At 32.2% G+C, this 140,667-nt stretch overlaps 52 protein-coding genes and 8 pseudogenes across 60 annotated transcripts in view, besides 6 other annotated features; 28 read left to right on the top strand and 32 right to left on the bottom strand.

Annotated features, from left to right (window-relative positions):
* TVAGG3_0220520 (uncharacterized protein) overlaps positions 1-345 on the top strand; it is a gene marked incomplete at both ends in the record, with an annotated part of 638 nt that extends 293 nt beyond the window's left edge. The window contains one exon of the mRNA XM_051226956.1: positions 1-345. This exon is cut by the window's left edge and continues 293 nt beyond it. Coding sequence (XP_051111942.1) covers positions 1-345 — 345 coding nt within the window.
* Positions 1-16,834: part of a mobile genetic element that runs on past the window's edge.
* On the top strand, positions 557-1,861 carry TVAGG3_0220510 (DNA/RNA polymerases family; the record flags this gene model as incomplete). Its single annotated transcript, XM_051226955.1, has 1 exon — positions 557-1,861. The coding sequence occupies one exon, from the start codon at positions 557-559 to the stop codon at positions 1,859-1,861; it is 1,305 nt and encodes a 434-aa protein (XP_051111941.1).
* On the top strand, positions 1,933-2,517 carry TVAGG3_0220500 (His-Me finger endonucleases family; the record flags this gene model as incomplete). The annotated part of the gene is made up of 1 exon (XM_051226954.1): positions 1,933-2,517. The coding sequence occupies one exon, from the start codon at positions 1,933-1,935 to the stop codon at positions 2,515-2,517; it is 585 nt and encodes a 194-aa protein (XP_051111940.1).
* On the top strand, positions 2,554-3,414 carry TVAGG3_0220490 (uncharacterized protein; the record flags this gene model as incomplete). The annotated part of the gene is made up of 1 exon (XM_051226953.1): positions 2,554-3,414. One exon carries the CDS (start codon positions 2,554-2,556, stop codon positions 3,412-3,414), a length of 861 nt encoding a protein of 286 aa, XP_051111939.1.
* On the bottom strand, positions 3,532-3,897 carry TVAGG3_0220480 (uncharacterized protein; the record flags this gene model as incomplete). The annotated part of the gene is made up of 1 exon (XM_051226952.1): positions 3,532-3,897. The coding sequence occupies one exon, from the start codon at positions 3,895-3,897 to the stop codon at positions 3,532-3,534; it is 366 nt and encodes a 121-aa protein (XP_051111938.1).
* On the top strand, positions 4,291-4,953 carry TVAGG3_0220470 (uncharacterized protein; the record flags this gene model as incomplete). The annotated part of the gene is made up of 1 exon (XM_051226951.1): positions 4,291-4,953. One exon carries the CDS (start codon positions 4,291-4,293, stop codon positions 4,951-4,953), a length of 663 nt encoding a protein of 220 aa, XP_051111937.1.
* On the top strand, positions 5,335-6,213 carry TVAGG3_0220460 (organellar and viral DNA polymerase type B; the record flags this gene model as incomplete). Its single annotated transcript, XM_001316508.1, has 1 exon — positions 5,335-6,213. One exon carries the CDS (start codon positions 5,335-5,337, stop codon positions 6,211-6,213), a length of 879 nt encoding a protein of 292 aa, XP_001316543.1.
* Positions 7,346-7,960, top strand: TVAGG3_0220450 (organellar and viral DNA polymerase type B; the record flags this gene model as incomplete). Its single annotated transcript, XM_001316507.1, has 1 exon — positions 7,346-7,960. The coding sequence occupies one exon, from the start codon at positions 7,346-7,348 to the stop codon at positions 7,958-7,960; it is 615 nt and encodes a 204-aa protein (XP_001316542.1).
* On the top strand, positions 8,172-8,855 carry TVAGG3_0220440 (KilA, N-terminal/APSES-type HTH, DNA-binding family; the record flags this gene model as incomplete). Its single annotated transcript, XM_001316506.2, has 1 exon — positions 8,172-8,855. One exon carries the CDS (start codon positions 8,172-8,174, stop codon positions 8,853-8,855), a length of 684 nt encoding a protein of 227 aa, XP_001316541.2.
* On the bottom strand, positions 9,339-9,788 carry TVAGG3_0220430 (protein of unknown function, DUF4106 family; the record flags this gene model as incomplete). Its single annotated transcript, XM_051226950.1, has 1 exon — positions 9,339-9,788. One exon carries the CDS (start codon positions 9,786-9,788, stop codon positions 9,339-9,341), a length of 450 nt encoding a protein of 149 aa, XP_051111936.1.
* On the top strand, positions 10,247-10,697 carry TVAGG3_0220420 (annotated as a pseudogene). The gene has a single exon. A coding segment is annotated over exon 1 (451 nt).
* Positions 11,172-11,959, bottom strand: TVAGG3_0220410 (annotated as a pseudogene). The gene has a single exon. A coding segment is annotated over exon 1 (788 nt).
* TVAGG3_0220400 lies at positions 15,795-16,699 on the bottom strand (annotated as a pseudogene). Its single transcript has one exon. A coding segment is annotated over exon 1 (905 nt).
* A 137-nt stretch (positions 16,835-16,971) lies between the features above and the next one.
* Positions 16,972-19,092, bottom strand: TVAGG3_0220380 (annotated as a pseudogene). The gene has a single exon. A coding segment is annotated over exon 1 (2,121 nt).
* A 28-nt stretch (positions 19,093-19,120) lies between these two features.
* TVAGG3_0220370 (leucine-rich repeats (6 copies)-containing protein) lies at positions 19,121-20,218 on the bottom strand (the record flags this gene model as incomplete). The annotated part of the gene is made up of 1 exon (XM_001298122.1): positions 19,121-20,218. One exon carries the CDS (start codon positions 20,216-20,218, stop codon positions 19,121-19,123), a length of 1,098 nt encoding a protein of 365 aa, XP_001298123.1.
* A 3,721-nt stretch (positions 20,219-23,939) lies between these two features.
* On the top strand, positions 23,940-24,608 carry TVAGG3_0220360 (uncharacterized protein; the record flags this gene model as incomplete). Its single annotated transcript, XM_051226949.1, has 1 exon — positions 23,940-24,608. The coding sequence occupies one exon, from the start codon at positions 23,940-23,942 to the stop codon at positions 24,606-24,608; it is 669 nt and encodes a 222-aa protein (XP_051111935.1).
* Positions 24,609-25,984: 1,376 nt separating this feature from the next.
* Positions 25,985-36,632: a mobile genetic element.
* Positions 26,899-27,567, top strand: TVAGG3_0220350 (uncharacterized protein; the record flags this gene model as incomplete). Its single annotated transcript, XM_051226948.1, has 1 exon — positions 26,899-27,567. One exon carries the CDS (start codon positions 26,899-26,901, stop codon positions 27,565-27,567), a length of 669 nt encoding a protein of 222 aa, XP_051111934.1.
* On the top strand, positions 28,798-29,844 carry TVAGG3_0220340 (phage tail repeat-like family; the record flags this gene model as incomplete). The annotated part of the gene is made up of 1 exon (XM_051226947.1): positions 28,798-29,844. The coding sequence occupies one exon, from the start codon at positions 28,798-28,800 to the stop codon at positions 29,842-29,844; it is 1,047 nt and encodes a 348-aa protein (XP_051111933.1).
* On the bottom strand, positions 32,123-33,075 carry TVAGG3_0220330 (annotated as a pseudogene). The gene has a single exon. A coding segment is annotated over exon 1 (953 nt).
* TVAGG3_0220320 (DNA/RNA polymerase superfamily) lies at positions 33,189-34,056 on the bottom strand (the record flags this gene model as incomplete). The annotated part of the gene is made up of 1 exon (XM_051226946.1): positions 33,189-34,056. A coding segment is annotated over one exon (868 nt), but the record flags the coding sequence as incomplete, so codon positions are not given.
* On the bottom strand, positions 35,917-36,608 carry TVAGG3_0220310 (uncharacterized protein; the record flags this gene model as incomplete). Its single annotated transcript, XM_051226945.1, has 1 exon — positions 35,917-36,608. A coding segment is annotated over one exon (692 nt), but the record flags the coding sequence as incomplete, so codon positions are not given.
* Positions 36,633-40,086: 3,454 nt separating the features above from the next.
* Positions 40,087-41,218, top strand: TVAGG3_0220290 (phosphoprotein phosphatase protein; the record flags this gene model as incomplete). The annotated part of the gene is made up of 1 exon (XM_001302799.1): positions 40,096-41,175. One exon carries the CDS (start codon positions 40,096-40,098, stop codon positions 41,173-41,175), a length of 1,080 nt encoding a protein of 359 aa, XP_001302800.1.
* A 161-nt stretch (positions 41,219-41,379) lies between these two features.
* Positions 41,380-42,219, bottom strand: TVAGG3_0220280 (uncharacterized protein; the record flags this gene model as incomplete). Its single annotated transcript, XM_001302798.1, has 1 exon — positions 41,380-42,219. The coding sequence occupies one exon, from the start codon at positions 42,217-42,219 to the stop codon at positions 41,380-41,382; it is 840 nt and encodes a 279-aa protein (XP_001302799.1).
* A 430-nt stretch (positions 42,220-42,649) lies between these two features.
* Positions 42,650-43,192, top strand: TVAGG3_0220270 (ribosomal large subunit assembly; the record flags this gene model as incomplete). The annotated part of the gene is made up of 1 exon (XM_001302797.2): positions 42,665-43,120. One exon carries the CDS (start codon positions 42,665-42,667, stop codon positions 43,118-43,120), a length of 456 nt encoding a protein of 151 aa, XP_001302798.1.
* Positions 43,193-43,250: 58 nt separating this feature from the next.
* TVAGG3_0220260 (uncharacterized protein) lies at positions 43,251-44,138 on the top strand (the record flags this gene model as incomplete). The annotated part of the gene is made up of 1 exon (XM_001302796.1): positions 43,251-44,138. The coding sequence occupies one exon, from the start codon at positions 43,251-43,253 to the stop codon at positions 44,136-44,138; it is 888 nt and encodes a 295-aa protein (XP_001302797.1).
* A 111-nt stretch (positions 44,139-44,249) lies between these two features.
* On the bottom strand, positions 44,250-45,434 carry TVAGG3_0220250 (phosphoprotein phosphatase protein; the record flags this gene model as incomplete). The annotated part of the gene is made up of 1 exon (XM_001302795.2): positions 44,314-45,426. One exon carries the CDS (start codon positions 45,424-45,426, stop codon positions 44,314-44,316), a length of 1,113 nt encoding a protein of 370 aa, XP_001302796.1.
* Positions 45,435-47,049: 1,615 nt separating this feature from the next.
* On the bottom strand, positions 47,050-51,412 carry TVAGG3_0220240 (uncharacterized protein; the record flags this gene model as incomplete). The annotated part of the gene is made up of 1 exon (XM_001302794.2): positions 47,411-51,391. One exon carries the CDS (start codon positions 51,389-51,391, stop codon positions 47,411-47,413), a length of 3,981 nt encoding a protein of 1,326 aa, XP_001302795.1.
* A 766-nt stretch (positions 51,413-52,178) lies between these two features.
* On the bottom strand, positions 52,179-54,539 carry TVAGG3_0220230 (protein kinase protein; the record flags this gene model as incomplete). The annotated part of the gene is made up of 1 exon (XM_001302793.1): positions 52,230-54,539. The coding sequence occupies one exon, from the start codon at positions 54,537-54,539 to the stop codon at positions 52,230-52,232; it is 2,310 nt and encodes a 769-aa protein (XP_001302794.1).
* Positions 54,540-55,050: 511 nt separating this feature from the next.
* On the top strand, positions 55,051-56,585 carry TVAGG3_0220220 (annotated as a pseudogene). The gene has a single exon. A coding segment is annotated over exon 1 (1,535 nt).
* Positions 56,586-56,832: 247 nt separating this feature from the next.
* Positions 56,833-58,767, top strand: TVAGG3_0220210 (uncharacterized protein; the record flags this gene model as incomplete). The annotated part of the gene is made up of 1 exon (XM_001302791.1): positions 56,833-58,767. The coding sequence occupies one exon, from the start codon at positions 56,833-56,835 to the stop codon at positions 58,765-58,767; it is 1,935 nt and encodes a 644-aa protein (XP_001302792.1).
* A 4,458-nt stretch (positions 58,768-63,225) lies between these two features.
* Positions 63,226-63,867: a terminal%2Cinverted (terminal inverted repeat of Maverick-1C transposon ID:TVAGG3_0220010).
* Positions 63,226-85,054: a mobile genetic element.
* Positions 63,868-64,104, bottom strand: TVAGG3_0220200 (uncharacterized protein; the record flags this gene model as incomplete). The annotated part of the gene is made up of 1 exon (XM_001295444.1): positions 63,868-64,104. One exon carries the CDS (start codon positions 64,102-64,104, stop codon positions 63,868-63,870), a length of 237 nt encoding a protein of 78 aa, XP_001295445.1.
* TVAGG3_0220190 (repellent protein 1 family) lies at positions 64,152-64,592 on the bottom strand (the record flags this gene model as incomplete). The annotated part of the gene is made up of 1 exon (XM_001295445.2): positions 64,152-64,592. The coding sequence occupies one exon, from the start codon at positions 64,590-64,592 to the stop codon at positions 64,152-64,154; it is 441 nt and encodes a 146-aa protein (XP_001295446.2).
* Positions 65,067-65,962, bottom strand: TVAGG3_0220180 (uncharacterized protein; the record flags this gene model as incomplete). Its single annotated transcript, XM_051226944.1, has 1 exon — positions 65,067-65,962. A coding segment is annotated over one exon (896 nt), but the record flags the coding sequence as incomplete, so codon positions are not given.
* Positions 66,224-66,658, bottom strand: TVAGG3_0220170 (uncharacterized protein; the record flags this gene model as incomplete). Its single annotated transcript, XM_051226943.1, has 1 exon — positions 66,224-66,658. The coding sequence occupies one exon, from the start codon at positions 66,656-66,658 to the stop codon at positions 66,224-66,226; it is 435 nt and encodes a 144-aa protein (XP_051111929.1).
* On the top strand, positions 66,704-66,964 carry TVAGG3_0220160 (uncharacterized protein; the record flags this gene model as incomplete). Its single annotated transcript, XM_001283953.2, has 1 exon — positions 66,704-66,964. The coding sequence occupies one exon, from the start codon at positions 66,704-66,706 to the stop codon at positions 66,962-66,964; it is 261 nt and encodes an 86-aa protein (XP_001283954.2).
* TVAGG3_0220150 (uncharacterized protein) lies at positions 66,989-67,846 on the top strand (the record flags this gene model as incomplete). The annotated part of the gene is made up of 1 exon (XM_001283952.2): positions 66,989-67,846. One exon carries the CDS (start codon positions 66,989-66,991, stop codon positions 67,844-67,846), a length of 858 nt encoding a protein of 285 aa, XP_001283953.2.
* Positions 67,907-68,482, bottom strand: TVAGG3_0220140 (organellar and viral DNA polymerase type B; the record flags this gene model as incomplete). The annotated part of the gene is made up of 1 exon (XM_051226942.1): positions 67,907-68,482. The coding sequence occupies one exon, from the start codon at positions 68,480-68,482 to the stop codon at positions 67,907-67,909; it is 576 nt and encodes a 191-aa protein (XP_051111928.1).
* TVAGG3_0220130 (organellar and viral DNA polymerase type B) lies at positions 68,487-69,643 on the bottom strand (the record flags this gene model as incomplete). Its single annotated transcript, XM_051226941.1, has 1 exon — positions 68,487-69,643. A coding segment is annotated over one exon (1,157 nt), but the record flags the coding sequence as incomplete, so codon positions are not given.
* TVAGG3_0220120 lies at positions 70,104-71,335 on the bottom strand (annotated as a pseudogene). The gene has a single exon. A coding segment is annotated over exon 1 (1,232 nt).
* Positions 71,774-72,247, top strand: TVAGG3_0220110 (uncharacterized protein; the record flags this gene model as incomplete). Its single annotated transcript, XM_051226940.1, has 1 exon — positions 71,774-72,247. The coding sequence occupies one exon, from the start codon at positions 71,774-71,776 to the stop codon at positions 72,245-72,247; it is 474 nt and encodes a 157-aa protein (XP_051111926.1).
* Positions 72,618-73,310, bottom strand: TVAGG3_0220100 (KilA, N-terminal/APSES-type HTH, DNA-binding family; the record flags this gene model as incomplete). The annotated part of the gene is made up of 1 exon (XM_051226939.1): positions 72,618-73,310. The coding sequence occupies one exon, from the start codon at positions 73,308-73,310 to the stop codon at positions 72,618-72,620; it is 693 nt and encodes a 230-aa protein (XP_051111925.1).
* On the bottom strand, positions 74,306-75,172 carry TVAGG3_0220090 (organellar and viral DNA polymerase type B; the record flags this gene model as incomplete). The annotated part of the gene is made up of 1 exon (XM_001310052.2): positions 74,306-75,172. One exon carries the CDS (start codon positions 75,170-75,172, stop codon positions 74,306-74,308), a length of 867 nt encoding a protein of 288 aa, XP_001310053.2.
* Positions 75,703-76,586, bottom strand: TVAGG3_0220080 (integrase core domain containing protein family; the record flags this gene model as incomplete). The annotated part of the gene is made up of 1 exon (XM_051226938.1): positions 75,703-76,586. A coding segment is annotated over one exon (884 nt), but the record flags the coding sequence as incomplete, so codon positions are not given.
* Positions 76,627-77,637, bottom strand: TVAGG3_0220070 (keratin-associated protein family; the record flags this gene model as incomplete). Its single annotated transcript, XM_051226937.1, has 1 exon — positions 76,627-77,637. One exon carries the CDS (start codon positions 77,635-77,637, stop codon positions 76,627-76,629), a length of 1,011 nt encoding a protein of 336 aa, XP_051111923.1.
* TVAGG3_0220060 (keratin-associated protein family) lies at positions 77,953-78,825 on the bottom strand (the record flags this gene model as incomplete). The annotated part of the gene is made up of 1 exon (XM_051226936.1): positions 77,953-78,825. A coding segment is annotated over one exon (873 nt), but the record flags the coding sequence as incomplete, so codon positions are not given.
* Positions 80,214-80,639, top strand: TVAGG3_0220050 (uncharacterized protein; the record flags this gene model as incomplete). The annotated part of the gene is made up of 1 exon (XM_051226935.1): positions 80,214-80,639. One exon carries the CDS (start codon positions 80,214-80,216, stop codon positions 80,637-80,639), a length of 426 nt encoding a protein of 141 aa, XP_051111921.1.
* TVAGG3_0220040 (protein of unknown function, DUF4106 family) lies at positions 81,869-82,492 on the bottom strand (the record flags this gene model as incomplete). Its single annotated transcript, XM_051226934.1, has 1 exon — positions 81,869-82,492. The coding sequence occupies one exon, from the start codon at positions 82,490-82,492 to the stop codon at positions 81,869-81,871; it is 624 nt and encodes a 207-aa protein (XP_051111920.1).
* On the top strand, positions 82,722-83,321 carry TVAGG3_0220030 (uncharacterized protein; the record flags this gene model as incomplete). The annotated part of the gene is made up of 1 exon (XM_051226933.1): positions 82,722-83,321. A coding segment is annotated over one exon (600 nt), but the record flags the coding sequence as incomplete, so codon positions are not given.
* TVAGG3_0220020 (protein of unknown function, DUF4107 family) lies at positions 83,881-84,408 on the top strand (the record flags this gene model as incomplete). The annotated part of the gene is made up of 1 exon (XM_001284639.1): positions 83,881-84,408. One exon carries the CDS (start codon positions 83,881-83,883, stop codon positions 84,406-84,408), a length of 528 nt encoding a protein of 175 aa, XP_001284640.1.
* Positions 84,409-85,054: a terminal%2Cinverted (terminal inverted repeat of Maverick-1C transposon ID:TVAGG3_0220010).
* A 30,555-nt stretch (positions 85,055-115,609) lies between these two features.
* On the top strand, positions 115,610-116,124 carry TVAGG3_0220000 (uncharacterized protein; the record flags this gene model as incomplete). Its single annotated transcript, XM_001302789.1, has 1 exon — positions 115,610-116,124. A coding segment is annotated over one exon (515 nt), but the record flags the coding sequence as incomplete, so codon positions are not given.
* A 3,027-nt stretch (positions 116,125-119,151) lies between these two features.
* On the bottom strand, positions 119,152-120,077 carry TVAGG3_0219990 (uncharacterized protein; the record flags this gene model as incomplete). The annotated part of the gene is made up of 1 exon (XM_051226932.1): positions 119,152-120,077. A coding segment is annotated over one exon (926 nt), but the record flags the coding sequence as incomplete, so codon positions are not given.
* A 4,514-nt stretch (positions 120,078-124,591) lies between these two features.
* TVAGG3_0219980 (hydroxyacid-oxoacid transhydrogenase protein) lies at positions 124,592-125,230 on the top strand (the record flags this gene model as incomplete). The annotated part of the gene is made up of 1 exon (XM_001302790.1): positions 124,592-125,230. One exon carries the CDS (start codon positions 124,592-124,594, stop codon positions 125,228-125,230), a length of 639 nt encoding a protein of 212 aa, XP_001302791.1.
* A 1,011-nt stretch (positions 125,231-126,241) lies between these two features.
* TVAGG3_0219970 (uncharacterized protein) lies at positions 126,242-127,081 on the top strand (the record flags this gene model as incomplete). The annotated part of the gene is made up of 1 exon (XM_001282963.1): positions 126,242-127,081. The coding sequence occupies one exon, from the start codon at positions 126,242-126,244 to the stop codon at positions 127,079-127,081; it is 840 nt and encodes a 279-aa protein (XP_001282964.1).
* Positions 127,082-127,928: 847 nt separating this feature from the next.
* TVAGG3_0219960 (uncharacterized protein) lies at positions 127,929-128,648 on the top strand (the record flags this gene model as incomplete). Its single annotated transcript, XM_001295495.1, has 1 exon — positions 127,929-128,648. The coding sequence occupies one exon, from the start codon at positions 127,929-127,931 to the stop codon at positions 128,646-128,648; it is 720 nt and encodes a 239-aa protein (XP_001295496.1).
* A 570-nt stretch (positions 128,649-129,218) lies between these two features.
* Positions 129,219-130,376, bottom strand: TVAGG3_0219950 (uncharacterized protein; the record flags this gene model as incomplete). The annotated part of the gene is made up of 1 exon (XM_001295494.1): positions 129,219-130,376. The coding sequence occupies one exon, from the start codon at positions 130,374-130,376 to the stop codon at positions 129,219-129,221; it is 1,158 nt and encodes a 385-aa protein (XP_001295495.1).
* An 864-nt stretch (positions 130,377-131,240) lies between these two features.
* On the bottom strand, positions 131,241-131,597 carry TVAGG3_0219940 (hydroxyacid-oxoacid transhydrogenase protein; the record flags this gene model as incomplete). The annotated part of the gene is made up of 1 exon (XM_001289183.1): positions 131,241-131,597. The coding sequence occupies one exon, from the start codon at positions 131,595-131,597 to the stop codon at positions 131,241-131,243; it is 357 nt and encodes a 118-aa protein (XP_001289184.1).
* Positions 131,598-131,842: 245 nt separating this feature from the next.
* Positions 131,843-132,169, bottom strand: TVAGG3_0219930 (uncharacterized protein; the record flags this gene model as incomplete). Its single annotated transcript, XM_001289182.1, has 1 exon — positions 131,843-132,169. One exon carries the CDS (start codon positions 132,167-132,169, stop codon positions 131,843-131,845), a length of 327 nt encoding a protein of 108 aa, XP_001289183.1.
* A 171-nt stretch (positions 132,170-132,340) lies between these two features.
* Positions 132,341-132,577, bottom strand: TVAGG3_0219920 (uncharacterized protein; the record flags this gene model as incomplete). The annotated part of the gene is made up of 1 exon (XM_051226931.1): positions 132,341-132,577. The coding sequence occupies one exon, from the start codon at positions 132,575-132,577 to the stop codon at positions 132,341-132,343; it is 237 nt and encodes a 78-aa protein (XP_051111917.1).
* A 794-nt stretch (positions 132,578-133,371) lies between these two features.
* Positions 133,372-133,917, bottom strand: TVAGG3_0219910 (uncharacterized protein; the record flags this gene model as incomplete). The annotated part of the gene is made up of 1 exon (XM_051226930.1): positions 133,372-133,917. One exon carries the CDS (start codon positions 133,915-133,917, stop codon positions 133,372-133,374), a length of 546 nt encoding a protein of 181 aa, XP_051111916.1.
* Positions 133,918-133,953: 36 nt separating this feature from the next.
* Positions 133,954-135,474: a mobile genetic element.
* A 622-nt stretch (positions 135,475-136,096) lies between these two features.
* Positions 136,097-136,800, top strand: TVAGG3_0219890 (annotated as a pseudogene). Its single transcript has one exon. A coding segment is annotated over exon 1 (704 nt).
* Positions 136,801-140,667: the final 3,867 nt, after the last annotated feature.

Raw genomic sequence — 140,667 nt, 5'->3', positions numbered from 1 at the left:
ATTGCATCCTTTGAGAAGGAAAAAAGGAAAAGGTGAAGACGCACATGCTCCAATGGAAAGAACAAGATATGCATATGAAAAGTATCGTGAGGTTAGAAGTAAAATTACATCTGGTCGAACCTTTACAGTAAACTTTGACGATGGAAAGAACAAAGAAGGCTTCATGGGTGTACTTGCTGCAATTCAAGACGGAAATAAGAAAGGATACAATCTCAGACTAACCGTAACAGATTTAGATGGTCATATATACTATGCACATGGCAATGTCACAACAGCCACACAACTTCTTGACGCTTTCAAGACTACAAAGAGAGAACAAATGTTTGACTCCGACTCAGATATTTTGAACGCAATTGAAGGAATTGCAAGCGTGAAGTTCGAATGGTATCAACCCAACCCTCAAGCAGTCAGACAACATGCTGGATACTTCCCCTTCAGAAATAAGTCTGACATTGACTTGACAAGGTATGGAATTTACAATTCAATTGAAACAATTGTCAATGAACCTTGTATTCTTACATGTCTCAGGAACTCTGGTCTTGTTACAGATGAGAAGATGAAGTATCTTGAGTCATGTGTGAAGACAAGGTACATTCTCAGAGGTCAATTGACAAAAATTGCACCGTTGGCAAATGTGAATATCCGAGTCAACATACCGACTGAGAAAGGTTCTTCACATGACGACTATGTTGTTGACTTCAAATTGCCATGGTTGAAGATTGTACTTGTCCACAACCACTTCATGTTGAACGAAAGTCTTACAAACCCATTGTTCGGAAAAGGTAAGTGCAACATTGTCAGAGCTGTTAACATTCTTTTCGAGAAAGGGTTGTTGGAACCAATTCCAGATGACAAGCTGACAGAAACTTTTGTACCAAAAGATGAAACAAACTTTTCATTGTTGGTAAGACCAAAAGTTGTTCCGGACAAAGTTATAGCACAAAAGAAGTACACAGCTCCAAAAGGAGTTGGATTGTTCGGATACCAACCTGAACCAGAAGAACTTCCAATGAGGTTGCAAGAACTTCAAGATGCTATAAACAAACTTCCATTGAGACATCCAATCGACGTCAAATTGTATTGGAGAGCATCAGAGTTAGGTCAGAAGGTTTTATATGAAACAGGTTGCTTCGACGATGTTTATGAGATAACAGGCGAGGTTTCTCAAAAGATAAGAGACTCACTTGAATTTCCACGAACTGGGCCGATTGGATGCGATAAGTTCGACTCATACGAAAAAATATACTATGTCGACCTTAACGCTGCGTACATGAGGTTTGTCCAATATATTCCGACTGGAATTCCAAACGAAGATGGTAAGTTCCCGGGAAGGAACTATACAGTTGGAAAGGTCATACAACAACTCTATGATATTAGGAAAGCTTCAAACCCCAAACTTGCAATGACAATCAAATTGCTTATGAATTCGACATGGGGATATTCCATTAAAAAACCTCAAAAGATGAAGAGTAAACACTATGAGAAGGTCGACAACTTTGTTGAAAGGTTCTCCCCTTTTGTTTTGAAATACGAGTTCACCGAAGGTCAAGGTGGCTCAGTAACCACAGTAAAACCTATTGTCGAACATTGGTCTTATCCTCAGTTCGCAAAGGCAGTCCTCGACAACTACAACAAATTCTTCTCAGAGGTTAAATCCAAAGTGAAGGTATACTATGAGAACATCGATGCACTCATGACGAACGAGGAAGGATACAACAAACTCATTGAAATGGGTTTAGTCGGTGAGAAGATGGGCCTTTTTAAGCTAGATAAGGTATTTTCCGAAGTTCATGTAATATCCAAGCGCAAGTACTGGGGTGTACTTGAAGACGGGACAGAAATAAAACATTGTATGAAATAAAACATTGCATGAAATAGTAAAACATTTTTTAAAACATTTTTTCAAAAAAACATTTTTTTATTTTATTTGAAATGTACGCTGAGTTTGTCGGAACAGACCGTTGGGAAACTTGTTTGTTAGATGAGAAATATGAAATTCACTGTTGTGAGTCATTTGAAGTCAGAAACAAAAAGACAAAAAGAGTTTTAAGCGGATGGGAGGGGAATAAAGGATATGCTATTATGAGGATGGGTGGAAAAAACTATTTTAAACATGTTGTCATTGCAACTCATTTTATACCGAATCCTAACAATTTACCTTTTGTAGACCATATAAACCATATAAGAAACGACAATAGACTTGAAAACTTACGTTGGGTCACTTGTTCTGAAAACAGTAAGAACAAAAGCAAAATTGGAGATATAGTATTCGAATTTGTCGACGAACTAGAAGATGAAGCAATTGAAATTACAGACTATGGTAAGCATACGCTTGAGTTTTACTACTATAGCGAAGAACAAAACTCTTTCTACTTTTATACCGGCGTAAACTATAGAAAATTACAAGTATATTTTACTAAGGAAGGCTATGCTTATGTAAACACTAGAGATACAGATGGAAAATGCGTTCATATACTTCTTAACAAATTCAAGAAGCTATATGGCATACCATTTTAAAACGTTTTTAAAACAGTATATTTTTACATATATAAAATGCTTCAGGTTGAAAAACAAAGAACAAAAGTAGCAGATACAAAACCGTTAGACTATATCTTTACAAACGCTGGTAGGACTATATCAGATGAAGAAATTTTATCCGGAGCTTATCGGTTTAACTATCCAATTCGCTGGCTTCAAAGTCCTTCAGATGCAAAGGCAATAGGATTTAGAAGAGTTTTGTTTTCAAATAGAACTAACGCATTCATGTTTGCAGTATATTTTCACGGTCAGTATAAAGGTTCTGATGGTCTAATAGAAAAATTTGATGAAATGAAAATCTTTACAATTCGTTCAGACGAAAGTCTTGAAAAAACTCTAAATGACTTTCAAACTCAAATAAACAAATACTACTGGGAATTTCAAGAAAAATACCACTCTTTACTAAATGGAACATACTATCTAAAACTAGAATACGATAAGATGAACTCCACCGTTTCATTTCAAAGGATTGAAAATAACCCTCCAAGAGATACAGAGTTTTTATATTGGGGAGTAGACAAACGTTCTTGGGCACAATTTCTTCGGTTACTAAACCAGAACGAACCATTGCCACCTGACGGTCCTTTTAAATTTATACTCCCACCAGCAGATTTGACAGTTTATAGAAACGTGTTCGACCCTCAAAATGTCATGTGTCATGCAAGTTTCAGTTCAAGCAACAACAGTTTTCTTTGTATCGGTAAGGACTTCTATGACTTTGCTTCTAAATTCTACGAACCACCTAGTAACAGTTTCTCTGACTTTCAAGTCTGGTTCACAACAAACGGTGTGCAGCATATAATTCCATTGTACTACGACTTTTATCTCGAATTGTCTTTCATATACAACTACGGAAAAGTGCTGAAAAAGTATTGAAAAATATATTTTAGGTGAAGTGGTGAGATCTCACCTGTTTTCTCACCTGTTTTTTCACCCTCTTGAATTTTCATGAATTTCCTTAAGATAGAAAAAAAGTGAGTTAAAATGAGATTTTTACTGAACTGGTTGGATGTCGCCTTCACAGGTTATGTAGAACGGCAGACCAGAGAAGTGGAATAGTGCTCTGAGAATTTGTATAATTCGTGGAATTGGACTCTCTCTGTTTGGAAGTTGTATCCATGGGCGCTTTGCAAAGAACTTGAGAAGAGCTTCTTTCTTCATCTCCTTTATGTCGTCTACAGGAGTGTTTTCTGGTATTTGAATTGGAATTCCAGTCGAAATCTCGATTTTCAGCGCACCTCTTCCAGACAACCAGCAGCCGAGGGACTTGTTGGCTTTGTCCTTGCCCAAGTACTGCTTAACAACTTCATTTATCTCTATAAGGTAAATTGCCTCATCTAATGGCTCGATGCTGTCCATTGTTCTGTTTCAGAACTAGTCTTGTTCTGTTTCAGAACTAGTCTTGTACTTTTTCAGAACTAGTCTTGTTCTGTTTCAGAACTAGTCTTGTACTTTTTCAGAACTAGTCTTGTACTTTTTCAGAACAAATTTCCCGTAAAAGCTCTCAATTTGAGAGAAAAATTTTCTGTTTCAGAACAATATTTGTTCTGTTTCAGAACAATATTTGTACTGTTTCAGAACAAGTCTTGTACTGTTTCAAGACAATATTTGTACTGTTTCAAGACAATATTTGTACTGTTTCAAGACAATGTCCGACGGTTAAGCCACAAACGAATGTCCGACGGTTAAGCCACAAACGAATGTCCGACGTCCCACCAAAAAATATTTTTTATTTTTATTGTAAGAACTGAAATGACAGTCGAAGCAAAAACGTTCACGAACAAATCTAATGGCGAAACATTCACAAAAGGCACTTACAACGGTATTGAAGTCTTACGTAGAGACAAGGATGGTTATATAAATGCAACAAAGATATGTCAGCAGTTTAGGAAAGACTTTAGAAGGTTGTTGGAAAATAAGTCCTGGGAAGAGTATTTTAAGGCATTTTGTGAAGAATATACCAACCCGCGGAATTCCGCGGGTTGCTTTTTATACAATGTTAATGCAGAAATTCCGGATGAAATCAAACAGGTTAGAGGAATGTATGTAGACCCAAGACTTACAAACTATATAGCAATGTGGGCTTCTCCAAAATATTGCATAGCAGTTGGAAAAATTCTGGACTCCATAGACAAGAAAGTTCATGAGAAATTAGATGAAGAAGAACTTGAAGATACAGTAGAGAATGCTAAACCTTTGTTCGAAGAAGAAGTTAGAAAAATGCATGAAAAACAAATAGAACATGAACGTGAGATATGTTCTGGTTATAGAGACTCTCCATACGAACTAGACCAATGGGAACAAGAAGATTTAAAGAGAGAATTTAGAGAATATGAACTCGCTAAGATAGCATTAGAAGCTGCAGAAAAGAAGTTAAAAGTTTGGGGTCGTTTTGTACAAAAATATTGTGAGTAAATGAACCATTTCTTTTTATTGAATTCGGCAAAAATATATTTTAGGTGAAGTGGTGAGATCTCAGAACTAGTCTTGTACTGTTTTTTCACCCGTTGAATTTTGTATAAAAAGCAACCGCCGGAATTCCGGCGGTTGGTATATTCTTCACAAAATGCTTGTTTTGAGGTCGAGCCACTTTTGGCTCCACCGTATTTTTCAACCAAAACTCGTTCATTTTGTTGTTCCCGGACCAAAAAATATATTTTAGGTGAAGTGGTGAGATCTCACCTGTTTTCTCACCTCTTTTCTCACCCGTTGAATTTTCATGAATTTCCTTAAGATAAAAAATATATTTTAGTTTTTTTTTAAAAAAAAATATTTTTTTATTTTTATTGTAAGAACATGTTAGCAACAACTTCACCAAACTCGTTAGTCATGAACCCAACTTCAATGTTAGTAGAGATGAAAAGCTTCATTCCTTCTTCATATACTTTCGAAACAGAAATCCAGAAGATAAAGCAGGAACTTCTCCAAGGAGATTTAGACTGTAGTGCGAAAGATGAAACAAATGAAGAATATCTTTATGAAATGCAGGATATTATTGACCATCTACCTAAACTTCCTGAAATACAACAACAAAAGCTTACTATTCCAGAATTCGATGAAATAGAAGTCAAAGCAACTGACTCAGTAGAAATAAAGAAGTTCATACGTAAGGTTAACTATGAGTTTCTTGGATTTCATTGCAACCACAAAGTTATGGACAAAGATTGCGACATGTTATATAAGAACATCTCTGACATATATAAATCTGAAGAATTTAAGACCTACGACAACTTTGTTTCGTTAGTTGCAAAATGTGTATGGCAGATAAGAGATAAAGATAGAAGAGGTAAAGTATGGAATGAACAGATAAAACCCGCAACTTTTGAGTTAAAGAAAACCATTGACGCCTTAGTTGTTTTAGCAGGTAAGGTTTCAGAATATAACGCAAAAATGAACCCACAATGTTCAAAATGTAAAGCAGCAATGAGGAAATATAACTACTCCGTCAAAGAGATAGAACGTATGCGAAACGACTATGCTGACTTAAAGAAAGAAGCAGAGAAACCAGCAGAAGATAAAATGGACATGTTGACATTTCTGAACAAAAACTATCCAACTGCTGACGATTTCCTTCTTTCAGATGTCAAGAAGAAATATAAAGAAACCTTCGGCATTGTTAAAACATTCGATATCCTCAGCGAAGAAATAGAAGCTACGAAACTGTTTAGGATTTAAAATATACATCGTACAATTCATGTAAGACGCTTGTGAAAAAGAGGTGAGAAAAGAGGTGAGAAAACAGGTGAGATCTCACCTCTTCACCTAAAATATATTTTTATTGAATTCTGAGTAAAATGACATATGGAACACGTACTTTTTCAGTAAGGACATATGGGGTGAGAAAAGAGGTGAGAAAACGGGTGAGATCTCACCTCTTCACCTAAAATATATTTTTGTCTGATTTACGCTCATTGACGATGAAATCATGACAAAACATTGACGAAGAAGTTTATTTCCTGTGTTGTTGTCAAAATGTCATGTTGTCACCGTTTTCAAAAAGATGTTAGTTGACCGAGTGACCGAGTGACCTGGTGACACCTAAAATATATTTTTGCTGAAAAAAATGACCAAATTTCATGATATAACTGTATTTTTTTGACGAAGAGAACTTTTACACTTCGTAAAAAAAATCCCTGAAATCGTGAAAAAATGACCAAATTTCATGAATTTCCTCATATGTTTGCTACCCGCGGAAAACCGCGGGTAGAGATTCCGTACGAAAATCGTAAAAAATTGCGACCCCGACTTTTACAGGGGTCGCCAAAACTCTATGAAAATCGTAAAAAATTGCGAGTACGTAAGAAATCTTACTCGCCTAAAACTCATGAAAATCGTAAAAAAATGACCAAATTTCATGAATTTCCTCATATGTTTGCGACCCTCGGAAAACCGAGGGTAGAGATTCCGTACGAAAATCGTAAAAAATTGCGAGTAGTAAAAAAATCCTGGTCGCCTAAAACTCATGAAAATCGTGAAAAAATGACCAAATTTCATGATATAACTGTATTTTTTTTACGAAGTGAACTTTGACACTTCGTCAAAAAAATCCCTGAAATCGTGAAAAAATGACCAAATTTCATGATATAACTGTATTTTTTTTACGAAGTGAACTTTGACACTTCGTCAAAAAAATCCCTGAAATCGTGAAAAAAATGACCAAATTTCATGATATAACTGTATTTTTTTACGAAGTGAACTTTGACACTTCGTCAAAAAAATCTCTGAAATCATATCTTTTATACAAGATAGAAAAAAAAGTTAGTTTTATTTTTTTTTTATTTTTTTATTTTGTATGTAAGAACAGAAAATGACAAACACTGAGTTTGAAACAGTTAAAAAGATAGACAATGAGACCAAAGTGGTTAGAATAGGTGATTTCAACGTAAGATACTCAAAGAAATACAAAAAATATTCTTTGTCAGACATTTTAACACTATCTGGAAAGAAAACATCCCACGACTGGGTTAGAAATGCTTCAACTCAGAAAATTTTGACAAGAAATCCTGAGCTGATGATATCGGTAAGATTCTATGGAACAAGAGCATATCTTATAGACAAAAGTCTTATACCAGTAGTTTTGTTCTGGATTGACCCAGTTGTTGGATATAATTTCATAACATATGGTTCATTCGATACGGAACGTTGCAGTGAAGGCTTACTTTACATCGTTCAGAAACCGAAGGACTTCAACACAAAAAGATATAAGATAGGAAGAACATTTAATATAACTCAAAGATATGACAGTACAGTCAATAGAGTCAAGGTTGTGTTTGTTAACGATATGAGAGCTGCTGAAACAGAACTACTTGAAAAGTTTGAGAAAATGTATGGTGCTCCCATGAAAGGTAAAGAAACGTTTGAAGTAGATGAGATAGCTAAAGCTATAAAATTATTTGACGAAGTTGCTGAAAAATACATGTAAAGCGTTTATTTTTGGTCTTTTGTGAAAGTCAGAAAATAACGCTAATTTTATTTTTATTTTATTTTTTATTTTGTATGTAAAGACAGATATGTCAACAACAGAGAACACAACAACTGCTATCGTTCATGAAGATATAAATGAAGAATACGAGTGGGTTCAGTATAACAAACAGTTACGTCTCATTCGTTCGGTCAAAGATGACATGTACCAAATGCAAAGTATTTTGAATGCTCTTCGTTCTACAAAGCAAACATATCATTGGTTTGAAAACCAACAGACAAAAGAACTTTTAGAAGAATTTCCTCATATGTTTGCGACCCTCGGAAAACCGAGGGTCGAGATTCCGTACGAAAATCGTAAAAATTTGCCAAATGGTTTGAGAGGTTGGTATGTACATAGACTTTTAGTAAATGCTGTAGCAATGTGGGCTTCACCTCGTTACGCTTGTTATATTTTCATGATGTTAGATGAAATTCATAGACAAGAACGTGAAGAGCTAGAGAACAAGCTTGAAGCAAAAGACAAAAACATACAGAAAAGAATACCACGTTCGGTACCAAAAGGAAAGGAAAAGAACTATAAGTATATGATTTATACTGAAGAGATGGAAAATGAAGAAGACAGAGATATGGTTATGTTGCATTTAGTCAGAAGAAACAACAAAAGCTTTTACGACCTTGCTAAGATTTACAAATCTGACAGAAATTGGTTCTATCGCGAAAACTTACCGATTTCAATGACACCGAATGAAGATGTTAAACAAATAGTTCAAGATACGTTACCTCAAACACACTATGATATGAAAGGTTGTACAATACTTACCTTCAAAGAAGATTTGCCGCTACTGAAAGAAAAAATAACAGAGTATTTTGACAACTTCAAACAAGCAGAGTAAATGAACCATTTATTTTTCAAGCTTGACTTCAGATGGCTCAGGTAGCTCTATAAGGTAAATTGTCTTGTCAAATCCTTCTGGCATTCCGAGTCCTTCCATCCGACAGGAAAATATTTTCTCGACAACAGGAAAAAAATTTCCTTCCAACAGGAAAAAAATTTCCTTCCAACAGGAAAAAAATTTCCTTCCGACAGGAAAAATTTTTCCAGTTGTCCGTCCGTAAACCATTCAAATTTTCGAAAATTGAGAACTTTTTGGCCGACCTTCAGAAAAAGTTTTTCCTTCCGACAGGAAAAAATTTTCCTTCCGACAGGAAAAATTTTTCCGGACAACTGGAAAATATTTTCCCGACAACTGGAAAAGTTCTTCCTTCCGACAGGACACAAACGAATGTCCGACGTACCACCAACCGAGTCCATTCCCAAAGCCAGAAGAACCGACAGCCCCAGCACCACAACAGACTAAGACAAACACTTACATTTTTCAAGCTTGACTTTTTACAATTTGAACTTTGTTTGCGTAGATATGAATTCTGAAAGAAGTATGAGGGTCTTGTATGACTTTGTACTTCTCCCATAGTTCATGTCTGTCAAACTTACCTGCCATGGACTCTTTCATAAGTTCCATGAAATCGTCTTCGGACAATCCGGGGAAAAGTATAATATCAGTAAGTATTCTCTTTACATCCTTACTTAAACTCTTTGCTGTCTGTACACAAATGACAACTGAAATGTTAAAGTGTCTGAGCTTCTTAAGAATTCGACACATGTCTTGTTCTCTATTCTTTAACAAAGGATGAGAGGCGAAATCATCTAAGATAAGAAGACATCTGTGAGGGTAAGTCTTCCAATCGTAAGATTGCAATTTCTTCGAAATGTATTCTATCTCTTTCTGTTTGTTTCTGAAGTGTTTCTTCTCTAATATTCTCTGCATTTCCTCATTTGGGTCTTTAAACTTCGAATTGACATACTCATTTATAGCATGTACTTCAAAACTCTTCTTTGGTACTTCTTTATCCAATCTAACAACTCAGAGTCTTTTATACATACTAACTTAGACTTCTTATTAATATCTTTGAACGAATTGACGGTTTGGTCAAATTGACCCGAAGTACTACAAATGACTACTAACTCATAGAATGGGTTCTTCTCATCTAGTTCTTGTTGTTGTGCAGCCATTTTAAGATAAGTGAAAGTCTTACCCGACCAGGTGGTGCAATTAGACCTGTTATACCATTCTGAGCAAATAAGAACTTGTCATGTATGGGTTTTATCTGAGCATTTTCCAACTTCTCTGTTCTTGTTTAAAACATTCTCAAATTTCTTGTCAATGTCAGCAAACTTTTTTTCTAACATATTTTTAGAAAAATTAAAATTTTTATCTTTTAGAAAATGTCTAGCGACTTCGCTATCTATATTCGAGACAAGCTTTTCGACAGCAAAACATCTGTAGACCATAAAATCTTACATAGTGTAAACAAGAAAGGGGAATTTGTTCTAAAGTTCTGTTTCTGGGAATATGACAAGAACCATAAAACATTAAGCAGAGCAGTCTTAAAATTTGTCAATGACAGGCTTGTTGACAGAGATGACGCCTCTTGGAGAGATGAAGTCCAACAAAACTTCTTAGAATGCAAAGAAGACACATGCGCTGTTCTTGAAGATGAAATAGAAAACAGAATAGAAGAGCTATTAAAGGACAAAGAACTTTTACAAAAATATGGTTCTGAGAAGTTTGACATAACTCCACCAGAAAAGAAGAAGAGAGAAAAGAAAGAAAGAAAGTAGAAGAAGAGAAGAAAGAACCTGAACCAGAGCCAGAGAAAAGAAATTTGACATGTAAAAATAAAATTTTATTTTTAGAACATTTCTGGGTCAATGTCAATGTTCTCTTCCTCTTTAGGAGCAAACACTGGCTTAGACTCTAAAATCTTTTTACCCAATTTACCTTGAACTTCAACTATCTTAGACTCATAATATTCATAGTCGTCTGCTTTCTTTGGTTCATAAGGTATAACAAGTTTGTATGCTTTGCCTTCTTTAAGGTTTGAAAACCTTCTGTCAAAACTTTCTTTGACTGTTAACAAACCTTCTATGTCTAAGTCTTCAAATTTCGCACCATTTTTAGTCACAATAGCAAACTTAACTGGTTCGATGTTCCAAACTTTGTCAAATGTAGACTTTTCAAAATGGTAGAAGTAAACATTCAATATATGTGAATGGGTCTAGTTCTTCTTTAAGTCCTGACATATACTTGTTGACTGAGATGAATTTCGTCATCTTTTCTATCGGATAAAAAAATATTTTTTTTTAAAATTTACTCAGAAAAATTTTTCCTTGTATATACACCATTCTGAACATCTAAAAGATTTTTGACATTTGCCAAGAATGTTCGTTTAGACGCTGTCATATAACCATACTCTTGACAATATTGTTTATACGAATCGTACAATGACCTTTCATCTAAACACTCAAAGTCAGTTTCATCTATGACAGTTCATATACACTCTTGTTTGCTTCTAACAATGTTTGTCTCTCTTCGGTATGTGGAATTTGTCTTGGATTGAACTTTGAAATATCTAATGTCATAAAATATGAAGAACAAGTGGTTGTAAAAGTCAGATGTCAAAGTTTCTGACAAAGCGTCAAAATATTCTGTATCTTGCATATGAGCTTCTGACGTTCTGACAACTACATATCTTCTGTCAGAACTTTCTAACTTCATCGGAACAGCATTGTTTGAAACCATAACGAAGTTTGCAACATTTTCACAAACTCTTTGGTCTTTATATTTTCTTTCAACAACTCCAACTTTGTCTGTTATAAGACTCTTCAAAGCATCTGAGTTCAAAACTTTTGTTGTATCTATACTTTGAAGTTCGTTACATACTATAAGTTTCATATTCTCTATTGAAGAGTTAAATTTACCGCAGATGTTTTCTAAGTTGTCATATTAGGGTTCGAATAGCCTCTAACAGTTTGCATAAGATATCTGTAAAGAATGTGTTCTTACCTGTTCCTTGTTTTCCAATTATAATGAGAGCAGTTTCATTTTAGCACTTGGATGTTGTAAGATGTTTGCAAACCAACATAAGATATACTCATAAACCTTTTTCGTTTCCATTGCATATAATTTCTTTGACATGGTCTAACCAAGCTTCTATAACATTTTCTTTCCATTCTACTTGTTCGTATTTATATCCAGTGAAGATAGAATAGAAGTTTGGAGAAGGTGTATAAAACTTTATACCACGAACTGAAAAATCTTCTAACTTTGACAATAAGATATCCCAAGCATCTAACATCTTCATTCCAACTTGTACGACTTTTATTTTCTTAAGTTTCTGTCTACATTCTTGTTCTGAAACTATTGTTGCTCTTGGTTTGTTAAAGACTACATCCCATTCTTTCATAACATAAAATTCTGGGGCAGAGTCGACATAAATGACTAAACGTTTCAAATTCTCGACTGCTTTGTTATAGTCTCGAAATGGACACATATTTCTGAATGTTTGGAAGTCATAAAAATCTGAAACATCTATTCTGTACATTTTTATAAAAATAAAAAAAATATTTTTTTTATTCTTGAGCTATTTGTTGTTGCATTTGTTCCATTTGTTGCATTTGTTGTTCTTGAGCTATTTGTTGTTGAAGTTGTTCTTGTAGTACAATACTTTCACCAGTTGCATCTTCCAATTCGAAACTTTCTGCCGTCATTGACAAATACATAGGACATAAAAGTTTTACAGGAACAAAGTTTGCGTCAACTAAGGTTAAGTTTATGTTTGCTAAAGTGTTTGAGTTTACTAAAGCTGAAAACTCTGCATTCGAATGAACAATAGGCAAACCAGCAGAGAAAGTGTTGTTTATACGCATGAGTATCTTTTGGTCATAGTAGTTTCTGTCGACATTCGAATAGCACTTTGAACCTAAGTTTGAAACAATATATAAAATAGGTGTACTTAAAGTCAATGGAACAGACATTCCTTGTATGACACCTTTTCCTGTTATAGGAAACTGTTGGTAGTAAAAACCAGATATAAGTTTTGTATTATAGCTCATATCGTTTATACTAAACTCAGTCGGACATCCAAACATAATGAAACCTGCTCTAGTTGCAGCACATGTTACATCCGTCCTTAAAGTATTAAATAAGTCAACAAAACCTGTTGGTGTATATCTGAGTAAGTATCTTCAAAGGAGTATTTTTTACCATTCACAACAACAAAGTCTTCTGGTGTCAAAAGAGCAAAACAGGCTTTAGTCGTCATTGTGTTTAAGGTTAGTTTACAATATCGTCCTTGAGGACTTTGTAAGTTTGTTGTTATAGAATTATATGACTCAGGGTTTTTTAGTCGTAATAGTATAAACCACTATGTCTTCTGCCATTTTTACTTAGCAAACAAACTTTAATGAAATGTTGTGGTCGTCAAATATTTTTATGACGTCTGGGAAACTATATTTTAAGTTCAACGTTTCACCTCCTTTCATAACGTATATCTTGTCAATGACATTATATGAAACACCACAGCAAGCAATGTCAGGTTCTATTTCTTTGATGTTTATATCGTCTGCCTCTGTCAAAAGTTTCAATAGTTCTTTCAAAATTTCATGAGGTGCGATGACATATGAGTTCACTTTTACAGGGTTGTGCTCAACCAAGTTTAACATTATACCCAAAGCCTGACAAATCTTCTCCTGAGTTTTAAGCTTATCTTTCAGTTGTTGGTAGTCGTTTCGAATATCTGCAACAGAACTTAAGTCTCTGCTAACTTCAGGATATGTTGGTTGTTCTTTTACAGGAACTATTGTTATACCATCTTTGTCTTCGTATGGTTTCCCCACTTCAACATCTCTTTCTTTGACATTGACAACAACACTTTGACTGTTTGTTTGAGTTGGTGAATTTAACTTCACATCTGCCATCGCCATTAAACCTTTTGAAACACTTACGCTTCTATTTTTCGGAAATGACATTTTACTTAGAATAAAAAGATGGACGTATTTGAGTATCTCTTCGAATTGAAGCAGAACAAAGTTTACACACACAAACAATACAAGTTCATTGACAGAGTAGTTCTTTACACAAACAATGGAAAATGTTATAGAATAGCAGTCTTTGCTGAACCAAAATATTTTCATAAAGCAAAGAAAGTTGGTATAACCGAGATGGTGAAAGTTCTTGAAGCACAAAAATATAACAACAAAACTTACAGATATTTCTAAAGGAAAGTTTTTAATACAATACTATGTTAAGACTGGCGTACTGTCAATATTTGACGGAGAGAAGTCAGTTCAAGAACAACTTACTGACCTGCTGCCAAAATCTGCTCGATGGAAGCTGTCGTTATGCCAATCTGAGGAGCCCAGCAGGTTTCATCGAACGAATCTTCAAAAGAGCATCTTCCGTGAAAAGTGCTATTGGTTTTGTAAACTTCTTTGCTTTCAATTCATTTGGACCGTCTCTGTCACCAGTATATTGTATTTGAACTGTACCAACAGTTGAAATACCACCCATAAAGTCTTCTGAGTCAGCAAATGGAATGCAAGCCAAAAGTTTGAACGGTCTCCATTTGTATATTGAGTGTTTTGAGCTCCTGTATGGGTCCATACTTTCACATATGGCATAATAGAACTTTGCATTTCAGGGTTAATGGTTGTTGTGAAGTTGTTGTTAAAGTTCATAGCATCTAATGTCAAGTTGTATGACCTCATATCTTCAACTGTGGAATATTCTTCTCTTGGATAGTATTTGCCATCTATGTTTATATGATATTTAATACCGGGGTTGTAGAAACAAGAATAGTCATTTATAGTTCGTCTGAAAAGAACAAACATAGTATCTGCATGTTTCATTGCAGTTGTTAAGGCAATATCTGTTCTTGCACCTGGGTCAGCACTTTGGTTTCCAACTTCACCTGCAAAGTCTTTGACAGATATTTGGTGTATAGGGAACATAAGTGGAACTGCAATATATTTGGCAGCTAAAGCATTTGAAATATCTGGGTCCAACATATAGACTGCAAGTCTGCTTTCTATTCTCTTGCATTCAAACTTTTCGCATGTGAACTTAACTGGGTCCCAAGCAGTTCCAGCAGCATTGAAGTAGTAGTTTACTTCAGTGTTGAGGTTTGAGAAACCAAAGTCTAAGTCAACTTTGTCTTTGCAAAAGTCACAGAACTTGGCTCCACCAGTTCCAGCTACAGCAATGCTGAATGGGTCTTGTGTTGGTGCAATGACTAAGTTATTTTTGCTTGGAGTAAGTTCGATAGAAATTTTTCCTGCCCAGTTTGGCAAGTATCTTAAAAACCCGAAGATGAGGAAAGATGACAAAGGAACTCTAAGTTTCAATTTTACTTTGGTTACTGCAGTTCCATCTGAACCAGAAAGGTTAACATAAACTCCTGGAACGTTAGGGTCAAGTTTCTTATTTTCTCAATAGTTGCATACTGGTCTGTTTGTTCTCTAGCTTGTGGTTGTACTGAGTTTCTCAAAGCGAACCATTCATAGTTTGCCCATGTTACTGTTTGAACTAAGTCAGAGTTAGAATATATCTTATATCCCATGAAAACTTCTGGAGCATATTGGTATCCGACATAGAAAATTCCATTGCAACCTTTCTTGTCAGACAACTTGGCAGAAGGTTTTATTTCAATGTCTTGTTCCACGTATAAGAAAGAGTTGTCAATAGAAATTATATGAAACCTGTCGCAAGCAATATCTACTGTTGTTGAAGAACCTTCTCCAAACTCACCTACGTTTCCATAAGAAACAGCAGTTGTATATTCGTAAGTTCCAGGAACTATTTCTGACCTTCTAATGGCATTGTCGCATTCGTTATACCATTCGGAAACATTTCCATTCATGGCATCCAAAACTGTTGGCGTTATATTCTGAGCGGCGTACATTTCATATGTGTAAAAATATAGAATAGTTGGGTTTATGTGTCATAATAGAACCCACGTGGACCAAGCTTTACTTTCTTCCTGACTGAGTTTTTAACTCTTCTTTTTCCTTCATTGCCACTACTTTCACTAGATGAAGTTACTTCTTCACTACTTTCACTTTGTTCTACTCTTCTTCTTTGGTGTCGCTTTGGTAACTTGCCCTCTGCTTGAAGTTGTTGCATCTTTGCATTATGTTCATCTAGTATGTTGCAAATTTCCCATGTCCTTTTTGCCTTTGGGCTCTGGTCGCCCATCTCAGGTAACCTATATCCTAGAAAGAGTTTGTCATAGTTTGTATTTGAGTCGTCGCGTATTGTTTGCATGACTCTTTCCTGAGTTTCCGGTTCAAGCTCTTCAAACAGTGCCTGTCCATATGGAATAAGCTCGTTTCCAAATATATGTTTTTGTAGCCATTCTGGTTTTCTTTCCATGTTACCAACTATATCTTTTGTGAATGGGAAAGCTTTTACCCAATCTTTCAGTCTTGCGTCGTTTATTTCTGTAGTTGGTTTTATTTTGTCAAGGAACATGTTTTTCAATACTAACATTTCATTTGGTACTGTCCATTTGAGTTTTCTTAAATATTCATCCCTTCTCGGTTCATTGTCTGCAAAGTAAGTTTTTATGACATTTTGCAAACTTTCATTTGCAAGGTCATGTACAATAGGTTCTCTTCCTTCTCTGTCCATAACTTTCTTTCTAAACTCTTCACCAAATATACCATCTTTATGGTTCTGTGTAGTTCTTTGAGATAAATGTTCTAGAACGTCAGGTGTTATATTTCCATCAGCCATGTTCATTCATACTGGTCCAAAATATCTGCATGTTTCATATCTTTCAATGGCATTAAAGCCGCGCTTAAAATACCAGCTATATCTGGTTCACCATTGACTTCCATTGCGTCTACAACTTCTTGGAATTGAGGTTGTAAGTTTATGAACCACCTATCCGGGTTAGCTTTATGACCCCATCTCATTGTAGTTCCATCGTCTGCAGAAACAAAAGTAGGTTTGTTTCCATCTTGGTTAGGTTCTGAATGAACTTTAAACAATGTTTCATTTCTATATGTTTTCTTGAAATTTAACCTTTTATTTTCACCGAGTTCATCCGAAGATTGAACGTTAAATGCTCGTAAGTAAAAAGGGTTGTTGTATTTGTGTACATTTTCTTTCAGTGCTTCCATTCTATGCTGAATATTTTCATCTGGTGTTGGAGTCTTTTGTATGTCGGCAAACATTTTTCGATATTCTTCTACTATGTCAGCCGAATTTTTTTTAGACTCTTGGAAATATTCCATATTCTCCGCATACTCTTGTTGAGGGTCAAGATTTTTCGGCTGTTCCAAATCTTCATCTAGTTCTGTGAAGTTAGTTTCCAAAGGAAGGACTTGTTCGTTTCCTTCAGGCTCTTCTAGCTGTTGTTGCTGAACTATTTCTTCCATGTCTGGTTGTATCTGAACTAGTTCTTCCTGTGGAGTTTCTTGTACCTCATCTGCTGGCATTTCATATATTCCGAGACCGTTTTCAACAAGTTCCCTTTCTAAGTCATCCGGACTCATAAACCTTTCTTCTTTCGTTCCGTCTCTATTTTTTACGCGTTTCATGAAGAGAGTTAAATTGTCATTTAGCTCTGACATCAAATATCTCGGAGTAAATTCGTTCATGTCATTTGGATGATATGCTATTAAATCATATCCCTTAGCGAGCTTGTATTTTCCAGGTTTGAGATTATATCCCCTTTGGTGCAGAGCCATAAAGCTAAATAGGTTCGGGTCAGTATTTCCATCCTTGAACTTTCTAATAGCTTCTTTATATCTGTCACTAAAGTCAATACTATCTGGGTAACCATAGTCTTCTTTAAGCATTTTTAAGAATTCTTGGTTTCCTTGTTCTCTACTTCTTTTATGTCCTTGCTCTGTTTGTGGAGGTGGTTGCTGTGCTGGTTGTTGTGTTGGTTGTTGTGCTGGTTGTGGAGGTGGTTGTTGTGCTGGTTGTTGTGTTGGTTGTTGTGTTGGTTGTTGTGTTGGTTTTGGTGCATGCCTGTGTCTGTGTCCATGTGACGATGTAAATGTTCTAGGTAGTCCTGGTGCAGGTGCTTCTCTTGGAGGGTTTGGTGGTATATAAGTTCCACCAGCTGGCACATATGTTCCATCTGCAGCGTAATGTCCTACCTGACTTTTCGTTCTTAAGAAAGCATTTACTAGGTCTGTTTTGGTCTGTTGTAACTCTTTTTCTTGACTTTTCACAACAGTTGCTCTAACGGCGTCATAGGCACTTTGAACTGCCTGTCTCGTTGCTGCATCTGTTATTTTCGTCATATTTTGTGCTACTTCTTTTAACTCTTTGTCGAAACCTTCAGACTTCAGTTTCTTTCCAGATGAGAAGTCGTTCACTTGTTTCACCTTACTATGAAGAGCTTCGAAAGCGTTCTTAAAGTCAGCATTTGTTAAAGCTTCATTTGAACTATCTTCATCCGCTTGTATTTTTGTCCTTATTGACCCTATGAGTTGGGCTGCTTTAGCGTTGGCTTGGGCATCTAACCAGTCATTGTTAGCTTTTATATATTCTGCGCTTTTCATTGCCTTTTGCATGGCTGCGTCGTTATTTTTACTTTCTTGTGCTAAGTTTTCATACTGTACGGTTTGGTTTTGCAACTGTAAAAGTTTTTCTGCCTTTACATTTGCTTCAACTTCTTTTTTATACTCATCGCTATCCATATATGTCTTCAGGGCTTTTTGTTTTATCTCTTCATCTTTCAGTATTTTATATTGAGTAGTATGGTTTTTCAAATTTATGACATCTTGTTCCATTTTTGCTACTTCTGTTGCTTTTTCTGACACTTTTTTCGCATATTCCTCTGTACTTAGTTCTTTCAGTTGTTCTTCTTTCTTCTTTTCTCTACGTTTAACTCATTGAGTTTCTTTGTGTGTCTGTCTTATTCTAGTTTCTTTTCGTTTTCACTTATTTGCTTCTGTATGTCTATGTTTGACTTTTTGACATCTGTTATTTGATTTTTGAGTGAACTCAAATTCATTTGACTTTGAGGGTTATAGGCTGTTCCGTCTGCAGCTCCACCATAGCCTGCCATTTTCGCTAAAAGTGCCGCTCTTAAACCTCCACTCTGTGCACCAACAACTCGGTTTAAAAGCATAGGATTGCTTGACATTTGTTGCAACATAGTGGGGTCATTCAGCATTTGTTGTTGCAACTGTTGTTGTGGTGTTAGTCTTACTATTGGATGTTTCAATGCTCTCTTCCTCTTACGTATATTCTTACGTAGCTTACGTGGCATTTAAGTGAAGTTAAAAAGCGGTTTTATACTAAACATCTTCGGGGCTAGAGGGCACGAAGTGCCTGGAAGCCCCAATACCTTTTTTTTTTCTTTTTTTTTTTTTTTTTTCATATGAACCAGAAAATGCACCATCTCCAATATATTCTATGTTTGATGGGATTATGATTTCTTGAACATTTTTTAGATATGCAAAACAATAATCAGGAACGTATTCAATTTTAGATAAGATTAATGATATATCCAATCCATTGCAATCACTAAAAGCATATTCTTGCAATTCAATTGAATGTTGAGTGTTAAATTCTAAGATTCTCAATTGATCACAAGAATAGAAAGCATATTCACCAATCATTATGAGAGAATCAGATAAAATTACTCGTTCCAAATTTGGGCAATTGGCAAATGCGCAGCCTCCTAAAATTTCAACACCTGTGAGATCAATTTCAGTCATTCGTGCACCAGCAAAGCAATTTGTTCCTATTTTCTTAATGGACTTTAGTGATAGATTAACAAAGAAACTATCATAAAAACAAAATGGAGGAAGATATGTGATATTGCTTGGAATTGTAAGCTCTTCATTTCCTTGCCTAGAATACTCATAAGCTTTATAACCATACTCTGGTTCTGGAAATTGGAATGCAATTGAATCCGAAAATGATTGATAACTCAGAGAAATATCAAGACTATTAAAAATGACAGTAACTAGCTTTTCACAAGCGTGAAAGGCTTCTTTTCCAATCTGTTTTACACTTGCAGGCAAATTTATCTTTTCAAGATTCGGACAATCCACAAATGACCATTTTTCTATTGAAATCAGATTTTCTGGTAAATCTAAAGTTTCGTTTCCAAAAAATATCTTGTTTAAATTGATTTCGGTTAATTTCTGATTATTATAATATGAATATGAAAGAATTTTTGTGTCATTCTTTTTAAATTTATAATTAATGATGCAATTTTGTGGGAATATACCTCCGATTAGTAACATATCATTACTTATAGACATACTCATTGGCAATTGAATCCTTTGTAAGTTTTCACAGAAAATAAAAGAACTTGAGTCTATTTCTACAACAGAATCAGGAATAATAATTACAGTCAAACCAGAACATTGTTCAAAAGCTCTCATCTTAATACGCTTTAAATTTTCTGGCAACACAATATTTTTTAAATTAGGGCAGTACGCAAAAGCATAAATTGAGATTTCATCTAGAAAAATTGGGAAAATAATTGAATTAAGATTAGAACAGCCTGAAAATGCTGCCTCTTGAATTTTATTTAAATACTTTGGTATTATTATTTGTTCTAATGATGTACAAACCCCAAAGCATCCAACACCAATCGATTTAACTGATTTTGGAATTGAAATGTTCTTGAGTTTGGCGCATAATCCAAAGGCAAAAATTCCAATTCTGTAAATTTTGGTACAAATAGAAACATATTCCAATTCAGAACAGTTGTAAAAACAATATGAAGGTATTTTTTTAATATTTCCAATAATTTCGATGTCTTTAATACTAGAATTAGAATCAAAAGTTCCATATATTCTCCATCAATAACACATGATCCATTAATGTCACATCTGAGATTCATCTCTTAAAAATGTTACTTATTGACCAAAAAAAATATAAGGAAGTGTAGACTTCCTATTTCAATTTTGATCATACTGCCTCAATTTTAAAACGTGTTTTGAATTTTTTTGTATGGGTAATTCAAAATCGAAAGATTTTATACCTTATTCCGGAAAAAGATTTTACATTAGTGCGACCTTTTTTTGTACTTATTTCTATGGCATTCCAAACGGGAACCGCGGTTGGTTACCATGGATTTCCGTCACCGGTCACATTTTCAAGATTTTTTAAGCCTTATAAAAATATGCTTTGTAAATCATTTTTTGTAAACCGGCAAAAATTTGGTAATTTTCTTCAACTAATAAATCTGCGAATAGCATTTATAATACAAGAACAATCTTTTAAAATGCGTTTGATTCATTTTTGTATAATTTCATATAGGCACATATATTCTTCCGGGACTTTCCGTGATTTTACCGTAAAATCATTAGTTTACACCAATTTTCCCGTATTTTGAATAGTTTACTGCACTTTTTCCGTAAAATTGAGTTACGGGAATCCGCAAAATTTCCGGACCTCATTTTTCATAGAATATAATAATAATATTTGATAAAAAGATATATTATTTATATTTTTGATTTTTGAATTACGGAAAAAGTGAATTGATAACTTGATTTTTTATATAGTTAATTTTTCAAATGATATTATGAAGATCTAAAATATTAAAAGTAAAAAATTGAATTACGGGAAAAGTGAGGTCAAAAGTGAAATAAATTTGCAGAACAATGATTATTTTCTAAAATTTTGAGAAATAAATAAAGATTAATTTTTGATACAGATTATGAAATACTCCAAATATTTTGAGAAAATGTTATATAAATTAATTTTCTTTTTTTTGAATCCCATGAATATTATGGTTTTGGTGATTACCCGTGTATAGTGGACGTTTCTGGTTGATAAACCCAAAAATTGGGGATGGTTCTTGGGGAAAAAATAATATTATAAAAAAATCTGGCCTCCAGCGGTAGAGATAGCCATTCGGGCGCGTCACTACCTCCTTTCATGAACAACACAAAGTTAAAATCATCCAATATGTGTTTTACAAAATAGTAGTAGGATATGATGGGTTTAGTGACTTTTTTTGTAAACGTAAGAATTCATACAATATCGAGCGATTTTGTATCATTTTTTTTAACATATGAAGTAAAAAATGTATGATTCTTACGGTTTTTATTCTTACGTTTTTGAATAAATCAAGATTTAAAAAATTTTCAAAATTGTAAGACACTTACACTCAGCCCAAACATAATGAAATAAATCATTAAAAAAATTAACATTAATTTTAAAATAATTTATTTTTTTTATCTTTTATAAAAGAAGCTATATATAGATGATGTCAGATATTCCGCGATTAATTAAACATTGTTTAAATCCTGAATGGAATCAATGGAGTCATAAACGAGTAAAAGAAATTAGAAATAAACTTCTTACGAAAAATTAAAACTTAGTTATGTTTATTATTTTATTTTTTTATTTTGTATGAAATGAGTGAATCAAAATTCGTGACTGTAAATCAATTAATGAATAAACTTTCACCAATTCTCACCCAGGTTAAACAAGTAGACGTTTATTTTGATGATTACATACAAAGTTTATTTTATAAAGGTAAGTTTAATATTAAACCTATTGCTTTTGCATTTGATGGTAAATTAATCGAAAATTCAAAAATTTGGGAATTAATTCCGGATATTGAATTTATAACAAATATTAAGGATAAATGGTTTAAACAACAAAACCACCTCACTAAAGTTCTTTGTAGATTAATGATTAAAACTGAGGAAAAAGAATTTAACGGGTTTAAATATCATCCATGTAAAATTTTAGAACTTGGTAACGAAAAACTTCAGAAAAAATTAAACGCAAGACTATCAAAAGATAGAGTTGAAAGAGTAAATAAACTCGCTAAAGGTAATGGTAATGATGAAGAAGAATTTGATGAGTTCAACATTGAACTTTAAGAAACTAATGATTATTTGAATTTATGAAATCAATTATTTGATTCATTCTTTCTTCAATCTCTTCTATTCTTTTTGTTAAATCATCTATTTTCATTAATGAGGTGATTCTTGATTGAGGAATAGATTTCAAACTAACCACTCCTTTTATTTTTGAAATTTTGAATCCATCAACTTTAAACATTTTATTCAATTTACACGTTGTCAATTCTTCAAATAATTTTTATTATTAGCATAATAGTCATTAAATTCTTCAACAGATGAAAAAATTTTTATTTCAGTAATTGGTTTAACAACGTTTATTTTTTGTTGAACATTTTTACTTTCATTTATTTTTAAAATCGGTTTCATTTATCATTAAATAAAAATTAGAATATAAGTGATGAAATATATTTTTTAAATTAATATTAAATCAGAAATGGCGGCAGGATTCTTTAAAAAATTATGGGATGGAATTAAGAAAGCTGCGGGTTGGGTTCATAAAAAGATTATTAAACCCGTTGCAAACTTTTTGGCACCAGTAGCGAAAACGGCAGGAACTATCATAGGTGGAGTATTAGGTACTAAAGCAGGTAATCCGCGATGGGAGCACAAGCAGGTAACGCAATTGGTGGAATAGCTGAAGGAATACTTAATAAAATAGGAGGTAGATAGTGGAAAAATAAATTATTTTAAAATTATTTTTATCTTAGTATCGGTTGTAGTCTTTGATAAACTTTTTCTCCTTTATTTAAAACTTCTCTTATTGGGGCAGCTTTTGGTGTTATTGATTCAGCAACGTCACTAATTGCTTCTTTATTCTTAAATATCCAATTTGCTCCTTTCTTCATTGTTTCCCAAACTTTATGCGCTCCTCTTTTTACTTTATCCCATAATTTTTTAAATATACCTGCAGCCATAGTTGATTATTTCATTAAAATTAAAAAAATTCATTTCCATCTTTTAATTTTGATTTTTTATTTATTAATAAATGACGACTAACTATTTGGTGCCAAACACTAAACCGATTAATGGAAATGTGTTTCATTCATTCGAAAAGATAAATGAAATATTCGCAAAGAATGATGGTAGAAGATATTATAGAGAACTTGAAAGTTCATGCTATGACTCTGATACTCCATATTTTGATGATAAACAAACTCATTTAAGAATTACAAATCCGGCTCATGATGTGAACCAATTAGGTGACACATATATTAAACGCAAAGTTAAAGCAACTCTAGTTTCAAATAAAGCTTTCACATGTGATGCCGCTTTTAAATGCATGCGTTTATTCGTTGGTTACAAATCATCAAATCAAAGCTTTAAACAATTAGAAGTAGAAACCGAAAGAGGTGATGCCGGTTATCTTCAGATGGATTGCGCCCGTGAATCTTTCGCATTTGCAACATATAAACCAAAATCAGAAAGGAAAGTTAAAAAGTTTGTTCATTCGTTATATAATAATGTTCAAAAATATGATAACTCAGTATGTGGTAAATATATTGACCCTTCAGAAGTTTTCAAGAAAGCAAATGAAGAAGTTGATGTCACTTTTGATATGATTATTCCGGTAAATGATTTGTTAGCATTTCAGGCGTTCGATGATTATCCTAAATCATTTGGTGATATCATTCTTAAATATTATGTTTTCAGGGATACTTTAGTATTTTGTCAGGTTGACCCGTTAAGAGTTGCTGATTTACAAAATTACGTTTATGAAAAGATAACTGATGAAAATTATGAAAAGATTATGAATCATGTTTATAAATATGATCGCAAATTCCAACAAATCGGACTTCCTACCAAATTAATTACAAGCTTAGCCGCTACATCTGCTGAGGCAACAGTTGATGACGTTATTATTTCATGCACAAAGATGGAAGTTTTAGAGGATAAATGCATTACACCAGGAAGAATGTTACTTAAATTCAATCACTGCAGCAATTGGTAAACAGAATAAAGGTAAAACATTAACGATATTAAAACAAATTATCATTATTGCTAACACTTCCCCCTATTCACATGTGTTAATTTATATCAACCGTTCAGGTTCACCTTCAGATGATACATTTGAATCTTTAAAGCATTTAATCAAAATTCCAATTATTTATTTATCACAAGAAGAAGCAGAAGATTATTTAAAAAACTTTTAATGTATAAAGAATTATATAATACAATCAAGAAGCAAGGAATAGAGGATAAAATTATTGATAAACAACGGGATGAATTATTTGAAACACTTTCTATTTCAAATTTTGATAGAGAATTTTTGCATTTGTAATGCATGAAAAATAGCGTGACTTCATTTTTGACAGTTTACAAATGTAAAGTGTTGCATCCTTAAAAACTTGGAAATATATACATTCATGAATTATCTTGTATATTAATTGAAAATCCATAAAACCCTAACAATATTTTTTCTTAAAAAAAACTATAAAAATATAAATAAAATTAATCGTTAAATAAAATATTTGATATTAGAATTTTATTGGAAAAATAAAAAACTTAATATTTTAAAGAAATACTTAAATACTTGAATGTTTTAACTTTTACATTATCATATAGACTCTCAAATTATTAGCCATTTTGGCTGAGAACTATGGTCTGCGAGGTACATAGATAGAATCAGTACCTCGCAGACTATAGTTCTCTATATGGCGCCGAAAATTTTTGGTGAAATGTCGTCGCATTTCACCAAAAATTTTTCGGCGCCATAGGAAGAATTGGAGGGTGTGAGATACTATTACATGCTATAGTACTCACACCCTCCAACTCCCAATCAAAATCGCATAAAATTTGCTACTTATCTTCAGATTACCTCCCATTATAAAATATATCATTGCTATCTCATTGTACTATATTTCCACCCTATTGTATTTAAAAATATAAAATTTTTTGATAATATATTTTATATCTTGAATTTTCAAACAATATATTCACAGATAATATAATGGGAAATCAATCTCAACCTAGCCTTAAAGTACCAAACTCCTGCTTGCATTCTCACTCACAAATATTAAACATCCATCTCCAAAAAACTAAATTCTTCACAATTTTTTAAAATTGAGAACATAAAAAACGTATGCATTCAATAATTTAAGATACTAACAAATATTAAAAACTTCAAAATATCAGATATTAACGTTTTTCAATTAAAAAAAATATCATTTTGCTTTTCAATTCGAACATAAATCTTAAATATTTTTAATTAATATCTGATTTACAGCATTATTATCCATTTATAAATCTGACAAATAAATGACAAAACCATCAGAAATAGTGTCACTTTTTGTCAAAAGTGAAGTCACGCTATTTTTCATGCACAACATCTTCTACAGGTTCCATTAAAACAAGGAACAAACAAAAAGGGTGCATATAATAGAACTATGAAAGTTCCTGATGGAATGAAAGAATTAGTTCATATTGTTGCTGGTCTTCAAAAAGATGTTAAACAAATGAGAAACGTTTTAACATTACCAGAAGCTCAAGCATATGCCAAACGTCAAGGTCCAAATTGGGAAGCACACGAAGCAGACATTACGGGTCCAAATGGAAAACCTGATGGTATAAATGAAGTTTTCGTTACTGATGGTCAAGGTAATATTAAAGTCATAAATGGTTACAAATTAACTATAACTGATTATCCTAAACGTAAAGCATATAATGAACGTTATCCTATGCAATTTGATGAAAATGGAAAAGCTGTTAAACAATACATTGGAGAAGGTGAAAATGGTCCAATTAATTCATACCATTATAATCCATATTCTTTTTTCAATGAAGAATTAAATGCTATTGAAGAGGGACCGGATGGATTACCACGATATTCTAACCAGTTTGATGGTCAATATGCAAATATTAGACCTGAAATTTCAGCTAAGAAATTCTTTAAAGTTGCTTTATTCGATCCAGTTTTCGCAAATGTTAAAGATGAACTTAAACATCAATTCCAACCAATTATATTAGCAAGAATTGCATCAGGTGCTTTATCTCAAGCATTCAAAGATTTAATTAAGAAACCATTATATCAGCAACGGGGTAACTTATGATTTAGTTAAGGAATTAGATAAAAGAAAATTTGAGAAATCAGATGATTATAAGAATGCAATTAATGAATATATTAGGTCTATTAATTACAATGAACCAGCTAAAAATCAACTTCAAGAACAAATACAGGGAATAATAGATTCAAAACTTCCAGCAAAATAAAAGTTTAAATATATTTTTTTATTCGAATATAAATGAGAAGACGTTTCACTAGTCAAAAGAACACTAACGCAAAAGCAGAGATTACGGTTGGTTATAACGTAAATGATGATATATCACGAATTATTCAAAATGTTAAAGTTAATGTTAGCCCTGAATTAACAAGGTCAGCAACTCAACCAAATTTATTAACTCGTGACTTACCGAAAAAGGAGGAGGAGCAAAATAAAGAAGATGGAGACCCAATCATTTTATCTGAACCCGGTAAAGAACCTGTTGAAATTCCCACTTATCCAACATACCCCCCACCTCTTTCATCAAACATCGAGAACCCATATAAAATAGACATTAATTCTGAATTAATGAAAATTTACCGTGATATAATAATTAATAATTATGATTCAATAATAAATTTAATTGACCAATCCGGTTTAATTATTTTACCTTATGAATCATTAATTCACATTATCGCCATTCTTTGTGATGTTCAAGATTCAGACGTTAAGATTCAATTTTTCATAGATGATGAGGTTTCATGCTGCGGAACAGTTGCAAAAATAAATCCTATAAAGGATATTAGCACAATTAAGATATCAAAGAACGGAACAACAACTGAACTTCATTTAACATATAATGATATTTATAATAAAATGGTTGATGAATATAAAATATCACTTGAAAAATTCTTTGTTAAGGCTATTTAATATTCAAGCATTAATATTATCGAATAATAATCCTTTGAATCATAATCAATAATAATTGACCTTTCACCAGTTTCTATCGTTTGTTTTATTTCTTTTTGTTCCCCACTATCCGGATCGGTCATTGTAATTGTTTTTGTTATAGTATCAGCTTTATCTTTAACTTCAATATTTTTTCCATCGGGATATTTAAACCAAAATTCCAAAAATTCGATATTGTCAATCTGTTCATATTTTAATCTATCAATTACATTTTTAATACCATCTGAAAATCTTATGAAATGGTCATTATATGGGTTTGATTGAACTAAATTTGAATGAAGTGAAATATAACCTGTTGATGAATATGACATCGACTCATATTTTCTGAAAACACTAAAATTTATAACATGAATGAATTTCTTATTCGTTGAATTTATGAATTCTTGAGGTAATCTTATTCTAGTTTTATTTATCACTGGAAAATAACGCTTTACCATATTTTTAATCGTAATAAAAATGTCAATTATCAATATTATTTCGAATAATAGCTGTGAATTAAATTTAACAGTTAGCGGAATTTATAATGTTACTCTCGTTTCTGTGAGTGGTAAATTTAATCCCATTCTTTTAGACCCTTCAGATTATATATCATTTATTAAAGATGACCTTGAAAAAACGTATGATATGTATATAAATAATGTGATAGCGAAATGGGATATTAACATGATTTTAAGTTATTTAAATGAATCATTTATCGTATGGTATGAAGAAAATTTTAAATCAAAACCCGATAAACTTTTTGAACTTGATGAAATAAATAACCTTATTAAATTTCCGCTGAAAATTAAATTTTGTACTCCTCATCTTCGTTCATTGTTGGGGATATTAAATTTTGAAAAAGATGTTGGTGATGTTTTGTATTCTGACACTGGTTCCAATTTCATTTTAATCAAATGTTATAAAGTTAATACCCCATTGAGATTTTCACATCAAACATTAGACCCTAACTCTTACCCATCAATACAAAACATTTTATCCATCAACTTAAACACATTTTCTTTATCATATCCGTTTCAATTATCCGGAAATTCATTTATTCTTCATTCAAAAGATGTATCAAATATTAAATTTAGAATAACTGACCTATTTGATTGTGATTTAGAATTTATGAATGAAATATTATGGCAATTTCAAATAGAGAAAATAGCTGATGAGATAACGGATTAAATATTTATTTTTAAATCGTAATAAATGATTAAACAACAGCAACTTAAGGCGCAAAGCGCCCAGGTCCTTCAGACCATTACATACGCCATATATGCATATAATTCAAAGACGGCAGAACAAACGCAAAGGTTGAAATATGGAGATTTGGAGATAGTATTGAAAAATGACCATTTCGAATTCGTTTGCAAAGGTGGTGCAGTGATATCAAATATAAAAGAAATTTTATTTATGAATTCAAAAATTAAAGGAATAACGGATGATATAACATCAATTCCACCAGAAGAACAGAGATATTACGCATTAAATGCATTTCCTAAAGTTTTGAAGATTGGAAGATTTAATTTAAATGAGGAATTCATAGAAGGTTTCCTAAACGACATAATGAAGAAGGTGGATAAGGAATATGTGGATAGTGAATTAAATAAGAAGGCAAATTTGGTTTATGTTGATGAAAAAGATAATGAAATTAAAGAAAAGGTTGAATGGTATCATGAATGGACATCGGAGACTTTTAAAGTTAAAGCTGATACAGGATGGGTTTCAGGATGTTTAGACCTTAAAGCAGATAAAACTTATGTTGATGAAAATTATGCAAAGAAGTCGGAAGTAAATGATGTGATTACAAGCATGAAAAATGAAATACTTCAAACATTATATCCTGTTGGTTCTATTTATACGTCAATGAACTCAACAAATCCCGCAACAGTTCTGGGTTTTGGTACGTGGAAGCAGATTGTAGACAAATTCTTATACTGTGCTAACCATTTAAAGCAAGCCGGTGGTTCAAAGAAAATTAAAGAAGCAAACCTTCCACCGCACACTCATACAGGAACTACAAACTTTTCTGGCGACCATAGCCACTCATTAAGAGACCACCCATTATACAACTCAGACTATAAAGCTGGCAATGACGTTTTATCTCCATCTTATAACAATTCAGCAAAAAAGACTTTTCGACAAACTGAACCAGGAGGAAATCATGTCCATACTTTCACAACAAATCCAACAGGCTTGGGTAAAGATTACATGCCACCATTTGTGACTGTATTTGCATGGTACCGAATGAACTAAATATATTTTATGTCTGTAATTAATTAGGTAATGAAGTAATGGATGAACTGCAGAAATGAATACTCCACAAGCTCAAAATTTACCACGAATCATAACAAGGGAGGAAATGATAAAAATGATGCTAGAACGAATTAAAAACAACAAACCACGAAAGCCGAGAAGAATCCAGAAGGGTTCGGCGTCTCGAAGAGACGTTGTCGAAGAGGAATAAAAATTAAATTTGGATTGAGTTTAAAAATTCATCTTTATTAAATTCATCTCTTCCAATCAATTTATTTATTCTATTAAATTCTTTTATTTTTGCTTCACTCAGTTTAAGGATTGAACGGTAAGTTTCTAATTTTTCGATTATTTCTTTCCTCTCTTTATCGTTTTCAATTACTTTAGTTTTATCGTTTTCAGCCCCACCGCATTGCGGCTTCTTTTTGTAATAGCATATTTTTGATTTAATTCTGTTTAGTTTCTTTTTATATTCATTGTCTGGACTCTTGGCTGCTTTGTTGTCACTCATTTCTTACGAAATAAAAAAATTAAATATTATTTAAATATAATGGAGTAATAAAATAAATCGGAATTTCTATTAATTTCTTGTCAACTTCAACTAATGCATTGCCGTTAATATATCTAACAAATTCAGCTATTGTGCCAAATCTTCGTCTTCTTTTTGTCATTGATTTATCAGTTTTTCCATAATCGAGATGAATCAAAACTTTATCCCCTTGTTTAAAATTCATGAGCCCCGAATTAATTTGTTCACGTTTAACATCATTAACCTTTCCATTTGCTTTCTAATATATTCCCATTCTTTTGAAATATCATTTTTCATTTCCACTGGTTTCATGTTTATAGTTCTATGCCATGTATTATTGTAATAATATACTAACTGTTGTATGATGGAGTCATGATTTCCATCCCAGTATATCTGACCGTTAACCCCTAACGCATCTCTAAGAGTTCTCATTACCGCATCAACTATTTTATTATGAAACGTATATGGAGAGGATGAAAAGAAAAAATTAATTTGTGGGAAATAATGAGCCATAGCTGCCTGAAATCCTTTATCACCATCACCCCTGATATTATCTACTCTTTCATGATCTAGTAAGTATTGTATAGCTCTTCTTGTTTCCTGTTCTGTTTTCCCTTTCACTGGAATGCAATATAAATATCTAGTGTTAATGTTAATGGCAAATAAATAAGTAACGTTTCCTTTTGAATATTCCAGATGATCGATTTCGTATGAATATGGATATGGAGCAAATGAAGGGCGACTAAATTTTTCCTTTAACGGTTGAATTTTCGGGTCAATTGGTTTATTTAATATCTTGAAATCCTTTTAAAATCTTTTTGCTTCTTTAATGTTTGAAATGGATATAATAAAGTGAATGATGAAGGATTAACTGAAGGAGGAGGCGGTACTGTCGTTGGAGGTTTTGGTGTTGCAAGTGGTTTAATTTTATCTGCTTTGATTTTGGATTTCATTCCCCCCTTCATTAATTCTGGATGTATTCTATTCATTTGTTTTAAATATGTTGTATATAAAGGTTTGATATACTTTCCCGCTTCGAGTTTATGTTGAAGGATGAATTCCAAAAGTTGATCTTCATTTAAAAGTCGGGCTGAATATGGTTTAACTAATGAATCATAAATTAAAGCTTGTGCTTCATTTATGGTCTGAAGGACCTGGCGTTTTGCACCTTTTGTTTTTGTTCCTTTGTTTTTTGCGGCTCATGATTATATAATTTATATAATTCATCAATATCTTCTTCTGTTAATACTTTATTTTTGAAATCTTTCAATTGTTTAAGTTGTGATTTAGTTTTTCCTTTGTATATTCATTATTTTTAATTTTGTCTTTAATTTTAGAAATTATTTTATCATGATATTTCAAAATTTCATTTTTATAATACGGATAATAATAATCCACATCATCACCCGTTATATTTTTATTATATTTTTGGAGATATGAATTTTTGATTAAGTACTAAATCATAAATTAAATTTTTTAAATCTGCGCTATTCATTTATATAAAAATAAAATAAGTGTTTTAAGGGTGCCCGCCTCTTTGAATCATAGTATCAAAACCATCATTAACGGTTCCTTTTGTCTCTTCTGTGGCATTTTATTAAAAATAAAATTTTAAATTGTATTAAATAAATGGCATACAACATCCATTTTCACAACATACAGCCTTAGTGTGTGCTCCTGTTAATGCAGTCTTACCGATTGTTAAGCGAGTCATTGACCCGTTTTTAAGTTGTAAATTAATATTCTGACCATCAAATATCACTTTATCATTTATTATATCCAAATAATTTTTAGGTGTTAATTGTTTATTTTGTCGTAAACTAACACCTTTCATTTTTTGTGCAATCTTTTTAAAATCACTTCCATCAATTGAACCGTTGAATGATGTATAACACTTAGGGCATAAAGCAACCATGTTATCACCTTGTTTCTCAATTGCTAAACCCAATAACTTCTTCTCATGTGCTTTTTCTTCAGCTTTATTCTTTAATTTAGGTTTAAATTTCTCATCAAAACAGAAGAAATCAAATGGTGCGAATTTGAAAATGTTTTTATCATAAAATTGTTTATCGGTAACAATTGCTTGAAATGCTTGAGTGTTAGGAAGATTTGGGTCGCCAGCGATTGCCCAATAAGATGAATCAGTATCACCTTCAATGAAATGAAAACGATTAACATTCATGCATTTATACATAAAATCATAAATGAAAACCAAATACCAGTATTTAGCATTATCTAAAGTGAAGAATGCCTCTTGTAAACATGTATCACATCTATAAAATCTATCTTTAAGCATCACTTGATATGTATCTTCACCTATTTCTCTTATGTTTTTAAACTTATTTGACATACATGCAACGCGTGCCTTCTGTGCATTCATTATTTTAGTCTTTGTGTAATTTTGTGTATTCATTGCATCGTAACCATATGATCCATTAAGTGAAATCTTGCAAAATAAACTTTTTCCTTTATTTCCTTCTAATTCAGCCTTTTGTCTTTCGTTCATAAATTTGTTCGCAAATTCATTAAAACAAGTGTTTTTAGTAAATGTTAAAATTGATTGAATGTCATCAATGATAAAATGAAATCTGTCTATTAGATACCAAAGATAATAAGAAGAAAATGGTTGATATTGGTTGTGTTGATGCTAACTGAGTTAATTTCCTCTGTTTCTGGTCAACCGGTAGATTGTTTGATTTCATGTAATTATACATAAAACTGCCAATTGTTTTTTCATCTGTGATAATATCTAAGTTTCTTATTATCGGTAAAAAGTTTATGTAATCATTAATGTATTTTTCATCAATGTGACCCTTTACTTCAGCCACGAATAAAGTATTTTTCTTCTTAATTATTCCCAGTGCTTTTGCTTTCTTTGTTGCTGTATCACAAATGATAACACCATTCAATCTTCCCGGCATATACATTTTATGGTCAGTATATTGAATGAAATCATGAGGATTAGATGAAAATGATGAAGGATATAATGAATTAAAATCAACACCAACGAAATGAGTCATAATGTTGGTGGTGTCCTCATTTGATACAGTTTTAGTTTCTGGATTATATGCAAGTTTATTAATGTGCGTGATTCCTTTAAGATTTACTCTATGTTGAACATTTGATAAACCACCAGTAATTCCATTACGGAGAATGTGATAAGCTTCAACTGAATCTAAAGTCATTGGTAAATTATTTTTTAATGCATAATTTCTTAAATTGATTCTTAAACGTTGAACATCTTCATCTTTATTTGATTTTACGACATTGCAATAACAACACATTAACTGACAATTTTCTTTGGTATGTGGTTTTTCATTATCGATTCTATCCAATGTTGGTTTATTTGCATATGTAAACGCTTTACCACACATTTTGCATTTAGATGAAAGGATTAAATCGTGATAGTATTGAAAATCATCCATTGAAACATTATTTTTAGTATCCCTTTCTGCTTTTTCATCTTGTTTCTTATATGATTCAATTTTATATTTCCAATACTTTTTCGTTAATTCAAAACTTGATTCTATCTCTTCCTCAGGATATTTTTCATTAGGATTAAAGTCTTTATATGCTAAAGCGTAACGAATCATTGAAGCATTCGATGATAAAGAAAGATTATGAAGCGTGTCAATTTTATAAACAAATGTTTCTTCAATAATTTTATCGATTGGGTCAATCATAATTTCAACATCTTTATTGCAATAATGAATAAAATATTCTAATCTATTCTTAAAATTTTTAGCATCATTGAGATATATTTGATAATCACTATCTGATATAGTTTCTTGGTTAATGCTGAATAAAATGAATCTTTCGTGAATGGTTCCTCTTTATATAATTCTTCTTCGTAATTCTCCCATGTGATGAATTGATAAGGGAAAAAGTATTTCACGTGATTTATTGTTTCCGAAATCTTGAGTGAATTGGTCTAATGTCCCACCCGCTATATAATTTCTGATGTCAATAAATCTCAATTCATATGGACGTTTGTTTTCTTTACAATGATTTGCTTAAATTGTGAAGATGAACCCAGCGTTGATTTTATTTTCCATTTTGCAGTGTTTAAATCACGAAGAATTAAATTTAAATCAAACTTTCCCGAATTAAAACCTATGATATTCACTTTATTGAAATTCCTCATCTAGAAGTTCTTTAAATGCTTCCTTCTGTTTTTCATTTAATGTATGGGACAAAGTCCCAGCCGTTTGCGACTTCAATAATTCAGTGTATTGACTCATATTTGATTCAACAACTAATGAACAGGTTGAAAATAAAAAACTCAATCCAATCAGAAATAAAAGAATCACTCGAAGTTAAGCAAAAATTCCTCGTATATGTTTTATCGTTTAATTTAACGTTGATGATACCATGAATGGTTTTAAGTAAGCATTCAAAGTTGCACACTCAGAAAGTTGTAATTCTTCTTTAGTCTCTAATGTTTCAAAGTCAAAAGTAATATAATATCTTGTCGGTTTATAATATTTCTGCAATTGTGAGCTAATAACCACTGATATATCTTCTGTTTGTAATATGTGGTGCATATGGTTGCTGTGTCTTTTGCAACTGAACGTCTTGAATTAATCTTCCATTATTTTCTTTACATTTCTCACAATGCTTTAAAAATCTTCTTTGGTTTTTTCCTTTCTGGATCATCACGGATAGAATAAACTTCTTCTTTACAATATGGACAAACTTTATAGCCGGTGAGTGCTTCAACGTCTGTTATTCTGTCAGCGTGAAGTTTTCCTCATGGACTCTGTGTTAATAAAATATTTACTGTTTCAAATTTCTGGATCTATCATTATTGATTCCACTAATGGAAAGTCTACCTTATTTATGTCTACGTCTTCTGGTTGAGGATCACAATAATAGAAATCAATATTAACATTTAACATTCTCGCTAATCTCTCACTTTCTGATGAAATGTCAAACCCTTCATATGCATCTATTGCTTCATTTAAATAGCTTCTACGAGTTTTAGGATTAACACCATCAGGAATGTTATAGAAGCGTTTAAATAACCTTCTACCTTCTGCTCTAATTTGATTATCATTCATTTTAGCTGTTCCGTTTTTGTTCATTTATGTAAGAATAAAAAATTAAAAAATAATAAAAATAAAGTTTATTTTTTAAAGCCATAAAATGAATTAAGAACACATAAATTTTTATCATCTGCGACGTGACGAATCATTTTAATTTACTCAAGATGCGTACCCTGATACATTAAATCTAATTCCTGTCTTATTTAATTTCACAACTTTGAAAAGGAATGTATGAATAGCTATAAAATGATGAGAAGATGTTTTATGGGTTGCTTCCATTTTTTCTGAAATAAATGAATAAATATAATGCTTAACGTTTTCATATCTTTTATATTCTTAATAACGAATGGTATAGACCTTTCCACTTCGTCTTCCTTCGGTGCTGTTCTTTCATATGAAACATTATTGGTATCTTCAATAATGAAACCACAATCACACAAAATTTTATAGGTTCCAATGGTTTCTTTTGATATTTTATCTAATAAATCAAAAACTTTATCAACACCTGTGCATTTATTTAAATAATAATTTGTGTAAATATCATGATCTTCTTTCTTAATCGTATTAGTTGCATATGTCACGTTTTTAAGAGCTTTTTTGAATTTTTCGGAATCTAAAGGTGGTGAAAGTAGGATACAGGGGTATTCTTCATTATCAATAAATTGTAACTTATGTTTACGAATAAATTTAGTACCTTCTTCTGAAAGTGTTTCGTCTATTTCACCATCTAATAAATTTTGTGTTGATTCTGAGACATAATTTTTATATCTTTCTTCATGAGATTTCTGAACTTCTGATTCTGAAGCTGGGATATTCATTAAACCCTCTACTTCATTTTCATTATATTTTTCAACTTCTCTTAATTCCTTAATTTTTTCATCTATTTCATCTCTTATTTTTTTCAGTCTTTCAATTTCATTGTATTCATCATCTTTAATCCGTTCTTCATAATATTCAGGGAAAACATCAGGTTCTTTAGGTTTTTCTTCTTCAGATGTGGGATATAAGAAATTTATAACATCATCTTTATTCATTTTTCCATCATAATCTAAATCATTTAATAACTCGGCAAATTTTTGACAATTTCTTAAATAATATTTATTAACTTCATAACCTACCTCCTCTAATATATCCTTTATTTCTTCGTTTGTGAATGGTAATTTTTTAACGTTGTTAGTTTTGACGCTCATTTCATACAAAATAAAAAAATAAAATACCCAGATTTGCTTTACTTTTACCACCTCTCGAAAGCTGGGGACACCGCCTATCGTTGGGAGTAGCTATTAAATAGAACCACCAAGGGTATTTTTCGAACTGCCAGTGTAGTGTAGTGGAAACATCTGACATAATGATTCGTTATGCCAAGGTTTGATTCCCATATAGCCAATTTTTTTCTTTTTTGGATCATGAATTTTTTTTGGGTCACTATAAGATTTGTTTCATGTTCTAAATCTGCTGCATATGTAATCTATTTTTATTTACCTATTTTTTAAAAATCTATTGGATTGCCAAATTTGAATATATTTAAAATCATAAAAATCCAAAAAAACTATAAATATATGTTTTATGCATAGTGCCGATACTCAAATATCAGATTACTTAGATCCATGAATAATATCCGAATTTTTTTTCTTAAAATTAAACTTCAAAACTTCTTCCAATCTTATTTAATCAATTGTAAATTTTTAAAACCATTTTTTAAAATAATTTTGCGTAAATTTTATTCTCATGTTGTTTTAATCGAAAATTGATACATTTTCAAAAAAAATATTGACTTATGAAATTCATTTTTAAGGTGAAATAGTATTGTTTTTATTAAAGTATATGAATAATATATAAAAAATTAATGAATAATATAAGCAGATTTTTAGTTTACAAAACAAATATGAGCAATGCAATTTCAAACTTTTGCTGGCAATTTCGATATTGCTCAAGTTTGTAGTATTTGTGATACCTATAACATCGGCTTAATCAAAATTCGATTTTTCTTATGAGTTATTGAGAAAATTTGATTGCAATGAGAAGGATTTCGACGTTTTTGATAAACTAAGAGCTGAGCTTTAGGGGTTCAGTTCATTTATGGCTGTAGTTTGATGCGTAGATCTCTTTTTTATTGTAAATTCTTTCAGCATGGAGATCGAGAATGAATCTTTTGAGAACTTTATGAGTTTTTACACCCGTAAAGAGGTCCTTCGAGGAAAGATAGTCCAGACTACATGAAGATGTGGGTTAACCAAAAAAATCCGATGGTTTCCCCATATTCATGTAGATCTTCGAAAAAATGAGCACCAAAAAAGCCAAAAAAATAGGCTTTTTATTGGATTTGTACACTAGATCAATAATCTATTTAGGATCTGACACTCTTTTTAGCCAGAGATATGAGGTCCTTTCTAGGAAAACGATCTATTCATCCATAAAAAAAATGAATTATCGTTTTCCCCAGAAATTACATGGGGAGTGGTAAAAGTAAAGCAAATCTGGGTAATAAACATAACTAAGTTTTAATTTTTCGTAAGAAGTTTATTTCTAATTTCTTTTACTCGTTTATGACTCCATTGATTCCATTCAGGATTTAAACAATGTTTAATTAATCGCGGAATATCTGACATCATCTATATATAGCTTCTTTTATAAAAGATAAAAAAATAAATTATTTTAAAATTAATGTTAATTTTTTTAATGATTTATTTCATTATGTTTGGGCTGAGTGTAAATGTCTTACAATTTTGAAAATTTTTTAAATCTTGATTTATTCAAAAACGTAAGAATAAAAACCGTAAGAATCATACATTTTTTACTTCATATGTTAAAAAAAATGATACAAAATCGCTCGATATTGTATGAATTCTTACGTTTACAAAAAAAGTCACTAAACCCATCATATCCTACTACTCAAAATATTTCGAAAGTGTTAGTTTAAGAAATGTCTTCATATATCATATAGATATTAGAATGAGGAAAATACATGGCTTCATGGTGTCATAATCCACTTTCAAAAATACATCAAAAGAATTTACATGAAAAATTGGTTCAAAAAGTGTAAGGTGGCCGATTCTGGTGGAAAAGTGCTGGGAAACGTTCCCCGAGGTGATAAATTCTGGTTTTTATGGTAATAAATTTTTTTTCATTTTTTGCTTTTCAAAATATTTTTGGAGTAAAAAATTTCGTTTCCCAGATGATTCATTGATGTAGGATACATCTACTATTCATAATGGAGCATGCTATCCTATTTTCATCCAAATCTCATACCTTCTGGTACCCCCAGATCTGTGATTCTTTCACCAGATTTTCCTCTCAATTTTTTACAAAATCTCTCAATTTCTTTACAACAGTTCTCAATTTTCACCATACCTAATCCAAAATCTGGGTAAAAACATACGTGTTCCTCATATACTTGGGATACATGGAGTTTCTTGGGCAATGAATCATCATATTGTATCAATGCGAATTGTAAAGGAATAATGATTTTTCATCAGATCCATTATCCTGTGATTGTAAGGGAAGTATTTAAAGCAAATAATACACAATGAACTTGATTGATTCATTGCATATGGCATAAACACTCAAGATCAATCGTTTACCTTCAGATTTTTTAAACCCAGATTCGAAAAAATATCATTTACTGACATTTATACAAAGAATTTCATGCGTACTTTTAATCTTATGCATATACTATTAGTACCAACAGTTCATATTAATTTAATTTCAAATAACTTTTATGATATTGAGTAAATTTACTTTGCTAACTGTTTGTACAATTCTTTTGCTACTTCAAACAAAGCTGCACTTGCAGATTTAAAAAATTAAATCAATAAAATTTCATCATATTTTGATTATTTAATTACAATCATTTGATTGAATAATTTAAGTATCTTTTCAGAATAATACTGATTCTTAAACTTTAATATCCTAATAAAAAGAATTTTAGATTACCAACTCAAAAAATTGCAGATGTACACTTATGAGTCTCACTTTTTGTAGATTCTAATTGATCTCCAAAATAGTCTTTCTACTGATGATTCAGATGCAAATGCACATATTAATTTCAATTTTTTATCCATAATTACTTCTCTAAATCTGGATTCTACATTGACTTAAGGATTAAAATAAAAATATCATAATAAAACATGATCAATTGATAACAAAATCAATATTGGAATTTTATCTGTTTTAGTAAATATTATAATTGAAATGTGAAATTTCTAGATAATGTAAAATTATTGAACAAGTTATTTTATAAATTTATTGATTATTTTGAAAAAATTCAAAATATTATGAAGAAATCAACAAATAAAGAAAAAAGCCGAAAGGAAAAAGAAAAGAAAAGGGGGAAAGGAGAAAAAAAGAAAAAAAGGGAAAATAATATAGGGCATATTACATATTTGATGACTTTAACTTTGTGTTGTTCATGGCCGGAGGCGGCGACGCGCCCGAAGGGCTAGCGCTGCCGACGGAGGATTGATTTTTTTTACAAGATTATTTTTTCCCCAAGAACCTTTCCCAGATTTTGGGTATATCAACCAGAAACGGCCACCTTAAAAAGTGTACTATACATCAAAAAGTATATACAAAAACATCCTTATCACATTTGGCGCGCGGGATAATTTTTTGGCGGGGAAATTGAATACTCTAACAATTATATTTGGCGCCAACCAACTAAATCATATTTTATTGAGGATGAAAGACTTTGATCTTTTGACACACGTTATCAAAAAGATCATACTTTCGCGTACAGAGAAAAACCATGATATAACAAAGGATATTTCTGCTGATCAAGTGCAAGATATCCTCGATAGAGTTTATTCTTTGCTAGGTGAGGAGCCTGTCCTATTGGAAGTTCCAGCTGGCCTACATGTAGTAGGAGATATACATGGAAACATTGACGATTTGCTTCGAGTTTTTGAATTACATGGATACCCGCCAAAAGAAAAGTATATTTTCTTAGGCGATTACGTAGATCGCGGCAAAAACAGCTTTGAAGTTATTACACTTTTGTTTGCATTAAAGATTAAGTTCCCTCAACATATATACTTACTCAGAGGTAATCACGAAATTGAACATGTATCAAAATGCTATGGCTTTTACGATGAACTCATGTACAAATATACAGTTGGATTGTTTTATAACTTCCATTTAGTATTTCAGCAACTGCCAATTTTGGGAATTGTTGGAAAAAGGATTTTATGCCTACACGGCGGACTTGGCCCTACAATGAAAGATATTTCCGAGTTCAAAAAGAAGTTAAAACCCGATCAAATTCAAGACCCATCAGTTTTTGCCGATATAGTTTGGAGCGATCCGAAAGATATGGATAGCGAATTTGAAAGGAATCCTAGAGGTTGTGGCTGGATGTTTAATGCAAAAGCCGCCAAAAAGTTCCTCGATAAGAATAATCTTGACCTAGTCATCAGATCACACGAGTTCTGTGATGGATATAGGTTCCCATTCAAAACAGATGAATGCATTACCGTTTTCAGCAATACAGACTATTGCAATAAGAAAAACGGTGGTGCAATTATTAATATTTCCACAACATTAAATGTCACTGTTACTCGTCTTCCATTGATGACTGCAGAACAGAAGTCAAAATGGAGACCAGTATTACCACCTTGGATTGTTGACAAGTTCACTTCAAAGTTTATTGATATTGAAGAACCAAACTCTGAAATTGATCTTGTTCATCCTCACCCAAGTGGAAGTGATAACAAAGCCATTGACAAGATTTCATCGAATGATGCTTTACTTTTATGCGACTAATTATTATTATATTTCTTGTATTTTAAAATCTATCAGATATTAGTAAATATATATTTATAATTTAAACATTTTTATTATTTCCATAGTATCAAACATCATTTTATTAAAAAATAAAAAAAAAATATTAAATATTGGTCCCGAAACAAAACTATATTAAATAAGACTATAAATGTTACAATCAACCTAGAAACCAAACAATTATCTTTAGTGATAATCGTATGGAAGTAAATAGAATTGTGTCATGTGAATTGGAGGCTGATCTATACCAGAGCAATCAGCACATTTTAATGATAGTTCTAGATTCTTTGAAATAAAGCGATTTTCGAAATTAAACGTTAAATTTTCTTTCATGTCAATATTTGACAAATGGGCTACTCTATTTGAATCCGAAATGATTTCTACATTTATTTTAGAAAACTGATTTGACTTCGTGGAAAAAGTAATTCCTTTGAGTGGTATTGGTTTAAAAACTTCGATAATAAATTTTCCGCTTCCGTTTTTGGCAGTCCAAGCACCATTGTATTTACTAACTCTATTTGTACCAAATAAGCCACCAAAATAGGATTTTTTAGTTTCTCCTATTCCTGCTCCATGTTTGACTTCTCTTAATGCATAATCTGAATAATTCCAAAACTTTTGACCAAAAATTGGTTCTACTTCGGCGTTTCCAAATTTATATTTTTCGCTATATGTATTTTGAATTTTATATACATTATCATCTAACTTTGCATACTCTGAATCTTCAATCTTTTCTTGTATTTCTAATTTCTCTTCGTCTTTATGGATTGTTTCATTCAATATTGTTGTAGTGTCGTTATCTACATTGTCTTTAGTAATAGTTGGTGATTCATTATTTTCTTGTTTGGGCATTGTGTTCGCTGATTCTTGAATTTCCTTTACTGGTTGATTAAATTCTGGCATAATTTGAGTATTGTTTGGCGAAATAAGGAGTTTTAACAATGGAGATGCAATGATAATCCATATGAATGTGTTTAAACGAAAGAAACCTCTTATTACTCCACAAAAAAATCGTGGAATAAACATCAAAAAATAAATTGAATACAAAATTTTACAAAACTCTAAATACAAAAAGACTAAAAAATCAATAGAAATAAGGGAGACATACCAAATTATCAGTCTGAAAATACAAAATTATGGAAAATGACTAATAATTTTAGAAAATTAAAGGATAAATCATGAATTACACATAAAAACTCCTCACCCAAGAGACTTCCTGATAGAAGTATGCTATGTCCAACGTCGATGGAACTCTGAGAGGGATGAAATTTATCAAATTCGGTACATCGAAAACGTGACATTTCAGATGAAAATGGGTAATCAATTTTGATGAAATTCCAAGACAAATTTAGTATTAGCATTATATGTACAATCATAAATTTAGTTCAAAATGGCTTTTTTTCAACGTCCAAGTTTACATTGGCGGTTTCCTCTGAAACGTTTTGAATGGAATGGCCTTTCTGCAAGACTGATGTCTGAGCTCCTTTTCATTTCCCCAATCGAGAAGAAGAACGTCAAGAAGCCATCATGGAGAGGAATCCCACGTGTTTCCTTCACACGCCCAGCTGTTGCTGCTGAAGTCGATCCAATTCAGAAGCCAGCATGCAACGCCAAGCCAGTCGAAACACGCGCATCCCTTAAGGTTGGCACAGTCGTTATCATCGTCGGCGGTGAAAACCAAGGCAAGCGTGCTGTTGTTGTTGCTGATCAGGGCGCCGGTATCGTTAAGGTTGCTGGCCCAGTTGTTCCAGTCAACGAAATTTCACAAGACTACCTCATCGCCACATCTACACAGATCGAAGTTCAGAAGGATGCTACTGAGGCCCAGGTTGAGGCTGCAGCCCAGAAAGTCCCAGAAATGGTTGAGTATCTTAAGGCACCATTCACAATCAAGAAGGGCGATCGTATCCACCTTATGAAGTTCTAAACCTAACGAATTGGAATAAATACAATATAATACAATATCACAAAAAATATTTTTCTCGTTTCATAATAAATATTTTATTATCAAATATTATTTCTTTTCTTTCCAAATCTTTATTTTTCATTATTCAAAAATGCTTCTTTCGCTGATTAATGTTAGAATCTTTGTGGCCAATTTTGCAAGTAACAAAATGCAAAAGGAATGGTTGCTAAATCAACAGAGAACTGAACTTAGTTTCCGTGAATGTAGTGCTTCAACGGCCGACCTCCCAAAAGTATGTGCTATTTTATCAGGACAAAAGACAAAAATTGAGCAAAAGCTGATACAGAAAAACATATATTCATACGGACAAGAATTATGGGTACATTTTACAGCAAAATCGACAATCCAAAAAATACCATCAGAAATTTACTTCACAGCATATGATAATTTGGAGAACAGCATATTTTCTGCTGGTTTATCCTTTTTCCAAGCCAGTCTTGCGTTTTTCAATCACTCAAGTTCATCAACTTTTAAAACGTTCATTTGGAACCCAGAATATACTCATTCAATTGATGTAGCAGTTAAACGTGATGGAAATACCAGTTTGTTTGTTGATAACAAATTAGTAATGCAAACAAAATTTGCTTATATTAATTCAATTGATTCAATTACCTTTACTGTTCTGAATGGATACAAGGAAATTGAATTTGGAAACATAATTATTGATAGTGACCCTTCACAAATGGTCGAACAAAATATTCAAGATGTTTTTGTCTTCAGAAACCTTGAAAAAGAGCAACTGGTCCAAGAAAAGATACAGAACCTTGCAAAAACACTATTAGATTATAACTACAAGTCTCAAACACCTACTGAATTAAAAGAAAAGCATACTCCATCAGGCTCGGCCGATCCAAGAAGATTTATCTTTCCATTCCAGATAGGATATGCTGGATCTAAAAAGGAAGGATATTTTAGACCAAATGAAGATGATGATACATCTGATTCTGAAGATGATAGCAAAGTATTCTTCGAGCTATAGATATAGTTTATAGAGATTGTTTGTATATTGTAAATTTAGTTTATCTAGATTTATTATTTCCAATATAATTTAAAAAATTGATAATAATGAAAGATCCTTATATATAAATGTGGAGAGATTGCCTAATTTCACGAAATATTATAATAGTTTAATAATAAATATATAAAATACACATTTAGTTGGAGATATTCTCCAATCTTCTTACAGAATAAGTAGCTTGCAAATTTGATGAAGGTTTTGCTAACCTGGAGTAATTGATATTAGTATTCTCTGATAGAGGATGCGGAGTTTTAGCTCTGGCAGCTCTCTGTGCATCTTTCTTTGCTATCAAGTCTGAAAGCCAGTAAGGCAATAATATTGTTCTCTTTGGATCTTCTGTAAACTGACATTCAAACATTTCTATGGAAACAGCTAGATCTTCAGTGACACAAATTACAGCTGCGTCATTTTCTCTGCCGCAATAATCGCTATTGCTGAAAATAGTTATACACTTATCTGCAGCACTATCATCTGCGGCATAAGGCCATGCAACACCATCCTCACACATTTCATGGGAGCGAACAAGTAAATCGAATTGGTTTTTATCAAGAAATTCTTTCAATGCTTCTGCACCAAATAGATATCCACAACCTCGATGACTTGGTTCGAAAGTATCGACAGTATATTCAGGATCACTCCAAACCAAATCGGAGATCATTCCTGTAAGCGGAATCTCTTTCGGCCTAGGTATATTCTTTAATACGTCTACTTTTCCAAGCTCAGGAGAAATTCCACCGTGTACGCAGAAAATTCTCTGACCTACTACGGCTGCAAGTGGAAGCGTATAAAATGTCTGTATGAATGAGTTATAAACATCGCTATTATATTTTTGAAGAACTTCATTCTCAAAGCCATAAACGCTTGTCAATGAGGAGCATTCATGGTTTCCTCGAATGAGAAAAACACAATCTGGGAATTTAACTTTAAGTGCAAACAAAAGTAGCATTACTTCTGTTCCGTAAACACCTCTATCAACGTAATCTCCTAAAAATAAATATCTTGTAGCGGGAGGGTATCGTAATCTTTCGAAAATTCTAATTAAATCGTCAATATTTCCATGCAAATCTCCTACAATAACGATACCACCTTCCAGTTCGAGTAAAGATGGTTCTCTTGAAAAAACTTTTTGAGCTTGCCTGCATAAAGTTATAATTTCGCTCTGTGTAATAGGTCTAGCATACCTCTTCTTTTTATTCATCCTACCCAACAAAACCTGGAATACAATCTCTTCGATCGATTCGGTGTTCATTTGGAAAGTTTAACGTACGGAATCACAAATGTTTTTTCTAAACGTGCATTGATCCCCGATACATTTTTCTTTATTAAATATGATTGTAAATATATAAATTCGTCATTAAAAATGTTTATTGGGTCAATCGATTTTGAATGAGATACTATCGTCCAACCAAATTTACTTGACATTTGATATCTAAATTTAAATTATGATCATAATTTTAATTTTTAAAAATTTGACACTTTTATGTAAAGACTCGGTAATTTTTTTTTCTTCAAAATGAACAAATTGAAGATATTCTAAAGGCATAATTTCTATAGTTACAGGTACTGTGTTCATAATATTCGAAATTTGAATAAAATTTATATCAAAAATCTTATGTTTTTACCCTAAATTTGATCCGTATTGAATGAAAATATCATCAGAATATGGGATTGACGGTGTGTAAAGCTTAAATCATAGAATTAAAGATGTGTTATGTTGATAATCTGAAATTTAGATCATAATTTCTCAAAAAAATTATATAATTTTTTAAAAAATAAAACGCATTAAACTTTTTTATAAAGCTATATAAAAATCGAAATTATAATATATAAAATAAAATAAATAAAACAAAATAAGGTCGCCAAAAAAAGTGCGGAAATTAAAAACCGCAGTTTGAGTACTTTCTGAGAGTCTGTTTGTCAGAAAGTATACATTTGTAAACTTTCTGACACTAAAATTTTTTTTTGTCCTTTCAAAGTTTTTGACAATGTCAAAAAGTATACATCGGGGCTCTCAATTTTCCTCTCAAACGGCGGTTTTTTAAAAACGCTCATTTTTTCATCGACCTTATAATATAAAAATAAAAATTAGACGTAGAACATTTCAGTTGATGACATAGGGCTAGGGTTGTTAGATTCCCGACGATAGGTGTCTTGGAAGATTTGCCTGGTGTCATCATAGTGTCTTTAAATCAAAAATTTTATTTTGGAGTGAGTTTTATTGATTTTTCAATAAAAAACATTTCTAAAACAAGAAAATAAAACGATAAAATATTTATATTTTATATAAGGATCTTATATATTTAAAATAAATATCATTTTATTTTTTTCATTGGTGTCTGTCAAACCATAATACACTATTCAAAAATTCAATGTGTCTTGCGGTTTCAAAAGACACCTTCAAATTGAACGATAGCACAGACACTATTGAATTTTACCCATTGTATTTAGTTTTTACCCTTTTTATTTTTAAGAATTAATGACTGAAACAGCCGTTTTGCTATGACCTCAATCACTTTTATTTATTATTTTAAATATTATTTAATTTTATTATTTGAATAGGCCAACTTATATTTGAGAAGCTCAATTTGAGACCACTTAATACATTGAAATATCATAAATATTGAAATAGTAAAAAGTGTATTTCAAAATATTGAAATTATAAAAATTTATAATACTGAAATTGAGACAAATTAATAAATTCAATGTGTTTTTTTTTGAAATAACTCTCAAATATTATTTTTTTGTTTATTTAATGATGAATAAATATGATTGCTTTAGTCAATCATAAAAACTAATTTAAGTTTAAAATAATGAAAGGATAATTTGATCGTTTTTTAAAATACAATTATTTTTGATGATTTGCAAGAATCTTTGAAAAGAATATAATATAGGTTCTATTTTTGTAAAATTTATCCAAATCATGTATTACATAAATTACGATTAAAACGATGAAAGAACCAAAAAGTGTGTTTTGTGTTTTGTTGTTGCGTGTTGGATGCGGGATCCTGTTATTTCTGAAATCGACAAAAAATTTGGAAATTTAATTTCCGAAATCGAAATTATATTAATGTTTTTAATATTCTTATATCAAAAGGATTAAAGTTCATTAAGAGAAAAACAATTCTTCTTCTTCAATCTATTGGCACATTTATTTCTACACGCCAATAAGGAAGGGAAAATTATAAGACACCATGGTGTCTTCAAAACGCTAATTTTTGATATTTTTAACAACCCTACATAAGGCTATTAGATGTCTTGTTCTTGTATGTTGGAACCTTCGGATCCTTCAACACAGGAACATTTCCAAACCCGTTTTTGATTGCCAAGAACAATTCTTCAGCATTTTGAGCAGGAACTTCATTAGAATACAACAAGAAGTTTGCGTATTTCCAGATGAATCCATCTCTTTTTGTACTGAAGTTTCCTTGTTTCGCCTTGAACATGATTGACAATTTCTTTCTAACGATGAATTCTCCGAAAATTGAAGCCCTGAACAAATTATTGACCATGTCTTTGTTCATCTTTTCATCTCCAAGAGATCCGTTTCCGTTTAATATCGCTAACCATGTTCTAGCGAATTCTGTCTTCAGCAACTCCGGATTTATCTTAGAAATGATGGAAGATGTCAACATCGTGTAAATTCTGTCTCCGTAGAACAGTAATTTAATTGCTTCTTCAAGGAATTCTTGGTTTGAATCGTCAACGTATCCATTCCTTGCCAAAGTAATGAACATTTGAGCAATCGCTTCGTTTACGTGGACAAATCCGAAATCGATGTATCCGACCGAGTAATTCATGAACTTGGAAACAATTTCCTTCTTGATATGATGCACGGAAGTCACATCCGAAATGACATTGAACAAAGTACAGAAGAATTTGTCGAAATCATTCGTATTTGTGAATCTACCATGAATGGCATCGGAGATAAGCATCAACTGAGCATCGAATTCGTTGCTGGTGTAGAGATTGACTGAAATTAAAATGTCGAAAATCAATGATCGGAAATATTCTGAATCTCTGACTTTAACTATCAGTCCTACAGCAAATTTCTTCGCTTCTGTTGAGAAATCTCGGCCAAATCTGATCAAAATTGCTTCTAATAATTGGATATTCGTATATTCAAGGTCGTATTCTTCGACTTCGGAGCAGATCCTCTTCTTCGCTGTATCAGATAAAGGAACAATCTCCGAAAACAGGAAAATTCCGCAGAATGCAAGTAATTTTGGTGTCATTTCTGTTGTTGCCAATAATTTGAAGATCTTATTCATTGTTACAAGGTCAACAATAGCGATTCTCTCTTGTAAAATGAGTTGGACCAACTTTTTGACACAATATTTAATGACAGATGGTTTAATTTCATTTCCACATGCTTGGAATGCAGCATTGATACTTGTTTGGGAATCTTCAAGCTTGAATAACAATTTGAGTGTTAATTTTGCCCTCTTTTCAGTAAGAGTTACAGCAATCCACAAATTTCTTGCTGAATTTGTGAAATTGAGATGACTTTGAGAGACTTTGTTTGCAAGTTTAACTGCTACGAATAAACTTTGTTTTTCTACATCAGAAATTGTAGTTAATAACAAAGTAGAGATTCTTAACAGAGAAAGAAGCAAAACGTCGTTTGGATTTTCATGTCTCATTGCTTCAATGCAGTTGAAATAAGCTTTGTGGTAATCTGGGAACTTTTGGATGAGAAATTCCGCTTGATTTGGACAATTAGAGAATTCTTCATACATATCAGCATGTTTGGCCTTCATATAATCATTTAAGTACGATACCGTTGATTTCTGTTCTAAGTTTGATAGTAAAACATTGAAAAATAGAACAGATTCGCTAACAATGCTTGATTTTGCCTTCAAAATAGCATCAATTGTGGGTATTGGTATTGTAGAAAGCAATTGCGATACCAATGTCTGAGAAATTTGGCTTTCATTTAGTTTTAATATTTCGGAAATTGCGTTAAAAGCCAATTGGTAATTGGCAGTATCACTAAGGAATGATATTGTTTGGATTGTTGATACAGAATTCTTCGCAAGGCAAAGCAAAATCCGATAAATTGCTTCAAGAAGTTGAATATTCTGATGTTTTACATCTTTTTGAATCGCTGTTGAAACAATGATGTAAATATCCATAAGCATAGGAGTTTTTTCGGCTTTTCCAAGGTTAATTAACTGAGATATATTTCCAAGACAAATCGCGTAGTCATCTAAGTTAGTTATTTCAGGTCTTTGAAGGAACAATCCCAATAACTTTTCAATAAACTGCTTTCCTGTGGACGCATAATAATTTTTGACTCCATCTACGCAAGCCTGAGTGACGTATCTAAGAATTTTCGCGAGTTTGTCAACAGGCATAGTGAAATCAATCGCTGGGACAAAGAGAGGAACTCCTGATGCAGACATTTTTGCAATATAATTCAAACAATTGTTTTCTACAAGTAATCTGAGCAAATCCTCGGATTCAACGAAATTGCCTTCCATCATATCACTGATTTCCCTTGAATACATTGACATTACGGCTTCGAAATAGTATGGCATTTTCAAAGCATAGCTCATAAGCTTCTCAAAGACCATAACAGCAAGTGGATGACTCGTTCCAGCCATTTTCTTGTACATGTATGAGGCTGCCTCGATTCTACAGTCCTCATTTTCGGATAATAATGTTTTGATATCGCGAGGTTTGCCATAAACTCGCTTGGAAATGTAGTTATAGTCCGAGTTAAACCTAATTATGAACTGCTGTGAGTCCTGATCGTAGTCTTTCCAGTCAGTATTTGCGGACATGAACATATCTCCAACAGCGACCAATAATTCGTAAGCTGCAACTCTTATATCAGGGTTCTGATAATAAGTAGCTACAATACACATCGTTTGTAGCATTTCAAATGGAATATTATTAATTGCATCTTCAACTTTATTCGTTTGCTTATTAACAATAGCTTTAAGAGCATCTGCATCATCCAATCTTTCCACTGTTTTAAGGATTTCTGTTGCTTTTTTACAATATTTTGCAATCATATGGGGAAAAGATATGGATTTCTCATTCATAAACGATCTATCCCATGACTTAAGTAAATTGTCAAGCGTTGGAGTGATAACTACAATGTCATCAGATATAATATCATTAATATCATAAGGATAAGCATCAATGACGTCGAGAATGTCAGGACTGATCTTTCCTTTCTGTAAATAATCGCGTATAACGTTCCTAGCGAGGTCTTTGTTCAAATCATACAAATGTTTTATGAAAAATGCGGCTCTTTGTCTCGCATTTTCAGTTTGTATGAGGGTAAGAGGTATACTGTGAACGAATGTCGTTAAAATATTCGTGAATTCTTCAACTCTGTCGTCAGATAATTGTTGAATCGAATTGAAAAAGTTTTCTATGACACAAAACGTCTGTTTCAGACATTCTGATGTAGAAGCGAACTGCATAAAGTCAGCAATCCGTTGAGAAATTGCATTGGCGTAGTTAGGTAATGTAATATAAAGCGCTGAAGATAAAATTTTGGCTATTGGACTCTTGAAAACGCAAGGACCTTGAACTATACTTTCTATATCACTTTCGTTTTCTATTTTAATCTGTGATAAAATGTTAAGTAAAGCCGTTTTGATCAAGTCCATGGATATTCCTTGAAGAGAAACATTGAGAATACTGCATGTCTTGGTGGCAATGGCAACACATTGATCGTTACTCAAATCCTTTGGTAATTTCAAATTTGCCAGCAATTGTATTGTAGGATTTGAATTTCTTTGCTTTTCGTATACGTCAAAGAAATCAATAACTCGACTCGGATTTGATAATAGAAAATGAGAAATTGATTTTGTCCCTGAGATTAAAAGAAATGATCTAATGTCCTTAATTTCAAATAAAAGCTTATAAAAGTGAGGCCAAAATGCCTCCACTCTTGAGTCATGATCGCGTGTGGTAAATACATCGATAATTAAGCAAAGGAGAAGAAATTTATGCGATTCTCTTTTTGAATAATCAGCGTATTTTGTTATATTTTCGAATACTGTGCCTACATTAAGTGATTGTTGCGCGCTTAAATGTCTATCTAGGAAAAATATGTAATTAATCTGGTCACGTAATTTTAATCCGACTCCTTGATCGAAACAATGAACTGAAATCTGTGGATTTGTTGCAAATTCATTAAATATATGATGTGCATCGTGGGTTGCAGTATCTATCACTTGGGAATAATTGTAGGACATTAGTTTGAAATTTCTCTTTTCTATTTCTATTTTCTGTCAAATAATGCCTGAATTTTTTGATTTTGATCCAAAAGTTATTACACCTGAATTAATAAGGTTGTTATTTTGGATCGATTTCTGAATGGTTGGCAAAAAGAGGTTGCTTTATCAATTTTTTCAAACTTCGAAATCAAAAAAAATTGCAACTTTATAAAATAGTTATCTAAGCTATATTAAATATAAAATGTAAATTTCAGAAATACAGTTACTTTTGTAAACCTTTCAAAAATATTATCGAAAAAATAAAATGAAAATGTAAACGTTACAAGTTTCCACAGACAGTGGTCTTAATGGATTGAAATTAAATACGGATAGTACTTTTTGAATGAGTTTTTTTTAGCAAATTTGTTGAATGATCTTATGAATGAAATAAAAAAAGAAATAGCATCTACATCACGAGTGCATTTTGGATTTACAATATTAACATAATATATGGACGAATAATTTGATTTTACAGAACAGACTTTGTTTAATAAAAGGATACTATGAATGAGTATATCTTTCGAAAAAGCATGGAATATGGAACAAATAACCCTATTAAATTAAGTCTAGCACCTAATTCACGTTGAGTTCCGTTAATATTGATCTATTTTTCATTATTTTATTATGGTAATACACTACAACATCCACATGTTACTCTCATCCCAAACTAAAATATGGAAATTCTGAATAAATTTTAGATGATTCAATCAAATTTCAAACATCGACTTGATTTGAAATGTAATGAGATGAAAAACAGAAATAATAGTAGAAAGTAATAGAAACACAATATAATTTAAATACAAAATAGAATAAAAGATTATTGAATATTAGAAATTATTGTCTGGACTTGGTCAGATGGAATAACTGTTGATGGAAGCTTCTTGAGGGCATCAGAAATATTCTTTTCCTTCATCTTCTTTGCGCATTCGTCATGGAAACTCAAATAAACTAAAGCGGAAAATGAAGATTTCATCAATCTTTCACTTCCTTTGAGGTATTCCATGAGAGGATCAATGAACGTGAGGAATTCTTGGTTGTAAGATTCCTTGGATACGATAGAAATAACATCAATTAAGAAAGATTTCACAATATCATCGGAACATATCTTAATTGTTGATAGTAGCTTCTTAAAGAAGGAGTTTTCTGCAAGTACATTTAAGAAATCTCTTGTTACATTCAAACATTGCATAGTTTTTGCAATGCAAATTAAAACTTGAGAATCATCGTTCTTTAGAACAGAATTCAAGAGATTTGGTAACAAAGGTGATGATGTTATTTGTTTTCTGACCTGTAAATTCTTCAAAGTAACCATCAACAGCTTTAAACATTCTGCATCAGTTAATGCTCCCGATGACATCCAGTTTGTATCCATGGAAAGAATACTAGAACCATCCATTGTATCAGCACATCTCAACAGTAGCAAGTAAGCATCTGGTCTGACACCTGATAGCATCAATAAAGTGTCAATTAATAATTTGTTCACAGGGAAATTCGTAATTTTCAGCAAAAGTGAAATTGCGCACTCACTTAGATCAGTATCTCCTACATCTGAAATGATCTGTGGGAAAGGAAGTTGATATTTAGGATCTAATAAAGTGAAAACTGCTCTGTAAGCTGCTTTTGCAGCTCCTGCATCTTCTGAATGAAGGAATGTGCAAAAGATTTGGCGGATAATGTCATCATTCTTCTTGTAAAAGTTTTGGTAGTTGAAGCATAAGAAGAATAACGTTGAAACATATTCAGCTCCGCTTCTTGAATGATAAAATAATTTTACATTATCAATCAAGATCTGGATTATTGGCCATGGATCGCTTATTTGCTCCAAGTGCTTGCAGTAATATGCAAAAAGAATTATTGTCTTCGATGGATTTCTTTTGATTAATAATTCTAAAACTCTGGCTTGGTCAGTTGTGATTGATTTAGGAGAGTTACAGAATACGCAATTTAATATGTCGAATATTTCCCTATCAAATTGCTCATCGTCGTATGGTAAAAGCTTAAGAATGTTGGATCTGTTGAATGCAGTGTAATCTATAGTATTTTCCAATACAACTCTGATAGCTTCCAATACAGCAATGACTACTTTGATAGGTGTACCTGCTTTGAAGTGGTTTGCGCAGATATAATAAAATTGATAATGATCTTCTGTGTCTAAAATGTCTTCTATGCGAACCAAGTCTGAGAAAAATGTTGGATTATTGTAATCCATGAAGACATGCAAGTAAGCGTTAGGCTGGTTCTTAGTTGGTGATGTTTTCATCATATTCTTCTTTCTTCTTCTGTTTTCTAGCTTACTAATGAAGTAATCAACTTCATTCATATCTGTATTTGGAAAAACTACATCACCACTTTCTAATGTCCTTACGATTTCTTCAATTGTTGGACGATTTTCGCTTTGATGTGACCAACATTTTTGAATTAAGTGGGATAAGTTCTGTGGTTCAAGTCTTGATACTGATGGGCGTTTCTTATCTTTAATGTTTTGGCGAATTTCATCATCAGACATGTTACCAAATGGAGAATCTCCTGTAAACAATTCGTAAAGAATAAATCCGAGAAGGAAAACATCTGATTTAGTTGTAGCATCGTTGATTGATCTTATTTCTGGAGCGCTCCAAGGAGGTAACGGTCTTTGAAACATCTCAATAACGGAAATCTTTGCATTTCCACGAGGTGTGATGTAGATAATATCGGGTGTTAGCGAAGGCATAAATACATTTCGATGGTGGCAGTAAAGCATTGCGTTTGCAATCGAAATTGCAATAATCGTTTTTTGGGCTCCAGATAAATTATTCCTTGTTTTGAGATTGTCGCGTAATGAACCTTGTTTTAAGTAATCAGAAATTATCATTAAAGGTTCTTCATCTGTATAAGAAACAATTGGCAATAAAAACGGACAAGTAAGCTTCGTACATTTAATTATAAAGTTAGTATAATTATTTGGTTTCGAAAGAAATGATTTTCTTGCTGGTTGAAGGACAATTAAACGATCACCTGTTGTTTTACTGTATGCTTTTGAAACTGTATACTGCTGGCATGTAAACATATCTCTTTCGAGTGAGATATTGTTGGATTGAACAATCAATCGGTCGATTGGACTGGGAAACGGACCGAATTCATCGCTCATTTTATGAAATTTTCAATTTTTTATATCACATATATTTATAATACCGATTTGGTTGCGTCAACATAACAACGAACAGTATTGCGGACATATTTCATATATAAAAACGAAGAAATTAATTAATTTGTTCCAAACTCATTGTGATATTGCATATTTAATTGTAAGCAGCGTGGGATCGTAATATATTAGTATTTTGACACCTAAATTACTAATATTGGCTTCCCATTACGTACCGGATTTTATTCGGAAATAAGAATCTATAAAATTTGCCTTTTTGGTTGAACAATCTGTATACATGATAAGGTTATTAGATTCACGAAGCATATCTGAAAATTGTTTTTGAGAAATTTACATCGTTTTGAAAAGTGTCGATTTTGTAAGAGGAAATTTTCCATTGAAATATCAGACAATCAAGTTATGTTCATTTTTATTTCAGATATCATATTTCAAGTATTGAAAAGTGGATCACGATTTTTTTTCTACGAAATTGACACTTTTTGATCTCAAATTTGCGATGGCTGATATTGTTGAAAAACACATCGAAAAAGCCAAGCAGATGATTGATTGTACTAATTTAAAAGAGATACGACAATTCCTCCGCCAAGTTGAAACAGAATTTGATATATCAATTTGCATAAAATCTTCATCTCACTATTCCCCGATGATATTTTTCGATTATGTCCGTGCATTCCTTCCATTTGCAAGAAGTGACGACAAAGACATCGTAGCTGCAGTATTAAATTTCTTCGATTATTTCTTTCCCATTTTAATTACGTATTCGCCAATTCATTTCCTTGACGGATGCTACGAAATATATGAGATCGAACAAAACCCGCCAAATTTGTGTCCAATTTTAAGATATATGGCTCTTGCAATTAATGGTCAAACAATCGAAGTTGAAGAGAAATATACTCCAATGATTTTAAGCATTTTATCATCTACAAGCAATGCAGACAAAGAACTCTTATTCCCCTTCGTTTGGCAATCCATTGCAAAGCAAATTAGTTTAACAGAGTGCAATGCTCTGTTAGAACAAATGACAACTCCCAATTTCGGAGAGGCAGTTGCAATTCTTGCCGCATCACATCCTCAAGAACTGATTTCGACTGTATTAACTAACTCAAAATTTGATTTTATTAAATCTTTTCTCAGCCACTTGAAAACTGATTACGTTATTGAACTAGACGATTACATAAATACGCTCGCCATTACAAACCAGCCTGAACTTTTAGCTGCATTCATCAATTCTAATATAAGTTTAGGAGAAGTCTCTTTAGACTTGGCCAAGCTACTTTGCAAGAACATAGCTAGCGATATTACTGATTACCCTGCTGAAAATCGTACAATGTTACTTTCTGCTCTAAGTAATGCGGTAATTCGAGGTTTAATTGATCCGGCCGACCTCAAACCAGCTATTGACTGCAAATCAGAGATCGAGGAATACAAACGAACCTCAATCAAAGTACTTTTAACACATTTATTAGACGGATTTCAACAAATCCTTGAAGATATCTACGAAAATGACTCCAAAGCTCTTACTTATGTCATAAACAACCTAGATATCTCATTATCTCAGATGTTTGACAAAGATCCGAAATGGACTCATGATTTTGTCCAAAAAATCATAACAGTTAAGCAATCTTCCTTCCAAATACTGAAGATTATCAACAAATATCCACTTACTGACCTGATCGGTGTTGATAAAATTGTATATTCAAATTTGAATACAACAAACATCGAATTAGCCAAACTCATATTCAAAATTAGTAAGAAATATGGCTTCCAACATTCATTGGCATCATTAGATTGGATACTTAACCCTAACATTTCATTTGAAATCATCAGATCTCCTGATGTCCAATTTACAATTGAATTAATCCATTCATCTTTGAGTCCTCCATCCGCTTTACAAGGAATGTTACGTGCTTTGAGATTCAGACCACGCGCTGCCGCTCCTTTATTCTTCGAAGAATTGTTAAGTCTGGCAAAATTAAGTGTCAAACCGTTACGTATTTTTATTGACCAAGAAGACACTTTGCCAAAGATTAACTGGATTTCACAAATGAGTATTAACAAACTGTTCTTTCTTTCCAGGGCTCCTTTCACACATACACAATATGGAATGTTTAATCTTGAAATAATCAGAACATTTCAAGAATTTTTCAATTATGCAACAAATTGTAATCATATGCAGTGTATGATATTAATGAGATATTTGAGATTATTCGCAACAAGTTTTCCAGAAACTGTTGTTCCTTTAGCTATTAAATGTTATGACAAATATAGAACAGATACAATGAAAAGTTTATTGGAAGATATTTCTAAAGAAAATTTTGCGCCGAGATTTGCAACATTTGAATTTAGATTAAAATACGAATTATATGGTGTTGAATCAGCATTAGATATAGGAAAGAATTCTATGATACAAGCAGCAAGATATGATAGAGAAGTTGCCCAAATTTTGGCAACAGAACTCAAACAACCGTTAGAAAATATGAAAACTTTTTTGTCATTTGTTAATATTGATCATCATATTCCTTGGGCAAGAGAATGCGCAAAACAGCTGCCTGTTTCGGAATGGATATTGCAAGAAGGTGATTTAATTCTTTTGGATGCAATTGCGGAATGTGATGATATGGAAATTAAACAAAAAGTTAATGAAGCAAAACAAATAGTTGAAAATTTGAATTCTAATGATGAAAAAGTGACAGAAATGGTTCCTTTCAAATTTGAAAAAGTAGAATTTGATGAATCAAAAGAGAAAATAAGTGAAATGGTTTCTTATCTTTGGTTTAATGGTCAGAAAATGTCAAAAGAAAAAGAAAGTGAAATGATCGATTTACTTTACAAAACCGACGACGATAAGTTGTTACTTGGCTGCTTAATTTATTCCGAATTAAATGGAATTAATTTGGATTATAAATTATTGGCAAATAGAATTCATGCAAAAAGTGACATTCAAATTGCAATTTCTTATGTTTATTTCAAAAATCAAAAGAGTGATTGGGAAAATCTACCTGACTATCTAAAGGAAATTGTTGATAGAGTGTTAAGTGAAGTGAATGTAAAGAAAAGTGACATTTATGAGCAAATTTACATTAATAATAATTTGTTAATAAGAAAAATGTTATTAACTATGTTGGAAATGGACTCTAATCTTAAAGAAAAACTTAAAAATCAAACCGTTGACACATTTGACTTCACTTCTGTCAAACAGATAAAAATCGGTTTGTCACAGATATTCTCTAAGCTAGAGAATGACGATATCTGTATAAATAACCGAAATTTGCCAACAGTTTATAATTGGCCAAGTGAATTTTTACTTTACGGAAGAGAAAAGAAACATTTCACTTCACCTCATCTTCCAGAACCAGACAAAAAGTGGATTTTTGCTGCAGCAGATAATAATGATTCTTTGACATATTATCTAAAGTTTGTTGATCCTTCTGCCAAAGATATCCAGAGATTTGATCCGGAATGGAAATATCTTTTCCCTTGTTTATGTTTTAATTCAACAAAAAGTGAATTTGATGAAGAAAATTTGACAGCTTTATATTACTTTTTGCCACCTTCTTTCAGCAGAGCATTCTACAGATCAATATTCAGTAGATGTACAAATATGTTACCTCAAAAATTATTCGACCAATTATTGACGGTTTTGCCACAAGTTCCTCCTATGACAATTCCGAAGAATTCTTCTTTTCTTTTGAAAAGTGACAATTTATTTAATGACAAAATATCTGTAATTGACATTTGCAACAGTGGTGATTATCATGATGTTTCCAAATTGCAAGAATTGGCAAATAATGGAGATATTGATGCGTTGTTAGTTCTTTCAAATATTCCTCGAACTGAATTGATGCAAAGATTGGATTTAAGTGATTCAATCATTGCTGTGAGTGAATCCGCTCGTTCTGCATTGGAATATTCTCTGAAAAGAGGTGTTCATTATTCATTGATGTACGTTGAAATGATTAAGACAATTAAGATTCTTTCCATGGCAGAAATTGTCGCAATTGTCTGCAACAAAAGGTTTTTGATGGCTTGCGACAGTGATAGTAGTTTCATCGCTGCTTTAGCTGTGTTTAGAAGAATAGAGAAAGAAGCAAAAGGAACTGATTATGAACCAATGTTCCAGTGCTACAGAGAAATGTCATCTATTTTGTTTAAGAATGAAAAATATCAAAAATGGTTCTCACAAACAAAATTAGAAGTAAGTGATCCAATTTAAATTTTGTTTTGTTTTATTTTGTATATATTATTATATGTTGTAAAAATAATTATTTTTCTCTAATAATCAATGTAAATATATAATATTTGTTGAATATCACATCTTATTTCAATGCAAAGAAAAAGTAATTACTTGCCAATGCTTTTTGAATTTGAATTTGATGAGAGAGGGAAAAAATATATGTAACACCATAGGATTTACAGATAATGATAAGTAATAACTGAAGTGTAATCACATTAAAAATGGAATTTCATCTTTCCTTTTTGTAAAAAAACCTTTCCAAAGTTCGAAATTTTACAACACAATGTTCCGCACAAGATTATGAGATGCACCCACATAATGAGTTCGAATTTTTGGAGTATCTAATTTGTGCATATATCTTACTTGTGATGTAAACCTCTCAAATATTGGAGCGATAGACAGGACGATAAAACTTTTAAAAAATGGATTTTTGAAATATTTAGGGTTTATTCATACATTGATTTTATTTAGCTGAATGCTGAGATATACTCCATATAGTCAGCCATAGACCTTGAATGTTTATATCTTCCTTGAAGATATCTATATGGGCCAGGGCCACCGGACTTTTCAATTCTAGTTGTTATATTTGATCTTTGAGAAGATGAACTGCTCTTCGATTGGGATGATCCTTGCTTAGAACTCATCTTTTAAAAATGAAATGAGTTCTATTTTTTGTCAAAAATTTTATTCCTAGTCAAAAATTTTGAATCAAATTGATTCACACTATAATGATTAAAGTTAAAATATTTGATCCATGTTTTAAATTATAACGTCAAGATAAATCCAATATTAATGAATTCTTATTTCAAAAAAAAAGTAAAGGCTCAAAGCTAAAAGCTAAAGGATTGATAATAGCACCGTATTTATTAAGATGAACAAAACAATCGCAAATCAAATTGAATGATTAAGGAGAAAGGAAATTTAAAGAAAAATTGAATACCCTCAAAATTTCAAAATTTTGAAGAGGAATTCATTAGATTAATTTTATCTTGAAGTTATAGTTTTAATAACAATCGATCAAATATTTTAAATTTTAATCATTATAGTGTGAATCAATTTGATTCAAAATTTTTGACTAGGAATAAAATTTTTGACAAAAAATAGAACTCATTTCATTTTTAAAAGATGAGTTCTAAGCAAGGATCATCCCAATCGAAGAGCAGTTCATCTTCTCAAAAAACAGACTCTAGAATTAGCAGAATTGAAAATAGTGGGGGTCCTGCTCAACATGAATATCTTAGAGGAAGGTATAATGCAGGTTCTATGGCAGAGTATATGAGTATTATCACTAGATATGGATAAATATAATAAATGTATGAATAAACTTTGAATATAACTAAAAATTCATTTTTATTATTCTTTCTATCTTAATCATGATAAAAATAAGATCCACATTAACTTCATCCTCCTATATATGGTTAATGAAATTAATAAATTTTAAATGACTGAAGTTACAAATAACTTTTGAAAATCCATGCAAATAGTATTAAACATTAATTTGAAACACCAATATATAATATTGATCAAAAATAAATGATCGCCTTATAATCATATCTGAATTTCGATTCAAAAATTGAAATTGAACTACAATCACTGTCTTAATGAGACATATAATTAATTTATTGTAATTCTAATATCTAAATGGTTAGCAAAATAGCTGTGAATTCATATGGACAAATGTCAGAAAAAATTCAAAACTTTATGACGCAACTCACTTGTTTCAAAATTTTTATCATGTATTTATTGAACAATAAGAACTCGAAGCTATATAATCTTGAATTATCAAAAGCAATGTAATTTTTAAACAATTGGCCGGAATATATTTTTCTCTCAAAAATTTGAGATAAATAGTTAATTAAAAAAATACACTTCATTTTTATACAGCAATAGAGGATGAAGTGGCTTTGGACTAATAATGTTCAGTTAGCTTTCGGTGCTAATGCTGTTCAAGAGCATCTCAAGGATTTCGTCCCAAGAAAATCACGCGTTTTATGCACATTTGGCGGCGGATCAATTGATAAGAATGGTGCTCGTTCAGTGTTGTTAAAGCATTAGCCGATCTTGAATGCGAAGTCAAATGGCAAGGAGGCATTCAGCCAAACCCAGAATACAAAACGTGTTTGGAAATTATCAAAGTTGTTCGTGAATACAAACCTGACTTACTCCTTGCCGTTGGAGGTGGCTCAGTTCTTGATGCAACCAAGTTCATTTCAGCTGCTGCATCTCTTGATCCATCAGTTGATGCTTGGGATATCATCTCAAAAGGTGCTTTCCCTGAGAAGGCGATTCCAGTTGGTTCAATCATTACTCTTCCAGCAACTGGTTCTGAATGGAACAATACATTTGTTATCTCAAGAGAAGATAGGAAAGAAAAGAATTACGGAGGTGCTCAAATCACATATCCGAAGTTCTCAATCATTGATCCAAGATACACGATGACATTACCACAGAGACAAATCAGAAATGGTTTGTTCGATGCGATGATTCATTGCACAGATCAAGTTATTACAGGCGATAAATGCCCAATGGCAGACAATTTCTTCTTTTCTGTCATGAAAGAACTTGTTGACATTAGCACTGGTTTATTGCAACCTGATGCTTCATTAGAACTTCATGAGAGATTGATTGTTGCTTCAGAATTCGCACAGAACCAAATATTCGCTTATGGAAAGACACCATATTGGGAAGTTCACCTTACAGCACAGCCATTGACTCCAATGTACGGTATTGATCATGCTGCCACACTTGCAATTGTTGCACCAGTCCTTTACGAAAGGCTTAAGGAATCAAGAAAAGAGACAATGGCAGAAGCAGCTGAGTACGTTTTTGGTGTTCATGAAGGAACTGTTGATCAAAAGGCCGACAAGTTCATCGAAGGAATCCGCAATTTTGCTATTAAACTTGGCATGCCATTGAAGGTTTCAGACTTCCCTAACGCTTCAAAGATTCAAGAAGGAGATGTTAAATTCCTTGTTGAAAGAGCTTTAGAATTAGGAAGAGGTCAACAATATGGATACAACAACGAATTGAATGCAAAAGTTGTTGAAGAGATTCTTTCTAAAGTTGTTCAATAAAAAAACAACTTAAAATGAAATAAAATCATCATTTTAGAATTTTAATATTTTTTAAACATTACATTCCATGCAGAATGTTTTATTCTTTCTATTTTCAAACTTGAAATTCCTATAAAAGCTTCTTAGTTCATACATAGCTCCAAAAATAGCGCACAGTGCATTTGATGTATTTCCAACTATATGAATGCAAATACTGTTGAATTGATTCCTATCAAAGTAGGTAAATAAAATCCCCATATAAATATGCAAACTAATGAAATATATGTAAAAGATAATCACTGAATAGAATTTTATTCATAATTTCTCAATGAATTCCGCTTTATTAATGAACGAAATAAATATAGCTCTTCTATTTACAGTACAAGCAATCTGTGTTAATGTTAGATAAGTTTGTTACAATTATCCATTAAAAATTGTTTCAATCACGATTTGATAAAATTTTTTTTGAAATATCGAATCTAAATATTTCAACAGTTAAATGCTGTGAAAGATTTTAAAACAACACAAAGTCTGCCATTTGGCTCACTTCTGACCTTGTTGCTTTTCGATGAAGTAAACAAAAAATGAATAGATAATAGACGATATAGACCAATAAATATAATCGGTTTTCATTGAATTATTTTCAGAGGTAGGTATGAATTCACATGACTAATTCTGATAAAAATGAAAATCCCATTATATTATACGAAATTATTAAATATCTCTTAAATATTTTTCAATAGATTCATGATTCAAAACTTTGAAATAAGAAAAACACTTCATTTTTGTGAATGTCAGCTCGCCCAGCAGTCGGATGGGAATCACATTTTATTGCAACCAAGGCATATATTCAATTTGCATTGAGCATTAGCGATAAGTCATTTATGCCAAAACTACTCAACAAGATAGACAAAACAGTTGCCGCTCTTCATTATGGTACAGATGGAAAACAAATATTTAGGACTCATGGCTCTACACCAATATATAAACTCCCTGATAACGTCACTGATCTTGGACAATTAAATGAAATTATGTATCAGAAGTATACTCGTCCATTAGACCACGCATTAGCCTCTATTGGGACAAATAAAGATACTATTGTTCTTAATATTAACCATCTTGCAGCAGATGGAGGATATCTTCATAATTTATTTGAATTTTTAAAGACAGATGAAGATATCAACTACATCCCTAGTATTATTCCAACAGAAAAAGTATTTGAAAAAGAAATTAATGAATATAATGGATCTCTTCCATTGTTCCCAGTTGCAGATCCATCGTTAACTCGTGCTATTCCTCAAGATCAGTTAAATTACCATACAGCATACGGAATGTTTACTAATAACATATCAATTGATGCAAAAACATTGATGACCTCTAAAATAGTTAGTATGGGTAAGTCGTGTACTGAGGCACTGCGCGCCTCCGTACACCACTTAGCGGTTTTGACACTTTACGAAACCGTTAACGTATATTTTACAACACAAACGACAACACTAACTTAACCTTAAATATTTACAAAGCCGCCAACCACTTCACCTCACTAACGACTTCGCTAACGAACTCACTAATGAAAAAATAAACGTTCTCATAAATTTTCTTCTATATCTTCATCGTCAATGTTAACTCTATTGTAGTCATACTTGAAGTCATAAAGTTTCTCAAGTTTTGAAATGCATAGTCTTGTTAACTTACCTTCATCATCATAAGTTTTTATAAAACTACCATGACAATCTTTATACACAGTCAATGAAAAGTCAACTGGTCTCGGATGTATTTGAAAGAACATGTTATACTCAGGAAGGAAGAATAAATGTTTAAATGTATGTTTGTTATATTTTTCGATTTGTATGAGTTGCTTTTGTTCTGTCATTTACATCCAAATAAAATAAAAAATAAAATAAAAAATAAACTTAAAAAATTAATGATATCACCACCCTCACACGTATGAAAACATAGCACAAAAATAAATTTAGGTGAAGTGGTGAGATCTCACCTGTTTTTTCACCCTCTTGAATTCATTGCTTTATAACTCTCTTCCTTTCTCCAACTCTTCTAACTTCTTCTTAAGTTCAGCAATGTTGTCCTCATGAAGTTTAATCTTTCTCAAAATTCCTTCTTTATCTAATGGTTGCTTTATCTTTCTAAACTGAACTCTACCATCCTTCATAGTATGAATGTAAAAACCTTCTGGAATAGTTCCTGATTTAATGTATTCTACCAAAAACTTTTGTTTCATTGCTTCAGTGACTTTAGTCGTCATTTCAATCAAATAAAAATTTTAATATTAAATAAAAATAACGTTATTTTTCAGTAAGGAAACGCAGGAGTTTTACGATTTATTTGAGGAGTAGGTTCTGGTTTAAATGTTGGAGTCGGTTTAGGAGTTGACTTTTGAACAGGAGTTTGTACTTCCATAGGTTCAGGAGTCATTGAAGGTTTTGCTTGTGAAGGTGTTGGAGTTTGTTTAACTTCAGCTACTTCAGTATTATTTACAACATTTGCTTTATTTCTTTTCAACATCATAACTGCTCCTGCTGTAGCTAGCAAACCTAGTGGGAGACCATATTTTATATAAGGACTTGACCAAATGCTATTTTTGACAGGAGCTGGTGGAACACCTAACCTTGGTGAGACTGCTCTTTGCCATTGTGCAGCTCGTAAGAAATATTCAATAGGTGCTCCATAATCGTTTGGTAAAGTTTGTTTCATAGATGGTGAAGGTTCACGAGAGCTTGATGAAGAACTCATTTATAAGCTTTAAAAATAAACGTTCATCCTTTATTCCTCACCGTCGTCCGTAGCTAAGTTATAGTCATCTAATCTTATTATTGGGATTCCATTAGCACGCACCTGAATGGCAAAGCAACAATCCCTCATAAATCCAATAAGTGGCTTTGGTACGTTTTCAGTTGCTAGTTCAATAGGTCCTTTAACAGACAATTTGTATGTTATTGGAGCAGTAGATGTTTGACCTTGCTGGAAGCAAAAGTCCACTTCTGTTGGAAAACCACATAAGAAATGTGTGTTGTCATAGCTATCCCATTTATGTTCCACACTACCATCATCCACCAATGACCTCATAACATCTTCATTAAATCCTATCATATCATTGTTTGTATTGCAAGCGTTCGCAACCATTTCATAAAATACAGGTCCATATGATTTTTCGGTTCTGCAGGCATATTTCCATAAGCTCCCATGGAAAGCTGAAGATATTTAAACTTAGGGTTCTCAAAATTAACATAATAGTTGTCTTTCTTTCTAAATAGTGCCCAAATACTTTTAACATTAATAGGCGTATAAGCTGCTGTAAATGTTGCACTTGAACTATCTGTATTCTTTGAGAATGAACCGTCCATAGGAATCCAATCCATAACTTTAACAGGAAAACATAAAACCTCGTTTGTATAATGTTCTACAAGTTCTGTATAAATGTTAGGGTCTAAAGAGAATGACTTTGGATGAATGAAACATTCATTAAAATCCATCTTTGTTCGAAATAGTTGCTGGGTTACAGTTGTAATAGTAACTGTTCCACTAGCTTCTACTGCCTTCGTTATCATAGTGAATGGTTCATTCCATGGAACAAATTTATTTGTCGGTGGATTTGAATCTGAAGCAAATGCAACTTTAAGAGTTGGATTGAAAGCAATGATATCATTTACAGATATAGATGTGCATTGTAAGGCGTCGCTACTGAACTTTACTTTAAGCTGAATGTTTCCTGCAAAAGCTGGAATAAATCGAATAGCTTCTAATGGAAGGAATCTTCTAACAGGAATTCTTAAACGAAGCTTAAAATCAAATGATTTTCCTGCTGTAATTGGACCACTAACAATTTGTCCTGTTCTGCATGTTCCCGAATGACTCCATACATCTTCATGTCGAGTCTTTGAGAAAACATCTACTTTCTTTATTTGTTCGGTAGTTTGTGAGTTTGAAGTTATATATGCTTCTTCTCTTGCGTTGTCTTGAGAATATACGATACGACCATTTGCAAGGATTTGATATCCAGCAACTGCATAGAAAGCGTCATCGAAACCAATCCAAAATCCTGGTGGGTTTGTTTTATTGGAACCTGAACCAATTTCTTTATCTACAATAAATTGACCTTCCATTTTATACGTAATGAATGTATTGTAAAGGTCCAACATATTTTCACCAGGAGGTGAGAGATTGAATGTTACCCATGTGTTATCTTTAGCAGTTCCAGGTTGTGATGGAATCTTTGCGTCAGAATATTTTCTATTAGTGTCACCAATTTGAACTGCATTGTCTATGATATCGAAATATGAGCGAATCTGATGAATATGCTCTGCTGGAGTAAATTCGTTTAGCTGTTCGTTCTGCATGTATTTACTTCAGATAAAAATATCTATTTACTTCATTATTCTCACTCTTCTTCTTGGCATTCGTGGTGGAAGTTGTTTCTTGACATTTTCAATGAACTGTACATTCTCTTTTGTCTCAACTTCTTTCACTGGTGGGTCAGGGTTCTTTGACTCGGTTTGTTTTTCAATGAAATTCACGAACTTTGCAATAAGCTCTTGGTTCGTTATTGAAAGTACATCTGGCTTCTTTTCTTCTGGTTCTATTGGTGGCTCAGTTTGAACAGAAGGTTTTATATGGGCTTCGTGGACTTCACCCTTGCCATATACCTTAATGTTGTCGCTTTCTGCATTCGCTAATGGAACCTTTCTTTTTCTTACGTATATTTTACCATCTTTACTCTGACTTACGTAATAGAAAGGATGTTGTATTCCTCTTGCGTCATTTAATATAATAGACTCTCGCTCTGATTTTGACAAGCTCATTTTACATCGGTTAAAGTTTTAATTTTGTTTTTTATCTGCAGTCAAATGACTCAGACAAGCCCTACGGACAAGACCCAGGGGGTCATAGATGTTGAAGCATTGAAGAAAGAAATTCGTGAGCAAATTTTATCCGAACTGAAGGAACAAAAACAAGAACAAAAGCCAGAGAGACCAAAGAGAAAACTTAGTGAAAAACAACTTGCTGCATTAGCTGCTGGAAGACAAAAGAACCCACGTTTGCTGGCGAAGAAAGCTAGAGAAGAAGCTGAAGCAAAAGCTAAAGAAGCTGAAGCAAAGAAAGAGTAAATGGTTTATTTTTATCCGAATTAAATGTATAGACAAATACCTTTATCTGTTGCGTTCAGTAGTGAAAACCCTGACGTCAAAATAAAGGGGAACAGAGTAACGTTTAAGTTTCCAACAGACTGGATTGTGAACATAAATGAAGAGAAGTACATTGGCATAACATCTATGTATATAACACGTGCTTTCAGAAAGGTTGACTTTATACTTCAAGTCGAGATAGAAAATGACGAACAGTCTTTAAGCGCCCAAAACATTCACATATACAAATACTTCAATGAAAGTACGACGTTAGAAGACTGTATAATTACATTTTACGAAAATTTTCAAAAGAAGTTTAACATTGAAGTACAAACTTTACAGCCTTTACGTGATTTTCTTGCAGAACTGAAAGAAGAAGGAATTGTAGAAAGATTAATAGCTTTTCATTACGAGTTTGTAGCAAATGCTGATGGAACTCATGACTGTCAATTCATTGTATTCTCACCATTCAATGAAGTAGCTAAAAAGAAAAAAAATCCATTACGTATAAGATTTCAAATCTCTGAACCAAGTGATGATTTCAAGAATGTTTTCAATTATGATGCAATGCTTCCGAGGAAAAATGAATTTTCCGAAATTAGATTTCCAGGTATTTGGGATAGAAAGCAAGCTATATTATATTCAAACTTAAGTAAGGGAGTTGAAAATGAGTTCATTGGTCATACAAGAACTTCACCACTTCCTAACCCTAAATACTATAAATTAACTGGCTTCAATCGTGAGTTTTGGATAGACATGTTCTCCACTCATGACCATAAAGCACCTGTTTTGCTACCTCCAGACCATAAGGACTGTCTCTACATTGAAGCACAACTCTTAAACTCTACCATCGCAGTATTGTAAATGACCCCATGGGCTTATTTTTATCATGAATGACCTCATTGCTGACAAAAATAAATGACCTCAGAACTTCAACTTACGAATAAAGCTTGTTTTAGTCGTTATTGAGAAGTTAAACTTCTCTTCAAAGCAAGGTTGACATGACTTACATAAGTCAAATCCAATCTCTTGACCGTCATAAAGTGCTTTGTAAAGTTTCATTAAACTGAACTCAGAGTCTTTGTCATATGTTCCTTGCGGAACCATTAAACCTTTATCTTCATCATAGAAACACTGAACAGAGTCAGGAAACATTTCATTAGCGGTTAAAGCAATAACATCTTGCTTCACGCCTTTCATTCTGCAGTGAAATGCAACTTCATTTAAATCATTCGTGAGTAAGTCTATGTAAGTCTTCTTTCCACAAAATATTGACTTGTATGCTAAACTTTGTTTTCCAGGTGTGATTTCTGCAAAGTCGCTATGAAATTGACCAAGGTTTTTACCAATGAGAACTCTTCCATAACGTTTCTCAAACTCTTCAGCTAAACGAGGGATATCTTCATTGTAGAGATGCATACTGTCCGTATCGCTATAAAAGATGTCCATTCCTAAGTCCTCAGCAGTACAGAATACTTCACACATTATTCTCTTCGACATAGACAGAATGTTAACACCAAGTGGACAGAAGTTAAAGTGTCTGCAAATGCTTTTCGTTAGCTTGAAAATAGTTTTATCTGAACCATCCAAACCTTCGAACTTCACTATATGGTTGTAGTTTCTGATGGCATATCTTATAGCATCTTTGTCATTTACTATGGTTATTTTTGACTCAATAGGAGATAGAATAGTTTTGCCATAAATACTGTTCAGAATGAGCTTTATATTTTCTTGCAAAGGATTTCCTTCTTTCTTATACTTTAACCTTAACTCAAACAACTTCTTTACTTCATCTCTTATTCTAATATCTCTGTTTCCATCGTAATAGTATCCTTGCAACACTTCACATTTGACACCTTGATATTTTATGAGGTCTTGTAATGTTATATGGTCAACATACATTAAACAGCAAGTGTTTGAACTTCTGGGAACGTTAAGTTCTGGATTTAGTTCAGGGTCACAAACTATTAAAGGAAAGTGTCTATGTATTCCAATCTCTGTTATCTTAATGAGAACAAAGAAGCCAGACATAAACTTTTCACCAATGGGTTCCTTTTGGTCGTCATCGAATAAATGTCTCATGAGATACTCTGTGCTTAACATTTCTTTCTTCAATACTTTCGGTATACCTTCTAAAGTATAAAGTCTTGCTATAGCTGATGGATATAATGAAACAGCGTCGAAATCAGCAATGAGTTTCTTTTCGCTCTTTTGTTTAATGTTATCTGACAGCATACATCTTCCACCTTGAATACAGCGTGAAATAAATTCTCTTGGTTTATTTGAGAGGTCATATAAATTTCCATTCGGGAAGTACACTCTGTTCTCAAACAATTTGTTAGCAATTGAACAAATACTAACGTAGTCATAAACGTTTAAATCAAATTCTTTCAATATGTCATTGCGGAACTTAACAAAACCTTCTCTTAAAATTCTTACATCTTGTTTGCAATAAAATGTGCTATACTTTTCTAAGTCGAAGTGGTTCTCATCTATTCTGCAACCTTTGATGGAATCTATGTTTTTCATGAATGTATCTGCATCCCGGATAAACTTACATGCTTCAGAAATGACACCAGTTCTGTTGTCATTTGCTAACAAAACACTGCTGTAGTAGTTGTATGGAAATACTTCTTTCGGTCCTGTTTGTAAGTTAAACATAGCAGGAAATAGTTTAAGTTTCTTATTTATAACACTGTAAGAGTCTTTTATAATAATTGCCCTTCCTTTATATAAGCCAGTTATTTGCATTGTTCGTGAACCTTTAATGATGGGAGTTCCTTTCACTTCTGTCATGTGTCTTAAGATGAAGTTTATGTCATAACTGAGGTTATGGAAATATATTAAACTCTTGTCAGGAAGTCGCTCCAAAAATTCTGTTGCACAGTTCTGACCCCAATGCTTTCACTCACTGAACCATCTTCACTGTCATAACAGATGTTAAAAGCTTTATGAAAGCCATCTGTGCTACTGCTCAAAGTCAGCAAAGAAAACGTGCTCAGGAATGAACTTGCACTTATTTTTATTTACTTCTTTTGACTCGGCTTTCTTCTTCAGTTGTACACAATACTTTGGAGCATATGTCAAATCTTTAAATGGTGCAAGGTTCTGTTTATATAAGTCAGTCGTATATGTGAAAAGTTCTCCATAAGAAATAGGTTCGAAATATTTGCACTCCCACAATGTTTTCATAACATCCCATAACGGTGTTGTTCTATCATAACGAACTACATATTTATCTTCTCTCTTTGTATAAATCTTCATTTGTTTCTCAATGTTCATTCCACCACAAGCTTTGAGAATTTCTTGTAATTTCTGACGAAATATGTTGTCATTGGTAATCTTTCATTTAGCATGTAGTGGTCTTCAACAAGAAGTAAGTCAATAGTTCTAACAGTTTCACATTCTTTTGGTATGTATCTCTTTATTTCATTATGTCTTGAGTCATTGAAGTAACCAATGGTAACATTAAATGCTATACCTGTTGCGTCAGAAATTTCTTGTACTTTACTTTGAGGAAAGTCTCTAACACGAATGACTTCTCTCATGTGGTCAATAGTTTCTTCATCTACTCCAGCCTGAATGCAAGCATAAACGAAACAATTGTCTTCTGTCATAAGTGTTGCAGTTCTTTTGTTCAGTTCATTGAAGATTTGGTAGCGTTCAAGATTTATAGGTAATGTGCAAAGATACTTCCAGAACTGACCGCTTCTCTTCTTATAAAACTTCTTTTCACCATTATCTTTCCAAAAGCTTTCTATAAGTGCTGGGTTTCCTGTTTGCTTAAGAGCTTCCAAAATGGCTTTCTGGTCATTTGTCAGTGTGCTTTCATCTCTATATGGTCTCTTTTTTGGTTTGCCTTTCTTTACATCTGACATCGTTAAGCCTTCATATTCTGTTAAATCATACATCTTTATTTCAGTAAGATTCTTTATGTTTGTCAAGAAGAAGTCATAGTGCATTTCAACAATACCTGCAGCATTTGCTTCTATCTCTGATATAAAGTTCTCCTTCAAGAGCTGATGTAGTAATGTTCCAATATTATTGAGGTTTAACGTAGAACATTCATACTTTCCACCAAGTTTATAACATACCATCCATCTCTGTTGTGAGTTTATTTTAATTTTCTCTAAGAGTCTCATGAAAACCTTACCAAATGTTTGTGTAAGTAGTCTCTGTTTGGTTCATCTAAAGCTTCGATGTTAAAGTCAATGAGTCTATTGCCTGACTTCACATTTCTCTTCCTATTCTCTTCATCTTTCTTTAACCATCTCTCACCTTCTTTTGGTTTGTCGTCAATGGAACGAATGACATCGTTAGCTTTGCGAACTTGTTCTATAGCACTTTAAACATCTCTCTTCTCTGTTGTTTCAGTGTGTCGTCTCTTCTTCTTGTTTCACCAACGTTTGCATTTGTTATGTCAAACATTTCTCTTCTTACTTCATGAGGTACTGAACGTCTATGATATAAGTCAATAGCAATGTCATTTAAAGGAAATGCTCTTCATGGACTTCGTCCTCGCCGCGTTGCGGCTTTATGAACTCATGAAATTCTATCATAACTTATTGCACCATTATAGTCATTGAGGATGTCAGCGAGTGCTTTTTTGTTTGTTGCGTAATGTTTTGCTACTTCTATGTTAGCTTCTGTAAGAAGTTGTTTTATTTCCGAGTGTTCTAACTTAGACAACTTCCGATACATCTTTAGTAGGAAATAAAAAAATATTTTTTGAAAAAATTAGATTAGATTTTTTAAAGTTATTTTTCAAAATAATTTAATATTTTTATTTTAATGAAACACATGCAAGATTGCAAGTTCTTTTCATACAATGCTCTCGCTACTGCCATCAAGAATGAGTTCAATAATGCTTCAAATGTTAATGTTATCTTTAACAAGAAGTTTGTGAAAGAATCTAAGTTTGGTCAGTATGTCAGACCATTAGCTATCGTCATTGACCGCAAACGTTATACTTCACAAGAGTTAGCAGTAGTTTTGAAACAAAAGAGTTTCTTCGTGAATGTCAAAGATACTCATTATACTGTCATAAAGAACTCTAACATTGACTTCTTCAGTATTGCTTTAAATCTTTCCGAACAGAAAGAATATAAGAAGGGTGAAACAAATGTGAAATATTATCCTTCATCTCTGAAGACAATAACGAACAAAGATGTTATACAGAAATTCTTACCAAAGGTTGAAGAAGCTTCTATTGACATTGACGAAGGAAGTGAAATGGTTGAAGAAATAGACCCTGAAGCTATTTAAGCAAAAATATATTTTTGAATAACTGATGGTGTCACTACGTCACCATGTCACCAGGTTAATTAACTTCTTTTAAAAATGATGACAACATGACATTTTGACAACACAGCAGGATTAATGCAAAAATGAATGTTATCGTTTATGTTATCGTTTATGTTATCGTTTATGTTATCGTTAATGTTATCGTTAATGTTATCAGTGTCGAACATAATTGACGTAGGATTCATGACTTCTTCGTAAATGAGTGTAAATATAGCACAAAAATATATTTTAGGTGAAGAGGTGAGATCTCACCCGTTTTTTCACCTCTTTTTTCACCTCATTCTCTCTTCGTTAATGTTGTCGTGACTTCATCATTAATGTTGTCGTGACTTCATTCTTCCTCTTTGAAGTTATCGAAATATTCTGTTATTTTTTCCTTCAGTAATGTTAAGTCTTCTTTGAATGTAAGTATTGTGCAACCTTTGATGTCATAGTGTGTTTGAGGAAGAGTATTTTTGACAATTTCCTTTATTTGCTCATTCGGTGTCATTGAAATCGGTAAGTTTTCACGATAGAACCAGTTTCTGTCAGATTTATATATCTTAGCTAAGTCATAAAAGCTCTTGTTGTTTCTTCTGACTAAATGTAACATAACCATATCTTTATCTTCTTCTTTCTCCAATTCTTCAGTATATATCATATACCTATAACTCTTTTCCTTTCCTTTTGGTACTGAACGCGGTATTCTTTTCTGTATGCTTTTGTCTTTGGATTCAATGACTTCATCTTTTGCTTGAAGTTTCTTTTCCATCTCTCCACGTTCTGCTTTATATAGTTCATCTAACATCATGAAAATATAACAAGCATAACGAGGTGAAGCCCATATTGCTACAGCGTTTACTAAAAGTCTATGAACATAATAACCTTTCAAACCAGGAGCCAAATTCTTGCGATTTTCATACGGAATCTCTTCTCTCAGTTTTCCGAGGGAAGCAATCATATGAGGAAATTCTTCTAAAAGTTCTTTTGTCTGTTGGTTTTCAAACCAATGATATGCTTGCTTTGTAGAACGAAGAGCATTCATTATACTTTGCATTTGGTACATGTCATCTTTGACTGAACGAATGAGACGTAACTGTTTGTTATACTGTATGTACTCGTATTCTTCATTTATGCTTCATGGACTATAACTGTTGTTGTGTTCTCTGATGTTGATTACTGTCTTTACATACAAAATAAAAAAATAAATAAAAATAAAACTAACTTTATTTTCTGACTTTCACAAAAGACCAAAAATAAACGCTTTACATGTATTTTTCAGCAACTTCGTCAAATAATTTTATAGCTTTATCTATCTCATCTACTTCAAACGTTTCTTTACCTTTCGTGGGAGCACCATACATTTTCTCAAAAACTTCAAGCAGTTCTGTTTCAGCAGCTCTCATATCATTAACAAACACAACCTTGACTCTATTGACTGTACTGTCATATCTTTGAGTTATATTATATGTCCTTCCTATCTTATATCTTTTTGTGTTGAAGTCCTTCGGTTTCTGAACGATGTAAAGTAAGCCTTCACTGCAACGTTCCGTATCGAATGAACCATATGTTATGAAGTTATATCCAACAACTGGGTCTAACCATAACAAAACTATTGGTATAAGACTTTTGTCTATAAGATATGCTCTTGTTCCATGAAATGCTACTGATATCATAAGCTCAGGATTTCTTGTCAAAATTTTCTGAGTTGAAGCATTTCTAACCCAGTCGTTTGTTTTCTTTCCAGATGGAGATATAATGTCTGACAAAGAATATTTGTTGTATTTCTTTGAGTATCTTACGTTTAAATCACCTATTCTAACCACTTTGGTGTCATTGTCTATCTTTCTAACTGTTTCAAACTCAATGTTTGTCATTACTGTCTTTACATACAAAATAAAAAAATAAATAAAAATAAAATTAGCGTTATTTTTCTAACTAATGAAATTCATTATTTTTGTGCTGAATTCAATAAAAATAATTTTTAGGTGAAGAGGTGAGATCTCACCTCTTTTTTCACCTAATTTTTCACCTCTTTTTTCACAAGCGTTTTACATGAATTGTACGATGTATATTTGAAATCCTAAACAATTTCGTAGCTTCAATTTCTTCTTTTAGTACATCGAATGTTTTAATCATGCCGAAAGTCTCTTTATATTTCTTCTTGACGTCAGACAGAAGGAAATCTTCTGCAGTTGGATAGTTTTTGTTCAGAAATGTCAACATATCCATTTTATCTTCTGCTGGCTTTTCTGCTTCTTTCTTTAAGTCTGCATAGTCGTTTCGCATTCTTTCTATCTCTTTGACTGAGTAGTTATATTTTCTTATTGCTGCTTTACATTTTGAACATTGCGGATTCATTTTTGCGTTATACATTGAAATAAAACCAGCTAGAACAACTAAGGCGTCAATGGTTTTCTTTAACTCAAAAGCTGCTGGTTTTAACTGTTCATTCCATACCTTACCTCTTCTATCTTTATCTCTTATTTCCCAAACACATTTTGCAACTAATGAAACAAAGTTATCATATGTCTTAAATTCCACCGATTTATATATGTCAGAAATATTTTTATAAACCATGTCGCAATCTTTGTCCATAACTTTATGGTTGCAATGATATCCTAGAAACTCATAATTTACTTTACGTATGAATTTCTTTATTTCTACTGAGTCAGTTGGTTTCACTTCTATTTCGTCGAATTCAGGAATAGTTAGTTTTTGCTGTTGGATTTCAGGCAATTTGGGTAAATGGTCAATAATGTCCTGCATTTCATAAAGATACTGTTCATTTGTTTCATCTTTCGCACTACAGTCTAAATTACTTGTTAAAAGTTCTTGCTTTATCTTCTGGATTTCTGTTTCAAAAGTATATGAAGAAGGAATAAAGCTTTTCATCTCTACCAACATTGACGTAGGATTCATGACTAGCGAGTTTGGTGCTGTAGTTGTTTGAATTGTTGTTGTGCCGATTGTTGAAATCATATCTTTTATACAAAATAAAAAAATAAATAAAAATAAAACTAACTTTATTTTTCTATCTTAAGGAAATTCATGAAAATTCACGAGAAAGCTAAAGCAATCTGAGCCGCTAAGCGGTGAGGGTGAAAAAACGGGTGAGATCTCACCTCTTCACCTAAAATATATTTTTGGTGTAAATTTATGTTAAAATAAATGGTACCATTAATGATATCATGACTGTTCTCATTCATGTCTGATTTACATCTAATGAAAAAGTTTAGAAGAATTTTCTTATTCTTTCTGGCTTATTTTTGTCTTTCCAGTACTCCCGCTCTAATGGTCCCAGATGTGTTGGCTTTGACTCTCTCAAGTTCTTAGATGGTATAACATCTTCAACGCCTCCTTCATATCTTACTTTATAAGTGTCATCGTTTATGTTGTAGCCAAGTATTTCAATAACCACTCCTCGCTTTGCTTCGTCAATGGTTTCAGCAAGTTTGCCATTACTACTTTCGACTAATTTGTGACGAGGGTAAAACGCAATAGAGTCGTCAGCAGCTTTTATAAGATATCCATTACCTTGCGTAGAGTCTACGATATAATAGTTTCTACTTAACCTTAAACGTTTCTTTGTCAACGGTTTGTCGTCAAGAACTACACGAACTTTTGTACCAGGAATGAGGGTAAATTGTGTTGAATTTCTGATATTTTGTGTTTGGCTTCGTTTCTTTTGTATATACTTTTCTTCTTGTTGTTGTGTCATTGAATTTGGTGTATGCCCTGTTGTAGAATGTGTTGAGGAATTGTAAACTTCGATGAAATGTTTCATTGTTTCTTCGGTAAAGTCTCGCTCTTGGTTTAAATCTCTGAGCGTTCTTATGAAGCGGTTTATGATGCCGAGTATGTTATGGTTATGGTCTTCAGTAGTGTAGTGAGTTATGTTATGCTTAATGAGAAAATCTGTGATTTCATTGCTGAGGTATGCACTGTCTTGGTCTGATGTTAAAGTACTTGGGCTATGTTCTGCTACAAACTTTTGTAAAACTCTTAACACTTCACGAGTTCCTTTATTTTTCATTGGATATGCATATGCTTTACGAGTGTTAACATTAATGAAGATGAGGAATGGTTTATGTCCTCCTTTTCTGCTTTGAATGAGAGTGTCAAATTGGTATGCGTCAGGAGTGTTGGAGTAAATTGGTAAAAAGTAGTCGTAAGGGTTTATTTTTGTTTGATGTACAACATTTTTGTCAAAGAACCTTTTCACTTCAGCTCTGTTAGTAAATCCCCAACTCTTTGCAGCTTCATTGAACTTCTTAAATGACCTCCATGGATGTTGTTCGAATACTTCTTTCAAGCTCATTTATGTAAAGTTAAAGATTTTATTCTAGGCTCAAGCGCGTTCATTGAACGCGGTACCATGCGAATATAGTCACAAATGGTGGCATATAATCTGCACCCGAGCCTGTTGGATTTGTTGTGAAAGTGTGTGAATGATTTCCTGCGGTTCCACAGAAAATACCTGCGCTTGAATCTACTGGGTCACTTGAAATATCATATCTATGCATTCCCTGTCTATCCGAACCTGCTGCAAGATTTGTATAACCTCTTTTTGTTATTGAATGTGAATGATTACCTGTTGTGTTTGTCGTTCCTGTATGAGTGTGCGGTGGAAGGTTTGCTTCTTTAATTTTCTTCGAACCTCCTGTTTGCTTTGAAGAGTTAGCACAGTATAAGAATTTATCTACAATCTGTTCCCACGTACCAAAACCCAGAACTGTTGCTGGATTTGTTGAGTTCATTGACGTATAAATAGAGCCTATAGGATATATGGTTTCAAGAACCTGAGTCTTCATTGTTTGAAGTTCATGTTTAACATTTATAAATCCATTGCCATCTACAATATTTATATTGTTTGTTATTAAACCATTAGGAAAAGTAGGAGGATAAATTCTTTGTTCTTGTACAGTTGCACCGTTTCTTCCTGTTTTTGTTACTATTTCGATGCATGCTTTAATTTCTTTAATCTTGATTGTTTGAAATTCTTCATGTGTATGGTTCTTGTCGGCTTTTCCATTAAGCGCAGCATTTACTTCCGACTTCTTTGCATAATTTTCATCTACATAAGTTTTGTCGACTTTCTTATCTAACATTTTTGGTAGTTCATATGCTTCAAAGTTTCTGGCATGATCTTCGATATTCCTGCAACTGTTATCTAAATTGTTAAGAGTATCTTTTACGCTTGTACTCGGATTCTCTAAAGGTGCACTTGAACCCAAATCATAGTTCAATATTATGTCGTCTGCTCTAACAGTAGTGAAGGATTTATGTGTATGTTCTTTGTCAGCTTTCTTATCTAACATTTTTGGTAGTTCATATGCTTCAAAGTTTCTGGCATGACCTTCAATGTTCATACATCTGTTATCTAAATTGTTTAGTGTATCTTTTACACTTGTACTCGGATTCTCTAAAGGTGCACTTGAACCGAGGGTATAGTTCAATATTATGTCGTCTGCTCTAACAGTAGTGAAGGATTCATGTGTATGGTTCTTGTCAGCTTTACTATTTAATGTAGCTTGAAGTTCATTTATATCGGAGATATTGTGCTTATGAGATTTCAAAACTTTGTTCATTGCTTCAAGTTCATCTTTGCTGGCTTTACTTTTAATAGCATCTTCAAAAGTTATTTTTGCCTTAACTCTCAAAGTAAATCTTGGTTCAACTAATACACCGTTAACATTGAAAGTAGAGGCATAAATTTCACCGGTATAACCAAATGCTTCTGGTGCTTTAGCTACATCATACTGTACAGTACAGCTTATGTCATAACCTTTAGCACGAATGTATTTATATCTTCTTTCATTAACATTTTTTGTTTTCGCTTCATCACTTCGTGTTAAATATCCATGGTAGTCCGTTATAATCTGTTCGTCTGAAGTTATATAATGAACGTGATTCTTGACTTTATCACTCAGAGCTAAAAGCTCATTTTTGTCTGCTTTTTCGGCTAATTTCTCATTAACATCATTCACTTCTAATTCAACTCTTCCGCCAGAACTCTTATTATCATTAATCTTTTTCATTAATTCGGTAATTACGTCATAAAGACTATATTCTGTTTTCGGTTTTGTAAATAATGAGTCAAAATTTCTTTTCATCATTACATCGCTGACATTAATGATATCACCAATTCCTTTTTCATTTATTCTCTTCATTAATTCTGCAATAATGACGAATATATAATCTGTTAATTTATTCTCTTCATCGAGGGTTATAGAATGTTTTGAAATTGAATCATTAACTCCTCTAAATAAATCAATAACTTCAGGATACACGTTTTTAATGTCTCGAATAACCCGACCAGTATCCTGTTGTTCATGTTCTTCGTTCCCGTCGTTACGTGGTTTTATATCTCTAACCATCATCAACGCAGCCATAACCGGAGGGTTTGTTGCTATCTGTTCGAAAATCCGTCCGTTATGTACGGTATATCTAAATAATTTCTTTGTGTTTGTTAAAACATTTGAAACAAGTCTTTTAAAACCATCTACAAAATTTCCTGTTTCACCTAATGTTCTTGCAGCATTTACAAGCTCACCCATTCCCGCTTTTGACCCCAAAAACGTCCATATTGCATTTATTTCACTCTGTATAGTTGTCCATTCAGCGAAACTAACACCCGCATTCGCTGAAGCGAAAATGAAATTCAGTGGATCGAACTTAATTCCACCTTCTTTTTCAATTTCAACGAACTCACTAACATGAGATTTTAAATATTCTTTCGTTAAAATTGTTTTCCCCGATGTTATGTCATTAACGAAACTATCACCGTCAAAAGTTAACGAATTCAATTTCGTCGTTGATGCTTTTATTTCATACACCGCTTTATCGATAGTTTTTGGCTCACCTTCTTTAGAAGCATATGAAACATTAATGAATGAATTATATGTATTCGTGAATGAATTAAAATCAATGATTTTCATTAATGACGCCTTTAATGATTCATTTACTGTCGAATCCCTTAAAGTAATTAATGAACTGTCATTTATGAAAGGTACACTGCAAACCGTCGAGTTTGGATCAAATGCTGTAGTTGGTGCAGGAATATTAATGATATAAGTCATTAAATCATTAAGTGACGTAAATAATGTTGTCGTTTTTGATTTAATTTCTTTAGCATCTGTTATATATGGTAATTTTATTTCTGTAGTTTCTGAATTAAAGATATTCGCTAAAATGTTTTGTAAACTGTTTTGAACAGCTGTGTAAACTGTTGAATCCGGAACTCTTACGATTTCACCGTCCTTAATAAAAGGCATTGCACATGGTGTAGTGCTTGGGTCAAATCTTTTTGGGTTATGATTCAACATATATTCTAATGCTTCATAAACAGACCTATATACGGTTGTATTATCTTTTTCAATAATTTCACCGTCCTTTATAAACGGCATAGTACATGGAGTTAAAATAGGGTCAAACTTTTCATAGTCCTTCCATGTTATGTATTTCTCAGTATTTCCATCAGTGATAACAATATATTTGTCAGTAAGTGTGAGAGAGTATTGACCAAAATATAAACGTTTAGCTCTGTCAGCTTCATACGCATATGCAGCTATACTCATATTTTAATGAGAATAAAATGTTGTTCTATTTGCAAAGTACAGACCCAAACGAATACGGGACAGTAAAGCTACAAACAAACTTAGGTCTACAGAATGAGGCGCTTGCATTCAGAATGGTTGACTTCAATACTATCGCTTCATTCGTTATAACAGATGAAACAGATTTCATGGAGATTGAAATAGATGGAAAGAAGCACGAAATAAGATTTCACAATAATGTAGAATATAAGATGGAAACATTAGCTGGAGTGTTAAATGCTCTCATAAATACTACAATAAACAAGGATAACGAAGAAAACTTAATGAATGTTAAACTTATTGCAGGAGTTTTGAAGTTCGGTTATGCGAAGGAGTTTAAGATAACACGAATGAGTCATAGAGTACAACTTCTTTTGGGTGCATACCATATGACATTTCCTTTGAAAAGTGTTGACAAAACGATTGAGATGAAATCTGTTCCATACGTATGTTATGGTAATTGTTTATACATTGAGTCTAAAATAGCTAATGTCACAGGCATTTCAGGAGTTAATAGTAAAGGTTCAGTAGAATATAAATCCTTCTGTTATGCAGTCAATTCAATGTTCATTCCAAACGTTCCTGTCATAGCAACTCATTTAGGTAAATGGGTTCGCATTAGTCCTCATAATTTGAAAGACATGCAATTCAGACTTGTTGACTTTCAAGGAGAGCCTGTAGAACTGAAGGCACCAGTGCGAATGACTGTTGAAGTTGACTTTTTAGAAAATATTAAATGCAACAGCTTACAAGAGAACTCAGAGCTAAAAATATAAAGTATGAATGTTATGTATTAGGTCATGAACTTTGGTTGTTGCTGTTTGATGAAACAAATGAATTAGTTATGTCAGTCAAGAGCACAGAAAAATATTGTGTTAGTGAAAACTGCACCAAGTCAATAAGATTAGGTTTGCATTATGAAGATGAGTTCGATACTGTTGAAGAAGTTTTGGATAGATATTACAAATTGCTTTAATTTACTAAACATATTTCAAACAAAGCTTATAGTAAGTAGATAGTTTTGTATACTCGTTCGAATATTTATACTTAAACTCAACTCCTGGAGTACCTGGTGTTTCAATGATGCGGATGTTACCTATTTTCATGAATATTGGAGTTTGACCACAGCATTCGATTTCAGGGTCGAGATAGTCAATGACACATTGTTTCCCTGTTATTCGTGAGATAACATTTTCAAGGTCCTCCTTTGTTAGAATTATTTGGTTCTTGCTTATAAGATTTACCAAAAGCTTCTTATCGTCTTTGAGTAAATTGTTTGGTATAACTGAAGAAGGTAATGGTCTACGTTATCTGAAGGATTTGTTTGAACATTTGTGTAAGGGTTGTCGTTGGCTTCTCTTGAAAGAATTTGGTCCAGTGGTGGATACTCTAACTTAACATCTGATGTAGCGTTAGCGTTTGAAGCTGAGTTTAAATTCACCGACTTAAGTTCTGGTTCTTTTTCTTTCAAACACTCTGAACTATAGTTCTTTATGACAATATTGTTTGTCGTTCGTGAGTCAACATTTGATGTTGGTTCAATTGGAACATTAACGGCACCAGCTAAGATGGATTTGCTTCTCATTTCATATAGAATAAAACCTTTTATATGTATGAAATGAACAATATACTCGACAAGGGTTTGAATGTAAAGCTAACGAATGAACATATTGTTGAATTCACTGAGATAGGAGCTGTGTATAAAGATGTAGAACTACTGAACAAAAGAGCTAAGGGAAGAAGCAGGAACATGAACAAAGGGTGGAAGCCTATAAAATTTATGTCAATGATGGCTCAGGAGGTTCAAACATAAAGTATGCAGAAAGTTATAGAGTTTATGCTCTCAAAGGTGAAAAGCCTTCATTTAAGAACAGCTATTCTAACGCATATCCTCAAAAGTTAACGGATGGGAAGTGGATGATATGAATGACAGCAAAAATATTAACAGAAATGGCGACAGAGATGCATGGAATTTGTTTACCATCAGTCAATTGAAGGTTAAACTTTAAAACAATGTTGGTCGTTCCCATGGAATATTTTTGACTTTAATGGTATTAGTCATGATATGAATCTCAAGGTATGAACGAGGAGAGATGAGAGACTTATATGCTTCCCAAATTTCTTCAAAAGGTAATGTTATACCTGACTGTTTCCAAATGAGTTCAATATCATAACGTGAGAAACCTTGAAAGATAACGAAGTCAGTTATGAGACGTTTTATGTTTAAAGCTAAAAACCTCCATGTTTGCATAAGTATTGCTACAGTTAAATGGTAATGTCTGACTTTAGTAATGATGTTAGCTAATGGTGAGTCAGGCTTTGAAACTAAACCTTTTCCGGCGAAGTCGTCGCAAACTAATAAAGTGTTTGATGGATATTTTTTGAAGGGGTATTTTGAAAGTTTTGACAGAATGTAGTTTGTAAGTCGTTTCATATCGTAAACTCCTGAGTACTGACGTAAGTGGTGTTTGTCAATAATTCTTTCCATCTCCTCAGAAGTCTTTTGCATTCCTGACTGTATAAATTCAACGATGGCATAATATTTCCTCTTACGTCGAATGTAACGTTGAAGAAATTCAATGAGTTCACTGTCTGGAACTTTAACGACAGAGGCTTGAACTTTTGACATAAATGTTTTCGCTGTTGAGTCCATAGAGTCTGAAGTTGCTGATATAATGATTTGGTCATAATATGAATCTTGACCTAAACGCTCTGTTATGAGTATATGACGAATGAGGTTAAATGTCTTACCTGAACCCATCTTTCCACAATAGAAATACACACCATTTGAACAGAACTCATAGTCCTTACTGAAAGGAAGAATGAGAGAAGAGTTAAGTTTATCTGTAGTTTCATTCATGTCTTCATCTACGTCATGTATTAAATGCTTCATTTTATCTCCATTAAAAATGCAAGTCAGAAATATTCAGAACATAGCACCGAGTCTAACTGACAAGAGTATAAAGATATACTATGAACACGTTATGATGAAACCTACCAAAATTCAAGAAAGTCAGTATACTTATGAATATCCAAGACACTGGGTAGAGTATGTAGGAGGTGAGAAAGCTATTGAAATCAGACAGGTTCGAAGTATTCCAGCAGGAAGAACAATATTATTGAAGAACTTTAATGTTTTGAGGTATAATGATGAAACAAAGAAGCAAGATAGTTTTCCTGTTGCTGTGTATGTGAACTTAGATACAGGAGATGACATGAAAGTTTTTAATACAAAGCTTCAAACGGTAGTGAGAGAACAACTGACTGCGGAAGGACATCCATTACCTTCAGAAGTTACCATAGCATATAATTTTGAAACAAACTCAATAGATTTTAAAGTCATCTCTGCAAAGAAGTCAGGTTTTACATTTAATGAAGCAGATGTATATTCGAATGAAAACTTCAAAGCTATTGCATGGTTAGATAATGACGATTGCTTTAAGAAAATATTTAAATTCAGTGACTCAACGATGTCAATAGATGACCTTCGTGGAATGTTACCATCGACGTTTACAGTAGAAGGTTTCAGCAGGATTGCTTACAAGATTGTCAATTGGTGGTATTTGGTCTCGTGAGAACATTGTTATAAAATCCAGTATAAGTGAATTTGCTGAAGAATCTATATTATGTCTTTCAAACTACATGTATTCGCCGCCGAAGCATTATAGTATAACAAACTTTGTCAGTAAGTTTAACATAAGACTTGTCGAACCTTCTTCAATGAAAGATGTTGTGCTACCCAAAGACGGAAAGGATGGACTCATTATTGAAATGATTTTAATAGCATATTAAATGAGTTTGTTCTTGAAGGTCATTCATGATGAAATAACTGTTGTAGAAGATGTTAGCAATTGTTCAGACATTTTGAAGCGTATAGATGATATAAGAAATAAGTTAGATAGACCGCAAAGCGGTGAGGGCGAAGCCCGTGAGAACGCTTATGTTTCATTGACTTTCTCCGGTAACGAGAACTTTTATGAGATAATATTGAAGAGAGATGATTTTAATATGATGTAAATGGTAGCTTGGGCAGCTTTAGGCGCAATGGGAACAAAAGCATTAGCATTTGGAGCAAAAGCACTTGGAGCTTATGACGCAGTAAATAAAATGAGTGGAGGAAGGGTTTCGAAGACATTAGATGCAAATAAAGGAAAGATTGGAGGCTGGGTTGCAAAGAAGTTAAGATTAAATAAAATAGGGCTCATAAATAAAGCATCCAATTTGGTTGCGACTGAGTCAGAAAATGCTTTAGGAAAGGACGATGAGTTTGCAAAACACGCAAAAGACTTTAATGACCAGATGAAAGGTGAAACAATACATTTAAATAGAGTCGATGGAACTAAAGAAAATGTTTCTTCTCCACCAGTAGTTCTTCCGTATGGTCCCTATGGAATGTATGGAAACCCTTACGAAAGACCATTTGACCTATTGACTGGTGGAAGTAACTGGTATCATTACGGACGAAGAAGAAAGACAGTCAAGTTGGAGACAGACGTGAAGAAAGCAACTAAAAAGAAACCAAGGAAGAGAGTTATAAAGCAATGAATTCAACAGGGTGAAAAAACAGGTGAAAAAAGAGGTGAGATCTCACCACTTCACCTAAATTTATTTTTGTGCTATGTTTTCATACGTGTGAGGGTGGTGATATCATTAATTTTTTAAGTTTATTTTTTATTTTATTTTTTATTTTATTTGGATGTAAATGACAGAACAAAAGCAACTCATACAAATCGAAAAATATAACAAACATACATTTAAACATTTATTCTTCCTTCCTGAGTATAACATGTTCTTTCAAATACATCCGAGACCAGTTGACTTTTCATTGACTGTGTATAAAGATTGTCATGGTAGTTTTATAAAAACTTATGATGATGAAGGTAAGTTAACAAGACTATGCATTTCAAAACTTGAGAAACTTTATGACTTCAAGTATGACTACAATAGAGTTAACATTGACGATGAAGATATAGAAGAAAATTTATGAGAACGTTTATTTTTTCATTAGTGAGTTCGTTAGCGAAGTCGTTAGTGAGGTGAAGTGGTTGGCGGCTTTGTAAATATTTAAGGTTAAGTTAGTGTTGTCGTTTGTGTTGTAAAATATACGTTAACGGTTTCGTAAAGTGTCAAAACCGCTAAGTGGTGTACGGAGGCGCGCAGTGCCTCAGTACACGACTTACCCATACTAACTAAAATTAACGGAAAGATCAAAAATTTGACAGAATATTATTGGGCAAGTGTCATTTTATCTGTATCAGCATTCAACAACAAGCTTGAAAACACCGGAATTCCAACATGCATTAATTTAAGACAATACTTAAATAAATCAGATTTCAACATTGGAAATTGTTTCTCTCACGTCATTGTTTCGACACACGTTACAAAAGATGATGATGTTAAAACATTGATGGATAATCTCCGTCAAGATTTCAATAACAAATACAAGTTAAGAACTCCAATTGGAGAATTGAAATCACTAAAACAAGGCTCGCTTTTCCAAGCTAGTGTTAAAGGATTAGTTCCAGATATTTCACTCAATGGAACATTTAAGATGGAAAAACCATTCAAAGACATGCGAAAAAAAACATTAAAAAAATTATTGTTTGTGTATATTTCAATATTCAACCATTCAAATTTTTTTGGACCTTTTTTTCTATCAAATCATAATCCCAAAACAATTTGAAGGGTGATATAGCGAATATACCTCAAATTTTTCTGAGGCAAAGCTCAGAAAAAATTGAGGTATATTGTTTATATTCAAGAATTTGAAAGTATATCTAAATTTTCTTTACTCGATGATTCAAATCGATTTGTTTGTTGAAAGATATGACGAACTTTTTTTTATCTTTCTTTGTAATATTTCATAGGATTGAAAATGAAACTTGCTTTTGATCTTCTTAGATAATATTATCCATATTGGCGATTCTGCCTTTAATGGTTTTGAATCAGATGTATTGAAATTTTGAATAGACGTGGTTGTCTGATTAATTCAAAAAATAAATAAAAAATAAATAAAATTATCATTCAATCGCCAATATGGATAATATTATCTAAGAAGATCAAAAGCAAGTTTCATTTTCAATCCTATGAAATATTACAAAGAAAGATAAAAAAAAGTTCGTCATATCTTTCAACAAACAAATCGATTTGAATCATCGAGTAAAGAAAATTTAGATATACTTTCAAATTCTGGAATATAAACAATATACCTCAATTTTTTCTGAGCTTTGCCTCAGAAAAATTTGAGGTATATTCGCTATATCACACCCTTCAAATTGTTTTGGGATTATGATTTGATAGAAAAAAAGGTCCAAAAAAATTTGAATGGTTGAATATTGAAATATACACAAACAATAATTTTTTAATGTTTTTTTTATTCAATAAATTCAGTGAATAGCAATATAAACAAATGATTTAAAACGGTTTTCATCATTTAATTTTTGTTGTATTTCACAAATATAAAGTTTGTCAGATCTGACACGCACCATAAGGAAATTTGATAATAATTCAAAATCATCATTATTTAATATGTTCGCCTTGGCTATCCTTGCATCATCAAGAGCCTCACGCGTCTTAAAGGTTGGACGGCAACCATCCAGCCGCTGGCCAATTAGACCATATCCATTTCCATTAAAGTATTCATCAAACGATGAAGAGACCAACATGATTAGTCCAGACTTCTTAAAACATTTAGTAGATGCCGCTGAGAAAGAACTTAGTCGACCGTTCTATCCAAGATACTTCCCCAGAAACGCTGAAGAATCAACAATTGACCCTGACAATTTCCCACCATTAGTTGGTATAGCAGTCGATATTGTTGGTGGGATTATCATTGACAAACTAATCGATAGACTTCACAGGAACAGTGCCAATGCAGAAGAGGCGTTAGATATTGATTATGACAACATCCCATGGGGTCCAATTATTAAAGGAGCCGGCAAGATCATTGGTAAGGCTGGATTAGAAGAATTAGTTAAATGGGCTGCTGGTAAGATTCTTCCAAACAATTCAGTATCCGATTCAATGTATCAACCATATCGCTTATATCTCAATGCAGAAGAGGAGTCAGATATCGATTATGACAACATCCCATGGGGTCCAATTATTAAAGGAGCCGGCAAGATCATTGGCGAGGCTGGATTAAAAGAACTGGTTAAATGGGCTGCTGGTAAGATTCTTCCAAACGATTCAGTATCCAATTCTTTTACTCCATATTTTCCAAGAAGACCATTATGGAAGGACTACTAAAATAAAAAATCTTTTGATTTTTTAGTCATTTGAATTTTTTAAGAGCACAAATACATCCACATACATCTGACTTTAAAGTTAACAGTTTAATAGTCAAATTTAAACTCGTTACAACACATAATAAAACTCTGCTAATATAGATGGAATATATGACATATAGATAGCTTCATATTAAAAAAAAATAGAAGATTACAAATACAATTATTTAACAAAACTTGAATAGAACCAACATGTTCTTTCATAGCCTCAAAGTCTAAGTCTCCACATGCATACATTCTCAATTTTGGGAGAGCTCTCAATTTATGAGATAGTTTAAGTGCTTCTTTCTCGAAATATAAAAAGCATAAGAGAAAATATCATATAGCAATATGACCACATATGGATTCATATATACAATTAGTATATTTATACTGAATGAAAACAAACATATCTCCTTGGAACAATGAATTTTAAAACCTACAAAATTAATACTGCTTTTGAACCAAAAACATTCAGCCTAAATCGATGTTTTCCTATTTAGATATTAAAATAATTAATTCTCTAACATTTCACATGGCATATTTAAAATAATTAAATCATCATTTGGATTTCTTTTTGTAAACTCTTTTTGAAGTTCATCTGATGATCTCTAAGCATGTCAAATACTTCGCCGATCTTCATATTAGGAGAAATGTTTTGAAGACCATAATGGAATGACGAAAGCAATGTTTTAGCTTCATTATCACTGATATCACCAGATGGATGACGGAGCTTTCCAAACAATGTGTTTTGATTGCCATTGACAATTGAATAACCAATGAAACAAAGAATTGATGCATTAGAGCCATCAATAGTTCCTAAATCAATTCGCATGTCTTTGAATGGTTTTTCCATCTTAAATGTTCCATTGAGTGAAATATCTGGAACTAATCCTTTAACACTAGCTTGGAAAAGCGAGCCTTGTTTTAGTGATTTCAATTCTCCAATTGGAGTTCTTAACTTGTATTTGTTATTGAAATCTTGACGGAGATTATCCATCAATGTTTTAACATCATCATCTTTTGTAACGTGTGTCGAAACAATGACGTGAGAGAAACAATTTCCAATGTTGAAATCTGATTTATTTAAGTATTGTCTTAAATTAATGCATGTTGGAATTCCGGTGTTTTCAAGCTTGTTGTTGAATGCTGATACAGATAAAATGACACTTGCCCAATAATATTCTGTCAAATTTTTGATCTTTCCGTTAATTTTAGAGGTCATCAATGTTTTTGCATCAATTGATATGTTATTAGTAAACATTCCGTATGCTGTATGGTAATTTAACTGATCTTGAGGAATAGCACGAGTTAACGATGGATCTGCAACTGGGAACAATGGAAGAGATCCATTATATTCATTAATTTCTTTTTCAAATACTTTTTCTGTTGGAATAATACTAGGGATGTAGTTGATATCTTCATCTGTCTTTAAAAATTCAAATAAATTATGAAGATATCCTCCATCTGCTGCAAGATGGTTAATATTAAGAACAATAGTATCTTTATTTGTCCCAATAGAGGCTAATGCGTGGTCTAATGGACGAGTATACTTCTGATACATAATTTCATTTAATTGTCCAAGATCAGTGACGTTATCAGGGAGTTTATATATTGGTGTAGAGCCATGAGTCCTAAATATTTGTTTTCCATCTGTACCATAATGAAGAGCGGCAACTGTTTTGTCTATCTTGTTGAGTAGTTTTGGCATAAATGACTTATCGCTAATGCTCAATGCAAATTGAATATATGCCTTGGTTGCAATAAAATGTGATTCCCATCCGACTGCTGGGCGAGCTGACATTCACAAAAATGAAGTGTTTTTCTTATTTCAAAGTTTTGAATCATGAATCTATTGAAAAATATTTAAGAGATATTTAATAATTTCGTATAATATAATGGGATTTTCATTTTTATCAGAATTAGTCATGTGAATTCATACCTACCTCTGAAAATAATTCAATGAAAACCGATTATATTTATTGGTCTATATCGTCTATTATCTATTCATTTTTTGTTTACTTCATCGAAAAGCAACAAGGTCAGAAGTGAGCCAAATGGCAGACTTTGTGTTGTTTTAAAATCTTTCACAGCATTTAACTGTTGAAATATTTAGATTCGATATTTCAAAAAAAATTTTATCAAATCGTGATTGAAACAATTTTTAATGGATAATTGTAACAAACTTATCTAACATTAACACAGATTGCTTGTACTGTAAATAGAAGAGCTATATTTATTTCGTTCATTAATAAAGCGGAATTCATTGAGAAATTATGAATAAAATTCTATTCAGTGATTATCTTTTACATATATTTCATTAGTTTGCATATTTATATGGGGATTTTATTTACCTACTTTGATAGGAATCAATTCAACAGTATTTGCATTCATATAGTTGGAAATACATCAAATGCACTGTGCGCTATTTTTGGAGCTATGTATGAACTAAGAAGCTTTTATAGGAATTTCAAGTTTGAAAATAGAAAGAATAAAACATTCTGCATGGAATGTAATGTTTAAAAAAATATTAAAATTCTAAAATGATGATTTTATTTCATTTTAAGTTGTTTTTTTATTGAACAACTTTAGAAAGAATCTCTTCAACAACTTTTGCATTCAATTCGTTGTTGTATCCATATTGTTGACCTCTTCCTAATTCTAAAGCTCTTTCAACAAGGAATTTAACATCTCCTTCTTGAATCTTTGAAGCGTTAGGGAAGTCTGAAACCTTCAATGGCATGCCAAGTTTAATAGCAAAATTGCGGATTCCTTCGATGAACTTGTCGGCCTTTTGATCAACAGTTCCTTCATGAACACCAAAAACGTACTCAGCTGCTTCTGCCATTGTCTCTTTTCTTGATTCCTTAAGCCTTTCGTAAAGGACTGGTGCAACAATTGCAAGTGTGGCAGCATGATCAATACCGTACATTGGAGTCAATGGCTGTGCTGTAAGGTGAACTTCCCAATATGGTGTCTTTCCATAAGCGAATATTTGGTTCTGTGCGAATTCTGAAGCAACAATCAATCTCTCATGAAGTTCTAATGAAGCATCAGGTTGCAATAAACCAGTGCTAATGTCAACAAGTTCTTTCATGACAGAAAAGAAGAAATTGTCTGCCATTGGGCATTTATCGCCTGTAATAACTTGATCTGTGCAATGAATCATCGCATCGAACAAACCATTTCTGATTTGTCTCTGTGGTAATGTCATCGTGTATCTTGGATCAATGATTGAGAACTTCGGATATGTGATTTGAGCACCTCCGTAATTCTTTTCTTTCCTATCTTCTCTTGAGATAACAAATGTATTGTTCCATTCAGAACCAGTTGCTGGAAGAGTAATGATTGAACCAACTGGAATCGCCTTCTCAGGGAAAGCACCTTTTGAGATGATATCCCAAGCATCAACTGATGGATCAAGAGATGCAGCAGCTGAAATGAACTTGGTTGCATCAAGAACTGAGCCACCTCCAACGGCAAGGAGTAAGTCAGGTTTGTATTCACGAACAACTTTGATAATTTCCAAACACGTTTTGTATTCTGGGTTTGGCTGAATGCCTCCTTGCCATTTGACTTCGCATTCAAGATCGGCTAATGCTTTAACAACACTGAACGAGCACCATTCTTATCAATTGATCCGCCGCCAAATGTGCATAAAACGCGTGATTTTCTTGGGACGAAATCCTTGAGATGCTCTTGAACAGCATTAGCACCGAAAGCTAACTGAACATTATTAGTCCAAAGCCACTTCATCCTCTATTGATGTATAAAAATGAAGTGTATTTTTTTAATTAACTATTTATCTCAAATTTTTGAGAGAAAAATATATTCCGGCCAATTGTTTAAAAATTACATTGCTTTTGATAATTCAAGATTATATAGCTTCGAGTTCTTATTGTTCAATAAATACATGATAAAAATTTTGAAACAAGTGAGTTGCGTCATAAAGTTTTGAATTTTTTCTGACATTTGTCCATATGAATTCACAGCTATTTTGCTAACCATTTAGATATTAGAATTACAATAAATTAATTATATGTCTCATTAAGACAGTGATTGTAGTTCAATTTCAATTTTTGAATCGAAATTCAGATATGATTATAAGGCGATCATTTATTTTTGATCAATATTATATATTGGTGTTTCAAATTAATGTTTAATACTATTTGCATGGATTTTCAAAAGTTATTTGTAACTTCAGTCATTTAAAATTTATTAATTTCATTAACCATATATAGGAGGATGAAGTTAATGTGGATCTTATTTTTATCATGATTAAGATAGAAAGAATAATAAAAATGAATTTTTAGTTATATTCAAAGTTTATTCATACATTTATTATATTTATCCATATCTAGTGATAATACTCATATACTCTGCCATAGAACCTGCATTATACCTTCCTCGAAGATATTCATGTTGAACAGGACCCCCACTATTTTCAATTCTGCTAATTCTAGAGTCTGTTTTTTGAGAAGATGAACTGCTCTTCGATTGGGATGATCCTTGCTTAGAACTCATCTTTTAAAAATGAATGAGTTCTATTTTTTGTCAAAAATTTTATTCCTAGTCAAAAAATTTGAATCAAATTGATTCACACTATAATGATTAAAATTTAAAATATTTGATCGATTGTTATTAAAACTATAACTTCAAGATAAAATTAATCTAATGAATTCTTATTTCAAAAAAAAAAGTAAAGGCTCAAAGCTAAAAGCTAAAGATTGATAACGCACCGTATTTATTAAGATGAACAAAACAATCGCAAATCAAATTGAATGATTAAGGAGAAAGGAAATTTAAAGAAAAATTGAATACCCTCAAAATTTCAAAATTTTGAAGAGGAATTCATTAGATTAATTTTATCTTGAAGTTATAGTTTAATAACAATCGATCAAATATTTTAAATTTTAATCATTATAGTGTGAATCAATTTGATTCAAAATTTTTGACTAGGAATAAAATTTTTGACAAAAAATAGAACTCATTTCATTTTTAAAAGATGAGTTCTAAGCAAGGATCATCCCAATCGAAGAGCAGTTCATCTTCTCAAAAAACAGACTCTAGAATTAGCAGAATTGAAAATAGTGGGGGTCCTGCTCAACATGAATATCTTAGAGGAAGGTATAATGCAGGTTCTATGGCAGAGTATATGAGTATTATCACTAGATATGGATAAATATAATAAATGTATGAATAAACTTTGAATATAACTAAAAATTCATTTTATTATTCTTTCTATCTTAATCATGATAAAAATAAGATCCACATTAACTTCATCTCCTATATATGGTTAATGAAATTAATAAATTTTAAATGACTGAAGTTACAATAACTTTTGAAAATCCATGCAAATAGTATTAAACATTAATTTGAAACACCAATATATAATATTGATCAAAATAAATGATCGCCTTATAATCATATCTGAATTTCGATTCAAAAATTGAAATTGAACTACAATCACTGTCTTAATGAGACATATAATTAATTTATTGTAATTCTAATATCTAAATGGTTAGCAAAATAGCTGTGAATTCATATGGACAAATGTCAGAAAAAATTCAAAAACTTTATGACGCAACTCACTGTTTCAAAATTTTTATCATGTATTTATTGAACAATAAGAACTCGAAGCTATATAATCTTGAATTATCAAAAGCAATGTAATTTTTAAACAATTGGCCGGAATATATTTTTCTCTCAAAAATTTGAGATAAATAGTTAATTAAAAAAATACACTTCATTTTTATACATCAATAGAGGATGAAGTGGCTTTGGACTAATAATGTTCAGTTAGCTTTCGGTGCTAATGCTGTTCAAGAGCATCTCAAGGATTTCGTCCCAAGAAATCACGCGTTTTATGCACATTTGGCGGCGGATCAATTGATAAGAATGGTGCTCGTTCAGTGTTGTTAAAGCATTAGCCGATCTTGAATGCGAAGTCAAATGGCAAGGAGGCATTCAGCCAAACCCAGAATACAAAACGTGTTTGGAAATTATCAAAGTTGTTCGTGAAACAAACCTGACTTACTCCTTGCCGTTGGAGGTGGCTCAGTTCTTGATGCAACCAAGTTCATTTCAGCTGCTGCATCTCTTGATCCATCAGTTGATGCTTGGGATATCATCTCAAAAGGTGCTTTCCCTGAGAAGGCGATTCCAGTTGGTTCAATCATTACTCTTCCAGCAACTGGTTCTGAATGGAACAATACATTTGTTATCTCAAGAGAAGATAGGAAAGAAAAGAATTACGGAGGTGCTCAAATCACATATCCGAAGTTCTCAATCATTGATCCAAGATACACGATGACATTACCACAGAGACAAATCAGAAATGGTTTGTTCGATGCGATGATTCATTGCACAGATCAAGTTATTACAGGCGATAAATGCCCAATGGCAGACAATTTCTTCTTTTCTGTCATGAAAGAACTTGTTGACATTAGCACTGGTTTATTGCAACCTGATGCTTCATTAGAACTTCATGAGAGATTGATTGTTGCTTCAGAATTCGCACAGAACCAAATATTCGCTTATGGAAAGACACCATATTGGGAAGTTCACCTTACAGCACAGCCATTGACTCCAATGTACGGTATTGATCATGCTGCCACACTTGCAATTGTTGCACCAGTCCTTTACGAAAGGCTTAAGGAATCAAGAAAAGAGACAATGGCAGAAGCAGCTGAGTACGTTTTTGGTGTTCATGAAGGAACTGTTGATCAAAAGGCCGACAAGTTCATCGAAGGAATCCGCAATTTTGCTATTAAACTTGGCATGCCATTGAAGGTTTCAGACTTCCCTAACGCTTCAAAGATTCAAGAAGGAGATGTTAAATTCCTTGTTGAAAGAGCTTTAGAATTAGGAAGAGGTCAACAATATGGATACAACAACGAATTGAATGCAAAAGTTGTTGAAGAGATTCTTTCTAAAGTTGTTCAATAAAAAAACAACTTAAAATGAAATAAAATCATCATTTTAGAATTTTAATATTTTTTTAAACATTACATTCCATGCAGAATGTTTTATTCTTTCTATTTTCAAACTTGAAATTCCTATAAAAGCTTCTTAGTTCATACATAGCTCCAAAAATAGCGCACAGTGCATTTGATGTATTCCAACTATATGAATGCAAATACTGTTGAATTGATTCCTATCAAAGTAGGTAAATAAAATCCCCATATAAATATGCAAACTAATGAAATATATGTAAAAGATAATCACTGAATAGAATTTTATTCATAATTTCTCAATGAATTCCGCTTTATTAATGAACGAAATAAATATAGCTCTTCTATTTACAGTACAAGCAATCTGTGTTAATGTTAGATAAGTTTGTTACAATTATCCATTAAAAATTGTTTCAATCACGATTTGATAAAATTTTTTTTGAAATATCGAATCTAAATATTTCAACAGTTAAATGCTGTGAAAGATTTTAAAACAACACAAAGTCTGCCATTTGGCTCACTTCTGACCTTGTTGCTTTTCGATGAAGTAAACAAAAAATGAATAGATAATAGACGATATAGACCAATAAATATAATCGGTTTTCATTGAATTATTTTCAGAGGTAGGTATGAATTCACATGACTAATTCTGATAAAAATGAAAATCCCATTATATTATACGAAATTATTAAATATCTCTTAAATATTTTTCAATAGATTCATGATTCAAAACTTTGAAATAAGAAAAACACTTCATTTTTGTGAATGTCAGCTCGCCCAGCAGTCGGATGGGAATCACATTTTATTGCAACCAAGGCATATATTCAATTTGCATTGAGCATTAGCGATAAGTCATTTATGCCAAAACTACTCAACAAGATAGACAAAACAGTTGCCGCTCTTCATTATGGTACAGATGGAAAACAAATATTTAGGACTCATGGCTCTACACCAATATATAAACTCCCTGATAACGTCACTGATCTTGGACAATTAAATGAAATTATGTATCAGAAGTATACTCGTCCATTAGACCACGCATTAGCCTCTATTGGGACAAATAAAGATACTATTGTTCTTAATATTAACCATCTTGCAGCAGATGGAGGATATCTTCATAATTTATTTGAATTTTTAAAGACAGATGAAGATATCAACTACATCCCTAGTATTATTCCAACAGAAAAAGTATTTGAAAAAGAAATTAATGAATATAATGGATCTCTTCCATTGTTCCCAGTTGCAGATCCATCGTTAACTCGTGCTATTCCTCAAGATCAGTTAAATTACCATACAGCATACGGAATGTTTACTAATAACATATCAATTGATGCAAAAACATTGATGACCTCTAAAATTAACGGAAAGATCAAAAATTTGACAGAATATTATTGGGCAAGTGTCATTTTATCTGTATCAGCATTCAACAACAAGCTTGAAAACACCGGAATTCCAACATGCATTAATTTAAGACAATACTTAAATAAATCAGATTTCAACATTGGAAATTGTTTCTCTCACGTCATTGTTTCGACACACGTTACAAAAGATGATGATGTTAAAACATTGATGGATAATCTCCGTCAAGATTTCAATAACAAATACAAGTTAAGAACTCCAATTGGAGAATTGAAATCACTAAAACAAGGCTCGCTTTTCCAAGCTAGTGTTAAAGGATTAGTTCCAGATATTTCACTCAATGGAACATTTAAGATGGAAAAACCATTCAAAGACATGCGAATTGATTTAGGAACTATTGATGGCTCTAATGCATCAATTCTTTGTTTCATTGGTTATTCAATTGTCAATGGCAATCAAAACACATTGTTTGGAAAGCTCCGTCATCCATCTGGTGATATCAGTGATAATGAAGCTAAAACATTGCTTTCGTCATTCCATTATGGTCTTCAAAACATTTCTCCTAATATGAAGATCGGCGAAGTATTTGACATGCTTAGAGATCATCAGATGAACTTCAAAAAGAGTTTACAAAAAGAAATCCAAATGATGATTTAATTATTTTAAATATGCCATGTGAAATGTTAGAGAATTAATTATTTTAATATCTAAATAGGAAAACATCGATTTAGGCTGAATGTTTTTGGTTCAAAAGCAGTATTAATTTTGTAGGTTTTAAAATTCATTGTTCCAAGGAGATATGTTTGTTTTCATTCAGTATAAATATACTAATTGTATATATGAATCCATATGTGGTCATATTGCTATATGATATTTTCTCTTATGCTTTTTATATTTCGAGAAAGAAGCACTTAAACTATCTCATAAATTGAGAGCTCTCCCAAATTGAGAATGTATGCATGTGGAGACTTAGACTTTGAGGCTATGAAAGAACATGTTGGTTCTATTCAAGTTTTGTTAAATAATTGTATTTGTAATCTTCTATTTTTTTTTAATATGAAGCTATCTATATGTCATATATTCCATCTATATTAGCAGAGTTTTATTATGTGTTGTAACGAGTTTAAATTTGACTATTAAACTGTTAACTTTAAAGTCAGATGTATGTGGATGTATTTGTGCTCTTAAAAAATTCAAATGACTAAAAAATCAAAAGATTTTTTATTTTAGTAGTCCTTCCATAATGGTCTTCTTGGAAAATATGGAGTAAAAGAATTGGATACTGAATCGTTTGGAAGAATCTTACCAGCAGCCCATTTAACCAGTTCTTTTAATCCAGCCTCGCCAATGATCTTGCCGGCTCCTTTAATAATTGGACCCCATGGGATGTTGTCATAATCGATATCTGACTCCTCTTCTGCATTGAGATATAAGCGATATGGTTGATACATTGAATCGGATACTGAATTGTTTGGAAGAATCTTACCAGCAGCCCATTTAACTAATTCTTCTAATCCAGCCTTACCAATGATCTTGCCGGCTCCTTTAATAATTGGACCCCATGGGATGTTGTCATAATCATATCTAACGCCTCTTCTGCATTGGCACTGTTCCTGTGAAGTCTATCGATTAGTTTGTCAATGATAATCCCACCAACAATATCGACTGCTATACCAACTAATGGTGGGAAATTGTCAGGGTCAATTGTTGATTCTTCAGCGTTTCTGGGGAAGTATCTTGGATAGAACGGTCGACTAAGTTCTTTCTCAGCGGCATCTACTAATGTTTTAAGAAGTCTGGACTAATCATGTTGGTCTCTTCATCGTTTGATGAATACTTTAATGGAAATGGATATGGTCTAATTGGCCAGCGGCTGGATGGTTGCCGTCCAACCTTTAAGACGCGTGAGGCTCTTGATGATGCAAGGATAGCCAAGGCGAACATATTAAATAATGATGATTTGAATTATTATCAAATTTCCTTATGGTGCGTGTCAGATCTGACAAACTTTATATTTGTGAAATACAACAAAAATTAAATGATGAAAACCGTTTTAAATCATTTGTTTATATTGCTATTCACTGAATTTATTGAATAAAAAAAACATTAAAAAATTATTGTTTGTGTATATTTCAATATTCAACCATTCAAATTTTTTGGACCTTTTTTTCTATCAAATCATAATCCCAAAACAATTTGAAGGGTGTGATATAGCGAATATACCTCAAATTTTTCTGAGGCAAAGCTCAGAAAAATTTGAGGTATATTGTTTATATTCAAGAATTTGAAAGTATATCTAAATTTTCTTTACTCGATGATTCAAATCGATTTGTTTGTTGAAAGATATGACGAACTTTTTTTATCTTTCTTTGTAATATTTCATAGGATTGAAAATGAAACTTGCTTTTGATCTTCTTAGATAATATTATCCATATTGGCGATTGAATGATAATTTTATTTATTTTTTATTTATTTTTTGAATTAATCAGACAACCACGTCTATTCAAAATTTCAATACATCTGATTCAAAACCATTAAAGGCAGAATCGCCAATATGGATAATATTATCTAAGAAGATCAAAAGCAAGTTTCATTTTCAATCCTATGAAATATTACAAAGAAAGATAAAAAAAAGTTCGTCATATCTTTCAACAAACAAATCGATTTGAATCATCGAGTAAAAAAATTTAGATATACTTTCAAATTCTTGAATATAAACAATATACCTCAAATTTTTCTGAGCTTTGCCTCAGAAAAATTTGAGGTATATTCGCTATATCACACCCTTCAAATTGTTTTGGGATTATGATTTGATAAAAAAAGGTCCAAAAAAATTTGAATGGTTGAATATTGAAATATACACAAACAATAATTTTTTTAATGTTTTTTTTCGCATGTCTTTGAATGGTTTTTCCATCTTAAATGTTCCATTGAGTGAAATATCTGGAACTAATCCTTTAACACTAGCTTGGAAAAGCGAGCCTTGTTTTAGTGATTTCAATTCTCCAATTGGAGTTCTTAACTTGTATTTGTTATTGAAATCTTGACGGAGATTATCCATCAATGTTTTAACATCATCATCTTTTGTAACGTGTGTCGAAACAATGACGTGAGAGAAACAATTTCCAATGTTGAAATCTGATTTATTTAAGTATTGTCTTAAATTAATGCATGTTGGAATTCCGGTGTTTTCAAGCTTGTTGTTGAATGCTGATACAGATAAAATGACACTTGCCCAATAATATTCTGTCAAATTTTTGATCTTTCCGTTAATTTTAGAGGTCATCAATGTTTTTGCATCAATTGATATGTTATTAGTAAACATTCCGTATGCTGTATGGTAATTTAACTGATCTTGAGGAATAGCACGAGTTAACGATGGATCTGCAACTGGAACAATGGAAGAGATCCATTATATTCATTAATTTCTTTTTCAAATACTTTTTCTGTTGGAATAATACTAGGGATGTAGTTGATATCTTCATCTGTCTTTAAAAATTCAAATAAATTATGAAGATATCCTCCATCTGCTGCAAGATGGTTAATATTAAGAACAATAGTATCTTTATTTGTCCCAATAGAGGCTAATGCGTGGTCTAATGGACGAGTATACTTCTGATACATAATTTCATTTAATTGTCCAAGATCAGTGACGTTATCAGGGAGTTTATATATTGGTGTAGAGCCATGAGTCCTAAATATTTGTTTTCCATCTGTACCATAATGAAGAGCGGCAACTGTTTTGTCTATCTTGTTGAGTAGTTTTGGCATAAATGACTTATCGCTAATGCTCAATGCAAATTGAATATATGCCTTGGTTGCAATAAAATGTGATTCCCATCCGACTGCTGGGCGAGCTGACATTCACAAAAATGAAGTGTTTTTCTTATTTCAAAGTTTTGAATCATGAATCTATTGAAAAATATTTAAGAGATATTTAATAATTTCGTATAATATAATGGGATTTTCATTTTTATCAGAATTAGTCATGTGAATTCATACCTACCTCTGAAAATAATTCAATGAAAACCGATTATATTTATTGGTCTATATCGTCTATTATCTATTCATTTTTTGTTTACTTCATCGAAAAGCAACAAGGTCAGAAGTGAGCCAAATGGCAGACTTTGTGTTTTTAAAATCTTTCACAGCATTTAACTGTTGAAATATTTAGATTCGATATTTCAAAAAAAATTTTATCAAATCGTGATTGAAACAATTTTTAATGGATAATTGTAACAAACTTATCTAACATTAACACAGATTGCTTGTACTGTAAATAGAAGAGCTATATTTATTTCGTTCATTAATAAAGCGGAATTCATTGAGAAATTATGAATAAAATTCTATTCAGTGATTATCTTTTACATATATTTCATTAGTTTGCATATTTATATGGGGATTTTATTTACCTACTTTGATAGGAATCAATTCAACAGTATTTGCATTCATATAGTTGGAAATACATCAAATGCACTGTGCGCTATTTTTGGAGCTATGTATGAACTAAGAAGCTTTTATAGGAATTTCAAGTTTGAAAATAGAAAGAATAAAACATTCTGCATGGAATGTAATGTTTAAAAAAATATTAAAATTCTAAAATGATGATTTTATTTCATTTTAAGTTGTTTTTTATTGAACAACTTTAGAAAGAATCTCTTCAACAACTTTTGCATTCAATTCGTTGTTGTATCCATATTGTTGACCTCTTCCTAATTCTAAAGCTCTTTCAACAAGGAATTTAACATCTCCTTCTTGAATCTTTGAAGCGTTAGGGAAGTCTGAAACCTTCAATGGCATGCCAAGTTTAATAGCAAAATTGCGGATTCCTTCGATGAACTTGTCGGCCTTTTGATCAACAGTTCCTTCATGAACACCAAAAACGTACTCAGCTGCTTCTGCCATTGTCTCTTTTCTTGATTCCTTAAGCCTTTCGTAAAGGACTGGTGCAACAATTGCAAGTGTGGCAGCATGATCAATACCGTACATTGGAGTCAATGGCTGTGCTGTAAGGTGAACTTCCCAATATGGTGTCTTTCCATAAGCGAATATTTGGTTCTGTGCGAATTCTGAAGCAACAATCAATCTCTCATGAAGTTCTAATGAAGCATCAGGTTGCAATAAACCAGTGCTAATGTCAACAAGTTCTTTCATGACAGAAAAGAAGAAATTGTCTGCCATTGGGCATTTATCGCCTGTAATAACTTGATCTGTGCAATGAATCATCGCATCGAACAAACCATTTCTGATTTGTCTCTGTGGTAATGTCATCGTGTATCTTGGATCAATGATTGAGAACTTCGGATATGTGATTTGAGCACCTCCGTAATTCTTTTCTTTCCTATCTTCTCTTGAGATAACAAATGTATTGTTCCATTCAGAACCAGTTGCTGGAAGAGTAATGATTGAACCAACTGGAATCGCCTTCTCAGGGAAAGCACCTTTTGAGATGATATCCCAAGCATCAACTGATGGATCAAGAGATGCAGCAGCTGAAATGAACTTGGTTGCATCAAGAACTGAGCCACTCCAACGGCAAGGAGTAAGTCAGGTTTGTATTCACGAACAACTTTGATAATTTCCAAACACGTTTTGTATTCTGGGTTTGGCTGAATGCCTCCTTGCCATTTGACTTCGCATTCAAGATCGGCTAATGCTTTAACAACACTGAACGAGCACCATTCTTATCAATTGATCCGCCGCCAAATGTGCATAAAACGCGTGATTTTCTTGGGACGAAATCCTTGAGATGCTCTTGAACAGCATTAGCACCGAAAGCTAACTGAACATTATTAGTCCAAAGCCACTTCATCCTCTATTGATGTATAAAAATGAAGTGTATTTTTTTAATTAACTATTTATCTCAATTTTTGAGAGAAAAATATATTCCGGCCAATTGTTTAAAAATTACATTGCTTTTGATAATTCAAGATTATATAGCTTCGAGTTCTTATTGTTCAATAAATACATGATAAAAATTTTGAAACAAGTGAGTTGCGTCATAAAGTTTTGAATTTTTTCTGACATTTGTCCATATGAATTCACAGCTATTTTGCTAACCATTTAGATATTAGAATTACAATAAATTAATTATATGTCTCATTAAGACAGTGATTGTAGTTCAATTTCAATTTTTGAATCGAAATTCAGATATGATTATAAGGCGATCATTTATTTTTGATCAATATTATATATTGGTGTTTCAAATTAATGTTTAATACTATTTGCATGGATTTTCAAAAGTTATTTGTAACTTCAGTCATTTAAAATTTATTAATTTCATTAACCATATATAGGAGGATGAAGTTAATGTGGATCTTATTTTTATCATGATTAAGATAGAAAGAATAATAAAAATGAATTTTTAGTTATATTCAAAGTTTATTCATACATTTATTATATTTATCCATATCTAGTGATAATACTCATATACTCTGCCATAGAACCTGCATTATACCTTCCTCGAAGATATTCATGTTGAACAGGACCCCCACTATTTTCAATTCTGCTAATTCTAGAGTCTGTTTTTTGAGAAGATGAACTGCTCTTCGATTGGGATGATCCTTGCTTAGAACTCATCTTTTAAAAATGAAATGAGTTCTATTTTTTGTCAAAAATTTTATTCCTAGTCAAAAATTTTGAATCAAATTGATTCACACTATAATGATTAAAATTTAAAATATTTGATCGATTGTTATTAAAACTATAACTTCAAGATAAAATTAATCTAATGAATTCTTATTTCAAAAAAAAGTAAAGGCTCAAAGCTAAAAGCTAAAAGATTGATAACAGCACCGTATTTATTAAGATGAACAAAACAATCGCAAATCAAATTGAATGATTAAGGAGAAAGGAAATTTAAAGAAAAATTGAATACCCTCAAAATTTCAAAATTTTGAAGAGGAATTCATTAGATTAATTTTATCTTGAAGTTATAGTTTTAATAACAATCGATCAAATATTTTAAATTTTAATCATTATAGTGTGAATCAATTTGATTCAAAATTTTTGACTAGGAATAAAATTTTTGACAAAAAATAGAACTCATTTCATTTTTAAAAGATGAGTTCTAAGCAAGGATCATCCCAATCGAAGAGCAGTTCATCTTCTCAAAAAACAGACTCTAGAATTAGCAGAATTGAAAATAGTGGGGGTCCTGCTCAACATGAATATCTTAGAGGAAGGTATAATGCAGGTTCTATGGCAGAGTATATGAGTATTATCACTAGATATGGATAAATATAATAAATGTATGAATAAACTTTGAATATAACTAAAAATTCATTTTTATTATTCTTTCTATCTTAATCATGATAAAAATAAGATCCACATTAACTTCATCCTCCTATATATGGTTAATGAAATTAATAAATTTTAAATGACTGAAGTTACAAATAACTTTTGAAAATCCATGCAAATAGTATTAAACATTAATTTGAAACACCAATATATAATATTGATCAAAAATAAATGATCGCCTTATAATCATATCTGAATTTCGATTCAAAAATTGAAATTGAACTACAATCACTGTCTTAATGAGACATATAATTAATTTATTGTAATTCTAATATCTAAATGGTTAGCAAAATAGCTGTGAATTCATATGGACAAATGTCAGAAAAAATTCAAAACTTTATGACGCAACTCACTTGTTTCAAAATTTTTATCATGTATTTATTGAACAATAAGAACTCGAAGCTATATAATCTTGAATTATCAAAAGCAATGTAATTTTTAAACAATTGGCCGGAATATATTTTTCTCTCAAAAATTTGAGATAAATAGTTAATTAAAAAAATACACTTCATTTTTATACATCAATAGAGGATGAAGTGGCTTTGGACTAATAATGTTCAGTTAGCTTTCGGTGCTAATGCTGTTCAAGAGCATCTCAAGGATTTCGTCCCAAGAAAATCACGCGTTTTATGCACATTTGGCGGCGGATCAATTGATAAGAATGGTGCTCGTTCAGTGTTGTTAAAGCATTAGCCGATCTTGAATGCGAAGTCAAATGGCAAGGAGGCATTCAGCCAAACCCAGAATACAAAACGTGTTTGGAAATTATCAAAGTTGTTCGTGAATACAAACCTGACTTACTCCTTGCCGTTGGAGGTGGCTCAGTTCTTGATGCAACCAAGTTCATTTCAGCTGCTGCATCTCTTGATCCATCAGTTGATGCTTGGGATATCATCTCAAAAGGTGCTTTCCCTGAGAAGGCGATTCCAGTTGGTTCAATCATTACTCTTCCAGCAACTGGTTCTGAATGGAACAATACATTTGTTATCTCAAGAGAAGATAGGAAAGAAAAGAATTACGGAGGTGCTCAAATCACATATCCGAAGTTCTCAATCATTGATCCAAGATACACGATGACATTACCACAGAGACAAATCAGAAATGGTTTGTTCGATGCGATGATTCATTGCACAGATCAAGTTATTACAGGCGATAAATGCCCAATGGCAGACAATTTCTTCTTTTCTGTCATGAAAGAACTTGTTGACATTAGCACTGGTTTATTGCAACCTGATGCTTCATTAGAACTTCATGAGAGATTGATTGTTGCTTCAGAATTCGCACAGAACCAAATATTCGCTTATGGAAAGACACCATATTGGGAAGTTCACCTTACAGCACAGCCATTGACTCCAATGTACGGTATTGATCATGCTGCCACACTTGCAATTGTTGCACCAGTCCTTTACGAAAGGCTTAAGGAATCAAGAAAAGAGACAATGGCAGAAGCAGCTGAGTACGTTTTTGGTGTTCATGAAGGAACTGTTGATCAAAAGGCCGACAAGTTCATCGAAGGAATCCGCAATTTTGCTATTAAACTTGGCATGCCATTGAAGGTTTCAGACTTCCCTAACGCTTCAAAGATTCAAGAAGGAGATGTTAAATTCCTTGTTGAAAGAGCTTTAGAATTAGGAAGAGGTCAACAATATGGATACAACAACGAATTGAATGCAAAAGTTGTTGAAGAGATTCTTTCTAAAGTTGTTCAATAAAAAAACAACTTAAAATGAAATAAAATCATCATTTTAGAATTTTAATATTTTTTTAAACATTACATTCCATGCAGAATGTTTTATTCTTTCTATTTTCAAACTTGAAATTCCTATAAAAGCTTCTTAGTTCATACATAGCTCCAAAAATAGCGCACAGTGCATTTGATGTATTTCCAACTATATGAATGCAAATACTGTTGAATTGATTCCTATCAAAGTAGGTAAATAAAATCCCCATATAAATATGCAAACTAATGAAATATATGTAAAAGATAATCACTGAATAGAATTTTATTCATAATTTCTCAATGAATTCCGCTTTATTAATGAACGAAATAAATATAGCTCTTCTATTTACAGTACAAGCAATCTGTGTTAATGTTAGATAAGTTTGTTACAATTATCCATTAAAAATTGTTTCAATCACGATTTGATAAAATTTTTTTTGAAATATCGAATCTAAATATTTCAACAGTTAAATGCTGTGAAAGATTTTAAAACAACACAAAGTCTGCCATTTGGCTCACTTCTGACCTTGTTGCTTTTCGATGAAGTAAACAAAAAATGAATAGATAATAGACGATATAGACCAATAAATATAATCGGTTTTCATTGAATTATTTTCAGAGGTAGGTATGAATTCACATGACTAATTCTGATAAAAATGAAAATCCCATTATATTATACGAAATTATTAAATATCTCTTAAATATTTTTCAATAGATTCATGATTCAAAACTTTGAAATAAGAAAAACACTTCATTTTTGTGAATGTCAGCTCGCCCAGCAGTCGGATGGGAATCACATTTTATTGCAACCAAGGCATATATTCAATTTGCATTGAGCATTAGCGATAAGTCATTTATGCCAAAACTACTCAACAAGATAGACAAAACAGTTGCCGCTCTTCATTATGGTACAGATGGAAAACAAATATTTAGGACTCATGGCTCTACACCAATATATAAACTCCCTGATAACGTCACTGATCTTGGACAATTAAATGAAATTATGTATCAGAAGTATACTCGTCCATTAGACCACGCATTAGCCTCTATTGGGACAAATAAAGATACTATTGTTCTTAATATTAACCATCTTGCAGCAGATGGAGGATATCTTCATAATTTATTTGAATTTTTAAAGACAGATGAAGATATCAACTACATCCCTAGTATTATTCCAACAGAAAAAGTATTTGAAAAAGAAATTAATGAATATAATGGATCTCTTCCATTGTTCCCAGTTGCAGATCCATCGTTAACTCGTGCTATTCCTCAAGATCAGTTAAATTACCATACAGCATACGGAATGTTTACTAATAACATATCAATTGATGCAAAAACATTGATGACCTCTAAAATTAACGGAAAGATCAAAATTTGACAGAATATTATTGGGCAAGTGTCATTTTATCTGTATCAGCATTCAACAACAAGCTTGAAAACACCGGAATTCCAACATGCATTAATTTAAGACAATACTTAAATAAATCAGATTTCAACATTGGAAATTGTTTCTCTCACGTCATTGTTTCGACACACGTTACAAAAGATGATGATGTTAAAACATTGATGGATAATCTCCGTCAAGATTTCAATAACAAATACAAGTTAAGAACTCCAATTGGAGAATTGAAATCACTAAAACAAGGCTCGCTTTTCCAAGCTAGTGTTAAAGGATTAGTTCCAGATATTTCACTCAATGGAACATTTAAGATGGAAAAACCATTCAAAGACATGCGAATTGATTTAGGAACTATTGATGGCTCTAATGCATCAATTCTTTGTTTCATTGGTTATTCAATTGTCAATGGCAATCAAAACACATTGTTTGGAAAGCTCCGTCATCCATCTGGTGATATCAGTGATAATGAAGCTAAAACATTGCTTTCGTCATTCCATTATGGTCTTCAAAACATTTCTCCTAATATGAAGATCGGCGAAGTATTTGACATGCTTAGAGATCATCAGATGAACTTCAAAAAGAGTTTACAAAAGAAATCCAAATGATGATTTAATTATTTTAAATATGCCATGTGAAATGTTAGAGAATTAATTATTTTAATATCTAAATAGGAAAACATCGATTTAGGCTGAATGTTTTTGGTTCAAAAGCAGTATTAATTTTGTAGGTTTTAAAATTCATTGTTCCAAGGAGATATGTTTGTTTTCATTCAGTATAAATATACTAATTGTATATATGAATCCATATGTGGTCATATTGCTATATGATATTTTCTCTTATGCTTTTTATATTTCGAGAAAGAAGCACTTAAACTATCTCATAAATTGAGAGCTCTCCCAAAATTGAGAATGTATGCATGTGGAGACTTAGACTTTGAGGCTATGAAAGAACATGTTGGTTCTATTCAAGTTTTGTTAAATAATTGTATTTGTAATCTTCTATTTTTTTTTAATATGAAGCTATCTATATGTCATATATTCCATCTATATTAGCAGAGTTTTATTATGTGTTGTAACGAGTTTAAATTTGACTATTAAACTGTTAACTTTAAAGTCAGATGTATGTGGATGTATTTGTGCTCTTAAAAAATTCAAATGACTAAAAAATCAAAAGATTTTTTATTTTAGTAGTCCTTCCATAATGGTCTTCTTGGAAAATATGGAGTAAAAGAATTGGATACTGAATCGTTTGGAAGAATCTTACCAGCAGCCCATTTAACCAGTTCTTTTAATCCAGCCTCGCCAATGATCTTGCCGGCTCCTTTAATAATTGGACCCCATGGGATGTTGTCATAATCGATATCTGACTCCTCTTCTGCATTGAGATATAAGCGATATGGTTGATACATTGAATCGGATACTGAATTGTTTGGAAGAATCTTACCAGCAGCCCATTTAACTAATTCTTCTAATCCAGCCTTACCAATGATCTTGCCGGCTCCTTTAATAATTGGACCCCATGGGATGTTGTCATAATCAATATCTAACGCCTCTTCTGCATTGGCACTGTTCCTGTGAAGTCTATCGATTAGTTTGTCAATGATAATCCCACCAACAATATCGACTGCTATACCAACTAATGGTGGGAAATTGTCAGGGTCAATTGTTGATTCTTCAGCGTTTCTGGGGAAGTATCTTGGATAGAACGGTCGACTAAGTTCTTTCTCAGCGGCATCTACTAAATGTTTTAAGAAGTCTGGACTAATCATGTTGGTCTCTTCATCGTTTGATGAATACTTTAATGGAAATGGATATGGTCTAATTGGCCAGCGGCTGGATGGTTGCCGTCCAACCTTTAAGACGCGTGAGGCTCTTGATGATGCAAGGATAGCCAAGGCGAACATATTAAATAATGATGATTTTGAATTATTATCAAATTTCCTTATGGTGCGTGTCAGATCTGACAAACTTTATATTTGTGAAATACAACAAAAATTAAATGATGAAAACCGTTTTAAATCATTTGTTTATATTGCTATTCACTGAATTTATTGAATAAAAAAAACATTAAAAAATTATTGTTTGTGTATATTTCAATATTCAACCATTCAAATTTTTTGGACCTTTTTTTCTATCAAATCATAATCCCAAAACAATTTGAAGGGTGTGATATAGCGAATATACCTCAAATTTTTCTGAGGCAAAGCTCAGAAAAATTTGAGGTATATTGTTTATATTCAAGAATTTGAAAGTATATCTAAATTTTCTTTACTCGATGATTCAAATCGATTTGTTTGTTGAAAGATATGACGAACTTTTTTTTATCTTTCTTTGTAATATTTCATAGGATTGAAAATGAAACTTGCTTTTGATCTTCTTAGATAATATTATCCATATTGGCGATTGAATGATAATTTTATTTATTTTTTATTTATTTTTTGAATTAATCAGACAACCACGTCTATTCAAAATTTCAATACATCTGATTCAAAACCATTAAAGGCAGAATCGCCAATATGGATAATATTATCTAAGAAGATCAAAAGCAAGTTTCATTTTCAATCCTATGAAATATTACAAAGAAAGATAAAAAAAGTTCGTCATATCTTTCAACAAACAAATCGATTTGAATCATCGAGTAAAGAAAATTTAGATATACTTTCAAATTCTTGAATATAAACAATATACCTCAAATTTTTCTGAGCTTTGCCTCAGAAAAATTTGAGGTATATTCGCTATATCACACCCTTCAAATTGTTTTGGGATTATGATTTGATAGAAAAAAAGGTCCAAAAAAATTTGAATGGTTGAATATTGAAATATACACAAACAATAATTTTTTAATGTTTTTTTTCGCATGTCTTTGAATGGTTTTTCCATCTTAAATGTTCCATTGAGTGAAATATCTGGAACTAATCCTTTAACACTAGCTTGGAAAAGCGAGCCTTGTTTTAGTGATTTCAATTCTCCAATTGGAGTTCTTAACTTGTATTTGTTATTGAAATCTTGACGGAGATTATCCATCAATGTTTTAACATCATCATCTTTTGTAACGTGTGTCGAAACAATGACGTGAGAGAAACAATTTCCAATGTTGAAATCTGATTTATTTAAGTATTGTCTTAAATTAATGCATGTTGGAATTCCGGTGTTTTCAAGCTTGTTGTTGAATGCTGATACAGATAAAATGACACTTGCCCAATAATATTCTGTCAAATTTTTGATCTTTCCGTTAATTTTAGAGGTCATCAATGTTTTTGCATCAATTGATATGTTATTAGTAAACATTCCGTATGCTGTATGGTAATTTAACTGATCTTGAGGAATAGCACGAGTTAACGATGGATCTGCAACTGGGAACAATGGAAGAGATCCATTATATTCATTAATTTCTTTTTCAAATACTTTTTCTGTTGGAATAATACTAGGGATGTAGTTGATATCTTCATCTGTCTTTAAAAATTCAAATAAATTATGAAGATATCCTCCATCTGCTGCAAGATGGTTAATATTAAGAACAATAGTATCTTTATTTGTCCCAATAGAGGCTAATGCGTGGTCTAATGGACGAGTATACTTCTGATACATAATTTCATTTAATTGTCCAAGATCAGTGACGTTATCAGGGAGTTTATATATTGGTGTAGAGCCATGAGTCCTAAATATTTGTTTTCCATCTGTACCATAATGAAGAGCGGCAACTGTTTTGTCTATCTTGTTGAGTAGTTTTGGCATAAATGACTTATCGCTAATGCTCAATGCAAATTGAATATATGCCTTGGTTGCAATAAAATGTGATTCCCATCCGACTGCTGGGCGAGCTGACATTCACAAAAATGAAGTGTTTTTCTTATTTCAAAGTTTTGAATCATGAATCTATTGAAAAATATTTAAGAGATATTTAATAATTTCGTATAATATAATGGGATTTTCATTTTTATCAGAATTAGTCATGTGAATTCATACCTACCTCTGAAAATAATTCAATGAAAACCGATTATATTTATTGGTCTATATCGTCTATTATCTATTCATTTTTTGTTTACTTCATCGAAAAGCAACAAGGTCAGAAGTGAGCCAAATGGCAGACTTTGTGTTGTTTTAAAATCTTTCACAGCATTTAACTGTTGAAATATTTAGATTCGATATTTCAAAAAAAATTTTATCAAATCGTGATTGAAACAATTTTTAATGGATAATTGTAATAAACTTATCTAACATTAACACAGATTGCTTGTACTGTAAATAGAAGAGCTATATTTATTTCGTTCATTAATAAAGCGGAATTCATTGAGAAATTATGAATAAAATTCTATTCAGTGATTATCTTTTACATATATTTCATTAGTTTGCATATTTATATGGGGATTTTATTTACCTACTTTGATAGGAATCAATTCAACAGTATTTGCATTCATATAGTTGGAAATACATCAAATGCACTGTGCGCTATTTTTGGAGCTATGTATGAACTAAGAAGCTTTTATAGGAATTTCAAGTTTGAAAATAGAAAGAATAAAACATTCTGCATGGAATGTAATGTTTAAAAAAATATTAAAATTCTAAAATGATGATTTTATTTCATTTTAAGTTGTTTTTTTATTGAACAACTTTAGAAAGAATCTCTTCAACAACTTTTGCATTCAATTCGTTGTTGTATCCATATTGTTGACCTCTTCCTAATTCTAAAGCTCTTTCAACAAGGAATTTAACATCTCCTTCTTGAATCTTTGAAGCGTTAGGGAAGTCTGAAACCTTCAATGGCATGCCAAGTTTAATAGCAAAATTGCGGATTCCTTCGATGAACTTGTCGGCCTTTTGATCAACAGTTCCTTCATGAACACCAAAAACGTACTCAGCTGCTTCTGCCATTGTCTCTTTTCTTGATTCCTTAAGCCTTTCGTAAAGGACTGGTGCAACAATTGCAAGTGTGGCAGCATGATCAATACCGTACATTGGAGTCAATGGCTGTGCTGTAAGGTGAACTTCCCAATATGGTGTCTTTCCATAAGCGAATATTTGGTTCTGTGCGAATTCTGAAGCAACAATCAATCTCTCATGAAGTTCTAATGAAGCATCAGGTTGCAATAAACCAGTGCTAATGTCAACAAGTTCTTTCATGACAGAAAAGAAGAAATTGTCTGCCATTGGGCATTTATCGCCTGTAATAACTTGATCTGTGCAATGAATCATCGCATCGAACAAACCATTTCTGATTTGTCTCTGTGGTAATGTCATCGTGTATCTTGGATCAATGATTGAGAACTTCGGATATGTGATTTGAGCACCTCCGTAATTCTTTTCTTTCCTATCTTCTCTTGAGATAACAAATGTATTGTTCCATTCAGAACCAGTTGCTGGAAGAGTAATGATTGAACCAACTGGAATCGCCTTCTCAGGGAAAGCACCTTTTGAGATGATATCCCAAGCATCAACTGATGGATCAAGAGATGCAGCAGCTGAAATGAACTTGGTTGCATCAAGAACTGAGCCACCTCCAACGGCAAGGAGTAAGTCAGGTTTGTATTCACGAACAACTTTGATAATTTCCAAACACGTTTTGTATTCTGGGTTTGGCTGAATGCCTCCTTGCCATTTGACTTCGCATTCAAGATCGGCTAATGCTTTAACAACACTGAACGAGCACCATTCTTATCAATTGATCCGCCGCCAAATGTGCATAAAACGCGTGATTTTCTTGGGACGAAATCCTTGAGATGCTCTTGAACAGCATTAGCACCGAAAGCTAACTGAACATTATTAGTCCAAAGCCACTTCATCCTCTATTGATGTATAAAAATGAAGTGTATTTTTTTAATTAACTATTTATCTCAAATTTTTGAGAGAAAAATATATTCCGGCCAATTGTTTAAAAATTACATTGCTTTTGATAATTCAAGATTATATAGCTTCGAGTTCTTATTGTTCAATAAATACATGATAAAAATTTTGAAACAAGTGAGTTGCGTCATAAAGTTTTGAATTTTTTCTGACATTTGTCCATATGAATTCACAGCTATTTTGCTAACCATTTAGATATTAGAATTACAATAAATTAATTATATGTCTCATTAAGACAGTGATTGTAGTTCAATTTCAATTTTTGAATCGAAATTCAGATATGATTATAAGGCGATCATTTATTTTTGATCAATATTATATATTGGTGTTTCAAATTAATGTTTAATACTATTTGCATGGATTTTCAAAAGTTATTTGTAACTTCAGTCATTTAAAATTTATTAATTTCATTAACCATATATAGGAGGATGAAGTTAATGTGGATCTTATTTTTATCATGATTAAGATAGAAAGAATAATAAAAATGAATTTTTAGTTATATTCAAAGTTTATTCATACATTTATTATATTTATCCATATCTAGTGATAATACTCATATACTCTGCCATAGAACCTGCATTATACCTTCCTCGAAGATATTCATGTTGAACAGGACCCCCACTATTTTCAATTCTGCTAATTCTAGAGTCTGTTTTTTGAGAAGATGAACTGCTCTTCGATTGGGATGATCCTTGCTTAGAACTCATCTTTTAAAAATGAAATGAGTTCTATTTTTTGTCAAAAATTTTATTCCTAGTCAAAAATTTTGAATCAAATTGATTCACACTATAATGATTAAAATTTAAAATATTTGATCGATTGTTATTAAAACTATAACTTCAAGATAAAATTAATCTAATGAATTCTTATTTCAAAAAAAAAGTAAAGGCTCAAAGCTAAAAGCTAAAAGATTGATAACAGCACCGTATTTATTAAGATGAACAAAACAATCGCAAATCAAATTGAATGATTAAGGAGAAAGGAAATTTAAAGAAAAATTGAATACCCTCAAAATTTCAAAATTTTGAAGAGGAATTCATTAGATTAATTTTATCTTGAAGTTATAGTTTTAATAACAATCGATCAAATATTTTAAATTTTAATCATTATAGTGTGAATCAATTTGATTCAAAATTTTTGACTAGGAATAAAATTTTTGACAAAAAATAGAACTCATTTCATTTTTAAAAGATGAGTTCTAAGCAAGGATCATCCCAATCGAAGAGCAGTTCATCTTCTCAAAAAACAGACTCTAGAATTAGCAGAATTGAAAATAGTGGGGGTCCTGCTCAACATGAATATCTTAGAGGAAGGTATAATGCAGGTTCTATGGCAGAGTATATGAGTATTATCACTAGATATGGATAAATATAATAAATGTATGAATAAACTTTGAATATAACTAAAAATTCATTTTTATTATTCTTTCTATCTTAATCATGATAAAAATAAGATCCACATTAACTTCATCCTCCTATATATGGTTAATGAAATTAATAAATTTTAAATGACTGAAGTTACAAATAACTTTTGAAAATCCATGCAAATAGTATTAAACATTAATTTGAAACACCAATATATAATATTGATCAAAAATAAATGATCGCCTTATAATCATATCTGAATTTCGATTCAAAAATTGAAATTGAACTACAATCACTGTCTTAATGAGACATATAATTAATTTATTGTAATTCTAATATCTAAATGGTTAGCAAAATAGCTGTGAATTCATATGGACAAATGTCAGAAAAAATTCAAAACTTTATGACGCAACTCACTTGTTTCAAAATTTTTATCATGTATTTATTGAACAATAAGAACTCGAAGCTATATAATCTTGAATTATCAAAAGCAATGTAATTTTTAAACAATTGGCCGGAATATATTTTTCTCTCAAAAATTTGAGATAAATAGTTAATTAAAAAAATACACTTCATTTTTATACATCAATAGAGGATGAAGTGGCTTTGGACTAATAATGTTCAGTTAGCTTTCGGTGCTAATGCTGTTCAAGAGCATCTCAAGGATTTCGTCCCAAGAAAATCACGCGTTTTATGCACATTTGGCGGCGGATCAATTGATAAGAATGGTGCTCGTTCAGTGTTGTTAAAGCATTAGCCGATCTTGAATGCGAAGTCAAATGGCAAGGAGGCATTCAGCCAAACCCAGAATACAAAACGTGTTTGGAAATTATCAAAGTTGTTCGTGAATACAAACCTGACTTACTCCTTGCCGTTGGAGGTGGCTCAGTTCTTGATGCAACCAAGTTCATTTCAGCTGCTGCATCTCTTGATCCATCAGTTGATGCTTGGGATATCATCTCAAAAGGTGCTTTCCCTGAGAAGGCGATTCCAGTTGGTTCAATCATTACTCTTCCAGCAACTGGTTCTGAATGGAACAATACATTTGTTATCTCAAGAGAAGATAGGAAAGAAAAGAATTACGGAGGTGCTCAAATCACATATCCGAAGTTCTCAATCATTGATCCAAGATACACGATGACATTACCACAGAGACAAATCAGAAATGGTTTGTTCGATGCGATGATTCATTGCACAGATCAAGTTATTACAGGCGATAAATGCCCAATGGCAGACAATTTCTTCTTTTCTGTCATGAAAGAACTTGTTGACATTAGCACTGGTTTATTGCAACCTGATGCTTCATTAGAACTTCATGAGAGATTGATTGTTGCTTCAGAATTCGCACAGAACCAAATATTCGCTTATGGAAAGACACCATATTGGGAAGTTCACCTTACAGCACAGCCATTGACTCCAATGTACGGTATTGATCATGCTGCCACACTTGCAATTGTTGCACCAGTCCTTTACGAAAGGCTTAAGGAATCAAGAAAAGAGACAATGGCAGAAGCAGCTGAGTACGTTTTTGGTGTTCATGAAGGAACTGTTGATCAAAAGGCCGACAAGTTCATCGAAGGAATCCGCAATTTTGCTATTAAACTTGGCATGCCATTGAAGGTTTCAGACTTCCCTAACGCTTCAAAGATTCAAGAAGGAGATGTTAAATTCCTTGTTGAAAGAGCTTTAGAATTAGGAAGAGGTCAACAATATGGATACAACAACGAATTGAATGCAAAAGTTGTTGAAGAGATTCTTTCTAAAGTTGTTCAATAAAAAAACAACTTAAAATGAAATAAAATCATCATTTTAGAATTTTAATATTTTTTTAAACATTACATTCCATGCAGAATGTTTTATTCTTTCTATTTTCAAACTTGAAATTCCTATAAAAGCTTCTTAGTTCATACATAGCTCCAAAAATAGCGCACAGTGCATTTGATGTATTTCCAACTATATGAATGCAAATACTGTTGAATTGATTCCTATCAAAGTAGGTAAATAAAATCCCCATATAAATATGCAAACTAATGAAATATATGTAAAAGATAATCACTGAATAGAATTTTATTCATAATTTCTCAATGAATTCCGCTTTATTAATGAACGAAATAAATATAGCTCTTCTATTTACAGTACAAGCAATCTGTGTTAATGTTAGATAAGTTTGTTACAATTATCCATTAAAAATTGTTTCAATCACGATTTGATAAAATTTTTTTTGAAATATCGAATCTAAATATTTCAACAGTTAAATGCTGTGAAAGATTTTAAAACAACACAAAGTCTGCCATTTGGCTCACTTCTGACCTTGTTGCTTTTCGATGAAGTAAACAAAAAATGAATAGATAATAGACGATATAGACCAATAAATATAATCGGTTTTCATTGAATTATTTTCAGAGGTAGGTATGAATTCACATGACTAATTCTGATAAAAATGAAAATCCCATTATATTATACGAAATTATTAAATATCTCTTAAATATTTTTCAATAGATTCATGATTCAAAACTTTGAAATAAGAAAAACACTTCATTTTTGTGAATGTCAGCTCGCCCAGCAGTCGGATGGGAATCACATTTTATTGCAACCAAGGCATATATTCAATTTGCATTGAGCATTAGCGATAAGTCATTTATGCCAAAACTACTCAACAAGATAGACAAAACAGTTGCCGCTCTTCATTATGGTACAGATGGAAAACAAATATTTAGGACTCATGGCTCTACACCAATATATAAACTCCCTGATAACGTCACTGATCTTGGACAATTAAATGAAATTATGTATCAGAAGTATACTCGTCCATTAGACCACGCATTAGCCTCTATTGGGACAAATAAAGATACTATTGTTCTTAATATTAACCATCTTGCAGCAGATGGAGGATATCTTCATAATTTATTTGAATTTTTAAAGACAGATGAAGATATCAACTACATCCCTAGTATTATTCCAACAGAAAAAGTATTTGAAAAAGAAATTAATGAATATAATGGATCTCTTCCATTGTTCCCAGTTGCAGATCCATCGTTAACTCGTGCTATTCCTCAAGATCAGTTAAATTACCATACAGCATACGGAATGTTTACTAATAACATATCAATTGATGCAAAAACATTGATGACCTCTAAAATTAACGGAAAGATCAAAAATTTGACAGAATATTATTGGGCAAGTGTCATTTTATCTGTATCAGCATTCAACAACAAGCTTGAAAACACCGGAATTCCAACATGCATTAATTTAAGACAATACTTAAATAAATCAGATTTCAACATTGGAAATTGTTTCTCTCACGTCATTGTTTCGACACACGTTACAAAAGATGATGATGTTAAAACATTGATGGATAATCTCCGTCAAGATTTCAATAACAAATACAAGTTAAGAACTCCAATTGGAGAATTGAAATCACTAAAACAAGGCTCGCTTTTCCAAGCTAGTGTTAAAGGATTAGTTCCAGATATTTCACTCAATGGAACATTTAAGATGGAAAAACCATTCAAAGACATGCGAATTGATTTAGGAACTATTGATGGCTCTAATGCATCAATTCTTTGTTTCATTGGTTATTCAATTGTCAATGGCAATCAAAACACATTGTTTGGAAAGCTCCGTCATCCATCTGGTGATATCAGTGATAATGAAGCTAAAACATTGCTTTCGTCATTCCATTATGGTCTTCAAAACATTTCTCCTAATATGAAGATCGGCGAAGTATTTGACATGCTTAGAGATCATCAGATGAACTTCAAAAAGAGTTTACAAAAAGAAATCCAAATGATGATTTAATTATTTTAAATATGCCATGTGAAATGTTAGAGAATTAATTATTTTAATATCTAAATAGGAAAACATCGATTTAGGCTGAATGTTTTTGGTTCAAAAGCAGTATTAATTTTGTAGGTTTTAAAATTCATTGTTCCAAGGAGATATGTTTGTTTTCATTCAGTATAAATATACTAATTGTATATATGAATCCATATGTGGTCATATTGCTATATGATATTTTCTCTTATGCTTTTTATATTTCGAGAAAGAAGCACTTAAACTATCTCATAAATTGAGAGCTCTCCCAAAATTGAGAATGTATGCATGTGGAGACTTAGACTTTGAGGCTATGAAAGAACATGTTGGTTCTATTCAAGTTTTGTTAAATAATTGTATTTGTAATCTTCTATTTTTTTTTAATATGAAGCTATCTATATGTCATATATTCCATCTATATTAGCAGAGTTTTATTATGTGTTGTAACGAGTTTAAATTTGACTATTAAACTGTTAACTTTAAAGTCAGATGTATGTGGATGTATTTGTGCTCTTAAAAAATTCAAATGACTAAAAAATCAAAAGATTTTTTATTTTAGTAGTCCTTCCATAATGGTCTTCTTGGAAAATATGGAGTAAAAGAATTGGATACTGAATCGTTTGGAAGAATCTTACCAGCAGCCCATTTAACCAGTTCTTTTAATCCAGCCTCGCCAATGATCTTGCCGGCTCCTTTAATAATTGGACCCCATGGGATGTTGTCATAATCGATATCTGACTCCTCTTCTGCATTGAGATATAAGCGATATGGTTGATACATTGAATCGGATACTGAATTGTTTGGAAGAATCTTACCAGCAGCCCATTTAACTAATTCTTCTAATCCAGCCTTACCAATGATCTTGCCGGCTCCTTTAATAATTGGACCCCATGGGATGTTGTCATAATCAATATCTAACGCCTCTTCTGCATTGGCACTGTTCCTGTGAAGTCTATCGATTAGTTTGTCAATGATAATCCCACCAACAATATCGACTGCTATACCAACTAATGGTGGGAAATTGTCAGGGTCAATTGTTGATTCTTCAGCGTTTCTGGGGAAGTATCTTGGATAGAACGGTCGACTAAGTTCTTTCTCAGCGGCATCTACTAAATGTTTTAAGAAGTCTGGACTAATCATGTTGGTCTCTTCATCGTTTGATGAATACTTTAATGGAAATGGATATGGTCTAATTGGCCAGCGGCTGGATGGTTGCCGTCCAACCTTTAAGACGCGTGAGGCTCTTGATGATGCAAGGATAGCCAAGGCGAACATATTAAATAATGATGATTTTGAATTATTATCAAATTTCCTTATGGTGCGTGTCAGATCTGACAAACTTTATATTTGTGAAATACAACAAAAATTAAATGATGAAAACCGTTTTAAATCATTTGTTTATATTGCTATTCACTGAATTTATTGAATAAAAAAAACATTAAAAAATTATTGTTTGTGTATATTTCAATATTCAACCATTCAAATTTTTTTGGACCTTTTTTTCTATCAAATCATAATCCCAAAACAATTTGAAGGGTGTGATATAGCGAATATACCTCAAATTTTTCTGAGGCAAAGCTCAGAAAAATTTGAGGTATATTGTTTATATTCAAGAATTTGAAAGTATATCTAAATTTTCTTTACTCGATGATTCAAATCGATTTGTTTGTTGAAAGATATGACGAACTTTTTTTTATCTTTCTTTGTAATATTTCATAGGATTGAAAATGAAACTTGCTTTTGATCTTCTTAGATAATATTATCCATATTGGCGATTGAATGATAATTTTATTTATTTTTTATTTATTTTTTGAATTAATCAGACAACCACGTCTATTCAAAATTTCAATACATCTGATTCAAAACCATTAAAGGCAGAATCGCCAATATGGATAATATTATCTAAGAAGATCAAAAGCAAGTTTCATTTTCAATCCTATGAAATATTACAAAGAAAGATAAAAAAAAGTTCGTCATATCTTTCAACAAACAAATCGATTTGAATCATCGAGTAAAGAAAATTTAGATATACTTTCAAATTCTTGAATATAAACAATATACCTCAAATTTTTCTGAGCTTTGCCTCAGAAAAATTTGAGGTATATTCGCTATATCACACCCTTCAAATTGTTTTGGGATTATGATTTGATAGAAAAAAAGGTCCAAAAAAATTTGAATGGTTGAATATTGAAATATACACAAACAATAATTTTTTTAATGTTTTTTTTCGCATGTCTTTGAATGGTTTTTCCATCTTAAATGTTCCATTGAGTGAAATATCTGGAACTAATCCTTTAACACTAGCTTGGAAAAGCGAGCCTTGTTTTAGTGATTTCAATTCTCCAATTGGAGTTCTTAACTTGTATTTGTTATTGAAATCTTGACGGAGATTATCCATCAATGTTTTAACATCATCATCTTTTGTAACGTGTGTCGAAACAATGACGTGAGAGAAACAATTTCCAATGTTGAAATCTGATTTATTTAAGTATTGTCTTAAATTAATGCATGTTGGAATTCCGGTGTTTTCAAGCTTGTTGTTGAATGCTGATACAGATAAAATGACACTTGCCCAATAATATTCTGTCAAATTTTTGATCTTTCCGTTAATTTTAGAGGTCATCAATGTTTTTGCATCAATTGATATGTTATTAGTAAACATTCCGTATGCTGTATGGTAATTTAACTGATCTTGAGGAATAGCACGAGTTAACGATGGATCTGCAACTGGGAACAATGGAAGAGATCCATTATATTCATTAATTTCTTTTTCAAATACTTTTTCTGTTGGAATAATACTAGGGATGTAGTTGATATCTTCATCTGTCTTTAAAAATTCAAATAAATTATGAAGATATCCTCCATCTGCTGCAAGATGGTTAATATTAAGAACAATAGTATCTTTATTTGTCCCAATAGAGGCTAATGCGTGGTCTAATGGACGAGTATACTTCTGATACATAATTTCATTTAATTGTCCAAGATCAGTGACGTTATCAGGGAGTTTATATATTGGTGTAGAGCCATGAGTCCTAAATATTTGTTTTCCATCTGTACCATAATGAAGAGCGGCAACTGTTTTGTCTATCTTGTTGAGTAGTTTTGGCATAAATGACTTATCGCTAATGCTCAATGCAAATTGAATATATGCCTTGGTTGCAATAAAATGTGATTCCCATCCGACTGCTGGGCGAGCTGACATTCACAAAAATGAAGTGTTTTTCTTATTTCAAAGTTTTGAATCATGAATCTATTGAAAAATATTTAAGAGATATTTAATAATTTCGTATAATATAATGGGATTTTCATTTTTATCAGAATTAGTCATGTGAATTCATACCTACCTCTGAAAATAATTCAATGAAAACCGATTATATTTATTGGTCTATATCGTCTATTATCTATTCATTTTTTGTTTACTTCATCGAAAAGCAACAAGGTCAGAAGTGAGCCAAATGGCAGACTTTGTGTTGTTTTAAAATCTTTCACAGCATTTAACTGTTGAAATATTTAGATTCGATATTTCAAAAAAAATTTTATCAAATCGTGATTGAAACAATTTTTAATGGATAATTGTAACAAACTTATCTAACATTAACACAGATTGCTTGTACTGTAAATAGAAGAGCTATATTTATTTCGTTCATTAATAAAGCGGAATTCATTGAGAAATTATGAATAAAATTCTATTCAGTGATTATCTTTTACATATATTTCATTAGTTTGCATATTTATATGGGGATTTTATTTACCTACTTTGATAGGAATCAATTCAACAGTATTTGCATTCATATAGTTGGAAATACATCAAATGCACTGTGCGCTATTTTTGGAGCTATGTATGAACTAAGAAGCTTTTATAGGAATTTCAAGTTTGAAAATAGAAAGAATAAAACATTCTGCATGGAATGTAATGTTTAAAAAAATATTAAAATTCTAAAATGATGATTTTATTTCATTTTAAGTTGTTTTTTTATTGAACAACTTTAGAAAGAATCTCTTCAACAACTTTTGCATTCAATTCGTTGTTGTATCCATATTGTTGACCTCTTCCTAATTCTAAAGCTCTTTCAACAAGGAATTTAACATCTCCTTCTTGAATCTTTGAAGCGTTAGGGAAGTCTGAAACCTTCAATGGCATGCCAAGTTTAATAGCAAAATTGCGGATTCCTTCGATGAACTTGTCGGCCTTTTGATCAACAGTTCCTTCATGAACACCAAAAACGTACTCAGCTGCTTCTGCCATTGTCTCTTTTCTTGATTCCTTAAGCCTTTCGTAAAGGACTGGTGCAACAATTGCAAGTGTGGCAGCATGATCAATACCGTACATTGGAGTCAATGGCTGTGCTGTAAGGTGAACTTCCCAATATGGTGTCTTTCCATAAGCGAATATTTGGTTCTGTGCGAATTCTGAAGCAACAATCAATCTCTCATGAAGTTCTAATGAAGCATCAGGTTGCAATAAACCAGTGCTAATGTCAACAAGTTCTTTCATGACAGAAAAGAAGAAATTGTCTGCCATTGGGCATTTATCGCCTGTAATAACTTGATCTGTGCAATGAATCATCGCATCGAACAAACCATTTCTGATTTGTCTCTGTGGTAATGTCATCGTGTATCTTGGATCAATGATTGAGAACTTCGGATATGTGATTTGAGCACCTCCGTAATTCTTTTCTTTCCTATCTTCTCTTGAGATAACAAATGTATTGTTCCATTCAGAACCAGTTGCTGGAAGAGTAATGATTGAACCAACTGGAATCGCCTTCTCAGGGAAAGCACCTTTTGAGATGATATCCCAAGCATCAACTGATGGATCAAGAGATGCAGCAGCTGAAATGAACTTGGTTGCATCAAGAACTGAGCCACCTCCAACGGCAAGGAGTAAGTCAGGTTTGTATTCACGAACAACTTTGATAATTTCCAAACACGTTTTGTATTCTGGGTTTGGCTGAATGCCTCCTTGCCATTTGACTTCGCATTCAAGATCGGCTAATGCTTTAACAACACTGAACGAGCACCATTCTTATCAATTGATCCGCCGCCAAATGTGCATAAAACGCGTGATTTTCTTGGGACGAAATCCTTGAGATGCTCTTGAACAGCATTAGCACCGAAAGCTAACTGAACATTATTAGTCCAAAGCCACTTCATCCTCTATTGATGTATAAAAATGAAGTGTATTTTTTTAATTAACTATTTATCTCAAATTTTTGAGAGAAAAATATATTCCGGCCAATTGTTTAAAAATTACATTGCTTTTGATAATTCAAGATTATATAGCTTCGAGTTCTTATTGTTCAATAAATACATGATAAAAATTTTGAAACAAGTGAGTTGCGTCATAAAGTTTTGAATTTTTTCTGACATTTGTCCATATGAATTCACAGCTATTTTGCTAACCATTTAGATATTAGAATTACAATAAATTAATTATATGTCTCATTAAGACAGTGATTGTAGTTCAATTTCAATTTTTGAATCGAAATTCAGATATGATTATAAGGCGATCATTTATTTTTGATCAATATTATATATTGGTGTTTCAAATTAATGTTTAATACTATTTGCATGGATTTTCAAAAGTTATTTGTAACTTCAGTCATTTAAAATTTATTAATTTCATTAACCATATATAGGAGGATGAAGTTAATGTGGATCTTATTTTTATCATGATTAAGATAGAAAGAATAATAAAAATGAATTTTTAGTTATATTCAAAGTTTATTCATACATTTATTATATTTATCCATATCTAGTGATAATACTCATATACTCTGCCATAGAACCTGCATTATACCTTCCTCGAAGATATTCATGTTGAACAGGACCCCCACTATTTTCAATTCTGCTAATTCTAGAGTCTGTTTTTTGAGAAGATGAACTGCTCTTCGATTGGGATGATCCTTGCTTAGAACTCATCTTTTAAAAATGAAATGAGTTCTATTTTTTGTCAAAAATTTTATTCCTAGTCAAAAATTTTGAATCAAATTGATTCACACTATAATGATTAAAATTTAAAATATTTGATCGATTGTTATTAAAACTATAACTTCAAGATAAAATTAATCTAATGAATTCTTATTTCAAAAAAAAAGTAAAGGCTCAAAGCTAAAAGCTAAAAGATTGATAACAGCACCGTATTTATTAAGATGAACAAAACAATCGCAAATCAAATTGAATGATTAAGGAGAAAGGAAATTTAAAGAAAAATTGAATACCCTCAAAATTTCAAAATTTTGAAGAGGAATTCATTAGATTAATTTTATCTTGAAGTTATAGTTTTAATAACAATCGATCAAATATTTTAAATTTTAATCATTATAGTGTGAATCAATTTGATTCAAAATTTTTGACTAGGAATAAAATTTTTGACAAAAAATAGAACTCATTTCATTTTTAAAAGATGAGTTCTAAGCAAGGATCATCCCAATCGAAGAGCAGTTCATCTTCTCAAAAAACAGACTCTAGAATTAGCAGAATTGAAAATAGTGGGGGTCCTGTTCAACATGAATATCTTAGAGGAAAGTATAATGCAGGTTCTATGGCAGAGTATATGAGTATTATCACTAGATATGGATAAATATAATAAATGTATGAATAAACTTTGAATATAACTAAAAATTCATTTTTATTATTCTTTCTATCTTAATCATGATAAAAATAAGATCCACATTAACTTCATCCTCCTATATATGGTTAATGAAATTAATAAATTTTAAATGACTGAAGTTACAAATAACTTTTGAAAATCCATGCAAATAGTATTAAACATTAATTTGAAACACCAATATATAATATTGATCAAAAATAAATGATCGCCTTATAATCATATCTGAATTTCGATTCAAAAATTGAAATTGAACTACAATCACTGTCTTAATGAGACATATAATTAATTTATTGTAATTCTAATATCTAAATGGTTAGCAAAATAGCTGTGAATTCATATGGACAAATGTCAGAAAAAATTCAAAACTTTATGACGCAACTCACTTGTTTCAAAATTTTTATCATGTATTTATTGAACAATAAGAACTCGAAGCTATATAATCTTGAATTATCAAAAGCAATGTAATTTTTAAACAATTGGCCGGAATATATTTTTCTCTCAAAAATTTGAGATAAATAGTTAATTAAAAAAATACACTTCATTTTTATACATCAATAGAGGATGAAGTGGCTTTGGACTAATAATGTTCAGTTAGCTTTCGGTGCTAATGCTGTTCAAGAGCATCTCAAGGATTTCGTCCCAAGAAAATCACGCGTTTTATGCACATTTGGCGGCGGATCAATTGATAAGAATGGTGCTCGTTCAGTGTTGTTAAAGCATTAGCCGATCTTGAATGCGAAGTCAAATGGCAAGGAGGCATTCAGCCAAACCCAGAATACAAAACGTGTTTGGAAATTATCAAAGTTGTTCGTGAATACAAACCTGACTTACTCCTTGCCGTTGGAGGTGGCTCAGTTCTTGATGCAACCAAGTTCATTTCAGCTGCTGCATCTCTTGATCCATCAGTTGATGCTTGGGATATCATCTCAAAAGGTGCTTTCCCTGAGAAGGCGATTCCAGTTGGTTCAATCATTACTCTTCCAGCAACTGGTTCTGAATGGAACAATACATTTGTTATCTCAAGAGAAGATAGGAAAGAAAAGAATTACGGAGGTGCTCAAATCACATATCCGAAGTTCTCAATCATTGATCCAAGATACACGATGACATTACCACAGAGACAAATCAGAAATGGTTTGTTCGATGCGATGATTCATTGCACAGATCAAGTTATTACAGGCGATAAATGCCCAATGGCAGACAATTTCTTCTTTTCTGTCATGAAAGAACTTGTTGACATTAGCACTGGTTTATTGCAACCTGATGCTTCATTAGAACTTCATGAGAGATTGATTGTTGCTTCAGAATTCGCACAGAACCAAATATTCGCTTATGGAAAGACACCATATTGGGAAGTTCACCTTACAGCACAGCCATTGACTCCAATGTACGGTATTGATCATGCTGCCACACTTGCAATTGTTGCACCAGTCCTTTACGAAAGGCTTAAGGAATCAAGAAAAGAGACAATGGCAGAAGCAGCTGAGTACGTTTTTGGTGTTCATGAAGGAACTGTTGATCAAAAGGCCGACAAGTTCATCGAAGGAATCCGCAATTTTGCTATTAAACTTGGCATGCCATTGAAGGTTTCAGACTTCCCTAACGCTTCAAAGATTCAAGAAGGAGATGTTAAATTCCTTGTTGAAAGAGCTTTAGAATTAGGAAGAGGTCAACAATATGGATACAACAACGAATTGAATGCAAAAGTTGTTGAAGAGATTCTTTCTAAAGTTGTTCAATAAAAAAACAACTTAAAATGAAATAAAATCATCATTTTAGAATTTTAATATTTTTTTAAACATTACATTCCATGCAGAATGTTTTATTCTTTCTATTTTCAAACTTGAAATTCCTATAAAAGCTTCTTAGTTCATACATAGCTCCAAAAATAGCGCACAGTGCATTTGATGTATTTCCAACTATATGAATGCAAATACTGTTGAATTGATTCCTATCAAAGTAGGTAAATAAAATCCCCATATAAATATGCAAACTAATGAAATATATGTAAAAGATAATCACTGAATAGAATTTTATTCATAATTTCTCAATGAATTCCGCTTTATTAATGAACGAAATAAATATAGCTCTTCTATTTACAGTACAAGCAATCTGTGTTAATGTTAGATAAGTTTGTTACAATTATCCATTAAAAATTGTTTCAATCACGATTTGATAAAATTTTTTTTGAAATATCGAATCTAAATATTTCAACAGTTAAATGCTGTGAAAGATTTTAAAACAACACAAAGTCTGCCATTTGGCTCACTTCTGACCTTGTTGCTTTTCGATGAAGTAAACAAAAAATGAATAGATAATAGACGATATAGACCAATAAATATAATCGGTTTTCATTGAATTATTTTCAGAGGTAGGTATGAATTCACATGACTAATTCTGATAAAAATGAAAATCCCATTATATTATACGAAATTATTAAATATCTCTTAAATATTTTTCAATAGATTCATGATTCAAAACTTTGAAATAAGAAAAACACTTCATTTTTGTGAATGTCAGCTCGCCCAGCAGTCGGATGGGAATCACATTTTATTGCAACCAAGGCATATATTCAATTTGCATTGAGCATTAGCGATAAGTCATTTATGCCAAAACTACTCAACAAGATAGACAAAACAGTTGCCGCTCTTCATTATGGTACAGATGGAAAACAAATATTTAGGACTCATGGCTCTACACCAATATATAAACTCCCTGATAACGTCACTGATCTTGGACAATTAAATGAAATTATGTATCAGAAGTATACTCGTCCATTAGACCACGCATTAGCCTCTATTGGGACAAATAAAGATACTATTGTTCTTAATATTAACCATCTTGCAGCAGATGGAGGATATCTTCATAATTTATTTGAATTTTTAAAGACAGATGAAGATATCAACTACATCCCTAGTATTATTCCAACAGAAAAAGTATTTGAAAAAGAAATTAATGAATATAATGGATCTCTTCCATTGTTCCCAGTTGCAGATCCATCGTTAACTCGTGCTATTCCTCAAGATCAGTTAAATTACCATACAGCATACGGAATGTTTACTAATAACATATCAATTGATGCAAAAACATTGATGACCTCTAAAATTAACGGAAAGATCAAAAATTTGACAGAATATTATTGGGCAAGTGTCATTTTATCTGTATCAGCATTCAACAACAAGCTTGAAAACACCGGAATTCCAACATGCATTAATTTAAGACAATACTTAAATAAATCAGATTTCAACATTGGAAATTGTTTCTCTCACGTCATTGTTTCGACACACGTTACAAAAGATGATGATGTTAAAACATTGATGGATAATCTCCGTCAAGATTTCAATAACAAATACAAGTTAAGAACTCCAATTGGAGAATTGAAATCACTAAAACAAGGCTCGCTTTTCCAAGCTAGTGTTAAAGGATTAGTTCCAGATATTTCACTCAATGGAACATTTAAGATGGAAAAACCATTCAAAGACATGCGAAAAAAAACATTAAAAAAATTATTGTTTGTGTATATTTCAATATTCAACCATTCAAATTTTTTTGGACCTTTTTTTCTATCAAATCATAATCCCAAAACAATTTGAAGGGTGTGATATAGCGAATATACCTCAAATTTTTCTGAGGCAAAGCTCAGAAAAATTTGAGGTATATTGTTTATATTCAAGAATTTGAAAGTATATCTAAATTTTCTTTACTCGATGATTCAAATCGATTTGTTTGTTGAAAGATATGACGAACTTTTTTTTATCTTTCTTTGTAATATTTCATAGGATTGAAAATGAAACTTGCTTTTGATCTTCTTAGATAATATTATCCATATTGGCGATTCTGCCTTTAATGGTTTTGAATCAGATGTATTGAAATTTTGAATAGACGTGGTTGTCTGATTAATTCAAAAAATAAATAAAAAATAAATAAAATTATCATTCAATCGCCAATATGGATAATATTATCTAAGAAGATCAAAAGCAAGTTTCATTTTCAATCCTATGAAATATTACAAAGAAAGATAAAAAAAAGTTCGTCATATCTTTCAACAAACAAATCGATTTGAATCATCGAGTAAAGAAAATTTAGATATACTTTCAAATTCTTGAATATAAACAATATACCTCAAATTTTTCTGAGCTTTGCCTCAGAAAAATTTGAGGTATATTCGCTATATCACACCCTTCAAATTGTTTTGGGATTATGATTTGATAGAAAAAAAGGTCCAAAAAAATTTGAATGGTTGAATATTGAAATATACACAAACAATAATTTTTTAATGTTTTTTTTATTCAATAAATTCAGTGAATAGCAATATAAACAAATGATTTAAAACGGTTTTCATCATTTAATTTTTGTTGTATTTCACAAATATAAAGTTTGTCAGATCTGACACGCACCATAAGGAAATTTGATAATAATTCAAAATCATCATTATTTAATATGTTCGCCTTGGCTATCCTTGCATCATCAAGAGCCTCACGCGTCTTAAAGGTTGGACGGCAACCATCCAGCCGCTGGCCAATTAGACCATATCCATTTCCATTAAAGTATTCATCAAACGATGAAGAGACCAACATGATTAGTCCAGACTTCTTAAAACATTTAGTAGATGCCGCTGAGAAAGAACTTAGTCGACCGTTCTATCCAAGATACTTCCCCAGAAACGCTGAAGAATCAACAATTGACCCTGACAATTTCCCACCATTAGTTGGTATAGCAGTCGATATTGTTGGTGGGATTATCATTGACAAACTAATCGATAGACTTCACAGGAACAGTGCCAATGCAGAAGAGGCGTTAGATATTGATTATGACAACATCCCATGGGGTCCAATTATTAAAGGAGCCGGCAAGATCATTGGTAAGGCTGGATTAGAAGAATTAGTTAAATGGGCTGCTGGTAAGATTCTTCCAAACAATTCAGTATCCGATTCAATGTATCAACCATATCGCTTATATCTCAATGCAGAAGAGGAGTCAGATATCGATTATGACAACATCCCATGGGGTCCAATTATTAAAGGAGCCGGCAAGATCATTGGCGAGGCTGGATTAAAAGAACTGGTTAAATGGGCTGCTGGTAAGATTCTTCCAAACGATTCAGTATCCAATTCTTTTACTCCATATTTTCCAAGAAGACCATTATGGAAGGACTACTAAAATAAAAAATCTTTTGATTTTTTAGTCATTTGAATTTTTTAAGAGCACAAATACATCCACATACATCTGACTTTAAAGTTAACAGTTTAATAGTCAAATTTAAACTCGTTACAACACATAATAAAACTCTGCTAATATAGATGGAATATATGACATATAGATAGCTTCATATTAAAAAAAAATAGAAGATTACAAATACAATTATTTAACAAAACTTGAATAGAACCAACATGTTCTTTCATAGCCTCAAAGTCTAAGTCTCCACATGCATACATTCTCAATTTTGGGAGAGCTCTCAATTTATGAGATAGTTTAAGTGCTTCTTTCTCGAAATATAAAAAGCATAAGAGAAAATATCATATAGCAATATGACCACATATGGATTCATATATACAATTAGTATATTTATACTGAATGAAAACAAACATATCTCCTTGGAACAATGAATTTTAAAACCTACAAAATTAATACTGCTTTTGAACCAAAAACATTCAGCCTAAATCGATGTTTTCCTATTTAGATATTAAAATAATTAATTCTCTAACATTTCACATGGCATATTTAAAATAATTAAATCATCATTTGGATTTCTTTTTGTAAACTCTTTTTGAAGTTCATCTGATGATCTCTAAGCATGTCAAATACTTCGCCGATCTTCATATTAGGAGAAATGTTTTGAAGACCATAATGGAATGACGAAAGCAATGTTTTAGCTTCATTATCACTGATATCACCAGATGGATGACGGAGCTTTCCAAACAATGTGTTTTGATTGCCATTGACAATTGAATAACCAATGAAACAAAGAATTGATGCATTAGAGCCATCAATAGTTCCTAAATCAATTCGCATGTCTTTGAATGGTTTTTCCATCTTAAATGTTCCATTGAGTGAAATATCTGGAACTAATCCTTTAACACTAGCTTGGAAAAGCGAGCCTTGTTTTAGTGATTTCAATTCTCCAATTGGAGTTCTTAACTTGTATTTGTTATTGAAATCTTGACGGAGATTATCCATCAATGTTTTAACATCATCATCTTTTGTAACGTGTGTCGAAACAATGACGTGAGAGAAACAATTTCCAATGTTGAAATCTGATTTATTTAAGTATTGTCTTAAATTAATGCATGTTGGAATTCCGGTGTTTTCAAGCTTGTTGTTGAATGCTGATACAGATAAAATGACACTTGCCCAATAATATTCTGTCAAATTTTTGATCTTTCCGTTAATTTTAGAGGTCATCAATGTTTTTGCATCAATTGATATGTTATTAGTAAACATTCCGTATGCTGTATGGTAATTTAACTGATCTTGAGGAATAGCACGAGTTAACGATGGATCTGCAACTGGGAACAATGGAAGAGATCCATTATATTCATTAATTTCTTTTTCAAATACTTTTTCTGTTGGAATAATACTAGGGATGTAGTTGATATCTTCATCTGTCTTTAAAAATTCAAATAAATTATGAAGATATCCTCCATCTGCTGCAAGATGGTTAATATTAAGAACAATAGTATCTTTATTTGTCCCAATAGAGGCTAATGCGTGGTCTAATGGACGAGTATACTTCTGATACATAATTTCATTTAATTGTCCAAGATCAGTGACGTTATCAGGGAGTTTATATATTGGTGTAGAGCCATGAGTCCTAAATATTTGTTTTCCATCTGTACCATAATGAAGAGCGGCAACTGTTTTGTCTATCTTGTTGAGTAGTTTTGGCATAAATGACTTATCGCTAATGCTCAATGCAAATTGAATATATGCCTTGGTTGCAATAAAATGTGATTCCCATCCGACTGCTGGGCGAGCTGACATTCACAAAAATGAAGTGTTTTTCTTATTTCAAAGTTTTGAATCATGAATCTATTGAAAAATATTTAAGAGATATTTAATAATTTCGTATAATATAATGGGATTTTCATTTTTATCAGAATTAGTCATGTGAATTCATACCTACCTCTGAAAATAATTCAATGAAAACCGATTATATTTATTGGTCTATATCGTCTATTATCTATTCATTTTTTGTTTACTTCATCGAAAAGCAACAAGGTCAGAAGTGAGCCAAATGGCAGACTTTGTGTTGTTTTAAAATCTTTCACAGCATTTAACTGTTGAAATATTTAGATTCGATATTTCAAAAAAAATTTTATCAAATCGTGATTGAAACAATTTTTAATGGATAATTGTAACAAACTTATCTAACATTAACACAGATTGCTTGTACTGTAAATAGAAGAGCTATATTTATTTCGTTCATTAATAAAGCGGAATTCATTGAGAAATTATGAATAAAATTCTATTCAGTGATTATCTTTTACATATATTTCATTAGTTTGCATATTTATATGGGGATTTTATTTACCTACTTTGATAGGAATCAATTCAACAGTATTTGCATTCATATAGTTGGAAATACATCAAATGCACTGTGCGCTATTTTTGGAGCTATGTATGAACTAAGAAGCTTTTATAGGAATTTCAAGTTTGAAAATAGAAAGAATAAAACATTCTGCATGGAATGTAATGTTTAAAAAAATATTAAAATTCTAAAATGATGATTTTATTTCATTTTAAGTTGTTTTTTTATTGAACAACTTTAGAAAGAATCTCTTCAACAACTTTTGCATTCAATTCGTTGTTGTATCCATATTGTTGACCTCTTCCTAATTCTAAAGCTCTTTCAACAAGGAATTTAACATCTCCTTCTTGAATCTTTGAAGCGTTAGGGAAGTCTGAAACCTTCAATGGCATGCCAAGTTTAATAGCAAAATTGCGGATTCCTTCGATGAACTTGTCGGCCTTTTGATCAACAGTTCCTTCATGAACACCAAAAACGTACTCAGCTGCTTCTGCCATTGTCTCTTTTCTTGATTCCTTAAGCCTTTCGTAAAGGACTGGTGCAACAATTGCAAGTGTGGCAGCATGATCAATACCGTACATTGGAGTCAATGGCTGTGCTGTAAGGTGAACTTCCCAATATGGTGTCTTTCCATAAGCGAATATTAGTTAGTATACATATCTCGTGTACGGTGGCACTGCGTTCCACCTTACCCAATACTTGTGAATTTGACACTTTACAAAACCGTTAACGTATATTTTACAACACAAACACAAACACCAACTTAACCTTAAATATTTATAAAGCCGCCAACCACTTCACCTTACTACTGTAAAAATAAACGTTCTCACTTACAAAAGTATTGCAACTCTTCCCATTGCTGTGCTTCACACAATAGTTCATATTCTTCAGTATCGCTGCTGTCGCTCCAATCGTCAGAGTCAAAGTCACTGTCAAAATAAATGTTAGTAAGTTTTGACAAAGCTAATGAAACACGTTTACCGTTTGTATCGTATGCTTGTATAAACTTTCCATTCTTCATTCCTTCATAAACGCTCAAACTAACTTTACCCTTTCTCCCTCGTATCTGATAGAATGTATTTTCACGAGGAACGAAGAACAAATTCTTGAACTCATGACCGTTGTAGTTTGTTATCTCAATAGTTTTCGTCATTTATATAAAAATAAACTTAAAAATAATTTTAAAAATAAACTTAAAAATTAATGATATCACCACTCCCACACGTATGAAAACATCCATTTAAATTTAGGTGAAGTGGTGAGATCTCACCTCTTTTTTCACCTCTTTTTTCACCTCTTTTTTCACCCTGTTGAATTCATTGCTTTATAACTCTCTTCCTTTCTCCAACTCTTCTAACTTCTTCTTAAGTTCAGCAATGTTGTCCTCATGAAGTTTAATCTTCCTTAATATACCTTCTTTATCTAATGGTTGCTTTATCTTTCTAAACTGAACTCTACCATCCTTCATAGTATGAATGTAAAAACCTTCTGGAATAGTTCCTGATTTAATGTATTCTACCAAAAACTTTTGTTTCATTGCTTCAGTGACTTTATTTGTCATTTTACTCTAAGGTGAAGCTAGCACAGCGATAATGGATTTCATGACTTTTAGTATTTCATGCAATCTTAACAGATAGCCTTACAAGTACTTCCAGTGTCCCTAGCTGTCCCTCCTTTTTATATAACTCCATGACATTTATAATCTCACGAAACTTAACAGGTAGCATAACAGATTAAAATCAGATGAGGTTTTGAACCAAAATTTCTAAGCAACGTTGTCAAGGATTTTTGAGGAACTAGGGACAGAGTGTGGCAAAGTCCAAGATTTAATTTATCTTCATCTGTTTCATCAGCTATCTCATCTAATATGCCAATATTTTATTCATAACTCGTGGCAAACTCACTAACCTTCATTATGTTCATCTGCATGCTTCATCTGATAGAAAGTATGACTTTCATTAACTCTGTGAGATAATGAAAACTACTAGGGACAGAGACCATGGCAAAGTTTATGACTTTCATTATTTCCAGAACTTAATGAAAACTACTAGGGACAGAGACCATGGCAAAGTTCATGATTTAATTTATTCTCTCACTAACAACAAACACAAACTCCAACACAAACTTCAGCACAAATGACAAACACAAACTCCAACACAAACTTCAGCACAAATGACAAACACAAACTCCAACACTAACGACAAGTACTAACTTCAGCACAAATGACAAACACTAACAACAAACACAAACTCCAACACAAACTCCAACACTAACGACAAGTACTAACCTCAGCACAAAATGACAAACACTAACAACAAACACAAACTCCAACACTAACGACAAAAATAAATGTCCTCACTTCTTAACAAAGTAATATGTGCTTCTTACACCACCATAGCTCAAACGTTTCTTTTCAAACATCGATTGAAACTTATTTTGAGCCATTGGCTTTAGTCTCTTTTTCTTCAAATACGCCAAGAAATCTTCTTCACATCTTTTCACTTCATAGCCTTCTTTAAACTCCTCCTTGTTAAGTTCTATGAAATCCTTTATATCATTCTTTGTTGCAATGGCTTCTTCACGAACGACATCATGAACTATTTCAACACTGTTCTCATGTATGACCTCCTCACTGTTCTCATGAACTATTTCATCATTGCATTCATGTATGACCTCCTCACTGTTCTCATGAACTATTTCATCATTGCATTCATGTATGACCTCCTCACTGTTCTCATGAACTATTTCAACACTGTTCTCATGAACGACCTCCTTACTGTCTTTCATAAGCGTTTCAAAGTCTCCTTTACTCATTACTTCAATCTCATGCTGTTCACAGTAGTACTTAAACTCACTGTATATGTCTTTGTTGTATGTTATATTGCTTCCCATGTACTCCATGAATTTTTCAAGCACTTCCTCATAATTCACTGTTTCTTTCTTTCCACGACCTTCTAATATCATACTTGCTTCGTAAATATAACTTCTTGCAGAACCGTCTCGCTTTCTACTTCTCTTCACAAATTCTCTCATCTTGCCACCAAATACATTTGAACTACATGCAAAGAATTCATTCTCCTTCGCAAATTCTTTATATCTTCTGTAGCACTCTGTACAATTCCATCCGGATACAAACTTTTCATAGAACTCCTCGTAAAACATTTGGTAAGGTGTTTTGTTCATTTCGATGAGTTCTTGTTTAGCCCTGGTGAATGGTATCTTCCTTACATCAAATTCACTTAAATCTTTCTTCATGAAGTACGTCAGTAAGTTTGAATAAAACTCTTCATTAAAGCTTTCAATGAGATTTGAGAAATATTCGTAATTTCCTTTGTATCTGCTGCTTACGTCAATGACAACAAATCTTCTGTCGTCTTTGTCAATCTTTACTGAGTTGAAGTTGTTAGATATCATGATGATATTACAAACATTCTCTATCTTTCTTACTGGCTGACACTTCTGATTTAAGTCCAACTGAGTCTCTGTTACTATTGACTTTAGTGCGTCGTGGTTCATGACCTTAGACGTATCGCATGAGCTTAGTTCATTGCATACGATGAGCTTCATGTTCTCAATAGCAGCATTGAATCTACCAACCACATTCTCTATTGCCGTTATATTATTGTTGGCGTACTTGCTAATGAGCTCGCATAGAACATTACTAAGTACATTCTTACCAGTTCCTTGCTTTCCTGTTAACAAAAGTACTGTTCCAGTCTTTCCACAAGGATTTTGAACGATGTAGGCGAACCAGTTCAAAACATACTCATAAAGTTCTTCATCCTCATTACATATGACATCGTGAACATGTTTCAAATATCCTTCAATAACGTTCTCATCTACTTCATTCAGTACCTCATACTCATATCCTCTGAAATAGCTGTAAATGTCATCTCTTTCGTCAAAGAATCTCATTCCTGACTTCATAAGATAGTTCTTGTTCTGACCCGCTTCATAAATCATCAGTGCGTTCACATCCTTCTCCTCAATACGTCCTACATAAATACTCTTCATGAGCTTATTGAATTCCTTGCTATCTATTGATACAAGTGTTGTTGTGTCTCGTATTCCATCATAATCTTTCACTAGATATGTCATACGTGCTCCGTCAATAACAACAACACATCTTCTTAAGTCATTTATAACACTAGCTATGTCAATACCTTCTTCACTCATGTACTTATTTCTTCTCAAGTCCTTTAGTGTGAAAGTGTCTCTAAGTTCTATTTCAAGCAATTCATTTACACATCCTTTGCAATACTTCTCTATAAAATATTTCTGTCGTTCTTTACTAAGTTTTTTAACAGCTCTGAAGAACCATGTGTTTTGACTCAAACATCCTTCACAACTTCTCTCATTCATTCCTAGTTCTTTCATGTCATTATCTTCAACCTCTATGGTCTCATTGAGTAAGGTCAAAGGGTTCTTAGTCATTGCTGGTCTTATCTGAAACAATGTTTGTGCAACAGGTTTAACTAGTTCAGCAACGTCCTTCCTTAATATGAATAGCTGTTTCCACTCATCTTTGCTAACAGTTCTTTCATAACCACTGACAGTAATGATTTCATTTGCTGACTTTAGACACTTATGTTCTATCATTTGTATTGCTTTTGTGTAAGGCTTTCGTGAGCATAGGTTGTATATGTCATTCCTGCAATGTTCATTCATGCCAATAGTACTAAATCCTTTCTTTGCTGTTGAATGCATAATATCCATTAGTTCCTGTGTTCGTATTGCTGTCTCATAAAATACAACAAGACCTTTGTCATCTATGACGTACTTACCGAAAACATTGCTTATATTCTTTAACCATGAAATAACATCCTCATTCATGCTGTCAAACATGAAGTAAGGTCTTACATACTCTTCACTTATAAGATACTCCACAAAATACTTGTTAAGCTCTATGTCCTCGTGAGCGATTTCATTAGGTTTGATATTAGTTCCTTTTGTCATTGCTGTCATGTACTTCACTCTCATAGTTCCTTTCAATAGCGTAAAAATACTTCATTGTTTCATAACTGCTCTAAATTCTGTTCAAAATTCGTACAACATAACTTTTTAACATTAGTGAAAGAACATGAGCGAAACAACAACATCTAACATTACAGAAGAAGTCAATGACAATGCCGATGAAAACATTACAGAAGGAGCTAGTGAAAATATTGACGAGTTCAGTGAGGAAGAAGATATTGAGGACGTCAATGAGAACGTTAGTGGGGAACAAACTCAATGGGAAACATTGAGAAATCATGAAGATTATGAGATTTGTACGACATATCCTTTTACTATTCGTCGAAAGAAAAACAAACATATTAAGAGTGAATGCTTAAATAATCATGGTTATATTGAGCTTAGTTTAAACAACAAAACACATTTAAAACATAGAATTATTGCAGAACAGTGGATTGAAAATCCAAACAATTTGAAAGAATAGACCATATAAATCATGATAGAACGGACAACAGAATCTCAAACCTTCGTTGGTGTTCTAAATCTGAAAACAATAGAAATAAAAGCAAGTATGGCGATATAGTTTATGAGTTCGTTGATGAAATATCTGACGAAGCTGTTGAAATAACAGCTTATGGTAAGCATTCGTTTGAGTTCTACTACTATGTTGAGAATGAGGACGCATTCTATTATTATACAGGTCTTAACTATCGAAAACTTCATATAAACTTTACAAAAACAGGTGCTGCTTATGTTTCTATGATAGATACAGAAAACAAGAGAGTAATCTTATGCATAAACAAATTCAAACGCTTGTACGGCTTCATGTAGGACAAACATTATTTTTCAACACTAACGCCAACACGTAGGACAAACATTCATGACTAACATTACTGTATAACATAAATGTTTTGTCATGACCTCTTCGTATATGTTTTGTCATGACCTCTTCGTATATGTTTTGTCATGATTTCTTCGTTTATGTTTTGTCAAAACTTCTTCGTATATGTTTTGTCATGACCTCTTCGTATATGAGCGTAAATCAGACAAAAATATATTTTAGGTGAAGAGGTGAGATCTCACCTCTTTTCTCACCTCTTTTCTCACCTCATGAATTTTCATGATTTCTTCATCGTAATGAGCGTATATGTTTTGTCATGATTTCATCGTATATGTTTTGTCATGACCTCTTCGTATATGTTTTGTCATGACCTCATCGTATATGTTTTGTCATGATTTCTTCGTTTATGTTTTGTCAAAACTTCTTCGTATATGTTTTGTCATGACCTCTTCGTAATGAGTGTAAATGATTTCATATGATTGTTTCCCTCGAAAAACCGAGAGAAGAGATTCCATATGAAAATCGCAAGAATTTGGCTCCTGGTTTGAAATATTATTATGTTCATAGATTTCATCGTAATGAGTGTAAATGATTTCATATAATTGCTTACCTCGGAAAACCGAGAGAAGAGATTCCATATGAAAATCGCAAGAATTTGGCTCCTGGTTTGAAATATTATTATGTTCATAGATTTCATCGTATATGTTTTGTCAAACATGAGCGTATATGTTTTGTCATGATTTCATCGTACATGTTTTGTCATGATTTCATCGTATATGCTTTGTCATGATGATTTCATCGAAACTAAACGTATATGTTTTGTCATGATTTCATCGTACATGTTTTGTCATGATTTCATCGTATATATTTTGTCAAGATTTCATCGTAATGAGTGTAAATGAACCAAAAATAATGTTTACGTTCATGTTTGACAACACAGCAGGGGAAGGCAGTTATGAATTATTTTTGAAGAACTGAAGGTGTCACTATGTCACTCAGTGTCACTCGGTTATTTAACTTCTCTGAAAAAATGAGACAACATGACATTTTGACAACATCACTGGAAATATATGTTATTGTTAATGTTTTCATTAATGATTTCAGGTTATTCAATAATTATTTATTTTTGAAGAACTGAAGGTGTCACTATGTCACTCAGTGTCACTCGGTTATTTAACTTCTCTGAAAAAATGAGACAACATGACATTTTGACAACATCACTGGAAATATATGTTATTGTTAATGTTTTCATTAATGATTTCAGGTTATTCAATAATTATTTATTTTTGAAGAACTGAAGGTGTCACTATGTCACTCAGTGTCACTCGGTTATTTAACTTCTCTGAAAAAATGAGACAACATGACATTTTGACAACACAGCAGGGGAAGGCATTTATGAATTATTTTTGAAGAACTGAAGGGGTCACCAGGTCACCAGGTCACCAGGTAATTTAACTTCTCTGAAAAAATGAGACAACATGACATTTTGACAACACAGGAGGAAGGCAGTTATGAATTATTTTTGAAGAACTGAAGGTGTCACTATGTCACTCAGTGTCACTCGGTTATTTAACTTCTCTGAAAAAATGAGACAACATGACATTTTGACAACAACACAGGAAATAAATGTTTACGTAAATGTTTTGTCAAGACTTCTTCGTATATGTTTTGTCATGACCTCTTCGTATATGTTTTGTCATGATTTCTTCATCGTAATGAGTGTAAATGATCCAAAAATAATGTTTAGGTGAAGAGGTGAGATCTCACCTCTTTTCTCACCTCTTTTCTCACCTCATTGAATTTTCATGATTTCTTCATCGTAATGAGCGTAAATGTTTTGTCATGATTTCTTCATCGTAATGAGCGTATATGTTTTGTCATGATTTCTTCATCGTAATGAGCGTAAATGTTTTGTCATGATTTCTTCATCGTAATGAGCGTATATGTTTTGTCATGATTTCATCGTATATGTTTTGTCATGATTTCTTCGTATATGTTTTGTCATGACTTCTTCATCGTATATGCTTTGTCAAACATGAACGTATATGCTTTGTCATGATTTCATCGTACATGTTTTGTCAAGACTTCTTCATCGTAATGAGCGTAAATCAGACAAAAATATATTTTAGGTGAAGAGGTGAGATCTCACCTCTTTTCTCACCTCTTTTCTCACCTCATGAATTTTCATGATTTCTTCATCGTATATGCTTTGTCAAACATGAACGTATATGCTTTGTCAAACATGAACGTATATGTTTTGTCAAGACTTCTTCATCGTAATGAGTGTAAATGATTTGTCATGATTTCATCGTACATGTTTTGTCGAAACTTCATCGTATATGCTTTGTCATGACTTCTTCATCGTAATGAGCGTAAATGATCCAAAAATAATGTTTATGTTAGAATGTTAGATCTCACCTCTTTTCTCACCTCTTTTCTCACCTCATTGAATTTTCATGATTTCTTCATCGTATATGCTTTGTCAAACATGAACGTAAATGTTTTGTCAAACATGAACGTAAATGTTTTGTCGAACCTTCACTTTTTTGACGAAGTGCAAATCTTCACTTCGTGTCAAAACTTCTTCGTAAATGTTTTGTCATGATTTCTTCGTAAATGTTTTGTCATGACTTCTTCATCGTATATGCTTTGTCAAACATGAGCGTATATGTTTTGTCATGATTTCTTCATCGTAATGAGCGTAAATGTTTTGTCAAACATGAACGTAAATGTTTTGTCAAGACTTCTTCATCGTAATGAGCGTAAATGACCCAAAATATATTTTAGGTGAAGAGGTGAGATCTCACCTCTTTTCTCACCTCTTTTCTCACCTCTTTTCTCACCTCTTTTCTCACCTCATGAATTTTCATGACTTCTTCATCGTACATGTTTTGTCAAGACTTCTTCATCGGAATGAGCGTAAATGTTTTGTCATGACCTCATCGTATATGTTTTGTCAAGACTTCTTCATCGTAATGAGTGTAAATGTTTTGTCAAGACTTCTTCATCGTAATGAGTGTAAATGTTTTGTCAAGACTTCTTCATCGGAATGAGCGTATATGTTTTGTCAAACATGAACGTAAATGTTTTGTCATGACTTCTTCATCGTAATGAGCGTAAATGATCCAAAAATAATGTTTAGGGTAGATGGTTAGATCTAACCTCATTTCTACCCTCATTTCTACCCTCATGAATTTTCATGATTTCTTCATCGTAATGAGCGTATATGCTTTGTCATGATTTCATCGTAAATGATTTGTCAAACATGAACGTAAATGATTTGTCAAAACTTCATCGTATATGCTTTGTCAAGACTTCTTCATCGTAATGAGCGTAAATGTTTTGTCATGATTTCTTCATCGTAAATGATTTGTCGAAACTTCTTCATCGTAATGAGTGTAAATGTTTTGTCAAACATGAACGTAAATGTTTTGTCATGACTTCTTCATCGTATATGTTTTGTCAAACATGAGCGTAAATGTTTTGTCATGATTTCTTCATCGTAAATGATTTGTCGAAACTTCTTCATCGTAATGAGTGTAAATGTTTTGTCAAACTTGAACGTAAATGTTTTGTCATGACTTCTTCATCGTAATGAGCGTAAATGACCCAAAAATAATGTTTATGTTAGAATGTTAGATCTAACACCTTTTCTAACATGTTTTCTATCATGGAGGATTTCATTAGATATGCACATTCTTCCTTCATTTCATTCTATACACAATTTACATCATAGACGATTTAATAGATATAATACTTTACTGTTTCATTAGATATACACATTCTTCCTTCATTTCATTCTATACACAATTTACATCATAGACGATTTAATAGATATAATACTTTACTGTTTCATT

This window comes from Trichomonas vaginalis, chromosome IV (genome assembly GCF_026262505.1).
Source record: "Trichomonas vaginalis G3 chromosome IV, whole genome shotgun sequence".
In the NCBI taxonomy this organism is placed as follows: domain Eukaryota; phylum Parabasalia; order Trichomonadida; family Trichomonadidae; genus Trichomonas; species Trichomonas vaginalis.
This window is presented reverse-complemented; position numbering and strand designations above follow the sequence as displayed.